Here is a 144,179-nt window from a genome sequence, read left to right as displayed (position 1 = left end):
ACAACTTTTTTGAAGTCTTGCCATTACTGAATTTTCAGGTTTGTTTTCTACTCAGTATAGTTTGCAAATAACCAAACCTTCTGGGAACAGGCAGATGTTAATCAGTGAACCAGGAAGGGAGAAAAGAAGCCACGCTCTAAAGACACCTTTCTCAGAGCAGGTTTAGCCTGGATTTTTCCAAGGGCTGTAGTAGACACGCTGGCATCAGAGTTGCTCACGGGAAGGGGAAGAGCTTTCCAGAGATCAGGGAGTTCCTTCCTTTCTTCCTTAATTTGGGCATAGTCACATCTGTCAGGGCACAGGTGAGTATGGTTTTCATTACAGTGAGACAACCATTAATTCAAGGGCATCTGGAGTGTCAGCATGGCGTGTGGTTCAGGTGCAGCTGGGTTGGACTCTCACCCCTCATTGATTGGCAATATGTGAGAATTTGATGGTCGGCAGCTGGGAATACGTGGTCACCAGGACCAGCCTGTAGCCTCTGCAAGCAAGCGGTCCAGCTGACAGGACATCAGGTTATTGGCAATTTGGAGTTCAGCGGTGCCAAGGAAGCGGCTAGAGCTGCAGCCCAGACGCAGGAGTGATAGGAGTAAGACGTAATGATGGGTAGCTAGTTTGCTGGTAAAAATGGTGTCAGAGGGCTGGAGGGCTGGAGGGCTGGCTTAGTGGTTAAGTGCTTGCCTGTGAAGCCTAAGGACCCTGGTTCGAGGCTTGGTTCCCCAGGTCCCACGTTAGCCAGATGCACAAGGGGGCGCACACGTCTGGAGTTCGTTTGCAGAGGCTGGAAGCCCTGGCGCGCCCATTCTCTCTCTCTCCCTCTATCTTTCTCTCTGTGTCTATCGCTCTCAAATAAATAAATAAAATTTTTTTAAAAATGGTGTCAGAACTAGACAGATATAGGCAATGTGGAGAGGAAAAACAAGGGGCAGTTGGGTTCCTCTTTCCCCACTCCTAAGGGATCAGCTGTCCTGGATCAGTTTTCCAGTCTATGGGACTTAAGAGATTTGTAATCACTGTACGAGAAAACTATGCCGTGAGCAAGGGCCAAACTTGGATAGCAGACTGTGACAAATGCCACGTTGGGCTGCAAGTGCCGAGGTCGGCAGCCTCTAGACACCCAGAAACAGCTGCTCCACGGGAGTCAGGGCGTGTGCTAACAGGCAGTGGAGTGGACCCCCACCCCACTCCATAATGACTTGATGATCAGCAGCTGGGAGTATGTGGTAATCAGTATCTAGTCTTTAGGTTTTTTTTAAGATCTCCTTTTATTTATTTATTTGTTAGAGAGGGAGAGAGAGAGAATGGGCACACCAGGGCCTCTAACCACTGCAAACGAACTCCAGACACATGCACCACCACATGCATCTGGCTTACATGGGACCTGGAGAATTGAACCTGGGTCCTTAGGCTTCACAGGCACGTGTTTTAACCGCTAAGCCATCTCTCCAGCCCTTGTTTTATTTTTGAAAAAGGGTCTCAATCCATATCTCAGGCTGCCCTGAATTCACTGTGTAGACCAGGCCAGCCTTGAACTCATGCCTCAGCCTCCCAAGTGCTAGGATTATAGGTGTGAGCCACCACATCTGGCTTCAAGAGCAACTTTCATTTCTGAATTTCATTTTGATGATAAGATCAATACTTTTTCTTCAATCATTTCTAACTATAAATATTCTTATTTTCAGTAAAAAAAAAAATCACAAAAGCATTCACACAGTATTCATACATTATGACTTTCTCTCACTTTCTCTCCCTTAACAGGCTCTTGGATTTCTCAGGCTAACCTCTAACTCATTTTATAGCCGAGGATGGCCTTGAACTTCTGATTCTCCTATACCAAGTCTCAGAAGTGTTGGGATACAGGTGCTAGCACACCTGTGGTTTTCTTTTCAATATTTTTTTGTATTTGCAAGTACAGTGAGAAAGAGAGAGAGAGAGAAAAAAAATGGGTACACCAGGGCCTCCAGCTGCTGCAAACAAACTCCAGACACATGTGACACCTAGTGCATCTGTCTTATGTGGGTCCTGGGGAATTGAACCTGGGTAGTTAGGCTTTGCAGGCAAACACCTTAACCACTGAGCCATCTCTCCAGCCCCATACCTGGTTTTATGCAATGGTAGGCATCAAACCCAGCTGTTAGTGCATGCTAGGCAAGCACTCTACCAAGTGAGCTGTCTCTAGCCCCAGAATATGACTTACTCATGCAAATTTTTCTCAAACTGAAGATGAAAGAAACTTGAAAGTTCACAAATATCTCAGGGATTGTTGAAAGCTTTTGTTTCTGTTTAAAACTGTGGTGTTGAGCTGGAGAAATGACTTAGCAGTTAAGCACTTGCCTATGAAGCCTAAGGACCCCAGTTCAAGGCTCGATTCCCCAAGACCCACGTTAGCCAGATGCACAAGGAGGTACACACGTCTGGAGTTCGTTTGCAGTGGCTGGACGCCCTGGCACGCCCATTCTTTCTCTCTCTATCTGCCTCTTTCTCTCTCTCTCTGTCTGTTGCTCTCAAATAAATAAATAAAAATAAACAAAAAAAGAAATTAAACTGTGATGTTATTCAAGTTTGAGAACCAGTGGATTAGATGCTCCTGAAGGGAGGCCCTAGACCTGGCATCTATCTTTAAGCAAGCGTTCAGAAACAGGTTAGATCCATTCAACAGAGCTTCATTTACTCCTTAGCTTTATTGAATACCTATTATCATTCAGGTTTAAAGATACAAAAAAAGTTAGACACTAATCTTGGTTTTGTGGAGCAATGGCCAAGTGATAAGATATGAGGGGAAAAAAGGATTCAGAGAAAATTGTTACAGTACTCTGCACATTATAATAGAATGTTTACAAGGTGTTACTACTGATGCATGGGAGGTTGAAGAACTGGTTATGCCTCACAGAGTCATTGCTGGGGTAGAAGGCATGGTTATGGCTCATGGAGCAATCAAGACAGGCCTGGTGGCCCAGGCCTGTTAATACCAGCTACTCAGAAGGCTGAGGCAGAAGGATCAAAAGTTCAAGGACTACCAGGGCTACACAGTAAGTTCAGTCTGGATAACTTAGCAGGACCCTGTCTGTAAACTTAAAAAAAAAAAAAAAATTTAAGCTGGGGAGGGAAGTATAGCTCAGAGAATACTACATGCTAAACATGCACATGGCTCTAGGTTCAATCTCTAGAAACACACACACACAGCTAAAGGATTTCTTCTGTCAGGGCCATGACTCATAGGGGGCATGTGAGGCATTGTTTCAGATTCCCACCCATTACAATAACAAATATCTGAGATGATCAACTGATAAAGAGGAAAGGTTTGTTTCAGCTCTGGATGCCCCAGTCCATGATCCGATGGCCCTGCTGTTTTTGTGCCAGTGGCAAGAAAGCACGTCATGGTGGAAACTACTGCTAGATCAAAACTGCTCACCTTACCACCAGGGAGCAAGAGCAGGAAAGAGAAAGGAATCCAGGTCTCACAGTCCCCTGTAAGGGCACCTGAAGGCCTGCTGGGCCTGACCTGTTAACCTGTCCATCATCTCCCGGTAACACCGCACCAGGAACCAAGCCTTTTACACAGGGACCAATGAAAGACACTAAGATCTGGATGTGCTATCATCTAGATGTCATCCAGAGCGCCTAGGACACAACATTTAAGAAGGTGCTCATTCTTACGCGTCAAGTGGATGCTTGCATGACCCAGAGTGGGCGCCTGAATCACCTCACTATAGACCCCAGTGACTCACCTCACCACAGACCTGCCCAGAGCCTTTGATCCCTCAGATCCCTTTATCTGGGGAAGGCAGCCATCCCTGCCTATATGGAGCTGTTTGATAGCAGCTCAGCTTTTTTTTTTTTTTTGTATTTTCAAGGTAGGGTATCCCTGTAGCTTTTTCTGCAGACAATTGCTTTCAGCCAAATGGGAGCTGTCTCACTTGGGATCTCCTCCCATTCTCTCTCCAAAGGCAGTTGACAGCCAAGGCTCACTGGCTTGGGAATGAATGCAAAGGGATGATAGGTCCTGAGAGAAGGATTTCTGTCAGGACCGTATGAGGAGTTCTGTGGACTTACTTCCTATAAGACAATCAGAAATTATTATTGTTGTTAATTTTTATTATTATCATTATTATTGTTATTTTTATAGTTTTTGAGGTAGGGTTTCACTCTAGCCAAGGCTGACCTGGAATTCACTATGCAGTCCCATGCTGGCCTTGAACTCATGGCAATCCTCCTACTCTGCCTCCTGTGTGCTGGGATTAAAGGTATGCACCACTGTGCCTAGTAAAAATTATTGTTTTAAATATTTTATTTATTTATATTTGAGAGGGATCGTCCCAGGGCCGTTCGCCACTGTAAACAAACTCTAGACATATGTACCACTTTGTGCATCTGGCTTTATGTGAGTACTAGGGAATCAAGCCCAGGCCATCAGGCTTTGCAAGCAAGTGCCTTTAATTGCTGAGCCATCTTTACAGCCCAACAATTTTTTTTAACCTCTAAGATGGCTCAGCAGTTAGAGGCACTTGCTTACAAAGCCTGCTGACCCAAGTTCAGTTCCCTAGTACCTGTATAAAGCCAGATGCACTAAGTGGCACATGCATCTGGAGTTCATTTGCAGTGGCAAGAGGCCCTGGCTCATCCATTCTCTCTCTCTCTCTTCTCCCAAATAAATAAATTTAACAAATAAATAAAACCTCTGCAAATGACCCTAAACATAAACAGCAAGTACAGATACATTTATAGAGGCTGATCTATTAAAATTCAGTGCGAAGAACAAAAGCCTGTCTTTTTATTGCATTCATGTCATGTGTGCATGCACGTGTGTGTGTGTGTGTGTGTGTGTGTGTGTGTGTGTGTGTGTGTGTGTGTGGCACATACAGGTTGACATTGGGTGTCTTCCTCTATAGCTTCTCTACCACATTTTTATGAGACAAGGTTTCTCACTAAGTCCAGAACTCATTGCTTCTGCTCGGCAAGCTAGCCAGCAAGCCCTGGGGATCTGCCTGTTTTTGTCTCCCCAGTGCTGGGATTACAGGCCTGTGCTACCCTGCCCAGCAAAGCCTCGTCATGTTTGCGCATGGCCATGCTCCTTGCTCCCTCTACCTTCCCAACTCAGCAAGATGGAAGCGCCACTTGAGACTGGTTTATCCAAGGAGACAGAGCACTCTCCTCAACTCTTAGTTGTAGTATCATCTTTCCAAGGACACAGGACATCAGAATTTCTCGTCTGGCTCCTGGCTGCCTGTCCCAGAGAAAGATGACTAATGGAAGTGCCTGTCTTCTACCTAGTGTCTACCTGGAGTGGCAGTTCTACCATGGGTGTGGCACCACTGAAAATACTGGTGCCCTGATTTCCCTTGCCGCAGGTTATAAGGCAGTGACTTCATGCCAGATTGGCAAGCCGAGGATACCTGAGGCCACTACCCCTCCTCCACATACTGAACTCCTTAGCTAGAGTGGCCTTATCTCCCATACCACTAGACCTATGACTCTGAGACTTTTTCCTAGAAGGAAAACCAGATCATGAAAAGATATAGCTTCTGACTCAAGGAACTGACTTCCTTGGCATTAGCGTGGGAGAACCTAGCTCAAGGAGCTTGCCTGAGATCCTAATGAATCTCTAAGAATGCAAGAACTAGCCCCTCAAAGCAGATGGCAAAGCAGATGGATTTTATTGGTTCAGTCAGTGGACAGGTCATGCTCCCCTGTATCAGCTGACAGTTAGCGGAGCTTACCTAATAGCAGGGTCAGAAAGTCTGGGCCAAGCTCTTATCCTCGGGTGACTGGGCATGCCTGGGCATGTGCCTCCCAAGGAGCATGTTTGCAAACTTATGGCATACAGCTAAATCGTACTTAGGAGAAAATTCTGGAAATGCCTATATTAGGAGAGAAGGATAGGGATGGAGAGATGGCTTCATGGTTAAGGCACTTGCCTGGGAAGCCTAAGGACCCGGGTTCAATTCCCCAGAACCCATGTAAGCCAGATGCACAAGGTGGCACATGCTTGTTTGCAGTAGCTGGAGGCCCTGGTGTGCCCATTCTCTCCCCCGCCATAAATAAATAAATAAATAAAAATGAGATATTTTTTAAAAAGGAAAGAAGGATGGTCTCAGGCTGTGTTAGGCAGCTTTTCATTGCTGTGACAAAACGCCTACAAACATCCACTTAAAGATGGAAATAGTTCTTCTGACTCATGGTTTCAAGCTATAGTCACTTGGTTCCATTGTTCCTGGGCCTGTGGTAAGGCAGAACATCATGGGAATAGGGAGTGGAGTAAAGTTGTTCACCCTATGACTGCTAAGAAGCAGAGAGACTACACTTAGTGCAGTGGTATACACCTGTGATCACATGCAGGAGGCAGAGGAAGGAAGATCATGAGTTCAAAGGCAGTGTGGATCACATTGTGAGACCTTGTTTTAAAAGAGGGAGAACAAGTACACAGCAGGGACAAAATACCCTTCAAGGGGATGTCCCCAATGACTTCCTCCAACTTGGTCATACTCCCTGAAAGTTTCTACCACATGTTAATAGTCCATTAATTTATGACTCTATAAATAGGTTAATCAATTCATGAGCCAGATCTCCTATGATGCAACAACCTCCCAAAGGCCCTATCTCTGAACACTGCTGCATTGAGGACCAAGCCTTCAATATATGAACTTTCGGGAGGGACATTTAAGATCCAAACCATAAAACAGTCCATTTTAAGATCATGGGGAAAAGATCAAACTAAAAGGAAAGGAAGAAGGAAGAGATTATGGAAAAACTGAGCAGAAACTCCTAGCACTTGGGAGGCAGAGGTAGGAAGATTGTCATGAGTTTGAGGCCACCCTGAGAGTATATAGTGAATTCCAGGTCAGCCTGAGCTAGAGTGAGACCCTTCCTCAAAAAAAAAAAAGAAAGAAAAGAAAAGAAAAGAAGGGAAAGGAAAGGAAAGGAAAGGAAAGGAAAGGAAAGGAAAGGAAAGGAAAGGAAAGGAAAGGAAAAGAAAGAAAGCAGAATTTAGTGAGACAATAGAAAAATAATGTAGAGGGGCTGGAGAGATGGCTTAGCAGTTAAGGCATTTGCTTACAAAGCCAAAGGATCCCAATTCGATTCTCCAGGACCCACATAAGCCAGATGCACAAGCCAGATACAGGAAGCCTTTGGAGCCTCAGCCAGACAACACCTGGAAAGAACCTCTCCTCGCCATATTATAATCAAACTTCCAAACACACAAACCAAAGAAAAAATATTGAAAGCAGTTAGAGAGAAAAATCAAGTTACCTACAAAGGCAAGCCCATCAGGATCACAGCAGATTATTCAACACAAACTTTATTTATTTATTTTTTTAAAGACAGAATACCTTTTACTTAAATTCACAAGGTTGACAGATTCCCATAGCAGCTTCATTGCCTGGTCCCCATAGCCAACCTGTGGCTGCCATGTGGCTAGGACTGACCAATTAGCACACATGACCATCCACCAATGATGACCAAAAACATTTGTCCTGGAGTCTGTTTGTCAGACTTAAAGTCTTCAGGTCCCAGTAGAAGTATTCAACAGGCCAATGCCTCTTCTGGACTGAACCTAGAAATGCTGGGACTTCTCTCATCTAGTAGTGTTCAAAATTACTTGGTTGATTTAAGTTTTATTTGTTTGTTTGTTTGGTTGGTTGGTTTTGGTTTGTTGAGGTAGGGTCTCACTCTAGTCCAGGATGACCTGGAATTCACTATGTAGTCTCTGTGTCAACACAAACTTTAAAAGCCAGAAGGGCTTGGAATGATATATATTCTAGGTTCTGAAAGATAACAACTGTCAACCAAGGTTACTTTATCCTGCAAAGCTATCCATTCAAATAGACAGAGAAAGAAGGACATTCCATGACAAAAGCAGGTTAAAGGAGTATTTGAAGACAAAACCAGCTCTACAGAAAATACTTGATAGAATCCTCCATGCTGAACAAAAGGAAAAGTGCACATATAAGGAACCTGGACAAAACAAGCAATACTCAAATACTAGTTAACACAAGAGAGCACAGGTAGAACCAGAACCACACACAAAAAAATGGCAAACATAAATATACACCTTTCAATAATATCTCTTAATATCAACGGCCTCAATGCCCCAACCAAAAGACATAGGTTGGCAGACTGGGTTAAAAAGCAGGATCCTATGGACCTGGAAAGGATTATACTAAGTGAGGTAGCCCAGACCCAGAAAGCCAAGTGCCACATGTTCTCTCTCATATGTGGATCCCAGCTACAGATGACTGGGCTTCTGTGTGAGAATGAAAATACTTAGTAGCAAAGGCCAGTAAGTTAAAAAGGAGACATAAAGGGAAGAGAAAGGGAGGGAGGAGGGTACTTAATAGGTTGATATTATATATATGTAAGTACAATGATTGTGATGTGGAGATAATATGATGGAGAATGGAATTTCAAAGGAGAAAGTGGGGAGGAGGAATTAACATGGGATAATTTTTTATAATCATGGAAAATGCTAATAAAAATTTAAAAAAAAAGCATGATCCTACAATTTGTTGTCTCCAAGAAACTCACCTTCCTACAAAGGATAGACATTATCTTAGGGTGAAAGGTGGGAAAATGGTGTTTCAAGCAAATGGGCCTAGAAAACAAGCAGGTGTTGCTATCCTAATATCTGACAAGGTAGACTTCAGACCAACGTTAGTCAAGAAAGATAAGGAAGGTCACTTTATATTGATTAAAGGCACTCCAACAGAAGGACATTACAATCCTAAACATATACAAACCTAACATGGGGGCTCCCAAATTCATCAAACAAACACTATTAGAACTAAGGTCACAGATAACACCAAACACAGTGGTGGTGGGTGACTTTAACACCCCACTCTCATTAATTGACAGGTCATCCCAGGAAAAAATAAACAGAGAGGCATCTGGACTAAATGAGGTCATAGAAGGAATGGACCTAACAGATATATACAGGATATTTCATCCAAATGCTGCAGAATATACATTCTTTTCAGCAGCACATGGAACATTCTCTAAAATAAACCATATATTAGGACACAAAGCAAATCTTAACAAATTCAGGAAAATTGAAATAATTCCTTGCATTCTATCTGACCACAATGGAATTAAACTACAAATCAGTAGCAAGAAAGGCTATAGGGCATACAAAAATCATGGAAACTAAACAATACACTACTAAATGATGAATGGATCAATGAAGAAATCAAGAAGGAAATCATAAAATTTATAGAGTCAATGATAATGAGAACACCACATACAAAAATCTCTGGGACACATTGAAGGCAATTCTAAGAGGTAAATTTATAGCCTTAAGTGCCTATATTAAGAAATTAGAAAGGTCGCAAGTAAACGACCTAATGTTTCACCTTAAAGCCTGGGAAAAAGAAGAACAAGGCAAACCAAAAATCAGTAGGCAGGAAGAAATAATAAAGATTAGGGCAGAAATTAATGAACTAGAAACAAACAAAAAAAAAAATCCAAAAAATTAATGCAACAAAGAGTTGGTTCTTTGAAAGGATAAACAAGATTGATAAACCCTTAGCAAATCTGACCAGAAGAAAGAGAGAAGAGACACAAATTAATAAAATCAGAGATGAAAAAGAGAACATCACAACAGATTCCAGAGGAATTCAAAAAATCATAGGGACATACTATAAAAGCATATACTCCACAAAGTATGAAAATCTGAAAGAAATGGATGATTTCCTTGATCTATATGACCTACCTAAATTAAATCAAGATGAGATTAATCACTTAAATAGACCTATAGCAAGCATGGAGATCCAAACAGTTATCAATAATCTCCCAACTAAAAAAAGCCCAGGCCCAGATGGATTCACTGCTGAATTTTATCAGACCTTCAAGGAAGAGCTAACACCATTGCTTCTTAAGCTTTTCCAGGAAACAGAAAAAGAAGGCATTCTACCAAATTCCTTCTATGAAGCCAGCATCACCCTGATACCGAAACCAGGCAAAGATAGAACAAAAAAGGAAAATTTCAGACCAATCTCCCTCATGAACATAGATGTAAAAATTTTCAACAAAATATTGGCAAACAGAATACAAGAATATATCAAAAAGATCATTCACCCTGACCAAGTAGGCTTTATCCCAGAGATACAGGGATGGTTCAATATATGCAAATCTATAAATGTAAAACATTATATAAGTGGGTTGAAGGACAAAAATCACATGATTATCTCATTAGACGCAGAGAAAGCATTCAAGAAAATACAACATCTCTTCATGATAAAAGTCCTACAGAGACTGGGAATAGAAGGAACATATCTCAATATAATAAAAGCTATGACAAGCCTACAGCCAACATGTTACTAAATGGGGAAAAACTGGAAGCTTTTCACTAAAATCAGGAACAAGACAAGGGTGTCCACTGTCCCCACTTTTATTTAATATGGTTTTGGAAGTCTTAGCCATAGCAATAAGGCAATTGACACACATAACAGGGATACAAATTGGAAAGAAAGAGATCAAGCTATCATTATTTGAAGATGACATGATTCTATACATAAAGGACCTTAAAGACTCTACTAGCAAACAGTTAGAGCTGATCAAAACCTACAGTGATGTAGCAGGATATAAAATAAATACACAGAAATCAGTAGCCTTCATATATGCTAACAACAAACACACAGAGGATGAAATCAGAAAATCTCTTCCATTCACAATTGCATCCAAAAAAATAAAGTGCCTCGGAATAAACCTAACCAAGGAAGTAAAGAATCTCTACAATGAGAACTTTAAAACACTCAAGCGAGAAATTGAAGAATACACTAGAAAGTGGAGAAAAATTGCTTGTTCCTGGATTGGAAGAATCAATATTGTGAAAATGGCAATCTTATCAAAAGCAATCTACACATTTAATGCAATCTCTATCAAAACTCCTAAGGCATTCTTCATGGAAATAGAAAAAGCAATCCAAAAATTCATTTGGAATCACAAAAAACCTCGAATATCTAAAATAATACTGAGCAACAAAAATAAGGCTGGTGGTATCACCATACCTGATTTTAACCTATACTACAGAGCCATAGTAACAAAAACAGCATGGTACTGGCACAAAAACAGATATGTACATTAGTGGAACAGAATAGAGGACCCACATGCAAGTCCAGGTAGCTATAGCCACCTGATATTCAATAAAAATGCCAAAAATACTCATTGGAGAAAAGACAGCCTCTTCAGCAAATGGTGTTGGGAAAACTGGATATATATCTGCAGAAGAATGAAAATAGATTCTTCTCTCTCTCCATGCACAAGAATTTAGTCCAAATGGATTAAAGACCTTACCATCAGACCTGAAACTCTGAAACTGCTAGAGGAAAAAGTATTGGAAACCCTTCAACATATTGGTCTTGGCAAAGACTTTCTGAATACCACCCCAATTGCTTAGTCAATAGAACCACAGATTAATCACTGGAACCTCATGAAATTGCAAAGGACACAGTGAAAAAAGCAAAGAGGCAACAGAATGGGAAAAAATCTTCGCCAGCTATATATCTGATAGAGGATTAATATCTAGGATATACAAAGAACTCAAAAAGTTAAATAATAAGGTAGCAAACAATCCAATCAAAAATGGGCTATGGAGCTAAATAGAGCATTCTCAAAGGAAGAAGTATGAATGGCATATAAGCATCTAAAACAATATTCTACGTCACTAGTCATCAGGGAAATGCAGATTAAAACTACATTGAGATTCCATCTCACTCCTGTCAGATTGGCCACCATCATGAAAACAACTAATCATAAATTTTGGCGGGGACGTGGAAAAAGAGGAACCCTCTACACTGCTGGGGAGAATGCAATCTGGTCCAGCCATTGTGGAAATCAGTGTGGAGGTTCCTAAAACAGCTAATGATTGATCTACCATATGACCCAGCTATAGCACTCCTAGGCATATATCCGAAGGACTCATCTCATTTCAAGTACATGCTCAACCATGTTTATTGCTGCCCAATTTATCATAGCTGGGAAATGGAACCAGCCTAGATGTCCCTCAACTGATGAGTGGATAATGAAGATGTGGCACATTTATATAATGGAGTTCTACTCAGCGGTAAAGAAAAATGAAGTTATGAAATTTGCAGAAAAATGGATGGGTCTGGAAAGGATTATACTAAGTGAGGTAACCCAGGCCCAGAAAGCCAAGCGCCACATGTTCTCCTTCATATGTGCATCCTAGCTACAGATGCTTGGGCTTCTGCTTGAGAAGGAAAATACTTAGTAGCAGAGGCCAGTAAGTTAAAAAGGAGATATAAAGGGAAGAGAAAAGAAGGGAGGAGGGTTTTTAATAGGTTGGTAGTGTATATATGTAACTACCATGATTGAGATGGTGAGGTAATATGATGGAGAATGGAATTTCAAAGGGGAAAGTGCAGGGGGGGAGGGTATTACCATAGGATACTTTTTATAATCATGGAAAATGTTAATAAAAATTGTGAAAAGAAAAAAAAAGGAGAATGAACAACCTTTCAATAAATAGTGCTAGAGCAACTATGCAGCCACATGCAAGAGTCAAGTTGGACTCTAACTTCATATATAAAAAATTATCTTCTTGAGCTGGGCATGGTGGTGGATGCCTTTAATCCCAGCACTCGGGAGGCAGAGGTAGGAGGATCGCTGTGAGTTCAAGGCCATGCTGAGTCTGCATCGTGAGTTTCAGGTCAGCCTGGACTAGAGTGAGACCCTACTTCGAAAAATCAAAAAATAAAATAAAATAAACTATCTTCTTTGTAAGCATGGCAGCTCTGTAGGCAGGGAGCGGGAACCAGAGTACTAAAATGGGTGCAGTGTGCAGTCCCTGGGCCGCGGTGGACACCCTGGGTCAGAAGTCACCTAAGGTTCTTCTGTAGAATCTTTGCTGCTGATTCCTGGGCCTGAACAAAGCTGCTGTAGCCCAGCAGTTGCAGCTTGCTCTGCGGGTCATCGGCAGCCATCTTGCCCCAACTGTTGGAAGAAATGAATTTCTAGTAGATTAAAAAAGATTGCTGAGCGTGAAGGCACACGCCTTTAATCCCAGCACTTGGGAAACTGAGGTAGGAGGATTGCCATGAATTCAAGGCCACCCTGAGACACATAGTGAATTCCAGGTCAGCCTGGGCTAGAGTGAGACCCTACCTCAAAAAAAAAAAAAAAAAAAAAAAAAAAAAAGATTAAGAACTAAAAGCTGGGTGTGGTGGCACACACCTTTAATTCCAGATCACCCTGGGCTAGTGCAAGACTCTACCTCAAAAACCCCAAAATAAATAAATAAAAATAACAAAGAACTTACTTATTCAACAAAGGAGTGAGGCAGAGGCTGCATTATCATGGAAAGCTTCCTTCCCAAGTTTTATTGTTGTTATTGTTTGTTTGTTTTTCAAGATTTTTTTTCACTATGTAATCTCTGGCTGGCCTCAAACTCATGACAATCCTCCTACATCTGCCTCCTGAGAGCTGGGATTAAAGGCATGCGCCACCACACCCAGCTAACCCAAGGAGTTTTGAAAAAGGTCGCTGAACCTCAATAGGGACCCTCACAAGCAAGCCAGCAAAGTGTCTAGCTTTGGCACAAGCACTACCAAGAGAAGCCCACTCAAGGCCCTGCTGCCAGGCCATGCCTCAGGACCCTTCCCCTGAACTATCGGGAGCAGAGCATACAGAGGCAGAGGTAGGAGGATCGCCATGAGTTCAAGGCCACCCTGAGACTACAGAGTAAATTCCGGGTCAGCCTGGACCAGAGTGAGACCCTACCTTGAAAAAAAAAAAAAGAAGTACCAGGAGAATTGCTACTAGGCATCTCAATCTGCTGATGCTGACGCGTTGGTACTATGAGTGACCAGGAATGCACCGCGAAGATGTCTTTGTAACACTGGGGATGTAGATCAGTGTAGAATGCTGGCCCAACATGCCCTCAAATCTGGGGGTGTTTTGAAGCAATGAAGCATTCATGGTTAAGAATAAAGTGGGTGCCAGTGTAAAAAAAAAAAAAAACTATCTTCATGGGGCTGGGGCTACAACTCAGTGGTGAGTGAACATCTAGCATATGTAAGGCCCTGGGTTCAGTCCCCTGCACCTTTCCCCAGTTAACTCAAAATGGAGCTAAGATGATAAAACTCTTAGGAGAAAACATAGGGGTAAATTTTCTGACCTTTGATTTGGCAATAGATTCTTAGATATGACACCAAAAGTGTGAGCAATAACATCTTTTAAAAAAATGGATTTCTTGGGCTGGAGAGATGGCTTGGCGGTTAAGCGCTTGCCTATGAAGCCTAAGGACCCCGATTCGAGGCTCGGTTCCCCAGGTCCCACGTTAGCCAGATGCACAAGGGGGCGCATGCGTCTGGAGTTCGTTTGCAGAGGCTGGAAGCCCTGACGCGCCCGTTCTCTCTCTCTCCCTCTATCTGTCTTTCTCTCTGTGTCTGTTGCTCTCAAATAAATAAATAAAAATTAAAAAAAATGGATTTCTTAGTCAGGCATGGTGGTGCACGCCTTTAATCCCAGCACTTGGTAGGCAGAAGTAAGAGGATTGCTGTGAGTTTGAGGCTACCCTGAGACTACATAGTGAATTGTAGGTCAGCCTAGGCTAGAGTGAGACACTACCTCGAAATACCAAAAAAAAAAAAAAAAAAAAAAAAAAAAAGGATTTCCAAATGGGGAGATGGCCAGTGGATAAAGTACTTGTTGAGAAGCATTGGTACCTGAGTTCGGATCCGCAGAGCACAGATCAAAGCTGTCATGGGCATCTATAATCTCAGTGCATTAATGGTGAGAGGTAAGAGAAAACAGGAGAATTCCCAGGAAGCTCCTGGGATGGGCCAGCTAGTGTGGTGAACAATGAAGGAACCTGCCTCAAACAAGTGGAAGGCAAGGACACACCTGAGGCTGTCCTCTGACTTCTGTCACCTCCTCTGTTGGCCTGGTGCATGTGCGCACATACATACACACACACACACGTACAGAAATGGACTTCATTACAGCCAAAAGAAAACACTTTTATGCCCAAAAGAACACCATTGCAAAAATTAAAATAAAACCAACAGAACAAAAAAAAAAATTAAACCATCTATGTGTTAAATGATTTCTATTAAAATACATGAAGAAAATCCAGGTGTGGTGGCTCATGCCTTTAATCCCAGCACTCAGGAGACAGAGGTAGGAGGATCACTGTGAGTTCGAGGCCACCCTGAGACTACACAGTGAATTCCAGGTCAGCCTGGGCTGAAGTGAGACCCTACCTCAAAAAAAAAAAAAAAAGTATATACATTTATATTGAGAGAGAACTCTTATAGCTCAATAATCAAAGGGCAATGGTTAATAAATAAGACATTTCTCCAAAGAAGATATACAAATGGTCAATGAGCACTTGAAAGATTCTAAATATCATTAGCCCCAAGACAATGCAAATGAAAATCTCAATAAGATGCCACCTCATATCCATTAGGATGGCTACAGTGACAGCCTATGTCTAGACCACAGCTTATATGCAAATGCTCATAGCCACAGTATTATAGTGTAATAGCCAAGATGGAAATAACCCACATTTCTTCCAACTGATAAACAAAATGTGGTACAACCATAGAGAGCAAAATGGTTAGGCAATAAAGAGGAATGAAGGACAAGGTACAGCACGCATGGGTCTTGGAGATATTTCACACAAACATTTCACTTCGCATACTACGTGAAAAATCCAATTGCAAAAGACTGGATATTGTGTAATTCAATTCATGGAAAATGCTTATGGTAAGGAAAGGTACTGAGAAGGAAAGCGGCTCTGCTGCCCAGAGTAGCAGAGCGCATGGAGGTGACAACAGAGGTCACAGGGCTTAGACCCGATGAGAATCTTCCAGGACTGATGATAGTGGCACTGTCTGCACCTTTGGGGGAGCACTCTAAAGTCACTGAGGAACACCCTTTACATGGGTGAATTGTATGGGATGTTGAATGTATCTAAATAAAGCTACTGATTAATTAAAAACAAACACACAACAACAAACAAAACCCCTGCTTCTTGCCTCAAAGTAGGACCAGTGTTGTGGTACAATTTCATCCTTTTGATGAGGCTGCTACACAGGCTAAATCCACGGGAGAGAGAGCACAGGTATATCAAGTATCTATTTCTGGGAAACAAACCACACCAGAACTTAATCACTTAAAACAACACTTATAAAAAACAACAATTTCTTGGGCTGGAGAGATGGCTTAGCAGTTAAGCGCTTGCCTGTGAAGCCTAAGGACCCCGGTTCGAGGTTCGGTTCCCCAGGTCCCACGTTAGCCAGATGCAAAAGGGGGCGCACGCGTCTGGAGTTCGTTTGCAGAGGCTGGAAGCCCTGGCGCGCCCATTCTCTCTCTTCCTCTATCTGTCTTTCTCTCTGTGTCTGTCGCTCTCAAATAAATAAATAAAATTTTTTTTAAAAAAACAATTTCTTAATTCTGATGTGAATTCCGTTCCTCAAAATGCATCCAACTCATCTGGAACACAATGAGCTATGAATATTGTTATGGTCCTAGAGTTATAGCACAGCAAATGAACATATAAAATTAGTTAGAATTCATATCTTTAGTTCTGGTAACAAGGGTTTATTGCTAGACTCATAACAACTTTGAAGAACATGTCAGGATTTTTTTATTTCTTTTAATATTTATTTCTTTAGAAACAGAGAGAGTATGAGTGTGCCAGAGCCTCTTGCTGCTGCGAACGGTCTCCAGATACATACACCATATTGTGCATCTGCCTTTACATAGTTACTGAGCAATTGAACCCAGCCCAGCAGGCTTTCTGAGCAAGTGCCATCAGCCACTGAGCCATCTCCCGAACCCCCACTTTATGCATTTTAAAATGGAAAATACAAAATATAAAAGAAAGAAAAAGTGTGCATAGGACTGGAGAGATGGATTAGCAGTCAAGGTCCTTGCCTGCAAAGCCAAAGGACCCAGTTCAATTCCCCAGGACCCATGTAAGCCAAGTGCACAGGGTAGCACATGCATCTGGAGTTCATTTTTAGCAGCTGGAAGCTCTGGAGTACCTATTTGCTTAATCTCTCTCTCTCTCTGCATCTCTCAAATAAATAAATAAAAATAAAAAGTACATATAATACATGCACATAAGCAATTTAACAATTCAAAGTTGCAAGCAAATTTAGCTCTTTCCCTATCCCCTGAACTTCCAGTCTTCATTGCAGAGATAACACACGTTATTACTATTTTTGGATATTCTTATGCAAATGGTCCATTCATAAGCAAATCTGCTTATAATATCCTCCCTTTTTTTTGTTGTTGTTCAAATAGGATCTCATGTAGTCCAGGCTGGCCTTGCACTGGCTATGTAATTAAGGATGACCTTGAACTTCAGACCCCCTGTCTCCACCTCCCAAGTGCTGGGATTATAGGTTTGCACTACCACACCTGGTTTAGGCAATGCTGGACACAGACCTCGGGCCTTCGTGCTTGCTAGCCAAGCACTTTACTGATTAAGCTACATCCCTAGCGCTATAATACCCATTGTTTCGAATACAAGTGGGAGTAGAGGATGCCGTTTTACACTGGCCTTCTCCTTTAATAATACGTCCTGCCAGTCATCTCCACTTTCTTCCTTTCTGAATCTCTGCCCTGTAGAATTCCAGTAGTTGTATCATCCTTTACTACCCAGTCTTTTAGTTTTGTAGTGGATTTTTATTATATCTTATATTTTATTTTTATCTATTGATTTATTTGACAGAGAAAGAGGGAGAGAGAGAGAGAACAAAAATGGGTGCACCAGGGCCTCCAGCCACTGCAAACGAACTCTAGACGCATGCACCCCCTTGTGCATCTGGCTAATGTGGGTCCTGGGGAATTGAACCTGCCTTAACCGCTAAGCCATCCCTCCAGCCCTGTTTTATTTTATTTTTGAGAGAGAGAGAGAGAGAAAGAAAGAGGCAGAGAGAGAATGGGCGCTCCAGGGCCTTCACCTGCTGTGAACGAACTCCAGATGCATGTGGCCGCTTGTATCATCATGCATCTGGCTACATGGGACCCAGAGATTCAAACATGATTTCTTAGGCTTCGCAGGCAAGATTCTTAGCTGCTAAGCCATCTCTCCAGCCTGGTAGTGGACTTCTTGACATAAGTCACTAGGCATGTGTCCAGAACCCTAGTATATGTGAAGGACAATCTCAGACTTGGAAGCAGTCAAGGTGGGTGCTTATCTAACTGTCATAGGTGCTGTCAAATTGTTCTTCCCCAAGCTCCAAGCCTCACATTTCTCAAGGTTTTAATAAAAGTCTCTTCAAAAGGAGGCTACAAGGCTTTAGCTCAATAACTTGTGTCATAGAAGGCAAGAGAGGCCACATACAAAGATGCCAGAAGGAGACTGTAAAGCAGTCTTTAGTGGGACTAATGGTTGGGACAATCTTAGCTGGACGAGATCAGCCTGGGAGTTGACCACAGAAACTGGGAGACTTGGTTGGTGTGGAGCTGGCCATCGGGTCACCCACAGGGGCACTGAAAACTCCAGGGATGATAGCAGAACTGCCAAGCAAGAAGTAAGTTCATTGCTGATGGCATGAATGGTAATAAAAAGAAGGAAGCTTCTCCGCTACACTGTGGTGCCTTTTGGGTCACTCCAGAGGTCACCACCATCTGAAAAGAGAAGCTTCTCTAACCAAAAGTGAGAGTAGTGTTAATATATGGGCATAAACAGTAAAAAAAAAAAAAAAAAAAAAAAAAAGAGTGCTCACAGGGCAGTTTGGTGGACATAATATATGCATTGAGTCAGACAACAGCAAGGGTTACCCCACTAGGACTCACTACCTCCCCAGCCACAAGCTTTTGGCTAGGTTTTCAGCATTGAGCCATCTCTACCACACCTTCAAGGCTCAGGGTCCACTGCAGAAGAGGTGGTGGAAAGAACGTAAGAGCCAAAGGAAGGGTAGGACTGCTTACAATGCACTCTTCCAGATACAAAATGATTTTGATATTCATGACCTTGCAGTGCCTGACACTGCCTATACAAGATCTTCTTAATATGAGGAAAAGATTATGACATCAAAATAAAAGAGAGACTAGGGCTGGAGAGATGGCTTAGTGGTTGAGATACTTGCCTGCAAAGCCGAGGGACTGGGGTTCAATTTCCCAGTACCCATGTAAACCAGGTGCATGAGGTGGCGTATTCATCTGCAGTAAGTTTGCAGTGGCTAGAGACTCTGGCACGCCCATTCTCTCTCTATCAAATAAATAAATAAATCAAATATTGTTTTAAAAAATGAAGTCAAGGGCTGGAGAGATGGTTTAGTGGTTAAGGCACTTGCCTGTGAAGCCTAAGGATCCATGTTAACTCTCCAGGTCCCCTGTAAAGCCAAAATGCGCAAAGTGGCTCATGTACCTGGAGCTCATTAGTAGGGGCAGGAGGCCCTGTTGGGCCCATACCCACACTCTCTTTCTACATCTGCCTCTTTCTCCCCCACCTGCTTAAATAAATAAAAAAGTAAATAAAGAAATGAAAATAGTTTAAGAAAAAAAGAAAACATTGCTGAGCAGAGTTTTGCATGTCCCAACTACTGGGGAGGCTGAGGCAGGAAGAAAATGGCTGGTGCCCTGGAGTTTGAAGCCAGCATAGACCACATAGGAACACTCTGTCTGAAAAATAAATGAAGGAAAGAAAAAAGGAGAAATGAACCTATTTACATAAAAAGTTACCAAAGTGGGAAAAAAGCAATAAAATAAAAAGATTGGAGACAAGGTTCAAACACATGGAAAGACCAGAGTGTGGTGGCACACACCTTTAGTCCCAGCACTGAGGAGGCTGAAGTAGGAGGATCACTGTGAGGAGGAGGCCAGCCTGGGACTAGAGTGAGTTCCAGGTCAGCCTGGGCTACAGTGAGACTCTGCTTCAGAAAAACAACACACCCGGGGCATGGTGGCGCACTCCTTTAATCCCAGGACTCAGGAGGCAGAGGTAGGAGGATTTCCATGCGTTTGACGCCATCCCGAGAATACAGAGTGAATTCCAGGTCAGCCCAGGCTAGAGTGAGACCCTACCTGGAAAAACCAAAACACACACATACACCCACATGAAAAGAATTCAGGGGCTGGAGAGATTGTTCAGTTAAAGGCACTTGCTTGCAATGCCTGATAACCTGAATTCAATTCCCCACTACCCATGTAAAGCCAGATGCACAAAGTGGCACATTTGTCAGGAGTTAATTTTCAGTAATGGGAGGCCCTGATATACCCATTTTCTCTCTCTCTCTCCCTCTTTCTCTGTCTCTCTCAGTCTCTTTCTGTCTCTGTCAAATAAATAAACAAACAAAATTTTTAGATAATTTAAGATAGGCATGGTGGCACATGCCTTCAATCCCAGCACTCAGGAGGCAGAGGTAAGAGGATCACCATAAGTTCAAGGCCACCTTGAGACTACAGTGAATTCCATCCAGGACAGCCTTGGGTAGAGTGGGACCCTACCTCAAAAAAACAAAAACAAAAATAATAAACAATTTAAAACAGAAAAACTAGAGGTTTAACAATCTATAAGCTATATTAGTGACACAATTTATGTATAAAATTATATTTTTTTAAAAATTGGGGGTTTGTCAAAACATTGCAGGCCATTGCAGAGGCTCTTGATTTCCCACCAGGAAGAGATGGTAAGACCCTGTTACTGAAGATTCCACATGCTTGGGCAGCAAGGTCACTGAGAAATCCTGCTGGGGCTGAGCTGAAAACCTCCTCTGTGTAGACTAGCTGACAGAAAGCTGGAAAAAGCTATACTTCATGCAGTTCCATGAGAGAGAGAGAAATCACCAGTGGAGATAAACAACACTGCAAGTCTTAAATTTGGCCAGCCAGGCCAAATGAGCCAACGGGTACAATAGTGGCATGTCTGTTATGGGGAATCCAAGCACTCTCTAATTAGACTGGAGGCCAGCCCCACAAGAGGTAATTAATACATGCCTGATACTGAAAATCTATGATGAGGAAGTCATGAGCTCTAGGGGTGTAATGTCTGCTGGTGTCTGGCTAAATGTATATACTATGCTCACCAAAGTGCCTGGTAAGCACATTTCTTAATGTTCATACCCATATATTAATGCTACTCTCACTTTTGGTTAGAGAAGCTTCTCTTTTCAGATGGTGGTGGCCTGAAGATGACTCAAAAGGCACCATAATGCTGAGAAGTGACAGAGGAGTGTTTAGCACTGAAACATCTCTATCACACCTTTCAAGGCTCAGGGTCCATGGCAGAAGAGGTGGTAGAAAGAATGTAAGAGCCAAAGGAAGGGCAGGACTCCGACTCCTTACAATGCACTCTTCCAGACAAAAAATGACCTGTATATCCATGACCTCACAGTGCCTGACACTACCTACAAAAGACCGCCATAATAGAAGGAAAAGATGTTGGCATCAAAATACAAGAGAGACTGATTGAGAAGGGGAAGGGTATGATGGAGAGTGGAGTTGCAAAGGGAAAATTGTGTGTGGGGGGGGATTACCATGGTTTATTGTCTATAATTATATAAGTTGCCAATAAAAATAATAATAATTTTGGGACTGGAGAGGTGGCTCAGCAGTTAAGGTGTTTGCCTGAAAAGCCTAAGAACCTGGGTTTGATTCCCCAGTACCCATATAAAGCCAGATTTACAAAGTGGCTCATGCATCTGAAGTTTGTTTTCAGTGACTAGTAACCTTCAAGTGTTCATACATACCACACATCCCCTCTCTCTCTCTCACACTTTCTTCTCTGCTTCCAAATGAATAATAAATACATATTCTTAATCAATAAATAACGTTTTAAAATATCAACATAACCTTTAAGAATGAATAAATAAATACCAAAAGCAATATAGCATTCTCAAAAAATAAGAGATTAAAAGGCTAAGAGTAGAAGTTATAAAATAAAATACAAATAAATAAGATTAAAAATATTTAAGTAAAGAGTAAGTAAAATTAGATTGAAACAACTAAAACCAGAAGATCAAAAATACTGAAGATTAAATCATGTCTTGTAAGTTGTAGCAGGTGAGAAAACAAGATTAAAAATCAAGCAAAATGTTAGAAAAATATTTTTCAAATTCCATACAAAAATAAAAGTTCAAAAGGAAGTGAGAAAAAAGAAGCATAAAAAACAAAATTAGAAAATTGAAATATTTGAAAGGTAAACAAACAAGATAATGCAGTTGAAATAACTCAAAAAAGAAATATATACAAAAATATTTCAGACCAAATCCTTAAAAAGGAACACACATGTGAAAAAACAAACAGGGGTGAGTATTTAAGAAGGGATTTAGAACTGAAACAGCCCCACAAGGAGGTGAGAGGAGGCCCGGGGGGGGGGCAGCCGGTCCCTGGGGTCCCCTTCCTCCCACCCCCCTGTGGGAGCCCCTGGAGAAGGCTGACCCCTGGAGAAGCCACAGCTCACTCCTCAGCAGCTGGTAGCCCAAATCTGTCAAGCCAACTGGGCCTGCCAGAGGCTTCCTTGTCCCTCTCATGTACCCAGTCACAGCCACAGCTGTCCATGTGTGTGGAGAGACAGGTGACTTTTTACACGGTCACTCACAGCGTGGTGTGGGCACATTCATGCACTGGCTTTGAAGACAGACTGCCTTCCCAGTTATGCCCTTAGGAAGTTTCCCAACTTTCCTATGCCTCGAGTTTCTCATCAGAAAAGCAGGAACAATAATATTTGCTTTATAGGGATAGTTTGAAGATCTTATAAGAGAAAAAGTTTCAAGTTGGAGAATAAGCAAGTAACAATGATAGCCTTTCCTATAATAGTAATTATTAGATTTTTTAAACATATTTTTTGTTTGTTTTTCAAAGTAGGGTCTCACTCTAGCCCAGGCTGACCTGGAATTCACTATGTAGTCTCAGGGTGGCCTTGAACTCACAGCGATCCTCCTACCTCTGCCTCCCAAGTGCTTGAATTAAAGGTATATGCCACCACACCTGGCTCTATTATTAGTTTTTTTGAGAAAGGAGTGTCACTCTGTAGCACAGGCTGGCTTCAAACTCCTGGCAATACTCCTACCTGAATCTCCAGAGTGCTGGGATTTCAGGTGCAAGCCACTATGCTGAGCTTTAAAACTTCTTTGTGTCTGAATATATGTGATGTTCATGAGTGTGTGTGGATTCATATGTGAGTGGGCGCATAGGCGTTGATTGGGGGTGCATGCGCTTGTATGCCTGTCCTTGTGGAAGCCAGAGGTCGACCTTGCATGTCTTCCTCAATGACTCTTCACCTTACTATCTTTTGATGTGTGTGTGTGTGTGTGTGCGTGTGTGTGCTCATGTGTGTGCCACAGCACACCTGTGAAAGTTGGAGGACAACTCTTGGATGTTGGTTCTCACCTTGCACTTTGCGGCAGTCTTCATTATTGAAGACTGCTTTGACTTGTCTTACTGACTAGTAAAGTGTAGAATTTTAAGATAAATCATCTGCTGGGAGCTTGGATCATATTTTAAAATGCCTCACAGGAAGACTCAGATAAATGCATGCTCAAAAAGATGGCTTGTTTTTATTTTTTTCTTTGGGTTTATGGGAAGAGGGAATTAATTAGTTGCTTATTAATTTCTAATTAGTAAGCCACTTTAAGGAGATAATTCCAGGGGGTAAAGGAAATACTTATTGTAATGTGGCAAAAATACCTTGTTGGAAACAGAAATAGAAATCTATATTGTTAGTATGACTGCTAAGCCCTAAGTCAGGATTGAAAATGAGATTCAATTCCAGTAGGGATTGCAAAATCATATGAGACCAGGATTCCATGAAGTTAATGAACAATTCTAACATGAATAAAACAGCTAAGGTATCTATTCTCAAACTTAATGTTCATCAGTTCATATAAATCGGACTTATTAAGTTGAGCTGTTTTCACACATAGTTCACGTGAAGGTTACTTCGTGTCCACCAGCTCCAGATTCATCCTTCTTTCTCGGTGCCCCAGGAGACTGACCTCCTATGGGAAAGGGGATTGGAGGGACGGTGGAGAAAGAGGCTGGGGACTTGATTTCTCACGCTGGCTCTCTCCCTGCTGGGCCTTGGTTTAACTGCATTCTTGTACCAGAGGTCACAGCGCCTGCTGTGCGGGGCTCTTCTGCAAACACAGCTGTTCCTTCTAGGCTCCAGTAACCATCCCTCTTCCTCTTGCCCCTTCACTCACGGTTGGTAATGGGTCCTTGTCATTGTCCTCTCGGACACTTTGACTCTGCGGATCCCCTCAGCAGCCCTCACTCTGTAAACAGCCCCTCCTTTCTACTCCATTCAATTGCCTCCCTCGAGTATACTGATAGTTCTGTGATCTGCACCAATGCAAGGATGTTCCTCAGTATAAAGAATGAACTGCTGGGTGTGGTGGGGCACACCTTTACCCCCAGCACGTGGGAGGAAGATGACCGTGAGTTCGAGGCCACCCTGAGACTACATAGTGAATTCCAGATTCCAGGTCATCCTGGGCTAGAGTGAGATCCTACCTCAAAAAAAAAAAAAAAAAAAAAAAAGCAAGAACAAGGAAGGGAGGGAGAGATTTCACTACCATCTGTCTAATATCCCAGTTGGTGAATCACAAATTATCCTAAGAGGAAATAATCTCTTAAACTCACAAATCAAGTAACGGCAAGCACTGTGGCATTCTGCCCTGTCTCCTCACATACTTTTCCAGATCACATTGTGTCTTGATAACTTTCTTTGTCACATGTGTTGGCAGAAACCACCTATATGGCTATTTCCCAGCCTGGATACATGAGATTCTATCTGAAAAATAAATAAATACTTTGTAAGGTAAAGCTTGGGCTGAAAAGATGGCTCAGTGGCTAAAGGCACTTGCTTGCAAAACCTGACAGCCTGCATACAACTCCCTAGTACCCACATAAAGCCAGATGTACAAAGTGGTGCATGCACCTGGAATTCATTAGCAATGGCAAGAGGCCCTGGCATGCCCATTCCATTCTCTCTCTCTTTCCTTGCAAATAATTTTTTTAAAAAATTAAAAACAAAAAAAGGTGAATTTTTTGCATGAAGAAGAAAGCCAGTGTTAGGAAGACCTGAGAGGTGAGAGTTCCAGATTGGACTATAAGTGTCAAGGCAGCTGATGAGAGGCTGTTAGAGACTCTGGGAAGAGCCTAGAGCCTGTATGGATGGAATGAAAAGCAGGGAGAGGAGAACCGAGACGTGTCAGAACCAGTGCAAAAGGTCAAGCACATCGGGGTTGCTGTGGTTCTGATTCTACACACGGGGGGGGGGTGGGGAGTCACTGGAGGCAGCTAAACAGGGGAGTGAGGCAAGTTAGGACAATCACTGTGTAAATCAGTACCTACTGCTTTCTAACAATGGCTAGCCCTCTGTATCTTTCAGTATTGTATCCATAGAGTCAATCAACTGTCTATTGAAAATATTTGAAACATTGTACCTGGGGCTGGAGAGATGGCTTAGTGGTTAAGCGCTTGCCTGTGAAGCCTAAGGACCCCGGTTCGAGGCTCGATTTCCCAGGACCCATGATAGCCAGATGCACAAAGGGGTGCATGCATCTGGAGTTTGTTTGCAGTGGCTGTAAGCCCTGGCGTGCCCATTCTCTCTCTCTTTCTCTCTGCCTCTTTCTCTTTCAAACAAATAAATAAAAAATAAACAAAAAATAAAAATTGTACCTGTAATGAACATATACTTTTTTTCTCATAATTATTCATAAAATATTACAGTATAACAACTATTTATATAACATTTATATTGCATTAGATATTGTAAGTAATCCAGAGGTGATTTAACATATATTAGAGGATATACATGTATGTATGTATGTATGGTGTGTGTGTGTGTGTGTGTGTGTGGTCATATGCTCATATTATGCTATTATTAATAAAGGTCTTGCAAATGTGTGGATTTTGGTATTTGTTTGGGCCCTAGAGCCAACCCCTCTGGATACCAAGGGACTGTATATCCAGGATATACTGTCACATATCCAACCCTGCAATGAAGTCTACAGGGCCCTGATGGAGTTGAGGTTTGAAACCAAAATGAGGTTGGATGACTAAAAAAGTTATCTCCCTTGTACATGTCAGTTCTGTGGTGTTAGTATAAAGAGGCAATGTCACATATAATAGAGTACAATTCCTATGCCACACTGTCCAGGTTTGAGCCCTAGAGTCCCAGCAACCCTGATGATTAGTGACGTGTCCTTGGGTGAATAATCAGTCAAAATAAACTACACTATTCTGGGCTAACAAATGACTTCCAAACCACAGTGACTCACAGCCACTATGATTATTTTCCCCTACGATTTATACTTATTGAGCAGTAGGTTGAGTTTCTGTTTCTTGTTATTATACAGAATATTGTCAGTCATTGTGGCAGAAGGAAAGGAAAAGTGGAGAATTAATTATGTGCCATTTCGCTAAACTTTTACCACAAAGCAATCAATGATCAACATATTGTGGCCCTCCAAAGTTCAACAGTGAAAGTTTAAAATCTTCTCATAGGCTGAGTTTCTGTGGCGTGTGGGGGAGGGGGGTGTATCTTAGAAGAGGAAAGAGAAGGTTTGGGATGTGGCCTGTAGAATGCTGACCTAGCACTCACAATATCCTGATTCACCCTCAGCACCATGTACGCTGGGTTCACACACACACACACACACACACACACACCTACCTGCAACCTCAGCTCTTGGGAGCTGGAGGCAGGAGGATCAGGAAGTCAAGGTCATCTTTGGCTATATAGCAACTTTAAACCCGGCCCTGGGATACATGAGACTCTGTCTCAAAAGAAACAGAAAATAAAGAAAGAAAATTCAGCCAGATATGGTGGCACACACCTTTAATCTCAGCACTCAGTAGGATTGCTGGGGTTTGAAGCCAGCCTGAAACAACAGTGAGATCCAGGTCAGCCTGGGCTAGGGGGAAACTGTACCTAAAAAAAAAAAAAAAAAAAAAAAAAAGGCAAGTTCAGGGAAAAATAAATGTTGCTATTATTTCAAAATAGCATCCAGAAAGCTGGGCACAGTGGTGCATGCTTATAGTTCTAGCTCTTTGGGAGGCTGAGGCAAGAGAGGATTACTGAGGCCAGGAGTATCGGGCTAACATCAAGATGCAATCTTTTTTTTGTTGTTTTGTTTTGTTCTGTTTTTGTTTTTATTTTTTGAGGTAAGGTCTCACTCTAGCTCAGGCTGACCTGGAATTCACTATGTAGTGTCAGGGTGGCCTTGAACTCTCAGCTATCCTTCTACTCCTGCCCCCAAGTGCTGGGATTAAAGGTGTGTGCCACCACACCCAGCTCAAGATGCAATCTTTAAAAAAAAAAAAAAAAAAAGAGGGCTGGAGAGATGGCTTAGCGGTTAAGGCATTTGCCTGCAAAGCCAAAAGACTTTGGTTCTATTCCTCAGGACCCATGGAAGCTAGATGTGCAAGGGGGCACATGCGTCTGGAGTTTGTTTGCAGTGGCTGGAGGCCCCGGTGTGCCTATCCGATCTCTCTCTCTCTCTCTCAAATAAATAAGGCATAAACACAGCCATTTAGGAAATGCCACTCACAAAGAGCATCTGTAAGGAAGGTCACTGGGTGGGTTTCATTATGACCCTTCATCTCCCACACCATACATCCAATCCACCCAGGAAGCCTTCGCAAAATCCCCATAGGGAGCTGGAGAGATGGCTTAGCAGGTTAAGGCACTTGCCTGTGAAGCCTAAGGATCCATGTTAGATTCTCCAGTGCCCACATAAAGCACAAGGTGGCGTATGAGTCTGAAGTTTGTTTGTAGTGGCTAGAGGCCCTGGTGCACCCATTTTCTCTCTCTCTCCCTCTCTCTATCTCATTTTTCTCTCTAAAATAAATGAATAAATAGATACAATATTTTTAAAAAAACATACCCATAAGGCTGGTAATAGTGGCACGTAATTTCCATCTCCAAAGCATCACTTGAGTTCAAGACTTGCCTGGGTAGGTAGTATAGCAAGTTTCTATCTGAAAGCAAACAAGAAAGAAAAGAAATGAAAAAAGAAAGGGAAAGGAAAGGAAAGAGGGAGGGAGGAAGGAATGAAGGAAGAAAGGAAGAGTGGGAAGAAGGGAGGGGAGGAAGAGAAAGGAAAAGAAAGGAAGAAAGAGAAATAAAGAGAAGAGTCAATATTCTATGTCTCACCACTTCCCCTTCCATTACCATTTCCCATTTGTACTGACATCCTTTTAACTAGACTCCCCCAAGTCCCAACTTCTGCTCTTGCCCCAAGGAAGATCTTGGTCAAACTAATAGCATACTGTGTATTTGTCTGAAAACCTTTAAATGATCTCTCATCTAACTCAAATTAAAAGTCCAAGTGTTTTCATTGCTTATAGAGATCAACAATGGCCTTTGGCTACCCACTTGCCTTCATTTCTCATTGTTCACTCTGTTGCAGCCATCTTGGCTTTGGTGAGACATGTAGGGTACACACCTTGTCTTAGAATAATGCCAATTCTCTGCTGGGAATGCTCTTTCCCCAGTTATCCGCGTAGTTTGGAGTGCGTGTGTGTGTGTGTGTGTGTGTGTGTGTGTGTGTGTGTGTGTGTGTATTAAAATAACAAAATATCTGAGGCTCCTAAACAGGTTTATTTGGCTCACAATTCCAGTGGCACCAGTGTGCTGGTAAAGGCCTACTAGCGATGTTATAATGCATTAGAGAAGCAGAAAGGCAAATGACCAAGTACAGAATGGGGCAAGGTAGCCAGGCGTGGTGGCGCTCGCCTTTAATCCCAGCACTCAGGAGGCTGAGGTAGGAGGATTGCCATGAGTTCAAGGCCACCCTGAGACTACACAGTGAATTCCAGGTCAGCCTGGGCTAGAGTGAGACCCACCTCAAAAAAAAAAAAAAGAACCCAAATCTGCAAAAATCACTTTGATCCCTGCTGAGGGTGTTGTTCCCATGATCTACTTACTTCCCACTAAACTCTAAATCTTTTTTTTTTAATTTTTAAAATTTATTAAAAATTTGTATACATGTCTATAATATGTATTTGGAGGGGGGTTCAAGGTAGGGTCTCTAGCTCTGGCTGACCTGGAATTAACTTTGTATTCTCAAGGTGGCCTCAAACTCACGGCAATCCTCCTACCTCTGCCTCCCAAGTGCTGGGATTAAAGGCATGCGCCACCACGCCTGGCTTTATAATATGTATTTTGAAGGTAGGGTCTCACTTTAGTTCAGACTGACCTGGAACTCACTCTTTAGTCCCAGGCTGGCCTCAAACTCACAGGGATCCTCCCACTTTTGCCTTTTTCTTGCTGGGATTAAAGGCATGTGCCACCATGTCCAGCTCTATAACGTATTCTGATCACATTTACCTCCTATCACCTTCTCTACCCCCTCACCTCCTGTGTAACCTCCTCTACTTCTGAGTGTTAGTCTCCATTCTGCTTTGATGTCTTTTCCTTTCTTTCTTTCTTCCTTTTTTTTTTGATCCTCTGAGTTTGTTTAGGGTTGCTTACATGAGCATGGGTGGGGTTTATTGACAGAAGCATGGGAAACTCACCAGTAGCTATACTACCGAAGAAAATTAGACCCCATCTATGAATGGTTTGCTACCTAGCAATGTGGAACCAAGCTTCCAGTGCGTGAGCATTTGAGAGACGCCCTCAAACCATATCCAGACCTTAGTAACTTGTTCTCTCACATCTTTCAGGTCCCTGCCCAGTGTTACTTGCTTATGTGCCTGTTGCTCACTTTATTCTTTTTGTTGTTGTTGTTTTGTTTTTCGAGGTAGGGTCTCACTCTAGCTCTGGCTGACCTGGAACTCACTATGTAGTCTCAGGGTGGCCTCGAACTGAAGGCGATGCTCCTACCTCTGCTTCCCGAGTGCTGGGATTAAAGGCGTATGCCACCATGCCCAGCTTACTTTATTCTTTTTTTTAAAATTAATTAATTTATTTGAGAGCGACAGACACAGAGAGAAAGACAGATAGAAGGAGAGAGAGAGAATGGGCGCACCAGGGCTTCCTGGCCTCTGCAAACGAACTCCAGATGCATGCGCCCCCTTGTGCATCTGCCTAACGTGGGACCTGGGAAACCGAGCCTCGAACCGGGGTCCTTAGGCTTCACAGGCAAGCGCTTAACCACTAAGCCATCTCTCCAGCCCATCACTTTATTCTTTTTCAGAACACTTCAGTGGCACTTTTTGACATTCTGTAAAATATGCTACTCTATTTTTTCCATTCTCCTACTAACATGAAAGCTCCAGGAAGGCAAGACGTTTTATTTATTACTGTATTCCCAGGGACTGTCTCATCGGAAGTGCTCGACAGATGTCTATGAAATGCGAAATCACCCTTTCACTGAGAAGTATAAACTTAAGATGTCCTTGGACCAACTTCATACTAAACATACATATCCACACTAAACCAGTTTTCTTATCAACCCCTATACTGTGGACAATGTCACCATCCACCCAATAGTTCAGTGAGCCTCCCAGGATTCCTCTTCTATTTTAGAGCTCCTCCCCAACCATCATTGAGGCTTGATCTACATTGTTTCCAAAACCATCCACTTCTTTCCCTTCTGCTGCCACCCACCTGGAGTAAGCTGCCATCACTTCTCCTCTCACCCAAGGACACCTGCCTCTGCTACCGCCACCTCCTCCATTTCTAGTCATGACATGCTGATCACAGAGTTTTCAAATGCACATCAGCTTAAAGGTGCTCAAAACTCTTTCACTAGTTACCTTCACCTTTAGCAGAAGTCCACATTCTCAGAGAACTTCCTTGAAGATGTGCAACTACAAAGGGACAAGTAAAATACTGGTAATGAAAAATACAAAAGGGGGGGGAGAAAAACATAAGAGGTGCTGGAGAGATGGCTCGTTGGTAAAGGCACTTGCCTGTAAAGTCTAATTACTCAGGTTCAATTCCCCAGTACCTACATAAAGTCAGATGCACAAAGTGGCACATGTATCTGGAGTTCATTTGCAATGGCTAAAGGCCATGGTGTATCCATTCTTTCTGCCTCTCTTCTCTTTAGTCTCCTTGAAAATAAAGAAATCAAAATATTAAAAAGTATGAGAAGCCAGGTATGGTGGTGCATGCCTTTAATCCCAGCACTCAGGAGGCAGAGGTAGGAGGATCACCATGAGTTCAAGGGCACCCTGAGACTACATAGTGAATTCCAGGTCAGCCTGAGCTAGAGTGAGACCCTACCTTGAAAAAAAAAAGAGAGAGAGAGAGAGAGAACGAGAGAGATGAAGATTTCTTTTAAAGGTGGATTAGGTCAACCGTGGTGGCACACACTTTTTTTTTTTTTTTTTTTTTTTTTTTTTTTTTTTTTGGTTTTTTGAGGTATGGTCTCACTCTAGCTCAGGCTGACCTGGATTTCACAGTCTTAGGTTGGCCTTGAACTCATGGCAATACTCCTACCTCTGCGTCCCAAATTCTGGGATTAAAGGCATGCACCGCCATGCCTGGCTGTGGCACACACTTTTAATCCGAAAACTCAGGAGGCAGAGATAAGAGGATTATTGTGAGTTCGAGGCCCGCCTACAACTACGGAGTGAGTTCCAGCTCATCCCAACCTAGAGTGAGACCAAACCTCAGAAAAGAAAAAAAAAAAAAAGATGGCTTACACACAGAAATTGACAAACTGGAATGCCACTCATTAGAAGTTATCTTCACTGACACACAGAAGAAGAGGGAAGCAGAGGCAGATGCTTGAAGAGAAAGGGGAGAGGAGAGATAGCAGTCAACATTTGAGGTACATAGAACAATACTGAAGAGTTTTATACATGCAAATATATAGCCCCACAGGAGAAGTAGAATGGAACAGAGAACATTTAAAGAATACTAGCTGACAATATTTCTAAAATTTAACTAAAGACATGAACCCATAGATCTAAAAGCTCAGTAAAGCTACAAAGTTAAATACAAAGAACACCACATCTAGACACATCAGAGCCAAATGACTAAAAGTTCATGATAAAAAAGAACATCTTGGGCTGGAGGGATGGCTTAGTGGTTAAGGTGTTTGCCTGCAAAGCCAAAGGACCCAGGTTCAATTCCCCAGGACCCTTGTTAGCCAGATGTGCAAGGGGGTGTATGCATCTGGAGTTCGTTTGCAGTGGATTGAGGCCCTGTTATGCCCATTCTCTCTCTCTCCCTCCCTCTTTCTCTGTCAAATAAATAAATAAAAATAAAATATTCTGGGCTGGAGAGATGGCTTAGCAGTTAAGGTACTTGTTTGTGAAGCCTAAAGACCCAGGTTCAATTCCCCAGGACCCATGTAAGCCAGATGCACAAGATGGCATATGTATCTAGAATTTTTTTGCAGTGTCTGGAGGCCCTGGTGCACCAATTCTCTCTCTTTTTCTTTCTGGCTCAAATATATATATATAATATAATGTATAATATATATCATATAAAATATAACTAATATATTAATATATATTATATACATATAATATATATGTTAAGTGTGGCTCTTGGCTAGAAAGATGGCTTGGCAGTTAAGGCACTTGCCTGCAAAGCCAAAAGACCCAGGTTTGATTCCCCAGGACCCACATAAACCAGATGAACAAGGTGCTGCATGCATTTGGAGTTCATTTGCAGTGGCTAGAGGCCCTGGCACACCCATTTTCTCCATCCCTCTCTCTCCCCCACCCCTCTCTAGCTGCCTCTCTCTCTCAAATAAATAAATATAAATAAAGGATTTTTTTATTTAAAAAAAAAAGTGTGGCTCTTTTACATGAATTCAGGGAACTGAACTCAGCTCTTCATGTTTACAAGGCAAGCACTTTACTGACTAAGAAATCTCTCCACTGAAAAGAAGACTTTGTAAACATACCAAAGCTAAAAGAATTTATCTCCAGGGGATCTTGACTAAAAGTTCTACTAAAAGAAACTCACTATTACAAAGGACCTGAACTTTACCTGAAAGCTGCAAAAGTTACTGGCTTAGGTATATTTTTTGTGTCAGATGCATGCTTGTGGGGTACACATGCACATGCATGCACATGTGGAGGCTATCTTCCTACTTTCCTTTGCTCTTTACTGAGGTGAGGTCTCTCACTTAAGCCCAGGGCTCACCATTCATCTAATCTAGCCAACTTTCCCTGGAGATCCTGTCTTCGCACCTCCCCCCCGCCCTTGTGCTGGCATTATGGGTGAGTGAGTCATCATGCCTACCTGGCATTTCATGGGTGGTGGATTCCAAAGGCAGGTCCTCACACTCATGTGCCAAGTGCTTTCCTGACTGGGCCATCTACCCAGCCCTCTAGATATACTTATGATGCACAGATTCCAAGTTTTTTAAAGTTTTTGTAATTTTTTTTTAATTTTAGGGAGAGTACAAAAGACAGAAACAGAAAGAGAATTGATGTGCCAGGGCCTCAGCCACTGAAATCAAACTCCAGATGCTTGTGCCACCTAGTAAGCATGTGCAATCTTGCACTTGCCTTACCTTTGTGTGTCTGGCTTATGCGGAGAGTGCAACGTGGAGCTTTAGGCTTCACAGGCAAGTGCCTTAAGTGCTAAGTCATCTCTAGCCCAGTCTAACCTGGAATTCACTCTGTAGTCCCAGGCTGGCCTTGAACTCACAGTGATCGTCCTGCCTCTCTTGCCAAATGCTGGAATTAAAGGCATGCTCCACCACACCCAGCTCCAACTTTTAAAAAAATGTATTTCAGAAAGGCTTCTAGTTAAGATGGCTGTGTAGGAACCACGCCAAAGCAGCCCAGGGGAGAAAAAGACAAAAACAAAACAAAAACAGAAAAATACACTCTTCTACTAAAAAGTGAGGTGTATAAGAAATTACCAGAGGCAGCAGAGAAGTAGGAGAGATCCAGAGCATCCAGGGCCCACACAGGCAGGCAGAAGTGGCTCCAGCAGAAATGGCACCAGGTCCGCGGGGCCACACCTGCAAGGCTAGGCTTGAGCCCCAGGAAAAGCCAGGTGAGAGGATTTTCCACTCACACTGGAGCTCCTTGTAAACTCAAGAACGTGAAGGGAGAATCTCAGCGACCAACGGAAAAGCAGATCATGAGGTAGAGGATCACATGGCCCACCAGGAGAACTAGAACCACCATCCACAGCCTCCCCTACCCCACGGCCTGCGCAAGTGCCAGCAAGCACCAGAGACCTGGAGAAAGGAGCTCACAGCACCCAGCACCAGCAACCAGAGCAGTGATCTGGCATCCCAGCCAGCCTACTTGAATCCACAGTGCACCAAACAGGGATCCAAGCAGGAGTGCAGCATAACTGAGACCAAAATCATCCCAAAAGGTAACTGGGATTACATCTAGGTCAGTACCCACCAAATTAGCATGGTATATAGGCCTGAATTGGAAGTACTAATTGCACCTCTCTATCAGGATAAATTATATGTTCAATCTGATGGATAGTCAGATTTGCCATTCTTAAATAAGCTATATTTTGGACTTGTTATTTGTTGCTTCCTGATTTAAAGTAGCATTGTTTCCTCTTCTGTTGTTCATTAGGGAGGGGTCTAACTTGGTCACAAGCTGACCTGAAACCCTCAACAGACCAGAAATCTTAGCCTCCTAGGTGACAGGATTAAGGGTGTGGGGCAACACATATCCTAAGAGACTGTGAATTTGTTACAGGATCTCTGTGCTGTTTTTCATTGAATATGTACATTGTTTAGTTAAATTTAAGAATCTGCCTATATTTTGTTCTAACCAGCCTACTTGAATATTCCCATAGCAGGCAAACCCAACACATAGGGTCACCTTTATAGATACTCTGAGAGTCTTGAGAGCCACACCTATTACCTTAAGCTCCTACCCTGAAGACATATAACATCAGATTGACTGATACATCTAATAATGCTACAGCTAAATAGAAAATCAAAGCATTAAATTAATCCAAGATGCAAAAATATGTACAGTATAGCACAAGAAACACAAAAAATCAAGACAATATAAATCCACCAAAAAGTATTAATGAATGCATGAGAAATGACATCCAGTGAGATTGATTTAGAGGAAATGCCTGAGAAATATTTCAAAAGCATGATTATAAATATGTTTGAGGAAATCAAAGGAATCAAAGAAGACACAGGACACCAATTTAATGAAATAAAGAGGTCCATACAAGACATAAATAAGGAAATAGAAACACTAAAGAAAAACCAGTCAGAATTACGAGCAATGAAGAACACAATGAAAAAAAAAAAAAAGAAAAAAAGAAAAACAACTCTGTAGAATATCTCACCAGTAGAATGGATGAAGGAGAGGATAGAATATCTAAACTATAAGACCAGGTGGTAGATCTAACAGTCCAACAAAGAGAAAGACAAATTAATAGGAAAGTATGAATGGGAATTTCAAGATATTCGGAACACTAAGAAAAGATCAAACATAAGAATTCAGGGTATAGTAAAAGGAGAAGAACTTCACTCCAAAGGTATAGTAGGATTTTTCAACAAAATCATAGAAGAAAAGTTTCCCCAAATTGGGCAAAAGGTGCCAATTCAGATACAGGAATCCTTTAGAACACCAAACAGACAAAACCTCACCATATTATATAATTAAACTACCAAACATACAAACCAAAGAAAAAATGTTGAAAGCGGTTAGAGAGAAAAAACAAGTTACCTCAAAGGCAAGCCCATCAGGATCACAGCAGATTACTCAATACAAACTTTAAAAGCCAGAAGGGCGTGGAGTGATGTATTCCAAGTTCTTAAAAATAACAACTGCCAACCAAGATTACTTTATCCTGCAAAGCTATCCATTCAAATAGATGGAGAAATAAGGACGTTCCACAACAAAAGCAGGCTAAAGGACTATTTGAAGAGAAAAGCAGCTCTACAGAAAATACTTGAAAGAATTCTCCATGCTGAGGAGAAAGAAAAGCACTCATGTAAGGAAACTGGAAAAAGCAAGCCATACTCAAATACTACTAGCTAATACAAAAAAGCAAAGGTAAAACAGGAAGAACTACAAAAAATGGCAAAAATAAATACACACCTTTCAATAATGTCTCTTAATGTCAATGGCCTCAATGCCCCAACTAAAAGACATAAGTTTGCAAACTGGGTGAAAAAGCAGGCTTCTTCAATTTGTTGCCTCCAAGAAACCCACCTTTCTACAAAGGATGGACACTATCTTAGGGTGAAAGGTTGAAAAATGGTGTTTCAAGTAAATAGACCTAGAAAACAAGCAGGGGTAGCTATCCTAATATCTGACAAGATAGACTTCAATCCAACATTAGCTAAGCAACATAAGGAAGGTCACTTTGTATTGATTAAAGGCACACTCCAACAGAGGGATATTACAATCCTAAACATATATGCACCTAACACGGGGGGGGGGGGCAAATTCATCAAATAAACACTATTAGAACTAAGGTCACAGATAACACCAAACACAGTGGTAGTGGGTGACTTCAACACCCCACTCTCATCAATTGACAGGTCATCCCAGGAAAAAATAAACAGAGAGGCATCTGGATTAAATGAGGTCATAGAAGAAATGGACCTAACACATATATACAGGACATTTCATCCAAAGGCTGCAGAATATACATTCTTTTCAGCAGCACATGGAACATTCTCTAAAATAGACCATATATTAGGACACAAAGCAAATCTTAACAAGTACAGGAAAATTGAAATAATTCCTTGCATTCTATCTGACCACAATGGAATCAAACTACAAATCAATAGCATGAAAATCTATAGAGCATACACAAAATCATGGAAATTAAATGATGAATGGATCAATGAAAAAGTCAAGAAGGAAATTAAAAAATTCATTGAGTCAAATGATAATGAGAACACAGCATACCAAAACCTGTGGGACACAATGAAGGCAGTCCTAAGAGGGAAATTTATAGTTTTAAGTACCTATATTAATAAATTTGAAAGGTCTCAAGTAAATGACCTAATGTTTCACCTTAAAGCCTTGGAATAAGAACAAGGCAAACTGAAAATCAGTAGACAGAAAGAAACAACAAAGATTTGGGCAGAAATTAATGAAATAGAAACCAAAAAAAAAAAAAAAAAATCCAAAGAATCAATGACACAAAGAGTTGGTTCTTTGAAAGGATAAACAAGATTGATAAACATTAGCAAATCTGGCCAAAAGAAAGAGAGAAGAGATACAAATTAATAAAATTAGAAATGAAAAAGGCAACATCACAACAGATAGCAGAGAAATTCAAAAGATCAAAGGGACATACTATAAAAACATATACTGCACTAAATATGAAAATTTGAAAGAAATGGATGATTTCCTTGATTTATATGACCTACCTAAATTAAATCAAGATGAGATTAATCACTTAAATAGACCTATAGCAAGTATGGAGATCCAAGCAGTTATCAAAAATCTCCCAACTAGGGCTGGAGAGATGGCTTAGCGGTTAAGCGCTTGCCTGTGAAGCCTAAGGACCCCGGTTCGAGGCTTGGTTCCCCAGGTCCCACGTTAGCCAGATGCACAAGGGGGCGCACGCGTCTGGAGTTCATTTGCAGAGGCTGGAAGCCCTGGCGCGCCCATTCTCTCTCTCCCCCTCTATCTGTCTTTCTCTCTGTGTCTGTCGCTCTCAAATAAATAAAAATTTAAAAAAAAAAAATCTCCCAACTAAAAAAGTCCAGGCCCCAACAGATTCACTGCTGATTTTACCAGATCTTTAGGGAAGAGCTAACACAATTGCTTCTTAAACTTTTCCATAAAATAGAAAAAGAAGAAATCCTACCAAATTCCTTCTACAAAGCCAGCATCACTCTGAAACAGAAAACATGCAAAGATAGACAAACCAATCTCCCTCATGAACATAGATGCAAAAATTCTCAACAAAATATTGGCAAACAGAATACAAGAATATATAAGAAAGGTCATTGACCCTGGACCAAGTAGGCTTTATCCCAGAAATGCAGGGATCACTCAGCATACACAAATCAATAAGTGTAATACACTATATAAATGGACTGAAGGACAAAAATCACATGATCATCTCCTTAGATGCAGAAAAAGCATTTGACAAAATCCAACAACCCTTCATGATAAAAGTACTACTGAGACTAGGAATAGAAGGAACATATCTCAACATAATAAAGCTATTTATAGCCGGGCGTGTTGGCACATGCCTTTAATCCCAGCACTCGGGAGGCAGAGGTAGGCAGATTACCATGAGTTCAAGGCCACCCTGAGACTCCATAGTGAATTCCAGGTCAGCCTGGGCTAGAGTGAGACCCTACCTCGAAAAGCAAAAAAACAACAACAACAAAAAACCACAACAACAACAAATAAAGCCATTTATGACAAGCCTACAGCCAACATATTTCAAATGGGGAAAAATTGGAAGCTTTTCCACTAAAATCAGGAACAAGACAAGGGTGTCCACTGTCTCCACTTTTATTTAATATAGTACTGGAAGTCTTAGCCATAGCAATAAGGGAAGAGACACACATAAAAGGGATACAAATTGGAAAGGAAAAGATCAAGCTATCATTATTTGCAGATGACATGATACTATATATAATGGACCCTAAAGACTACCAGCAAACTGTTAGAGCTGATAAACACCTACAGCCATGTAGCAGGATACAAAATAAACACAAAGAAATCAGTAGCCTTCTTGTATGCTATCCACAAACACACAGAGGATGAAATCAGAGAATCACACCCATTCATAATTGCATCAAAAAAAATAAGGTACCTTGGAATAAACCTAACCAAGGAAGTGAAGGATCTCTACAATAAAACCTTTAAAACACTCAAGCGAGAAATTGCAGAAGGCACTAGGAAATGGAAAGACATCTCTTGTTCTTGGATGAGAGGAATCAATATTGTGAAAATGGCAATCTTACCAAAATCAATCTACACATTTAATGCAATACCCATCAAAATGCCAATGGCATTATTCACACAAACAGAAAAAAATAATCAAAAAATTTATTCACAATCACAAAAATATTGAATATCTAAAATAATACTGAGCAACAAAAATAAGGCTGGTGGTATCACCATACCTGATTTTAACCTCTACTACAGAGCCATAGTAACAAAAATAGCATTGTGCTGGCACAAAAGCAAATATATAGATCAATAGAAGAGAATACAGTACCCTGATGTAAGTCTGGGTAGCGATAGCCACCTGATATTTGACAAAAATGCCAAAAATACTCACTGGAGAAAAGACAGCTTCTTCAACAAATGGTGCTGGGAAAACTGGATATATATCTGCAGAAGGATGAAAATAGATTCTCCTCTCTCTCCATGCACAAGAATTAAGTCCAAATGGATTAAAGACCTTTACGTCAGACCTGAAACTCTGAAACTGCTAGAATTAAAAGTAGGGGAAACCCTTCAACATATTCATCTTGGGAAAGATTTTCTGAATATAACCCCAATTGCAGAGGCAATAAAATTGCACAGATTAACCACTGGAACCTCATGAAATTACAAAGATTTTGTATGGCTACATCCTAGCTACAGATGATTAGACTTCTGTGTGAGTAGGAAAAAACTCAGTATAAAAGGCCAGTAATCTAGAAAAGAAATATAAAGGGAATAAAAAGGAAGGGAGGGGATACTTAATAGGATGGTATTGTATCTATGTAAGTAGAAAAATAGATTAATTGAGGTGAAAAGGCCTAAGTGAGGTCAGGAGAAGAGAATGAGTAAAGGAGAGGTGGAGGGAGTGCTTATCAAAATCTGAGAGGACATAAATAAATCATATGGAAACCTATTTTTTTTTGGACAATGGAACACTCAGGAGCCACAGATTGTTACTAGAAAATTTTCATTGCCAGGGATTGGATACCTTCCAGTGAGTTGCTGGCCAGGGATTTCCCTGAAACCCCCAAAACATTACAGGCCATTGCTGAGGCCCTTTCTTTCCCACAAGGAATAGATGGTAAGACCCTATTGCTGAAGACTCCACGTACTTAGGCTACAAGGCCACTGAGAAATCCTGCTGGAACTGAGCTGATAACCTCTTCCATGTAGACCAGCTGACAGAAAGATGGAAGAAACCATTTTGCATGCAGTTCAATGGGAGAAAGAGAAATAACCAGTGAAGATACTCAACAATGGACACTGCAAGCCTTATATTTGGCCAGCCAGGCCAAATGAGCCAATGGGTACAATAGTAGCACATCTGTCACAGTGGAAACCAACTGCCCTCTAGTTGGACTGGAGGCCCGCTCCATGGGAGGGAATACATCCCTGATAGTGAAAACTAAACAAGGGTAGTCATGAGCCCTAGGGCTGTGATGTCTGCTGCTATCTGGCTAAATGTATATACTATGCTTATCAAACTGCCCAGTAAGCACTTCTCTTAATGTTCATACCCATATATTAATGCTACTCTCACTTTATGTAGAAAACTTTCTCTTTTCAGGATGACTCAGAAGGCATCGTGGTGCTAGAAAGAAGTGACAGGAGTGCTCAGTACCACAATATCTCTATCACACCTTCCAAGGCTCAGAGTCCATTCATTGCAGAAGAGGTGGCCTAAAGAATGTTAGAGCCAAAGGAAGGGTAGGACTCCTTGCAACGTGCTCCTCCAGACACAAAATGGCCTGGATATCCATGACCTCACAGTGCCCGACACCACCTACACAAGACCATCATAATTGGAGGGAAATATGATGACATCAAAATAAAAGAGAGACTGATTGAGAGGGGGAGGGGATATGATGGAGAATAGAGTTTCAAAGAGGAAGGTGGGGGGGGGGAGGGCATTGCCATGGAATATTGTTTACAATCGTGGGAATTGTTAATAACAATGTATTTCATTTTATTTAAATATCTATTTATTTGAGAGAGAGAGTGTGTGCAAAAACGGCAGACACAGAGAAAGTGAGTATGGGCATGCCAGGGACCCTAACTGCTAGAAACTCCAGACACATATGCCACTGGCTTTACATGGGTACTGGAGAATTGAACTTGGGTCCTTAGACCCTGCAGACAAGCACCTTCATGACTGAGCCATCATCTCTCCAGCCCCCAACTTTTTCCATAAGAAAAATTATGAATAGTTAAAGCAAAGATGAAATCTGACCTTACAATTAACCTGCTCATAGTTTCTTCCAAAGTAAGGTTAGAGTTTTTTGTTTGTTTTTTTTTCCTTCCTCACAGTGAATCCTATCACAATATTGTGTACTATGTGGTAAGAACCAAAAGAAAGCTATATTGAAGAGCTTTACCTTCCGCATTAGACCCTGAGCCTTGGAAGGTGTGATAGAGGTATTGCAGTACTGAGCACTCCTGTAACTTCTTTCTAGCATCATGATACCTTCGGAGTCATCCCAAGGTCACTGCCATCTGAAAAGAGAAGATTCTCTACCAAAAGTGAGAGTAGCATTAATATAAGGGTATGAACATTAAGTGAAGTGCTTACTGGGCATTTTGATAAGCATAGTATATACATTTAGCCAGGCAGCAGCAGACATTATACCCCTAGGTCTCATAAGTACCCCTGTTTTATGTTTTCACTATCAGGGATGAATTCCCTCCCATGGAGCGGGCCTCCAGTCCAATTAGAGGGCAGTTGGTTTCCACCATATCAGACATGCCACTATTATACCCATTGGCTCATTTGGCCTGGCTGGCCAAATATAAGGCTTGCAGTGTCCACTGTTGAGTATCTTCACTGGTTATTTCTCTTTCTCCCATTGAACTGCATACAGAATGGTTTCTTCCAGCTTTCTGTCAGCTGGTTTACGTGGAGGAGCTTTCTAGCTCAGTTCCAGCAGGATTTCTAGTGGCCTTGCAGTCCAAGTATGTGGAGTCTTCAGCAATAGGGTCTTACCATCTATTCCTGGTGGGAAACCAAGTGCCTTGGCAATGGCCTATAATGTTTTGGGGGCATCAGAGACCTCCCTGGCCAACAACTCACTGGAAGGTATCCCATCCCTGGCACTGAAAATTTTCTAGCAACAATCTGTGGCTCCTGAGTAGAACCAACTCTGTTTCATTGATTCTTTGAATTTTTTTGTTTCTATTTCATTAATTTCTGCCCTAATCTTTATTATTTTTTCCCATCTACTGATTTTCAGTTTGCATTGTTCTTTTTCCAAAGCCTTAGGGTGAAGCATTAAGTTGTTTACTTGTGACATTTTTAATTTCTTTATATAGGCACTTAAAGCTATAAATTTCCCTTTTAGGACTGCCTTCATTGTGGCCCAAAGGTTTTGGTATGTTGTGTTCTCATTATTTGATTCTATGAATTTTTTGATTTGCTTCTTGACTTCTTCATTGATCCATTCATCATTTAGTTGTGTAATGTTTAGTTTCCATGATTTTGTGTATGCTCTGTAGCTTTTCTTGCTATTGACTTGTAGTTTAATACCATTGTGATCAAATAGAGTGCAAGGAATTATTTCAATTTTCCTGTATTTTTTTAAATTATTTATTTATTTATTTGAGAGCGACAGACACAGAGAGAAAGACAGATAGAGGGAGAGAGAGAGAATGGGCGCACCAGGGCTTCCAGCCTCTGCAAACGAACTCTGGCTAACGTGGGACCTGGGGAACCGAGCCTTGAACCGGGGTCCTTAGGCTTCACAGGCAAGCGCTTAACCGCTAAGCCATCTCTCCAGCCCAATTTTCCTGTATTTTTTAAGATTTGCTTTGTGTCCTAATATATGGTCTATTTTAGAGAATGTTTCATGTGCTGCTGAAAAGAATGTCTATTCTGCAGCATTTGGATGAAATATTATGTAGACATGTTAGATCCATTTGTTCTACTACCTCATTTAATTCAGATGCATCTCTGTTTGTTTATTTGTTTATTTTTGTTTTTTAAGCTAGGGTCTCACACTGGCCCAGGCTGACCTGGAATTCACTAGGTAGTCTTAGGGTGGCCTTGAACTCATAGTGATTCTCCTACCTCTGCCTCCGTAGTGCTGGGATTAAAGGTATGTGCCACTATGCCTGGCTCATCTCTGTTTATTTTATTTTATTTTTTTTGCCCAGATGACCTGACAATTGATGAGAGTGGGGTGTTGAAGTCACCCATCACAACTGTGTTTCATGTTATCTGTGACCTTAGTTCTAATAGTGTTTGTTTGATGAAATTGGGAGTCCCCATGTTAGGTGCATATATGTTTAGGATTGTAATGTCCTTTGGAGTGTTTCTTTAATCAATATAAAGTGACCTTCCTTGCCAGGCATGGTGGCACACACCTTTAATCCCAGCACTTGGGAGGCAGAGGTAGGAGGATCACCAAGAGTTCGAGGCCACCTTGAGACTACATAGTGAATTGCAGGTCAGTCTGAGCTAGAGTGAGACCCTACCTCGGAAAACCAAAATAAAAAAATAAATAAAGTGACCTTCCTTATCTTTCCTAAATAATGGTGGTGCTAAGTCATTCCTGTCAGATATTAGGATAGTAACCCCTGCTTGTTTTCTAGGCCCATTTGTTTGAAACACCATTTTCCAACCTTTCACCCTAAGATAGTGTCCATCTTTTGTGGAAGGGTGAGTTTCTTAAAGGCATCAAATTGAAGGATCCTGCTTTTTAACCTAGTCTGGAAACCTATGTCTTTTGGTTGAGGCATTGAGGCCGTTGATATTAAGAGCTATTATTGAAAGTTGTGTATTTATTTTTGCTATTTTTCTTGTTTTGTAGATCTTCTGGTTTTACCTTTGCTCTCTTGTATTAACTAGTATTGAATATGGTTTGTTTTTTTTCCAGGTTCCTTATATGTGTGCTTTTCTTTCTCTTCAGCATGGAGGATCCTTTCAAGTATTTTCTGTAGAGCTGGTTTTGACTTCAAATACTCCTTTAGCCTACTTTTGTGGTAGAATGTCCTTACTTCTCCATCTATTTTGATGGATAGCTTTGCAGTTTAAAGTAATCTTGGTTGATGGTTACTATCTTTCAGCACTTGGCATACATCATTCCAAGCCCTTCTGGCTTTTAAAGTTTATGCTGAGTAATCTGCTGTTTTCCTAATGGGCTTGCCTTTGTATGTGATCTGATTTTTCTAACTGCTTTAAACATGGTTTCTTTGGTTTATGTGTTTTGTAGTTTTATTATACTATGACAGTGAGAGGTTCTATCCTGATGTTGTCTGTTTGGAGTTCTATAGGCTTCCTGAGCCCGTGTTGGCATCACTTTCCCTACTTGGGGAAAGTTTTCTTCTATGATTTATTGAAAATACCTGTTATGCCTTTGGAATGAATTTCTTCTCCTTCTACTATGCCCTGAATTCTTAGGTTGCTGTCTTTATAGTGTCCTGAATGTCTTGAAATTCCCATTCATGCCTTCCTATTAATTTGTCTTTCTCTTTGCTGGCCTGTATTAGATCTGCCACCTGGTCTTCTAGTTTAGATATTCTGTCCTCTCTGGTGAGACTTTCTACAGAGTTTTCTTTTTTTATTATTATTATTTATTTATTTATTTGAGAGCAACAGACACAGAGAGAAAGACAGATAGAGGGGGAGAGAGAGAATGGGCGCCCCAGGGCTTCCAGCCTCTGCAAACGAACTCCAGACGCGTGCACCCCCTTGTGCATCTGGCTAACGTGGGACCTGGGGAACTGAGCCTCGAACCGGGGTCCTTAGGCTTCACAGGCAAGCGCTTAACCGCTAAGCCATCTCTCCAGCCCTCTACAGAGTTTTCTTTTTGACTTGCTGTTTTTTACTTCTAGTATTTCTTGTTTTATACATACACACACACACACACACGTGCAGATATATATGTATGTATGTATGTATGTGTATATATATACAACTTCTATGCTTACAGATAACAAACCATGGTATTTCCCTCCCCTCCCCCACTTTCCCCTTCATAACTCCATCATAGCCCCTCCCTCTCTCCATTAGTCTCTCTTTTAATTTGGTGTCATCATCTTTTTCTCTCATTATGAGGGTCTTGTTTAGGTATTTCTAGGCACTGTGAGGTCTTGGATATCAAGGTCAATTCTGTCCACATGGTTGTATGTAAGGAGTGGTACCCTTCCTTTGGCTCTTACATACTTTCCACCACCTCTTCCACAATTGACCCTGAGCCTTGGAAGGTGTGAGATGTTTTAGTGCTGGACACTCCTCCATCCCTTCTTTTCAGCACTATGTTGCCTTTTGGGTCATCTCAGTGGTCATCACCATTTGAAAAGAGAAGCTTCTCTAACTAGAAGTGAGAGTAGCATTAGATATGAGTATGAATATTAAATATAGTGCTTTCAGGGTAATTTGGTGAGAGTAATATATGCATTTATCCAGACAAGAGCAGGCTTTATACTCGTAAGGCTCATAACCTCCTCTGCCATAGGCTTTTAATTATGTTCTCAGTACCAGGCATGTATTCGCTCCTATAGAGCAGGCCTTCAGTCCAATAAGAGAGTAGTTGGTTTTCCCCAGAGCAGACATGTCACTATTGTACTTACTCAGCCATTTGGCCTGTCTGGCCAAACTTGAGGCTTCCAGTGTCTACTGTTTTCACCACTGATGACTTCTGTCTCCCACAAGGCTGCATACAGTGCAGCTTTTTCCAGCTTTCAGTTGGCTGGGCTACAGGGATAAGGTTTTCTGCTCAGCACCAGATTAATTTCTCAGTGACTCTGCCGCTCTGGCATGTGAAGTCTTCAGCAGTAGGGTCTTAACATCTTTCTCGTGGGAAACCAAGGGCCTTGGCAATAGCCAATAATGTTTTGGAGGCAACAGAGACCTCCCTGGCCAACAACTCACTGGAAGGTATCCCATCCCTGCCACTGAAAATTTTCTAGTAACAATATATGGCTTTTGGATGTGCCATTATTCAAGAAAGTAGATTTTCATGTCTTATTCAGAATATCTTGAATTTTGATTGATATCCTCCCACCACCACCTTTCTTTTATACAATCTCTTCCCCTGACCTCACTTTGGCCTCATTTCTAGTATTTCTGATTGGTATTTTTTTCATTATTTCTATTTCCTTACTCATGTTTTATATTGACTACTTATTTCCTTAGGTTGGTTTCCTGTGTTCTCTTGGGATTCCTTCAAGACTTAGTTGTCCTCTTTGATTCCTTTTGTTTCTTTGAACATAATTCTCATTTTTTAAGTCTTTGTCAGGCATTGCATCTAAAGCAGTGTCACTGGAGGTCATTTCTGATGGATTAATAATTTTTGCTGGGATTATATTGTCTTGATTTTTTCATGTCTTTTTTGTAGTATAGTCTAGAGATTTTTGCATCTTGAGTTAATTTGATGCTTGGGTTTTCTAATTATTTGCACTGTTTTTAGCCATGTGAATCCGACTTTATATATCTTCAGTATAGGAATTTAAGGTGCCAGGTGTAGCTCTTGTACTCCAAGAGAAACAGAAGTGACCCTAGGTGTTGAGCATGCCTGCTATTCAAGTATTTAGTAGACTGGGTGAAGCAAATTACTAGCAAATTCTAAAATTCAACTGAGCAATATAGACATTCAATCAAAACCAGCACAGAACACTTATACAAGCGTGGGGATTAAACTAAACAGGTAATCTAGTAAAACCAAAGTCCCCAAGAGAGTGTGTTGCCCCATACCCTTTATCTTGTCCACTAGGAGGTTGAGATTTCTAGTCTGAAACAGGTTCCAAGTCAGCCTGGGCCAGTCGGTCCTTGCCCCCAATAATGACAGAAAAAAAATGAAAATGCCCTAAAAATAAGGAAACATCAAAGTCAACAATAGTCAATACCAAATACAGAATACAGCTTATCTGAGAAGGGTAAATCCAACCAAGAATATATCATTCAAATGTAACATATAACCTTTCCTGACATGTGCAGGCCTGTGTATCTGGCTTTGTATAAGTAGGTCCTGTTACCTTTTGGGATGTCTTCCAGTTGTACCAACACTGCATGCCCACCTTGATCTCTCTCAGTGCCAGGCAGCTGGGGGTGAATGAGTTCTCCAGACATTCACGGTCCTGATGGTTAGGGGATGAGAGACTTTGCAGGGTGCCTGGAGTTGTACCAGAGCTGCCCGGCTGGTCCCATTTGTATTCTCCTTCAGCAGCTGCTCACTGGTCTCTGCTGTCTTCCCTTCAGGTTTCCTGACTTTGTGAGGAGGCTGCTGTATGTATAAAATCCCCTCACCTTGTTTCTGCTCCTGCCACTCCGACGCTGGCAGGTGGGCTAGCAGATTGGGGCCACTGGCACTCCAGCAGGATTCTGGTGGGTTTCCTCCTTTCTGGAAGATCTTGGTCTCTCCTGCTTCTCTGCTGTGGTTGATAATAACGTATACCCCTTCACTTTTCAGTAGAAGAGTGTATTTTGCTGTGTTTCTGTTTATTTCCCTCCCTAGGCTGCTTTGGTGTGACTACTATGCCACCATCTTACCAGGAAGTTGGCTATTTTTATTTTATTTTATTTTTGGTTTTTCAAGGTAGGGTCTCACTCTAGCCCAGGCTGACTTGGAATTCACTATGGAGTCTCAGGGTGGCCTCAAACGCCTCACGATCCTCCTAACTCAGCCTCACAAGTGCTGGGATTACAGGTGTGCACCACCATGCCCTTCTTTTTTTGTTTTTAAGATGGGGTGTCACTATGTTGTCCAGACTGGTCTCGAGTAAAAGGTTAGGGCTATAAAAGCAGAGGAGGCAAACACTAAGATAATGGACAAACTGAAGCACATTTATCATAGCCAATGAAACACAATTTTTTATAGAGAACCACAAGGATGGCTCTCAAAAACACTAACACAGATTATTATTGCATTTCAACTAAACTCAGAGGGGGTGATGTCATTCAGTAGCAGAGCAAGTGCGTAGTATAATCAAGGCCTGATTTCAACCCCTAGTTTTGGAAAATCAAAGCAAAACAACAGAAAACCAATAAATTCAAGAACAGGGCTGGAGAAATGGCTTAGCAGTTAAGGCACTTGCCTACAAAGCCAAAGGACCCAGGTCTGATTCCCCAGGACCCATATAAGCCAGATGCACAAGGTGGCACATGTGTTTGGAGTTTGTTTGCAGTGGCTGGAGTCCCTGGCATGCCTATTCTCTCTCTATCTGCCATTCTCTCTCTCTCTGCTTCTTTCTCTCTCTCACATAAATCTAGACTGATTTTTCACAAACTGCAGAAAATGTCGGTAGTGGACCATATTTGGCTGTGGCTATAGTTTCTTGACCACTGTTCTATTTCTTGATAAGGGGATGAGCTATTTAGGGTGTATGCATCTGGTAAAACTGTCCACTTAAGATCTATGCATATCTCTAGGTATGAACTACTTCTCAACCAAAAAAAAAGTCTTAAAAAACAAACCCCAGAGGCAAACAGCTTAGTGCCTGTTCTCTGTGCCAGCTGCCTTGTCACAGGTGCATTATATTAACATAAATAGCCTTAGACATTTACATTTTCACACAAAACCCCACTTATTCCTGTCCTATTTAAGGGATGCAGATTTAGGTTAAAAAAGAAAGAAAAGGAAGAAGAAAGGAAGGAAGAAAGAAAGAGGAGGAAAAGGGGACTTGTGAGCTGATCATGGTGGCGCACACCTTTAATCCCATCACTTGAGAGGCAGAGATAGGAGGATTGCCATGAGGCCACCGTGAATTCCAGGTCAGGCTCGGATAGAGAGAGATCCTACCTAAAAAAAAAAAAAAAAAATCAAGATCTGGAGCTGGAGAGATGACTTAGTAGTTAAGGCACTTGCTTACAAAGCCTAAGGACCCAGGTTTGATTCCTCAGTATCCACTTAAACCACATGTGCAAGGTGGTGCATGTGTCTGAAATTTGATTGCAGTGTCTAGAGGCCCTGGCAACCCATTCTCGCTCTCTCTCAAATAAATAAATAAAATATTTTTTAAAAAAAAGAGTAGCTGGGTGTGGTGGCTCATGCCTTTAATTCCAGCACTCGGGAGCCAGAGGTAGGAAGATCACTGTGAGTTCAAGGCCACCCTGAGACTACATAGCAAATTCCAGTACAGCCTGGGCTAGAGTGAGACCCTACTTTGAAAAACACACACACACACACACACACAAAAAAAAAAAAAAAAAATAGAGAGAGAGAGAATCAAGATCCAACCAGATTCCAAGTTTCCAGTTCCAGGACGGAGAGATGGCTTAATGGTTAAGGCACTTGCTTGCAAAGCCAAAGGACCCAGGTTTAATTCCCAGTACCCACATCAGACAGAGTGCCACATGCATCTGGAGTTTGTTTGCAGTGGCAGGAGGCCCTGGCATGGCCATTCTCTTTGTATCTGCCTCTTCCCCTCCCTTCTCTCTCAAGTAAATAAATAAAATATTTAAAAAAATAATTTCCAGTTTCTAGGTTTCTTCAAGGCTTTTGGAAACTGCTAATGTCTAGTGAAGTTAAGAGTCAACTCAACTGACTAGTGCATGCTTTTGACATAAATGTAGGTGATAGAGCTTGGATGGTAATTTTTTAAATTTTTTTATTAACCGGTAGAAGTGATTCTGACAACTCCATGCTCAGTTGACCTTCTCTTTTGAAACTTCTCATCCCACTTGGGCGGTCAGTCACCATGTTGCACTATTCTTCCTCACTCTTACTTCCATATTCCATCCAAGCCGTCTCCTTATGCAAACCTCACTTGCTTTACCCCTCCTCGTGGCTTTAGGACTGAAATGTCCTAAAGGGGGGTGGGAAGGAACATGAAAATATTTTACTAAATTTAAAAATAGGAACATTTGGGGCTGGAGAGATGGTTTAGCAGTTAAGGTGTTTGGCTTCAAAACCAAAGGACCCAGGTTCAATTCCCCAGGACCCATGTAAGCCAGCTGCACAAGGTGGTACAAGCATCTGGAGATGGTTTGCAGTGGCTAGATGCCCTGGCACACCCATCCTCTGCCTCTCTCTCTGCCTCTTTCTCTCCTTACAAATAAATAATTAAAAAAAAAATAAGGTACATTTGGAGCTGGGGAGATAGCTCATCAGGTAAAGGCACTTGCTTGCAAAGCCCACCCACAATTTCCATCCTCCTCAGCACCCACGTAAAGCGAGACACAGAGTGGCTCATGAGTCTGTGATCCCAATGCACCTATGATGATGGGAAGGAGGCAGAGCCAGGAGAATCTGAAGCTCACAGCTAGCCTGGTGGTCATGTGCCATGGCAAGAGACTGTTTCAACAAAGGTGGAAGAAGAGTACAGACACGATGTTCTCTCTCAATCTGTCTCTCTGTCTCTCTGTCTCTCTCTCTCTCTCTCTCTCTCTCACACACACACACACACACACACACACACACACACACACACACACAGTGGCATGTATGCCTCTCTCCACTCATGCAGGCATTCATGCAAATGAAATAATAAATAACAAATAAATTTGACTCATGTGGAACTTTTTGTGAATGTTGATATGGGATTTTGGCATTGCAACATTGTTCTAATGGTGTGACTACTATGCCACCATCTTACCAGGAAGTTGACTATTTTTATTTTATTTTATTTTTGGTTTTTCAAGGTAGGGTCTCACTCTAGCCCAGGCTAACTTGGAATTCACTATGGAGTCTCCAAGACTCCGAGACTCCAAGATGAATAGACTCCAGACGCCACAACACTCCAAGGCATGTACTAAATAATTTATTATTTGCACTTCACTAGAAATACATAGATTATGTTAACTGTAAACTAATTTTTAATATGTATAGGTTTTATTGTATTTTCTTCAGTTTTTTTTCAAATATACATTTATCTTGATTTCCTCTAATTCCTTTTTATTTATTTTATGAGAGAGAGAGCAAGAGATAGAATTGGCATGCCAGAGCCTCTAGCCACTGCAATCAAACTTCAGACCCATGTGTCACCTTGTGTGCATGTGTGGCCTTGTGTACCTAGCTTCTGGGGTTTTGGAGAGTCAAACCTGGGTCCTTAGGTTTCGCAGACAAGGGTCTTAATCACTAAGCCATCTCTCCAGCCCTTCCCTAATTCTTTAACTTGAGAAATGCAGCTCATCAAGTCAATGTGCAGTTGTTTTTTTCTTAAAATTTTTTTAAATTTAGTTGCATGCACACACACACACTCACACATGTATATGGGCAGGCTTAGGTCTCTTGCCACTGCAAATGAATGCCTGCCCAGCTTTACAGAGGTGGTCAGGGAATTGAACTCAGGCCCACAAACTTTGCAAGCAAGTGCCTCCAACCAGTGAGTAATCTCTCCAGCCCTTCATTATTATTTTTTTTTTTTACATTGACTAGAAACTTTGTATGGATAGATCATGTGTTAGTACCATCATTTCCTTCCTCCTTGCCCCTATTCCACTGAGGGTCCTCCTTAGTGGGACAGCTGGCATGAGTCATGAGAGCAAGTCAGTCATTGTGGTGGTGGTGGGGGACAATGCCTCTGGATGTTCCCTCCCCAAATGTTCATCTTACATTCTTTCCACCCCCTCTTCTGCAAAGTTCCATAAAGCTGGGTGGCTGTATTTTATGTCTATTTTGGTGTTGAACTCTTAGTGGCTTCTGGATTTCTGCTTTAGTGCATGTTGAGATTCCTCAATGTTTATCTCCTTCACCCTGGCTCAGGTAGTCAGGCTCACCATAGAATCAGCACTCTTGCTCATCTTAACAATTCCTCTGTTTTCACCTGGGCCCTGGCTATGGTGCTAGGGGTGGTTCATCTGCTGACAAGGAGTCAGCAATCTATTCTTGAGTGATTTTGGTTGTCTCTGGTCTTTGCTACTTTCTGAAAAAGAAAAATAGATTCTCCAACAACAAGTGAAATCAGCATAGGTTAAAGGGGATAAACATTGTTAATTTAGAGGGGTTTTTACAGGTGTAGCCTCACTTTTGGCCAAAGACCACTGGAAGCATGTAACTGGATTCCATAATCTTGGTCTCTATAGGATTTTGACTTGGTTCCCACTTCTAACCATGGATTCCTTTCCACTGAGCAGATCTCTTGGCCAATCAGAGAGCCATTGGTTACCTACCTAGGCTGTGTGTCTCTATTGCACAGGTGTGAACATCTTATCAGAATGGTTGTTTTCATATAGCAGTGTCCCCTGCTTGCTTACAACATTGTTGGCTGTTTTCCCTCAGCAGCTTATGTGGTGCTTTTCATCACTATACTGGGTAACCATTGGGGAGCTGGCTTCCTTCCAGATTCAGCCATTCTAGTGTTCTGGTGTCTTCAGCAATAGGGTCTTACCTTTTACCTCAGGTGGGTAATCAAGCCCTTTGACAGAAACCTGTCTTGTTTTGTGGGCCTTCTAGGTCTCTTTGATCAACAATTCAACAAGGCTTGTAACCAATTTCTAGTGTTGAGAGTTATAAGCCAGGGCCAAATATTTTAGGGTTAGCCTTCATCCTCTCTCTTCAGGGCCCTTCTTACCAAACTATCCCTCCATGCTACTATTGGGGGTTATATTTTTTAGTCTGCTATCTAGGAGGAAGGTTTCCATTATACCAATTCATTTTGGATTTGGTTTTGTGTATATTTCCTCCCACTCTCCCATTCCCCTCCCACAAACCCTTCTGTCCCTCTTATCTGTCCCTCAAGTCAATTGTCAGATATGCCTGCAACTCAAGCTGTTCCAGTTTAGGACCCACAGATGAGGGAGAGCATGCAGAGCTGGCCTAGTATGATCTGTTCCAAGTCCATCCATTTTCCTACAAATTTTATTATTTCACTTTTCCTTACTGGTGAGTAGACTTTCATTGTGTGTATGTTAGCACATCTTCATTATCCATTCATCAAACGATGGGCATCTGGGTTTTCAGTTCTTCAGTGTCATCTAGTTCTGTGTGTTTTTCCAGGATAAGATATATTCTTCGATTTTTAGGATCCTTATAGAAGTTTTAAGCTCATGAATGTTCAATTTGTTTTGATATTTCTGGTTTTCTAGGAAGTTGCAAAATATTTTTCAAGTCATAATACATATTCAATGTGAGTTGTCTTTTTACCATACACTAAAAATAAACATATTTTATCTTAATGAAGTCTAGTACATATTTTCATGGTCATAATGATGCAGTAGTGCATATTATCTTTATAGACCCCATGTTTTATTAACATAAAAATCCCTTCTTTTTTCAGGTATTTATTTTCAATTACAGTCACACACCATATAACAGCATTTCAGTAAATAGTAAGCCATGTAAATAAAGGTGGTCCCATAAATCTTATCATCTAGTGACTCTGTAGTCTTGTTAGTTATTTTAAGTACACTATTATGTTAACACAAAGATGAAATCACCAAATGACATTTCTCAAAACATATCCATTACCCTTTGATTAAAATTTTAGTTTGTTTTCAAGCTTCTATTGTACTTGTTGTATTCAAATTTATTTTTTATACTATCAAGTATGTTTTTAGGTTTACAAATAAAATTAACCCATTCATATTTATTGTATGCATAAATATTTGGACTTAAATCTCATTTTACTTTAATTATGCTTTCTTCTAGTTTCTTTTGTTTTCATTTTTGTTTTATTTTGAATTACATGCATTTCTTTGTTCCATTTCCCACCTTCTTAATGATCTGCATATCATAAAGACAATTTAATTCTTTAGTATTATTGCAAACTTTAAGATCATCTATTTTGAACATATATATTCAAAAGGAACACAATGGCACTAATTTGCATCATATATTTACAAATTTCTGTTCTTGTTCTTATTTCCTAGTTCACATTCATAAAACTGAGAACAGGAATTCTTCACTCATCTTAAGGATTGCATTCGATGCCATGTCAACCACCAGCCTTTACTTAAAAAAAAGTCTTCAATCTCTTCATTCCATTTCTTCTTTATTCAACCAAGAATGGTCTATTCCAAAGCACACAATCATCTTTTCTCTTCTGTCCTTCAAAGTCACCTTCTCATCCAGATTACTTGCATCATCATGTACTTCACTGCACTCTTCCGATTTCTTTGTAAACTTCAGGACATCTTCTTATTCTTCCTTTACATAAAAAAAAAAAATCAGACTCTACACTGCGCTACATACATTCTTTTGTCTAGATTTAACGGACGTCATTGCCCAGCGACTCCAAACCTTTCTTCATTCACCCTCCAAAATGGCGGCCCTAGACATTCACGATGAGCACCACGTGCGCCTGCGCCTCCCGCGGCCATTTCGCCCAGCAGCCCGAGCTCCAGCGTCGCTCTGCGAGGCGCCTGCGCACGAGCCTCCAGAGCATCGTCGCTCCTCCCTCTGGCTGAGTACGCCTGAAACCGCACGTCCCCGGCCTTCCCTCCCCCGCCGGCTCTGCACCGCCCTCCGCCCCTTTCCTGTGAGATTCTTCCGCCAACTGGCAGGCCCATCTTCTGTGGACAGCTCACGCATTTGAAGTGCAGTGCAATGCGCGCTCGAGGCCCCGCATCTTCCTATGCAGTCTTATCACTGCGCTCGTGGAATTTTTACCCCTCTGGCCTCAAAGTTGATCACCGATTTCGCGGGACTCCTTTGCGTACGGTGTGGCAACAAATGGAAGAATGGGCGGAGGGATCTCTCGCTTACGTTTGGAGTTCTTTACCCTAATGGGGGTCGACCGGGAGTCGGAGGTGGGGGGGAGGAAGGGAGGAGGCAGCCAAAGAATTGTTTTTTTTGTCACTCGCCCCGCCCCCGCCAGGGAGACCAATAGGGATAGCTCATTTGTCCACGAGCCCCGCCCATCTCCCGTGACCCAGCCAATGAGCGGTGGCAGCGGCTCCGAAGGGGCGGGCCCGAGGGCCCGTGCGTGTCTTGTGAGAGCTCTTGAACCAAGTGAGAGCTCGAGTGTGCTGGGCGGTTGGGAACGGAGGCTGCTGCTGCTGCGGGTGACTCAGGGAGGCGGGGTAAGAGCGCCGCGGCCTCGGCTGCGGGGACACGGGCAAGAAAGGTGACGGTCCCCGAGCCCGCGCGGGCCCCGTCGCCCTCTCGCCGTTACCCAGGCCGGGGCGGGGGGCGTCGGGCAGGGTTGGGGGGCGGCCCGGAAACGGGGGGGGGCGCGGCAAGTGAGGGATGGGGGTCTCCGTCCGGCGTCGTCGCGGGCCGCCTCGGTGGGGACCCGGCCTCCTGGGACGGGGGTCCTCTGGGTGTGCGCGCGCGCGCGCGTGTGTGTGTGTGTGCGCGCGCGCGCGCGGGGGTGTTTTTCTGTCCCGGCTGATCAGCGGGGACTCGCAGATAACACTCTAGCTGCCAAGGATTGTCCCCTGGCTCCCGGGCGTCGGGCTTTGGAAAAGCGAAAGTTGCCGGCGCGAGGGTCACGCGGCGCTCGGCCGCTGTTGGCAGTGGGGGAGGCGCGGGGTCCGCCCGGGGGCGCGTCCTCCGCTCCCCGAGAGGACCACTCCATCCGTCGGGGCGGGACCGCCTCCCCTGCCCCGCAGCCGCCGCCTCCTCTCGGCCGCCCTCAGCGCATTTTTGTTTTTGTGCATTTTTTTTTCTTTGCAGGGAGGAGCCCTTCCTGCCGGCGTGGAAACCATGGTGCTCACGCTCGGAGAAAGTTGGCCAGTATTGGTGGGCAAGCGATTCCTCAGTGTGTCCGCGTCCGACGGCGGCCACGACAGCTGGGACGTGGAGCGCGTCGCTGAGTGGCCCTGGCTCTCGGGGACCATACGAGCTGTTTCTCACCCCGACGTTACCAAGAAGGATCTGAAGGTAAAAAACAAAACAAAACCGTCTTTTGGGCCTCGGCAGCCGGACGTTTCACAGTTACCTTGGTAACGCGACCATAGGCCCCCTCTTTCTCCCTCTTCTGAAATGGGCGACTAGAAAGTTGGCATCTGATCTGAAGGTGCAGAAAACTAGACCTTGAAAGTCTTTGAAATGGTTGTGTAGAGCCGAGATGTGTTTGGCCTAGAGCTCTTGGCTGCCTGAGTTTAATAATGGGTTTAGGATTGTTCAGACATGCTTCATTAATGCAGGCGCTGTGTCCCACTAGGACTGTCTGATTATGTCCCCGAAGGGAGGAGCATTGTTGTTAGTAATAGGTTGGGCAAGTGGATGACGATTGGCATCCTTAATATTCGAGCGCCAGTGGTTTGTAAGTGCTATTTGAAAAACTGATTGTGTGTTCCTCTTAATTTCTTGGCTCAACTTTCTTTTTTTGTCTTAAACTTTAGGACATGTTAATGAAATATGTATGTGTAGGGAGGAGCTTAGTTCTGTTTGGAGTGTTAGGGTGGGTATTTGTCCATATATGGTGCGTGAGGGCAGGAGCAATTCCTGGTTGTCACTGATCAGGCTGGGTGGGTGTGGGATATGACCCTATATGGAAGCCCTGGGTGGAGCCGCCCCATGGAAGGTGTATTGGAGGACTGGCTTCTGAAACACTACACAGCGTGCTGCGAAGGGGGGGGGGGGGTTAGAAATGGGAACAAGTGTGACCAGGGTTGTTTTAAATCAGAATGACACTCTGGAATCTTTTCAGTTAGATCTTTTGAAAGAGGGTTGAATTCCACGCTCTAATAGAAGTATTGGTGTGAAAAGATTGTGTGGAAACAACCAGCAAGGAAGCCATTGTGCCCACAAAGACTCCTTTGTGCAAAAACATCTGAGAAAAGATTGCTAACAAAGGCTCCAAAGTGGTGATAACTTGAAGGAAGCTGTCAGAACAGAAGGTATTTCCACCCTTAGTAATGCATGTTTCAGAATCTTCACTTGGTCATGGCTTTGCTTTTTCTGGAGAATTGCTCAAGAAAACCAAATTTTGGCCATTGGCAGTCTGAAACCCTGCTGTTTGAACACAGTCAAGGTGACAGTGCCTGCCTGTGCCAGCAAGAGTCTGCAGAGAGCCATGGCAAAGGGAATTTGTTACGTATTTTCAGTTTCCACTTTGTGCTTTGTGTCAAAGGAAGAGTGACTACTGAGCACAAGCACCTTGCTATGTTCTTCATCCTGACAGCAGTGCTTTGGAGTACTCATATTGCCCCCATTTTACAGATGAACATACTTGTGACTAGGGAAGACTGAGTATCTTGCCCAGGATCACATACCTAGGAATTGGCCTAGCCTGTATTCTACTCCAGGAAGTTTTCCTTCAGGGGCTGCCCTCTTAGCCATCAATGCCACATGGTCAAGAGTTGTGCCACAAAGGAGCTCCTGCCATACACTGTTTAGTTTTTCTCCTTTGTTCACCACATTCTGTCAGATTTTCATGTATATATATTGAGATAGTGAATTGTGTGGGAATAACCAAGCTATTTGCTTTAGACTAATCGCTATACATAAAATGGGCTTTGTGTATAAGATTTAAGTCATGGTTGTTGTGGTTTATTTTCACCTGCCAAGTACAAAGAAACTTTATAGTAGAGTTATTCTCTCTGATCTAAATGGAAGCAATATTTAAATTGTATTATTCTTAGTTCTTGGGTACTTGACAAGAGACTAGGTGTTCCTTTCTTCTAGTGATTAAGGAAGGACCTGTTGGATTACATATGCAATCTAATAGATCCTTAACATATTTTATCTCTATATTCCCACCTCCAGTCTTTGAAGAGGAGGGCGGATCTTTTCAGAATGAGGAAGAGCTCTGGTCCAGCACTTTAGCTTCTAAATGATAAAGGGAGGGTTTGGATCTAGGTTTCACAGTGTGATTTCTGCGATTTCAGTTCAGTTTTGCTGATACTGGATTTTACTTTACTGGTAGTTTCCAATTCAGTCCTCCTGTAAGGTGCTTTCCAATCATATTTCTTATTACATTCCATGATTAGTAGCAGAAGTATTTGGCTTATGTTTAGAGGTCATGTTGTATTTAACATGTATGTTAAAATATTAGACTAAATTGTGTTTTGACGTATAAGCCAAGAACCAAGTAAAAGTCAGGCTATGTAGATCTGTCCATTTAGTGTTGGTACAGATACAAGTTTGGCTACACTTGCTTGCTCAGTTTATGGTGACTGGTAACAACAATGCCCAGGCTGGCTAACATTATTTCACCTAGAGAAAGACTGTAACAAAGTTACTTGAGAGGACAAAAGCAATGTATCTAGTAATTGATTACAAAGAAGTTAAGATGAAAATATCCTTACAGTGAGTAATGGTTATGGTACTTTTTTTGTTTAGGAAATTGAGATTTCAAGTTAAGTTGGTTTTCCCAAGTCCTGACTGCAGGCCTCACACAGTAAGCTTTGATAATTAGATATAGCCTTGTATGGTGCCCCATACCTTTAATCTCAGCACTTGGTGGCTGAAGTCGGAAGGTCACCAGGAGTTCAAGGCCAGCCTGGGGCTACAGAGGGAGTTCTGGGTCAGCCTAGGTTAGAATGAGACCCTACTTTGGGAAGGGGTCAATTTGTTTTTTTTTTGTTTTTGTTTTTTTTTTTTATGGTTTTTCGAGGTAGGGTTTCACTCTAGCCCAGGCTGACCTGGAATTCACTATGGAGTCTCAGGGTGGCCTCGAACTCACAGCGATCCTCCTACTTCTGCCTCCCAAGTGCTGGGATTAAAGGCGTGCGCCACCTCGCCTGGCAGGGAAGGGGTCAGTTTGATAGAGTGAGGTTAGTCACATTATTTTGCTAACTTCTAGGTTCCTAATTAGCTGGAATCCTGCTTGGCATGTAATGCTCAAAATTTGGATAAGTGGTGAAAGAATTATCATTTCCTCTATTGTGGGAAAACAGTTTAAAAATACTGATGGGGCAGTGACATTTTCTCCACTTAGAATAAGACTAGGTCTGTACAGATATGAAAGATATGTTTAATCTTATTTTTTATCCTACTCTTTCTAAAGTGTGAAGGACATAGCTTCCTAACTGACTTTGTTTACACAGTTCTGTGTTTATATGAACCTTTCCTGCTATCAGCAATTGGGTGTCTTCGCCCATGTCTAGCCTTTCATCCTCTGTGCAACTGGAACTGGAATATTGATCAGTTCTGCTGCCAGCAAAGCTATGTAAAGTTAGGAAGTCCTAGCACAGTGGATTAAAGAAACTGTCTATCCTTTAAAATTGACCCCGTTAGCATATTTTTAGGTATAAAAGTTATGTATGGATGCAATGAATTAATTTCTTAGCAGTGTATAGTAGAACTAATGGTATTCTGCATTGTAGAGCTAGGCATGGAGTCAATATGTAATTAAAAATTTCTTTGTGTTCCTACTTTTAAATTTGGAATTGTTTTCCTTGGCTGTTCCACTGGTTTCATAATCAAATGCTCAGGTGAGGTGGATTTAAGTTATGACTCAGAGATTTTGAGAATATCTTGATTAGATACAGCATTAACTCATTTTAGAGACTTATGTTGGGGAAATTTTAGTGCCCACATTGAGATATGAATAGCTTTTAGGATATCCTTAGCTTTAGATAGTGAGCATTTAAGAATTGTGATGTTGGGGGATGAAAAGATGGCTTAGTGGTTAAGGCATTTGCTTGCGAAGCCAAAGGACCCAGGCTTGACTCCCCAGGACATACATAAGCCAGAGGTACAAGGTGGAGTTTGTTTGTAGTGGCCAGAGGCCCTGGCATGCCCATTCTCTCTCTCTTTCTCAAATAAATAAAACAAAATAATATTTTTTAAAAAAAAATTTGAGAGAGGGAAAGAGGCAGACACACACAAAGGGAGGGAGAGAGAGAGCAAGTGAGCAAGAATTGTGATGTTAAGTTTTGGGAAGCCACTTAATGTCTTAGAAATCCTTTCATTTTTTTTTTTTTTCCATGGTGAATAGATACACATAATTATGTTGAAGACCTTCTCTACTCCTAACTTAAATGATACAGCAATAAGATTTAAATTACCATGGGGCTAGGGTGGGTCTTAAAAGTAGCTTGTTGTCTTGCCTGAGATACTTCATATACATTGTTTTTAGAAATCTACCTGACAATTCAATGAGAGATAGATTTTGTTATTTTCACTTTGAAACTAGTAAAATGAGATTCAGTGGAATTAGACTTAGGATTTAGACATTTTTAAATTGGTATATATTATATCAAACAGTGGGTTTCATCATGACATTTCATATATGTAAGCAAGGGTTCTTAACCTGGGACTCAAGTTAATTGGTTTTCTTCTTTTCTTACATTCATTATATGCATGTAAAATAATTCTAATTCTGGGAGTCAAGCCCAGATCTCATGAATTCTATAATTTGTGTGTGCTTGTCACTTATTCCACATTATGATAGATGAAAACTGGGTTGAGTTTGAGACTGAAAGACTGAGGACAGTGTTCGAGTACTTAGATTCTGTGGCTAGGAAACAGAACATGGGACATGTGGTTGATTACAGTGATTGGAATGTATATGACCTGGGGGAGTGAGTGTGGCATCTTGGCTACAAAGGTGTTCACCTATTTGCATAAATTTTGATTTGGAAAGTATTCAGTAATAACTGAAGTTAAAAATTTGCCATACCAAGAATAGAAACTGCTTTCTAAGTCAAGTTGCTTGGGAAGTTAGGGATGCACTTGCTGGGTTAGTAAGGTAGAGTGTTATGTCACTGATTTTTTTTTTAATTAATTTATTTTTATTTATTTATTTGACAGAGAAAGAGGGAGAGAGAGAGAATGGGCATGCCAGGGCCTCGAGCCACTGTAAATGAACTCCGGACGTGTGTGCCCCCTTGTGCATCTGGCTAACGTGGGTCTTGGGGAATCAAACCTGGGTCCTTTGGCTTTGCAGGTAAACGCCTTAACTGCTAAGCCATCCCTCCAGCCTTATGACATTGATTTTAAAAGAGATGTTCTGTATACAGGAAAAGCTTTGGGATTGGAGTTAGCAGTATGAGTTTAAAACTCACTGCTTGGGGCTGGAAGGATGATTTAGCAGTTAAGGCACTTGCTGCAAAGCTTAAGGACCCAGATTTGATTCCCCAATATATAGGTAAGCCAGATGCACAAGGTGGTGCATGTGTCTGGAGTTTGTTTGTAGTGGCTAGAGGCCCTGATGCCCCCATTCAATATTAAAAATAGCTGGGCATGGTGACACACCTTTAATCCCAGCACTTGAGAGGCAGAAGCAAGAGGATTGCTATGAGTTCAAGACCAGCCTGCGACTACATAGTGAATTCCAGGTCAGTCTGGGTTAGAGTGAGACCCTACCTGCCTGCTGGGGTGAGGGGGGTGGTGGAGGGGGACGGTAATACTATTTCTGAGTAAATGAGAGAAACAGAATGTAAGAGCCCAATTCAGTTCATTTAATAACTCTGACAAGTATTTAAGTAATGATAGTGACTGAACTGGTGACATACAATGGCAAGGAAAAGGTGTTGATCTGTTGGGATTTGAATATCAGTCTACTGTAATGCCAACTGTGCATAAATGTTAGGGAATAAAATACAAAGCTTTGTGTACAGTTTGCAGAGGGATTTCTCTTGAAAGACAGATTGGTATGGGAAGGTTTCTTTGAGGAAATGCTGCTTGAATTAGGTTCTATAACAAGTGAGTAATTGAACCTGTTAAAAAGGAATAGAAATGATATCTAGGGGATAGAGCAAATTTGATACATGTAGATAATATTAACTAGTTCTTGAAACCTAAAATGAGAGGCTTCTGTGGTAGAAGGAAGAATTTTAAATCAAATAAAAACAGGTGATTTTTCACATTGAATATTGTGATTTAATTGAAATTTGTTAAAATAACAAAATCATTCAAGAAGATTGTTGCAGTCCGGTTTGCATTGCTGGTAGAAATCACCCAACCAAGAGTAGCTTCTGGGAAAGAGATTTATTTTGGCTTACAGGCTCGAGGGGAAGCTTCACGATGGCAGGGGGAAACGATGGCATGAGCAGAAGGTGGACATCACCCCCTGGCCAACATAAGATGGACCACAGCAACAGTAGGGTGTGCCAAACACTGGCATGGGGAAACTGGCTATAAAGTCCATTAGCCCGCCCCCAACAATACACTCCCTCCAGGAGGCATTAATTCCCAAATATCCATCAGCTAGAAACCTAGCATTCAGAACACCTAAGTTTATGGGGGACACCTGAATCAAACCACCACAAAGATCATTCTAGAATAAATTATAGAGCTAATAGATTCATATTGGTTTAGAGGTATGGGATGTTTTGGTTACATTTATCTGACCATTAAGATTTTGTAAGTAACTCTAGCATCAGGGTCATTTTCAGAGACATACTTCTAGACTGTTGGTTGACTTTTTATTATTTTTTTTGTTTTGTTTTATCTCTGGAGCAGGCTGACCTGGAACTCACACTGTAGCTCCAGGCTGGTGTCCTCCCTCAGCCTCCCCAGTACTGGGATTAAAGGCTTGCGCCAACACACCTGGCAGGAGTGATTTTTTTTTTTTGGTCTTAACATATTTATACAAATTGTAGTTGCTATTTCTATCCTTAAGGGTCGGAGGTATTTGCATGTCCGAAGCAGAAAGCGTCACAATTACTTGGAAAACTTTCAAAGACAGTTCAACTTTAATATTTAGACACTATAGGAGTTGGGGATATAACTCAGTGGTAGAGCACTTAACTACCTTGCGGGAAGCTTTGGGTTCTTCCTTGGTGGGAGGAGGGACAAAGAAAAGACGTCTAAACTACTAGAGTGGTTCTGGAACACACTGGGGTCATTTATTAATTAGTGTATATTATATAAAACAGTAGGTTTTGTCATGACATTTCATATATGTAAGCAAGGATTCTTAACCTGAGACTCAAGTTAATTAGTTTTCTTCTTTTCTTATATTCATTATATGCATGTAAAATAATTCTAATCAAGCTTCATCATAGCTGGGATTCATTTATTAGTTCTGTATTCCGTGAACTAAGTAGTCAGCCTCCTAACTCAGAAGTAAATACCTCAACTTAGTTGGAAGGGATATTGAAGATGTACTCTATATAAGCTCTGTACTATGTGTATCTGTTGCTACTAGGGGAATTAGAAGCAGGAGGTGGAGTGTAGGGGTAGGGAAGTCACCTTAAACCCACAGATAATTACAGTGTAGTGTGGTAAGTACTTTTGAGTTCAAATTCATGTCTTCTAGTTCCCAAAGCTTAAATGTCTGACTTAAAAGTCTTCTGAGGAGGGTCTTTGGGTTCTGGGCTTCCCAGAGTGTCACTTTGACGACACTGGATCCAAAAGCTTATGTATTCCAAAGTAGTATGGGAGCCAAAGCTTGGCTCATGTGTGGCCATTTATTGTAGGCTGTAAATGAATGTAAAGGAACAGGAAAAAGGGCAGGAGAATAGCATACTCCGTGTTGGTTTTATGTATCAAATAGAGTAATAAGGGTATAATTCAACTTGTATTTGTAATGTTCACTTCTGTAAGTGAATTTACTTTTCGATTTCATTTGTCCAGGTGTGTGTGGAGTTTGATGGTGAATCTTGGAGGAAGAGAAAATGGATAGATGTCTACAGTCTTCTAAGGAGAGCTTTCTTAGTAGAGCATAACTTGGTTTTAGCTGAACGAAAGTCACCTGAAATTTCGGAACAGATTATTCAGTGGCCTGCAATAGTAAGTAAAGCCTGAGCCTTATTGAACCGATACCTATTTTGGGCAAAAGGAGAATATATATGTAATGGCCTGTCCTTGGCCCTAAGGGAATAGACCATGTTAATTTTGTATTTTTTTTTTACATCTATTTATTTATTATTTTTAATCAATTAATTTATTTTTTGGTTTTTCGAGCTAGGGTCTCACTCTAGCTCAGGCTGACCTGGAATTCACTATGGAGTCTCAGGGTGGCCTCAAACCCACAGCGATCCTTCTACCTCTGCCTCCTGAGTGCTGGGATTAAAGGCATGTGCCACCATGCCTGGACTTCATTTATTTTTTTGTTGATAACTTCCATAGTTGTAGACAATAAACTATGGTAATTCTCTCCCTTCCCCACTTTTCCCTTTGAAACTCCACTCTCCCTCATAACCCCTCCCCCCTCAGTCTCTCTTTTATTTTGATGTCGTCATCTTTTCCTCCTATTATGATGGTCTTGTATAGGTAGTGTCAGGTACTGAGGTCATGGATATCCAGGCCATTTTGTGTCTGGAGGAGCATGTTGTAAGAAGTCCTACCCTCCCTTTGGCTCTTACATTCTTTCTGCCACCTCTTCCACAAGGACTCTGAGCCTTAGAAGGTGTGATAGAGATATTTCAGTGCTGAGCACTCCTCTGTCACTTCTCAGTACCATGGTGCCTTCTGAGTCATCTCAAGGTCACTGCCCTCTGAAAAGAGAAGCATCTTTAACCATAAGTGAGAGTAGCTTTAATACATGGGTATAAACATCAAAAGAAGTGCTTACTGGGCAATTTGGAGAGCATAGTATGTACATTTAGCCAGACACCAGCAGACATTACATCCCTAGGGCTCATGACCACCCCTGTTGTAGGTTTTCAGTATCAGGGATGTATTTTCTCCCATGGAGTAGGCCTCAAGTCCAATTAGAAAACAGTTGGTTTCCCCTATAACAGACATGCCAGTATTGCACTTGTCAGCTCATTTGGCCTGGCTGGCCAAATTTAGGGCTTGCAGTATCCACTGTTGAGTATCTTCACTGGTGATTCCCCTCTTTCCCATTGAACTGCATGCAGCATAGCTTTTTCAAGCTTTCTTTCTACATGGAGGATGTTTTCAGCTCAGCTCCAGCAGGATTTTTCATTGACCTTCCAGCCCAAGTATGTGGATAGACCATGTTTATTTTTAAAAATAAGTATTTTTGAGAGCTGGAGAGATGGCTTAGTGGTTAAGGCACTTGCTTATGAAGCTTAAGGACCCAGGTTTGATTCCCCAGTACCCACATCAGCCAGATGCACAGGTGGCGCATGCATCTGGCGTTTGTTTGCAGTGGCCAGAGGTCCTGGCAGGCCCATTCTCTCTATTTGCCTCTTCTTCCCACCCCCCATCTCAAATAGATAGATAAATATTTTTAAAAATAAAAGAATATATGTATTTGAGGGAAGAGGAAGAGGAGGAGGGAAAGCGAATGGGCCTCTAGCTGCTGCTAGGAGGAAGTCAGGTAGAGATAGTTTGAAAAGCTGGCTGCTGATTGTGTATGACCTTGCACATCATGCTAGCAAAGTTTTTATCCATAAATGAGAAAAGCTTCTGGAAATTTTTGAGATAAAGGCCTGTGATTATATTTCCCTCTGCCCCTAGCTCTTTAGGAAATTAGTCCCATCTCCTCAGAAAAGCGTGTATACACATTTTATTTTACCTTTTTTTTAAATATAAAAGTCTTTGGAGAACCAAGTATCTGTAGACTTACGTTAATGACTATCACATACATATGTGGTTTAAATTACTAGCTTGAGTCAAAATTGTGTGGGGTGCTGAGGAGACCTCTCAGTGGTTGAAAGCACTTGCTTGCCAAGTCTGCCTGCCTGCTGGGTTTAATGTCCCAGTACCCATGTAAAGCACGAAGTGGTGCATACATCTGGAGTTTGTTTGTAAAGGCAAGAAGGCGGCCCAGTCTCCCCCAACTCTCACTCTGCTCACAAATAAATAAAAATGTTTTTAAAATTTTAGTCATCTGGTAGCTCCTTGCTGTTAAAAAAAAATTAAGCCAGGGCTGGAGAGATGGCTTAGTGGTTAAGGCATTTGCTTGCAAAGCCAAAGGACCTAGGTTTGATTCCCCAGGACCCATGTTAGCCAGATGTACAATGGAGCACACATGTCCGGAGTTCGTTTGCAGTGGTTGGAGGCCCTGGTGTACTCATTTTCTCTGTCAAATAAATAATTAAATAAAAATAAAGGCTTTAGCCAGGTGTGGTGGCACATGCCTTTCATCCCAGCATTTGGGAGGCAGAGGTGGGATTGCCATGAGTTTCAAGGCCACCCTGAGACTACATAGTGAATTCCAGGTCAGCCTGGCTAGAATGAAACCCTACTTGGAAAAAACAAAAAAATTAAGGCTTTATCACTTACTGTGTATATGGAAAATTATTAGTTACTGTTTTCAGAATGATGCTGATAGCAGTTTTGATGACCTGTTTTTTTTGAAGGCCAGGGTCTTTGTAACTTAGCTGTGTAGTCCCAGGCTGGCCTCAAGGCAATCCTCCTACCTCAAGCCTCCTGAGTGCTGAGATTTAAGAAAAATGTTCCACCACGTCTGGCTGACAAAACATTTTCTTTTGTTTTATTTTTAGATGTACAAACCTCTGTTGGATAAAGCTGGCTTGGGATCCATAACTTCTGTTCGCTTCCTAGGAGATCAACAGAGCATATTTGTTTCCAAAGATCTTCTGAAGCCTATCCAGGTAACACTTTGTATGAGACTGTCAAAGTAAGAAGAGCCAGTCTCTATTTAACATGAGTAAAATACTAGTGTTGGTTGTCCTCATGCGGATGTCTAAGAGAGAAAACCCATCCCATCAAGAGTGAGTGAGTGAGAACCAGGCGTGGTGGCACACGCCTTTAATCCCTTTAATCCCAGCACTCGGGAGGCAGTGGTAGAGGGATCACTATGAGTTTGAGGTCACCCTGAGACTACAGAGTGAATTCCCAGTCAGCCCAAGCTACAGTGAGACCCTACCTTGAAAAACCAAAAAAAAAAGTGAGTGAGTTGTTGAATGACATCTCTTACTGTTAGCCTTTGGATTTGTTCTGTCCATTTGGAGTTGAATGGACAGTGGTACACAATTGAAGGTCTTAAGTGTCTGGAAACAGGTAGGTGATAATTTGAAACATTTTCAAAGATCACAGAAAACTTTTTTTTTTTTTTTTTTGCGGTAGAGTCTCATTCTAGCTCAGGCTGACCTGGAAATGACTCTGTAGTCTCAGGGTGGCCTCGAACTCATGGCAATCCTCCTAACTCTGCCTTCCTAGTGCTGGGATTAAATGCATGTGCCACCATGCCTGGCACAGAAAACGTTTTTTTGTTTTTTTTTTTTTAATTTTTATTTATTTGAGAACAACAGAGACAGAGAGAAAGAGGCAGAGAGAGAGAGAGAGAGAGAGAGAGAGAGAGAGAAAGAATGGGCATGCCAGGGCTTCCAGCCACTGCAAACGAACTCCAGATGCATGTGCCCCCTTGTGCATCTGGCTAACGTGGGACCTGGGGAAGCGAGCCTTGAACCGGGGTCCTTAGGCTTCACAGGCAAGCACTTAACCGCTAAGCCATCTCTCCAGCCCCACAGAAAACTAATCTTTAAAGTTACTGTTCATATAGGCATATGTATCTATAATCCTCATTATGAATTTGCCTATTGCCGAAATATATTTATAACCCCTAAATTGATATTTGTACATGGTCATTTGTAGTCATAGCCAGAGCAACAGTTAGAACTGCCTGGTGATAGTTTGAGCTAAAGTCACAGAAGACAGATACTCTTACTCCTTTTTGGCTTCAGGACTTTTTCTGTGAACAAGTGGCATTTTGCAGCTATTTAGTTACACACTTTTGTGTTGCACAATCATCCCCCTCTGTTTGGCAGTTTTACTGTTTAAAATGTCCCCAAAAGTGCACTGATGTACTATCTGGTATTCATAAACACTAGGTAGCTGTGGTAGATATTTAGAAGGAAATGAACATGTTTGATAAGCTTTGTTTAGCCTTGAGTTCAAGTTTAATGAATCAGCAATGTGTATTAAATAAGGCATATGTCAACAGAAGCACACATAACATGACATGGTTGTTATGTAAAATGAAAGTGTGACCAGTGGCTCCTGTGGTCTCTGTATCTCCTACAAGCAGTTGTTGCTGTTTTTGGCAACCTGTGAAAATATAATTCCTGTGGATGATGAGAATAGATTGTGTACATAATATGCTCTTAATCAGTTTGCATCACCTTTAATGCCAGCACTTGGGAAGCAGAGGTAGGTGGATCACTGTGAGTTTGCGGCCACCCTAAGACCACATAGTGAATTCCAGGTCAGCCTGGGCTAGAGTGAGACACTACCCCCAAAAACCAAAATAAATAAATAAACAAATGATCAGTTTGGAAAACTTCAGATCTTTTTCTTTAAAGTAATTAAGGGCTGCAGGGATGGCTTAGTGGTTAAGGTGTTTGCCTGCAATCCCAAAGGACCCAGGTTCAATTCTCCAGGACCCACATTAGCCAGATACAAGGGCTGCACGCATCTGGAGTTCGTTTTCAGTGGCTGGAGGCCCTGGCTTGCCCATTCTCTCCCTCTCTCTCTACCTGCCTATTTCTGTATCTCTCTTTCTCGCTAATAAATAAATAGAAATAATTTTAGAAGTAGTTAAGGTTTTGCCAAGTGTGGTGATGTATACCTTTAATCCCAGCACTCAGGAGGCAGGGATAGGAGGATCACTGTGAGTTCAAGGCCAGCCTGTGAGAATACATACTGAATTCCAGGTTAGCCTGGGCTAGAATGAGACCCTCAAAAAAAGAAAAGGTGTTTTTTGTTTTGTTTAGTTTTGTTTAGTTTTTGAGGTAGGGTCTCACTCTAGCCCAGGCTGACCTGGAATTCACTATGGAGTCTCAGGGTGGCCTTGAATTTACAGCAATCCTCCCACCTCTCCCTCCCAAGTGGTGGGATTAAAGGCGTGCGCCACCACGCCCAGCTAACAAAAAAGTTTTTGAATCTTGTTCATATGTTGGGTTTTTTTTGTTTGTTTGTTTTTGGTTTTTCAAGGTAGGGTCTCACTCTAGTCCAGGCTGATCTGGAATTCACTATGTAGTTGTAGGGTGGCCTTGAACTGACAACAGTCCTCCTACCTTTGCCTCCTGAGTGCTGGGATTAAAGGCGTGCACCACCACGCCCAGCTTCATATGTGATTATTTGTTACAAATTTGTTGGCAGTAGGGGATCACTGTCTTCATAATAATGTTGCTTTTAAGTAACATTTACCATTAACTTTATGGTGTTTATTAATCCCCTTTATTCCTGGTGGTTCCTCATTACCTCTGTCACTTTGGATGTGCCCTGGCAGGTAGAACTAGTAACCCTCTCTGTTAACAGGGTAGTTTGGGGTCAGTAGTCAGCTGGATTTCTAGTACTATATTGAAAGCTTAGAGCATGGGCTTTCTTTCTCTTGACTTGCATCTCATTTTTACTTTCATATTCTGGAAGTGGATGCAAACAAGCCCTGTGCTGTGTATTGTATAGTGTTTAAATGGAATCGAGGGGCAAGGGTGTTTCACATTTAGTTTCAGATACAAGTTAACTTTGTGTGTTAGAGAGGCATCTTGAGGTTTTTTTCATTTCCTGCCTTAAATGGAGGAATGACTTGCCCATAAGGATCAAGGATCATACAGTGATGATCTGGATATTTTGCTCCCTCCCCAGTAGCTCAGGCTGACCTGGATCTCACTGTGTAGTTCCAGGCTGGCCTCTTAACTCACAGAAATCTTCCTACTTCTGCCTCCCAGGAGCTGGACTAAAGGTGTTCGCCACCACACCTGGCAGGATATTTTGCTTTTTGAGTAAGAGAGTAGCTTTTCCTTAGCATGGTTTCCTGAATTTACATCTTTCATGTGTCCAAGCTTTTCAGTTAAGATAGAACTCTTGGGCTGGAGTGATTACTTAGCAGACTTGCCTACAAAGCCTAAGGACTGAGGTTCTGTTCCCCAGTACACACATAAACCAAATGTACAAAGGTGGCACATGTGTCTGGATTTAATTTGCACTGGCTGGAGGCCCTGGTATGGCCATATTCTTTCATTCATAATCTCAAGTAAATAAATTTTAAAAAAATTTTTAAAGGAACTCTTGGCTGGGTGCAGTGGTACATGTCTTTAATCCCTGCATTTAGGCGCCATTGGTAGGATTGCTGTGAGTTTGAGGCCAGCCTGACATTGTAGAGTGAGTTCAGATCAGCCTGAGCTAGTGAGACCCTACTTAGAAACAACAACAGCGGCTAGAGAGATGGCTTAGCTGTTAAGTCATTTAAGGACCCAGGTTTGATTCTCCAGGATCCACATAAGCCATATGCACAAGGGAGCGCATGCATCTTGAGTTCATTTGCAGTGGCTAGAGGCCCTGGCACGCCTATTCTCTCTCTCTGCCTCTTTCTCTCTCTCAAATAAATAAATAAAATACAATATCCCATGGTAATTGCCTCCCTCCCCCCACTTTCCCCTTTGAAACTCCACTCTCCATCATATCCCCTCCCTCCCTCAACCAGTCTCTCTTAATAAAATATATTTTTTAAAAAGAACAACAAAAGATAAAACTCTTAGCTCCATTTCTTGAGGTTGAAAAATTAAAATGTACATTAGTAAAAAATTTGTCTTTGGAAAAAATACTCTATGGACTATCAATGTGAATGCTGTTATTAATAGAATATTAACATCTAGCCAGGCGTGGTGGCACACACCTTTAATCCTAGCACTCGGGAGGCAGAGGTAGGGAGAATCGCTGTGAGTTCGAGGCCACCATGAGACTACATAGTGAATTCCAGGTCAGCCTGGGCTAGAGTGAGAATCTACCTCGAAAAACCCCCCCAAAAAAAAAAAAACCCTAAAAATAGATTACTAACTTCTAATTAATTGAGGGAAAGTATAATATGTGTTCTTTGAAGAATGACCAAGCTTTAGTTTTGGGAGATTCTTCTTATAGATATGGGCAATCACATTAGGCTTCTTCGGTCTGAAATTCCATATCAAATGGTGTGATTTACCTTTTAGTGTGCTTGCTTTAAGTAACACATGTGGCGCCTAAGGTAGCACTTGGTACATGCAGAAGTTGAAGTTGACATGTAAAGTCTGCTTTTAGATTGAATACAGCTGGGCTATCTGTGGGCTTGAAAAAAGGATCTGAATCAACTGTTATATGTTTGATGGACTCTAAAGCCCTCCTAGGCAGACTAGAATTAGTCCGCTTAATTGGATAGCCAGCCCTATGTGGCTCTCTTTATAAGGTGGTGGTTCATCTTTCTTAATTGTAGTAGCAGCAAATGCATGAGGTAACACCACCCATGTATGACCTACTTTTGGTAATTAACTTTGAATATTCATAGAGACTCTAGGTTTTATCTGATGTTACTTTACTTGGCTAAAAAAATACCTTTTCCTAGCATACCTCCTTTTCTAAGACACTAGTTGTTTACAGAGAAAACCATTCTTAGCCACTACATGTATTTCACAGTGGCAGAAAAGCATGGAGTCTTGCTCTTAGAGGGCTTCTGTGTTCAGCACATGTTTTTTCTTTGTCCTGATAGAACTTGGGTTTGGCAGGTTGTTCCTATTGATGGTTTCTGTGTACATTTATCATAACTGGGTGTGCACACAAACCCAAGAGACTGGAAGAATGCCAAGAGTGGAGCTACTGCCAAGAACTGAGAATTTGAAAACTGGCTTCTAGAAGCCCTAGACTATTCGTTCAGATTTTGTTTATCCTTCTGTTTTTTTTCTTTCTTGTAACAATACTAGTTATAGAATACTAGTTATGTTAAATGAATTTGTGCAAATAAGTTTTATTTTCCCCTTAGGCAGGGTCTGTCTCTGGCCCAGACTGACCTGGGCTTCACTATGTAGTCTCAGGGTGGCCTCAAACTCATGGCAGTTCTCCTACCTCTGCCTCCTGAGTGCTGGGATTAAAGGCGTGCGCCACCACGCCCGGCTATCAAAATAAGTTTTCAAAACAAATGTTTCAGTGAATTGACAGTGTGCACTTGTCTATGGTAGATTTGTCTGTTGCCCCTTGGATTTGTTGATTTCCCCATCCATAGTGTTTGGTGTATGTTGTTGTTATTATTTCCATATGTTTAAAGTTATGGCTTGGAGCAGCTATGTAGTTCTCATGCCCCTAGCTTGGGTGATCTACTTCAGTGTGCCTAATGCTTGTGATTGATGTTTTTTTCAACTATTCATTGGAGTTGCAATGGTTTGGTGCCATCAAATGGTCAGCAGATGCTATTTTAATAACTCTTCTTACCTTTATAATGGTCTACTTTACAGGATGTAAACAGTCTTCGGCTTTCCCTTACTGATAATCAGATGGTCAGTAAAGAATTTCAAGCTTTGATTATAAAACATCTAGATGAAAGCCATCTCTTACAAGGTATGTGGATGGTCTGTTGTTGGCAATTGAGTTATTTAGTGATTATAAGAAAAGCTCAGAGGTTATATGGAACTATTAAAGTAGATACTTTAGTTTTATAAAATTGACAAGGCATTTATTTGGTGTCCTCCCCTTGTTTACTGTGACTACTTTCTTGGTCAGCTTCATAGTCACAGGAGTTTTTAATTTTCAATCTTTATTTGAGCGTGGGGATGGATTTTGCAAAAGAACTCTGGACACATGCATCACCTTGTGCATCTGACTTTACATGGATACTGGGTAATTGGACCTGGTTCATTAGGCTTTGCAAACAAGTTCCTTGAAGTGCTGAGCCATCTCTCCAGTCCCTGCGGGTTTTGTTCTGTTTTTATTTATGTTTTTCTTGAAGAAGTAGGGTCTCATTTTATCCCAGGCTGACAGTTCATAGGGATCCTCCCACTTTGGCCTTCAAGCACTGAGATTAAAGGTATAGGCTACCCTATCTGTCCTTTAAAAAAAGTTATTTAATTAATTAATTTGCAAAAGGGAAGAGTGAAAATGAATGAATGACTGAATATGGGCCTTTTGCTGTTACAATCGATATCCAAATCTATATGCCACTTTGTGCAAGCTGGCTTTACTTGGGGATTTGAACCCAGGCCATCAGTCTTTGCAGGGAAGTGCTTTTAACCATTGAGCCATCTCTCCAATCCCCCACCCCTTTTTTCTGTTTTTAATGAGAGAAGAAAATTGGCACACCAGGACCTCCAGATGTGGGCACTACCTTGTGCACATATGCAACATTGCACAGGCATTACTTTGTGCTCTGGTTTATATAGGATTTAGAGAGTGGAACATGAGTCCTCATGCTTTGCAAGAAAGCTCCTTAACTGCAAAGCCATCTCTCCAACACCTTGCTTTTTTTTGTTGTTGTTTGTTTGTTTGTTTGTTTGTTTTTATAAATTTGGCCAGGCCTAGTGGCACACGCCTTTATTATTATTTTTATTTATTTGAGAATGACAGAGAGAGAGAGAAAGAGGCAGAGAGCAAGAGAGAGAATGGGCGCACCAGGGCTTCCATCCACTGCAAACGAACTCCAGATGTGTGCGCCCCCTTGTGCATCTGGCTAACGTGGGTCCTGGGGAATCGAGCCTCGAACTGAGGTCCTTAGTCTTCACAGGCAAGCGCTTAACCGCTAAGCCAACTCTCCAGCCCCAAACCCCTGTTTTTTGGTTTTGGTTTTGGTGTTTTGAGATAGGGTCTCACTCTAGCTCAGGCTGACCTGGAATTCACTGTGTAGTCTCAGGGTGGCCTCAAACTCAATGGTGATCCATCTGCCTCTGCCTTCTAAGTGTGCACCACCACACCTGGCTCTTTAACTCTACCTATAGTCTCCTTGTTTAACTTCCATAGTGGTTATTGCAAGTATGTGTTCTTGGCCTCTCCTCTAATCACAGTAATTGAGAGACTTGCTGTCAGTCCTATAGCTAGTTAGTGATGGAACTGGATTCACACTCAGATTGACACCTAAGCCCAGTTTCTTTCTACCACACACAATCAATCTGGGTTTTGTTTGTTTGTTTCAAGGTGGGGCCTCACTCTTGTCTGGGCTGGCAGTTCTTGGAGTTCCCACATTTGATTCCTATAAAACTATAGAGGACACTTAGCTCTTTTTGATAAATTGTTTGATAACAACTCTTTGGTTTGATACATCATATTAAGATCAGTATTGCCAATATAAGGAAAATCTGTGTGAAAATAGTTTTTTAATAAAAACATTTTAGCAGGGTTTAAATCAACTTGTTTAATGTTTGCTTTTGTGTGCTGCATTTTTTTCAAAGGCTTGACAAAAGGTAGTGTCCCCAGTAATGGTGAATGCCATATTGTTGTTGTTGGTTGTTTTTAAGGTGACAAGAACCTAGTTGGTTCAGAAGTAAAAATTTATAGCTTGGACCCATCTACTCAGTGGTTTTCAGCAACTGTTGTAAATGGAAACCCAGCATCAAAAACTCTTCAAGTCAACTGTGAGGAGGTAAAGACCATGGTAATCACACATAAGATAACTTACAGGGCAGGATAATTGCAGATGATCTGTGATCTAGATGGAAACCCTTTTTTCTTACTTTGTAAAATGTTAAAAGCAGAAATATATTATGGTTGTTTGAAAAGGAAGTGATTTGTAAACGTCCCATTGCTTTGTCAATAAAAGCTAATTTTCAGTATGTTCCCAAGCATTTTTCTAGTATCATTAATTTTCCAGTATCTTTGTTTTATTTTTAAGATTCCAGCACTGAAAATTGTAGATCCAGCACTGATTCATGTTGAAGTTGTACATGATAACTTTGTGACATGTGGTAAGAAACTCTGATGTACATTTTTCTTCTTCCTCCCTAACCCTTTTTCCTCACGTTAAAAGAAACAGAGAAGCCAACTGACATCCTTATGTGTTGTAGGTAGTTCCACAAGAGTTGGAGCTGTAAAACGCAAATCTTCTGAGAATAATGGAAGCATGGTGTCCAAACAAGCAAAATCTTGTGCTGAGGTAACTTTGGTTTCTTCTTGCCACTTGTGCAGATCTTTAACTCTCACATTGCATGGCAGTCTTCCACAGTGCCATGGCGTTGGTTCTGCTGTTCGGTGTGGTCTCGTCTGCTGTTGTTGCAACTTTCAGATCTTGGCCATTATTTCTTTCTTTTGTTTTTGGTTTTTTGAGGTAGGGTCTCGCTCTAGCCCAGGCTGACCTGGAATTCACTATGTAGTCTCAGGGTGGCCTCGAACTCATGGTGATCCTTCTACCTCTGCCTCCCAAGTGCTGGGATTAAAGGCGTGCACCACCACGCCTGGCTTGGCCGTAATTTCTGTGCTGAAGCAGATGGAGATAATACAGACTTCTGGTTCTCCTTTTGTGTGTGTTAAAAGTTGTATTTTTTGGTATTTGTTGGAAATTCACAATAGTGTGATGATTTCACCATGTAGAGATCTTTTTGAAAAGAAATTGAGTTGTATTTGTAAAATTTAATGAAAACCTGTTATGAGAAGGGGGAAAGAGCCTTAGAATTCTGAGAAGGTTAGCTGGGGACCTTCACCCTCATAAGAAGGAGATTTATGATTAGATGTACAAATATACTAGCTTTTTCAAAGTTGGTTTACTATTATTAATTTGGGCCCAGAAAAATATTTAATTCTCCTGCAATAGCTACTGCTTGGACCAATTAAGACCATTTCTCTTTTTGTTAGGACCTGTTACACTTCAGAGATGTTACATAGGAATTCAAATGTACTTATTTGTATTGAATGAACAACTTCCTACATTATTATAATTATCAAATACACTTTCATTATGCTCCAGACTAATGTTCATAATTTTAAAATTAACCATAATGATACTGGTAAGACTGTTGACAACATTTGAGAGGGACCTTTGAGGACTGGGAGAGCAGGACAAGGAAAAGCAGCATAGCAAGTGAACTGATGCATGAATCTAGAGTTCTGGGCAAGGGCAGGTGAGACAGTGTTGACTGGCCAGAGCAAACTATGCTCCAGAAACGTTGGAGTCTGCAGCTAGGATGTTTGATAAACTTCACTTGGCTTTTTGCCAATGCTCAGACAATAGGAACTTTTGATAATTTACCAGAAGGTTTATGAACCAAGGTGACTAAAGCTTTTTCCTTCCAGGGATACAGTCTTGACCTCTTGGGTGGGGCTTAGGTTGTTTAGGAAAAACTGAAAAGGTCATTACAGAAATTAATGTATTTTCATCTTTTGCCTTAAAGGTAAAAGATACTTTCAAATATACCATTCAAGAATCCAGAAATGTGGAACATTTGTCTTGTGTTAGATATTTGATCCTAGAGACTGCGATATATTTGGAATTCTTGTCTCAAAAAGCCCATTGCCTAGTGAAAGTTTTCAGAGACTTCCAAGCTCTTAAGAGTGTGCTAGGAAGAAGCTGTATAGGTGCCTTGGAAGCAGCCTGGGCAGAAGTTCTAGAGAACATGTACCATTCGCTGAGTATTTGTTGGGTCTAAGAGGTAGGAGACAGGGACAGAAGCTCTACAGAGGTGGAAAGGAACTTTGCATTTGATCTTGCAGGTGGGTATGTAAGGTGGTTTGAGTTTTCAGTTCAAGGCACTGAGCTTTACACGTGATGGATGGGGAAGGAAGTGACAGTAGTAACAAGACATTGGTTAGATGGGTGGGATTGGCCACTGTAAGTGGCCTAAAGTGAGCCAGTGGTCTAAGAAGATGGACAGGTATTCAGGAGACAGCATTAACTTGACTTGGTGGACAACTAGGTCACAAGACTGAGCCTGTAGGAGAATATACCTAATAAACTGGCTTAACCAATTCTACTTAGTGCACAGCACTTGTAGCTTAGATAATGCTCATGATATGATCAGAGGTGTAGTCTCTCTATGAAAAGAGATTAACAGGGATCCTTGTTCTAGAAGGAAGTAGGCTTTGAATGAAGCAATGTAAGAACTACAGAGAGAAAGTGACTACAGTGCATCTTAGGGTTAAGCTTAGAGAGGCTATTGGCTAGTAACCCACAGTGTTGTTACAGAATAGGAGGGTAGAATTCAATGTCAGATTTTTGACATTGAAGGGATTGTTAGCAATCTAGGACAAAGGCCAGTTGGTTGGGTGTGCATTGCCATGGAGAATGCATCAGTGTAAATAGTCACAGAGAAAAGTTGGAAAAGAGAGAATTGTGGGAAGCTCTGTTGGGGATGGAGTCTAGAAATACAAATGGCATACCTTATTTGGATAGAGGAGGAATTAAGTGGGGATGCTGGCAGAGCTCGGGTCAGTGGGAACCTTCTGGAGAAAAGTGTCAGTTTTTCAAATTCTGAGAAAGAGGAGTGGGCAAGTAAATTTATAATGCATCAGGGGGTGCTTATAAAATGTGGTATTATATACATATATAATGAAGTCCCTTGCCTGACTCAATTTTGTAGGGCAGCGAACATGGCTTTAAAAAACAAAGAGGGATATATATATTATTTTTTTTTCAGTGTGTTGTCTTTATTAGCCATGCTCAGTAAATTTGTGTACCAGTGAATTCATTGTTGGGCATGGTATATTACTATTAAAAAATAAGTCTGAGCTTTGGTTTAGAGATAGTTCTTAAACCTAGAATGGGGAACTACATTCCGTATCTTAAAGATGTCAACTGAGTATAGTAGTGCGCTCCCAGCTCCTCAGGAGACTTGAGACAGGAGGACCACTCGCACCCAGAAGCTCTAGGCTGTAGTGTGCTGCGCCATTCATGTGTCCACATTAAGTTTGGCATCAGTATGGTGACTTCCCAAGACCAGTGGATCATCATGTTGCAAACCAGCCCAAGTCAGAAAAATACCAGTTTCAGTTTATGCTAGTCAACATACTAAAGGAAGCAGGAAGGGGTAGATTTTTACTGAGAATTATAAACTTTACAAGTCTGACTTTGATTATTATTTTTAAATTTTTTATTAATCTTAAAAAAAGTATAGAGTAAAGAAAGAAATATCACTTGTAATTTTAGAGATTCTCTTCATTTTGGAATACTCCCCACCCTTCTTTTCTTCCTCCCTCCTTCTTTCCCTACTTTATGATGGAGGTCTGGTTTTTTTTATTACCTCCTTATTGAAACTAAAGCCCACTCTCCTTGTACCCTCCATGATTCCCTTGTGTATACTCTTCCATACCAGTATTCTGTTCCTCCTGGACAATTCTTACAATTAGGCCTAGCCTAGATTTTAAGGGACTGACAGGGTGAAGGAAGCAGAAGGAAGACAGGCAGTTACTGTAAATGTGAGTGAAAGGTGAGTACAGTATCACACTTGACAGGATTCTCCCCGTGTCTACACTTCCAAAATATGTTGAGCTGGCAGAGGATTTAATTTTAGGGTGGTCTTTGGTAGACAGGAGTTTGGGATTAGGTAGGCAAGATACTTGACTGCCTTGTGGTTAAGATAAACATGTTTGCCAGTGACAATCTGGTTCCTTGAAGGTCTTCTCTGCCTAGCAGACTATTCCTCAGAGTTATGACATTGTTTGGTTAATTGGGAAAGAGTCTGCTGAGGAGTGTGAGCCAGCAGTGACCTTTTAAGAATATTGTCATACACTCAATTATATTATCTCCGTCTGCTGGCAGGGAGGAACTATTGCCATGACTGGTATAGAAGACCTTCAGGGAAAACTCTTCAGGTAAGAAGTAACTTTGACCTTTGTCAAGTGAGAGGCCAGTGCAGAGTGCACGTGAAGATGGGTTTGGGAATCAGGAGTCCTATTCCTGTTGAGCTAAACCTTAGGCAAGTGAGGGATATACTACAGTTTCTTGAAGAAAAAGTACTCTATAAAGTTATGCTAAGTCTGTCACATGGTGACATAATTGAAAACATTATTACAGTATTTTATTGCTTTAAAGTAGCTGATCTCTAAAAATTGATTGTACTGTATGCTGAGCACTATGGCAAAGACTAGCCCTATACAGTGCTTTACTCTCACTTTATAAATGAGAACAGTCGGCTGAGAAGTGTCATAGACTGAGTTCACACCAAGGTCTGACACCAGAATTGAATCACTGTTACTGCTGTTATTCTTCCCCAAGTCCTTACTTACCTTACTGCAGTGAATCAGTATTGTGAAAACAGCAGGTTCCTCCTTTTTCCTTATCTTTATCCTGCCTTCCAATGAATAGTTACCAGTATTTAGTATATGGGAGATAGTGATCTACAGTGGTGAGCATTACTACTGCCTGTCTCCTCAGGTAACTTGTAACACTTACTTAGAGCTCCTTGAAAATACAAAGTGCTATCTCTGTTCATTCATTCATTCATTCATTTCCACCAGTCTGTCTTTCTGAATGAACATCTGCCATATGTCTGATGTGGTCAGTTCAGACAGTGGACAAGGAAGCAGGGCCTCTGCCCATATGAAATGTATGTTCCCTTGTGAGAAGACTGACAACTAAGTCAAAGGTGCTTTCACAGTGTGATGAGTACTGTGAAAGATGGAAACAGGCAGGCATGTGATGGAATAAGGTGGTGGCTGGTGGCACACTTGGAATGAGTAATCAGAGAGACTGAGAAGGTGAATACAGCAAACTTAAGGGTGAATGGATGGAACCAGCCAGCCACTGAAAATTGCAGGCAGAAGGAATAGCATGTATAAGGCCCAGAGTAGAAAGGGCTTAGGATGAATATTTGAAGATTGAAGACCAGAGAGGTCGTCAGTGTAGATGGAGTACTGGGGGGGAGTTAATTATAGAAAGGTTCCTCTGTGCTAGAATAAATCTGGATAGGAGGCAGAGGGATTAGCAAGGAAGTCAGACTAACTAGGATATGTATAGACTAGGAGAAAGATGGTGGAAATGGTATCATGAAAAGAAGTGGGTAGAGTCAGTGAATACTCTGAAAATAGAGGCAGTATTTATTAATTTGTTGATTAGCTATGGGGCATGAGAGGGGAGTTTTTTGACTTGAGCAGCTTGATAGATACTGTAGAGTAAAAATATATATCCACAGGTTGGCAGTCACAAGTTTGTAAGTGCATTGCATTCAGGAGGGTGATTCAAGGAAAGGTGTTAGTGCATCAACTGAAAACATTCAAGAAAGAAAGGCCATGGGTGAAAAAGTCTGGTAAAAGGAAACTTTTTTTTTTTTTTTTTTTTTTTAGGTGAACCTTGAAATAAGCATTTTGTAATGATTTAACAGTTAAACTTTGAGAGGCTGACAGTTTATCATAGTATTATATATATTAGTATAGTCAGAAAGTACATTTTAGAAATAAACTTAACTAATTTTTTTATTTAAAGGATTAGGAGCCGGGCGTAGTGGCGCACGTCTTTTATCCCAGCACTGGGGAGGCAGAGGTAGGAGGATCACCGTGAGTTCAAGGCCATCCTGAGACTATATAGTGAATTCCAGGTCAGCCTGGACTAGAGTGAGACCCTGCCTTGAAGGAAAAGAAAAACGTATTAGGAAGCAAGCCCAGGAAGATAAAATTTAAGTATAGTCAAGACCCCTTGGAAAAAAAGAACAAAAAGCACACACCTAGAGAATGCCCCACTGTCATTTAACAAAGCTGAGACAACAATAGTATAACCTATAATCAGGTCATATAATGCTGGAAAATCATTTAAGGCAATGCCATAACTTAGTGATTCAATTTTTCTTATTTTTAGTTGTTTTTATTATCCCCATAGGGTAATAATACTTAGAAAAGACAAAATACATAGCCATTTTTTAAGGCTACCACAATAAGTGAGAAAAAAACAAAACAAAACTATGAGCTGGGCATGGTGGTACATGCCTTTAATACCAGGATTCTGGAGGCTAAGGTAGGAGGATAGCTGTGAATTCGAGTTCCAGGTCTGGGCTAGAATGAGACCCAAAACAAAAGATTCATGAGTATACAAATACCTATTAGCAATTGTCAGGTTTAAAAACTGACAAGCAAAAAATACCAGTAAATCAATAAATACTGACAAGCATTTTACATCAAATTCTAGAGACCAATTATTAGAAGACAAACATTTTTCAAGTTTAGATTTGTGGCAAGGCAAATACAGGTGACATTGTAGTGTGACGCAGATGACTGAGAAAGGCAGAGGACAGGTGAGGGCCTAGATTAATTTTGCATATAGAAGTAGAAAATGCTGAGCTCTGGAGCTTTTTCATGGTAGGAGGTTATATTTTTGTAGACAATGTAGATGTAAGGCATGGACCCAGTATTTACATTTCTCAAAGATAAAATTACGTGAAATGGGAAGGGAGAGGATGGCCCAACTTTGTCCTATAGGCCTGTCATGACTTAATTTTTTTTTTGCAGCTGGGGATGATCTTTATGACTTGAGCCATATAAGAATATGAACATGTCCTCAGTTTTTATTGCATTTCAAAGGCTCATCATGGTACCCAGTAGGTTCCATTGCCTATAAGAGTCCTATGTGGTCTGGTCTCCTGCCAATCTGTGTAGTGGTGGGCACTCAAGATGTCATGTCAAGGTGATTGCACATGAAGTTGTCACCATTGAAACTGTTACTTAAAAGTTCACTTCTGTGCATTACATTAATAAGTAATTGCTACACATCTGTGTGTTTTCCAAACATAGTAACAGTTCTGAAAAAGACCAGCTTCTGGTCTTTTATAGGAACATTTAACTTTTATGAAAAACTTGGAATGATTTATTTATATCCATCAGATATGAGTTCTTAATTTTGGGATTTAGCAGTTGTTTATTCTGCTGGTGTTTTACTTGGCAATGGTATGCTTGTTTAGTATTAAAGGAAATTATCTGGACTTTTGTCAACACTTCATAATCCCCAACTAAGGGCTTTCTTTGTAATGTTTATTGGTTTGATATCTTTTAGGCCTCTCCCAGTGCATGTCCTGTGCAGTCTGTACCCACAACAGTTTTTAAGGAGATCCTGCTTGGCTGTACTGCAGCAACTCCATCTAGTAAGGACCCAAGACAGCAGAGTACTCCCCAGGCGGCCAACTCTCCACCTAACCTTGGAGCAAAAACTCCTCAAGGGTGAGTAGTATGTTGTTAAAAGTGTTGATTCATAGCAATAAAAAAATCGCTGTATTTGAAGCCAGGTGTGGTGGCACATGCCTTTAATCCTAGCACTTGGGAGGCAGAGGATTGCTGAGAGTTTGAGGCCACCCTGAGACTCCATAGTGAATTCCAGGTCAGCCTGGGCTAGAGTGAGAACCTTCCTCGAAAAACAAAAAAAATTGCTTTTCTTGGGCTAGGGAAATGGCTTAGCAGTTAAGGTGCTTGTCTGCGAAGTCTAAGGACCCCAGTTCGATTCCCCAGGACCAGTGTAAGCCAGATGCATAAGGGGGGGCTAGAGTGAGAACCTACCTCAAAAAAAAGTAATAATAATAAATAAGTAGTGAGAAAAGTGAAGAATTCCATGCACAAGCAAAGACGCAGTCCTCTTTCCTGTCTGCTTTGGGTCCTCCCACTCCTGTTTGCGTGTTATTCACAGCAGGATAGGGTTTTGTGCTGCCAGTGCATTGTAGTTAGCCTTAAATTGACATTTTGTGTCATTTGAAGGGATTTCTAATATTATCGACATTAAAGATTTTTACCTTGACATATTTCCCTACTATGAGATTTTGAGTTTTGGCAGGCAGTACTAGCTTAGTGTTTCAAATTTAAAAAACTAAATTTTGTTATATAAGAAAGGAGAGTTCAGCAGTGGTTTCTCTGAACTAGAACAAGAGGTCGAAAAGAAGCTTTCATAATTGACCTTGCATGGTTGTTGTGGTGGTTTGATTCAGGTGTCCCTCATCAACTTAGGTGTTCTGACTGCTAGGTTCCCAGCTGATGGAGATTTGGGAACTAACACCTTTTGGAGGCAGTGTATTGTTGAGGATGGGCTTATGGGTATTATAGCCAGTGTCCCCTTGCCAATGTTTGTTTGGCACACTCCTCTTACTATTATCCACCTTGTTGCCCAGGGGATGATGTCCACCCTCTGCTCATGCCATCATTTCCCCCACAAGCCAAAATAAACCCTTTTCCCCCCACAAGTTGCTCTTGGTCAATGTTTTCTGGCAGCAATGCGAACCTGACTGCAACAGTAATATTCATTCCGAGGAGTGGTATCATTTGCTGCTAGACTCCTGTGTGGCTTTGGCCTTTGGAGCTCATTTTCAAGAGGAATGTGGATGAATTTGCAACTTTGGCCTAAGAGACACCTTACACTTCTGTAAGTACAGCTTGATGGTTATTCTGGTCAGAGTTGCAAGACCTGAATCCAGTAAGATCTATTGACTGTGAGGTTTGGCTTGTAAGGGTGAAAAGGATCTTTGACTGGGCTAGAAGGGGTTTGTGTGAGAGGCTTGTTGTTATGGCCATGTCCTGAGAACTTGTGCAGGGTTGCAGTGCGGAGAAACGGACTGGTGTGTGCAGAGGGATATGGCACAGAAAGAAATCTCTGAGCCAAAAGTGCTGCCTGCTCAGCTGCAACTATATGAAAGATTACAACCATTGAGAGAGATTTGGCCAGCTGAACTGCATTGAGACAACAGAAAGAATGCAATCTTTTGAAGGGGCCTAATGCTGAAGGAATGTCCTATTCTTCAAAGTCTGCTTTATTCCCCCCTGGATTAACAAACTGGCATCCTGCCTGGTATTGTGGAGTATAAGAAATGCAGGAGGCTGGGCGTGGTGGCACACGCCTTTAATCCCAGCACTCGGGAGACAGAGGTAGGATTTCTGTGAGTTCGAGGCCACCCTGAGACTACAGAGTGAATTCCAGGTCAGCCTGGGATACAGTGAGACCCTACCTCAGAAAACCAACAAAAAAAAAAAAAAAGAAAGAAAGGCAGGAAAGAGAAGGTCATTGACTTTGCAATGAGGTCTTGTGCTTGGAAACAGCTGTGGGCAGTGTGAAACAGGTTTGCTAGATGCCTGCATGGAGACCCAGTGGAAATGCCGGGAGCACGAGATGGAGAGTTGCCAGCCCCGATGAAGTTTACCAGGACTGTGAGAAGCCTAGCTGGAGGAGTGGAATTGGAACTCCAGAGACTTGTTGCTGATTAGAATTATCGGACTTGAAGATGTGACATTGGCTAGAGTTGTTAGACTTGGAGCTATAGAGTTTGATGTTTGTCCTGTTTAAATCTTGTATTGGCTAAATATTTCTTTGCTATGCCCAATGCTATCTCTTGCAGTGTGAATGTCTATTCTGTGTGCCATTATTGGTTTTGTATTATGGCTCAGTTAAAAGACCTTTGATTGTGGGATGTTTGAACATCATAAAGATTGATTAAAAAATATGGGGACTTTCAGAGTTGGACTGAATCATTGTATTTTACATCCTGGATGGTTATCAGTTTATGGGGGCCAGGGACAGAATGTGGTGGTTTGATTCAAGTGTCCCCCATAAACTTAGGTGTTTCCAGCTGATGGAGATTTGGGAACTAATGCTTCCTGGGGGCAGTGTATTGTTGGGGACAGGCTTATGGGTATTATATAGCCAGTGTCCTCTTGCCAGTGTTTGGCACACTCTCCTGTTGCTGTCGGCCAGGGGTGATTTCCACCCTCTGCTCATGCCATTATTTCCCCCTGCCATCATGGAGCTTCCCCTCGAGCCTGTAAGCCAAAATAAACCCTTTTTTGGTCAAGTTTTTTTTTTTTTTTTTTTTTTTTTTTTTTTTTTTTTTGTTGTTGTTTTGGGCAGCAGTGCGAATCTGACTACAACAGTTGATGGTTTTTAAATTAGTTTGTTGTATATAAATGAGGATGAGGGCCTTTTTTCTAACATTTCTTTTTTTTAAAATTATTTATTTATTTATCTGAGAGCAACAGACACAGAGAGAAAGACAAATAGAGGGAGAAAGAGAATGGGCACGCCGGGGCTTCCAGCCTCTGCAAACGAACTCCAGACACGTACGCCCCCTTGTGCATCTGGCTAATGTGGGACCTGGGGAACCGAGCCTCGAACCGGGGTTCTTAGGCTTCACAGGCAAGCGCTTAACCGTTAAGCCATCTCTCCAGCCCAGGATGAGGGTCTTTTAAGGTGGCAGTCCTCTAATTTGTTTGAGGCAGGATCCCTTGTGGTGTTCACTCTGCATACACCAGGCTTCTGGCCTGAGAGCTTCTGGGATTCTCCTGTCTCTGCCTCCTATCTTGCTGCAGGAAGTCTCAGATTATAGAGATTTAACTATTGTGTCTGGATTCTAAAGATCCAAAGTTGTGTCTTCATACTGGTGAGGCAAGCGTTTTATGTGTTTGAGCTATGTTCCCCACACCCTACACAGGCTTTTTTTTAACAGCTAAGTATACCTTTTTGTTGTTGTTTTGTTTTTCGAGTTAGGGTCTCACTCTAGCCTAGGCTGATCTGGAATTTACTCTGTAGTCTCAGGGTGGCCTTGAACTCACAGAGATCCTCGCACATCTGTTTCCTGAGTACTGGGATTAAAGGCGTACACTACCACTTCCTGTACAAAGAAAGAGAATATGTGTACCTGAGCCTCTAGCTGCTGCAAATGAACTCCAGATGCATGTGCCACTTTGTGCACCTGGCTTTAAGTGGGCTCTTGGGAGTGGAACCCTGGTTGTTAGGCTTTTCAGGCAAGCACCTTAACCTCTGAGCCATCTCTTCAGACCTGGCATATGCTTTTTGATTCTGTATGGGATTGTTTTGAGGGAAATCTAAGGAACATTATAGTCTGTGATGTAGAACTAACTTGAAGCAATGAAGCCTTCATGAGAACACAGAGAGAGGGACGGATTGTATTATTCTGCGTGTGGAAGATACTTTTTCCCAACCACTGACAGTTTGCTCTCAGTTCTAGCTCACAGAAGCCTATGCTAAATTCTTTTTTTCTTTTTGTGTTGGTTGCCATAGCAAACCAAATTATTTTGGGAGAGTAAGAGATAAAAGAGACATGAATGCTGCTTCTCCACATTGTGTTTTTCAGATGTCATAAGCAGAGTTTGCCAGAAGAACTTTCTTCCTGTCTAAACACAAAGACAGAAATACTGAGAACAAAAGCAGATGTCTGCAAAGCAGGGCTGCTCTCTTCAAAATCTTCTCAGCTTGGCACTGGAGACTTGAAAGTTCTGAATGAGCCCCAGGGTAGCTGCAGCCAGCCTAAGGCAAACCCTGATGAGGAGAATAGATTGGAGTCTGGTCTACAGCCAGTGACGGGCCTTCCTAAGGAGTGCTTTCCTGCAGCGGCTTCATCTAAGACAGAACTGGAAGTTGCTAGGTCGCCTGAACTGCAAAAGCACCTAGAACACAGACCTTCCACATCTGATGTCCTTTCAAATAAGCCAGAAGTGAAAGCAGGTGCCAGCAGCCCTTTTAATTGTGCAGAAAGAAAGGTAGAACCTTGTAGTTTTGGTTGCCAGTCACAGAATTTAAAGGAGACTTCAATAAAAGTAAATAATGAAAGCTGTTGTACAAGAAGCAGCAATAAAATCCTGAACCGTAAGTTCTTCTGAATGTATTGGTTGGGTAAAATGAATAGAACGTGTGATAGTTAATATGTATTTGTTTCTTGCCCTATGATAAAAATATGAAAATAACTGGGCATGGTGGTGCAAGCATTTAATCAGGAGGCAAAGAGAGGTAGGAGGATCACTGTGAGTTCGACGCCAGCCTGGGACTACAAAATGAGTTTCAGGTCAGCCTGGGCTACAGCGAGACTCTTTCTCAAAAAACAATAACAACAAAAAACTTTGTAAAATTAAGTTCAAAGAAAACATATTATATGTATAAATGAATTAATGCCAACAAGTTTATCCTGTGAACTAGTGTGAAGGTCTGTTAACATTTTAAAGCTAATCCCATTGATTGTGACTTAACTGGTTCTTGTTATACAGATAATTTCGTGGCTACTAATTTTTGAGTGTGAGAACATAATTTTTGAAACAGAATCTAAAGTGATCCAGTGATTACTTTATCTCTAGGGTTAGGCTGTTGCTGTCTCTTTGTATAATGCCAGGTTGCAGTAGAAGTGGTGGTTCTCTGTGCTCTCACAGGTAGCTTATCTCAAGGTTTTGTTTTTTCTTTTTCATTGAAAGTTACATCATTACTCTGGAAAAAAGATTTTTGCTTAAAGATGTTAATGATAGGGCTGAAATACCAAGCAGAGGTCTTAGAGGTTTTGCTATACCATCATTTCAAACTGAGCATTGTAGGAAAGATGATATATCCCTAATTGAAAAATTCAAAATCCTAAATGTCTTAGAGTCTGAAACTCTTTGGTCACTAATGTGACACAAGTAGAAAGTTCTGCACCTTTATGTCGTGTGGTGGGGTTGTACTCAGTGTGGGCATATGCTGTTAAGGTACATGAAATGAATTTTGTGTTACACTTGAGTCTCACCCCCAAGATACCTCCTTAAGTACATGCCAAGTACTCCAGATCCAGAAAGGGCAGCAATCTGTAACATGTGGGTAAGGGTTACTCAGTCTGCTTTGTAAGTTTGAGGGTACACTCTGATAAAGGTGTCCTCACCAGAAGCACTATTAGTAGAGTTCAAAGAGGATGGGTCAGCATGTCAAGGTTCAGAAGTGTTACAATGTAAAGATACTTTTTGATACCTGTCAGCTATTTGGGAAAAGTCAAGAGTGGATTTTGCAGGTTTTTTTGGAGACCTTAGGGTCTGTAGCCCATGCTGACTTCAGACTTACTTTGTATCTGAGGGTGACCTTAAATTGATGATTCTCCTGCCTCCACCTCCCGTGCTTAGATTATGGTGTGCATCACTGCACACATTTATGTGGTGCTGGGGCCCAAACCCAGAGCCTTGTGCATGCTTGGCAAACACTCTACCTCAGCTGTAAAGATTTTTAAAACTATACATACCCCTTTCCCCAACCAAGCAAAGAAAAACCATGAAGCCCTATTCATTTGGATCAGTAAAAAATGAACATGCAGCCAGGCATGGTGGGGCATGCCTTTAATCCCAGCACTTGGGAGACAGAGGTAGGATCACTGTGAGTTTGAGGCCACCTTGAGACTACATAGTTAATTACAGGTCAGCCTAGACTAGAGAGAGACCCTACTTCAAAAAAACCAAAAAAGGAAAAAAAACAACAACCCAGAACATTCATCTAGATGTGGTAGCTCTTGCTTTAATCCCAACACTCTGGGAAGCTGAGGCAGGAGGATCACACTAAGTTTGAGGCCAGCCTGGGCTAGAGTTAAGATCCTGCCTCACAATCAAAGAGAATATTCCCACACTAAAGTCCAGTGCTAGTTTTTGGGTTTTTTGTTGTTTTGTTTGTTTTTCGAGGTAGGGTCTCACTTTAGCCCAGGCTGACATGGAATTCACTATGGAGTCTCAGGGTGGCCTTGAACTCACTCCTTGAACTCCTCCTATCTCTGCCTCCCTCCTATCTCTGCCTCCCAAGTGCCCGAGTGCTGGGATTAAAGGTGTGCACCACCACACCCAGCTCCCGAACTGTCCACACCCAGCTCCCGAACTGTTTTTTTTTGTTTTTGTTTTTTGTTTTTTGTTTTTAAATAGCTGACCTCTGAAACTACAGGGCAGTCTTTTGACTTGTGGACCTGTGTAGGTACGGGGTTGGAGGAGCAGAAGAAACTTGTTCTGCCTGGGAGTTCTGCTAACCCAGCTTCATCATTCACAGTACAGCTATTAGTTTGCATGAAACTAATTTCCTAAGATTATACTGTTCTTGGGAACTATGTAACTCCCAAAACAAAGGGAATATTCCTAAGCATATATCTGTTCCATTCATTTGAGGAGTTATCCTCACAGCTAGTACTTGAAGCAAATCATTGCAGTTTATGTAAAGAATAAAAATCAGCTGGGCGTGGTGGCGCACGCCTTTAATCTCAGCACTTGGGAGGCAGAGGTAGGAGGATCGCTGTGAGTTCAAGGCCACCCTGAGACTCCATAGTGAATTCCAGGTCAGCTTGGGCTAGAGTGAGACCTTACCTCAAAAAACCAAAAAAAAAAGAATAAAGAATAAAAATCATAGTTGGGAAGCCGAGTGTGGTGGTGCACGCCTTTAATCCCAGACAGGTAGGAGGATTTCCATGAGTTCAAAGCCACCCTGAGACTACATAGTGAATTCCAGGTCAGCCTGGGCTAGAGTGAGACCCTACCTCGAAAAACAGAACAAACAAACAAAAAAAGATAGTTGGGTACCTGAATGAGTTCTGGAGTACAGCTTTGTTTCAATTACTATGTTGTGCAACTGTTCCTGTGTAATAGAATTTTAAAGGAACATTCATGTACACATCATGGACTAGTATCCTGCAGTCTCCAGTGACTTGACTGCAGACTGTAAAGGAGGATCAGAGCCCCCTAGGGTTGCTCATCTGCACTCAGTAACTGTTAATTGTGGGTACAGAAATAACTGATGGGAGTGGGTTCTGCTCTCTTGCTGTGCTTCATGGCTATAGAGAAAAGGCCACGTGAAATTGAATAGCATGTATGTCTCCTCAGAAGTAGACCTTCCCTTTTGTTCTTGGGTCTGTTCTTTGAAAGTCACCATGGAATCAACTAGTGTCCTCACTAGAGAGCTAGGTTCAGACGATTAACGTGCTTATCTAGACATACTTCCTCTTTTAAACCAGCTTGATAAGATAACCTTTAGGCTTTGGTTTGTAATCTCTAGAAGCCCTCTCCAGCTCTCAAAGAATGTCAGGTCTTTCTGTTCCTGATGAATTAAAATTCCCCAACTGTGTTTCTAATCTCTATTTTCTCGCCATTTTTACTTTATCCTTCATTGCACTCTTAACTGAATGAAAATGTTCAAGGAAATAATGTGCTCTAGGCCTGTTTAAGTGAAGTTAGATTAGGTACTCTCCAAGGTAATAATCGAAGCATTTATTTCAGTTAAGACTTTCTTTAGGTCTGAAGAGATAGTTTAGCAGTTAAGGCACTTGCCTGCAAAGTCTAAGGACCCAGGTTCAATTCCCCAGTACCCATGTAAGCCAGATGCACAAGGAGGCACATGCATCTGGAATTTGTTTGCAGTGGCTAGAGGCCTATTCTGCCCATTCTCTAGCTGCCTCTTGCCTCCCTTTATCTCAAGTAAATAAATTAATTAAATATAACACGGCTGTTTTTTGGTTTGTTTGTTTTAACTTTCTTTGGTTTGGGATCTTCCAGTTTTCTCCAAGGCTAGCCTCTCTCACTTGGCTCCCTGAAGAAAAAAGCAGTAATTACTATTACCTAAGAAGTTTCTTCTCCCCCTTCTCAGCTCCTTTCTCTGAGGTGGTGAATGGTCTTCCCTCTGTTTTCTGGGAAGTATTCCTTAAGGTTTTTAGCTTATGGATGAAGTCTTTTCTGCATTATTTGGGTGAATACAGTGCCTGATTACTTCTTCCTGTGACATTTTTATCTTTTTCTTTTCTTTAGAAACCATGTTAACACTTACTTTCCAGTTCTCATACCAATTGTAACTCTTACCCTTAGCCAGTGCTCTTAGTCCTGAAAGGAGCATCAGGTATGTAGGAAGTGGAAGACATGTCAAGAATGTGACCTTGATGCAGGACTTGGCAGTGAAGTTTGGGTCCTGGCCTACCTTTAACAAAGAATTGATAAAGCCAGGTTCAAGAAGAATAAATTGTGGATTATTAAAGTTATTTAGGGAAAAACCACAAATTGGGTTATTTTAAGGGAGATTGGGGTCTAGGAAGGTAGGCTGGAGCAGAGTCATAAACACATGGGAAATAGGAAATACGCTGTCATGTGGAAGACACTGCCATAGTTCATAAGGTTCATTTATGAGAAATTGAGGCTTTTAAAGAAAGCCTGGAGTAGAGCCACAAGCACGTGGAGGATAGTACTTAGGAGCTCTTGTGGGGAGATTTAGAAGGAACATTCATGATGTCTGCCATGTGTCTTCCCCATGGAAAAAAGTTCAAAGGTCAAATGGTGATGACTTAAGGAAAAATAGGCGAGAGAAAATATCAAAGCAGAGACCACGATATTCAAAGGAGAATTGTATTCATGGTTACCCCAAGTTTAAAGAAATTATACAGGTAGCAGGCCTGGAGTTAGTGAGCATGCCCACATGGTAGATCTAGAGTATAAGGGAGGTTCACACATGGTAGATTCAGAGACCACGGGAAAATCATGCATGTAATCAAAGTGAGAAGTTACTCCAAACTATAAAGCAGAGGCAAGCAGAAAAGTTCCCCCAGACCAAGAAACAGTAGAAGTATGAAGTAATTTGGAGTTGTGAATCTGGTTGTTGAATTTGGGGTTTTAGGTTGCGAGGTGGATTCTCACCATTGGCAATTTGTTTTTAGAGAACAAAACTTTTATAGTTGTTTTAATAGTTGTTCTGGGCTAGTGTTTTGAAATTCCAACTGAACTTAAAATGGAGAAAAGTGTTCTCTCTTTGGGAACATTGACTTTTTTGAGTAAAATTCAGTCCCATAGTGATGTTATATGCAGAAATTTAAGGTCCCATTTCCATAATCTTTTGTTTTCTTAGCCCCAGCCCGGAAGTCAGTTTTGACAGACCCAGATAAACTCAAGAAGCTGCAACAGAGTGGCGAGGCCTTCGTTCAGGATGACTCCTGCGTGAACATTGTAGCCCAGCTGCCCAAGTGCCGGGAGTGTCGCCTGGATAGCCTGCGCAAGGATAAGGAGCTGCAGAAGGACTCCCCCGTGTTCTGCCGCTTCTTTCACTTCAGAAGGTGAGGCCCTGGGGGAAGAACCAGCTTCTGACAACAGGAAGTCAAAGTTTGGAAACATAGAACATTTTTTGTTTTGTTTTGTTTTGAGGTAGGGTCTTTCTGCCCTGGCTCAACCTGACCTGGAACTCACTATGTAGTTTCTGGCTGGTCTCGAACTCACCACCATCCTCCTACCTCTGCCTTCCGAGTGCTGGGATTGAAAACGTGTACCACCACGCCTGGCTACATTTTTAAATTATTATTTATTTTGTGCACATGTCAGAATCTCTTGATTGCTGCAAAGGAACACTAGATGTGTGACACATTTTTTGAGGTCGACTCTCATAGCCCAGGCTGACCTGGAACTCTTAACTCCAGGCTAACCTTGAACTCAGTGATCCTCTTACCTCTGCCTCATAAGTGCTGGGATTTGTGTCCAGCTGTAATTGGTTGCCTGGGGAATTGAACCCCGGCTGGCACTCTTTGAAAGTAAGTGTCTTTAACTATATTGAGTCATCTCTATCCCCTTTGTTTAAAAAATATTTGTTTTCATTTATGAGCTGGTCGTGGCGGCACACACCTTAATCCCAGTGTTTCGAGGCCAGTCTGAGACTACATAGTGATTGCCAGGTCAACCTGGCCTAGAGTGAGACCCTACCTAGACCCTACCTTGAAAAACAGAAACAAACAAAAAGTTGTTAAGGTAGGGTCTCACTCTGTAGCCCCAGGCTGGACTCACACTCACAATGATCCTTCTACCTCTACCTCCCAGGCACTGGGATTAATTGTGTACTCCATCATGCCCAACTTTAAATTTTTATTTTAGGGCTGGAAAGATGGCTCAGCAGTTAAGGCATTTGTCTGCAAAGCCTAAGGACCTGGGTTCAATTTCCCAGTACCTCCACAAAGCCAGGTACAAAGTGGGTAGTATCTGGAGTTGGTTTGCAGTGGCTAGAGTTCTTGACACACCCATCTCATACTCATTCTCCCTCCCTGCTTGTAAATAAATAAATAAGTAAATAAGTGTGTGTATGTATGTATATATATATATATATATATATATATATATATATATATATAATATATATATTAAATTTAAAATACTATGTAGGGCTGGAGAGATGGCTTAGCAGTTAAGCGCTTGCCTATGAAGCCTAAGGACCCCAATTCGAGGCTCGATTCTCCAGGACCCATGTTAGTCTGGAGTTCCTTTGCAGTGGCTGGAAGCCCTGGTGCACCCATTCTCAATCTCTCTCACTCTATCTGCCTCTTTCTCTCTCTGTCACTCTCAAATAAATAAATAAAAATGAACAAAAAATAAAATAAAATATTATGTAAACTTTTTTATAAAGCAAAAAAGCTTAAAAACACAAACTTGTAAAAGTTAGAAAAATTCTGAAAAATTATGATAGCTACTAAATTTTCAGTTCATTTTTAGTATTTGTTGGCTCATAAGTCTTGAAGCATATCTTGTATTATATGTAATCTTTTGAATTTTATTTTCCCAGTGTATATGATAGAAAACTTCATCATGTTACTTTGTTTCTCCAAATACTTTTATATTTCTTCGTTAGATATATTAGGACCCATTAAGTTTGAGAGTTCATTTTACGAACTCTTTTATTGATATTAGGATCTTTTTTGTTGTTTTATATTTGGTTTTACTGTAGCTCAGGTTGACCTGGAACTTACTGTATAGCGCCAGGCAGGCCTCAGACTCACAGTGATCCTTATACTTCAGCCTCCTGAATTACGGGATTAAAGGCATGTGCCACCATGTTCAGTAGCTCGATTTGTATTTTTTGCCAGTAGAAATAATGTAGAAATGATCATCTCATTGTGGACATCTGTGACTACTTACTTTGGAAGGGTTTCTGGAAGCAGTGTTTCTGCATTGGGTGGGTGTGTATAGGCGTGATACATGTGCTGCTAAATTTCCCTCAGGAAGGAGCACTTGTGTGCTGTATGCCCACTGGCAAGGTCTAGTAGGCCTGTGTCTGTTCCTTTGCCAACAAAAACAGGCATGTGTGTATGCATGATTATCTTTGTATATGGTGTATTGTTAAGTTCATTTATCACATACTACTCCATTGAGGTAAAAATGGACATGTTAGTCATCAACATAAGTCATTTAACAAACTAAACCCTGAAGCAACAAAAAAAAAAAAACCTGAATCATTATTCAAAAACTGCTGTTTTAAAAAGTCAGAATGAGGGCTGGAGAGATAGCTTACCAGTTAATGCATTTGCCTGTGAAGCCTAAGGATCCAGGTTCTACCTAAGCCAGATGTACAAAATGGCACATGCATCTGGAGTTCGTTTGCAGTGGCTAGAGGCCATGGCGCACCTGCTTTCTCTGAAATAAATGAAAATAATAAATCTTTTTTTAAAAAACGTCAGGCCGGGCATGGTGGCACATGCCTTTAATCCCAGCACTCAGGAGGCAGAGGTAGGAGGATAGCCATGAGTTTGAGGCCTCCCTGAGACTACATAGTCAATTCCAGGTCAGCCTGAGCTATGATACTCTACCTTGGAAAAACCAAAGAAAAGTCAGAAGGAGGGACTGTGGAGATAGTTCAGCAATTCAGTGTGCTTCCTTGCAAAGCTTGATAACCTGGGTTTGATTCCCCAGTGCCCAGGTAAAACCAGGTGCACAAAAGTGGTGCTTGTGTCTGGACTTCTTCTCTCTGTCTTATTTTTTTAAGTCAAGAGGTCAGATGGCAGTTTGTCTATTCCTTTATTATGTTTCTTCCCTGAATCCTTAATAATGAAAAAAGACAACAGAATCATCCCACATGAAAGGCATTTTATAGAAGTGTCAGAAACATTAATTGTCCTAGGGTGTCAGGAAAGTTTGTATCTGACTGTTTGTTTTGTAGTTTAGTTTTCATAGGTAAGGTTTCTCTCTAGCCCAGGCTGACCTGGAATTAACTATGTAGTCTCAGGGTGGTCTCAGACTCATAGTGGTTCTCCTACCTCTGCCTCCCAAGTGGTGGGATTAAAGGCGTGCACCACCACGCCTGGCATTAGTTTTCATATCTTAACTGTGTATAAACTTGTCTCCTACTCTATCAGTGGTGTTTTTCTCTGTACAAAACCATGGATTTAATGACATTTTCATGTGTATGTAATATACTTTGATCATACTTACTCCAACTAAGTCACCTTCTCTTGTCCTCTCCTGCACTGCTATTCTTTTTTATTCCCAGTAATGCCCCTTCTACTTTCACTTCTTATTTTAAAAGTCATATATAATCTGTCCCTGAATAAAGAAAATGGCAACCTGATCTTCTGTTTTGTTGAGACACAAATGAACAATGTTATTCTGGGTACAGATGAACTTTACATTTAAAAAAAAATTTTATTTATTTATTTATTTGAGAGCGACAGAGAGAAGAAGGCAGAGGGAGAGAGAGAGAATGGGCACACCAGAGCTTCCAGCCTCTGTAAACGAACTCCAGATGCGTGCGCCCCCTTGTGCATCTGGCTAACGTGGGACCTGGGGAACCGAGCCTCGAACCAGGGTCCTTAGGCTTCACAGGCAAGCGCTTAACCACTAAGCCATCTCTCCAGCCCAAACTTTAGATGTAATATACTTTCACAGAAGTCAAGATGTTTTTAGGTTGAATTAGTTCTAATTATAAATAGGTATTGACTTTTCTATCCTCCTGTTTCTTAATTTTGTTCTAAGTTAAGGTCTTATTTAAAATCAAAGTTAAGTCTGAGGAGATAGTTCAGTGGCTAAAGGTACTTGTTTGTAAAGCCTGTTGGCCTGGGTTTGAGTCCCCAAGGCCCATGTAAAGCTGCAGAAAGTGGCACATGCATCTGGAAGTATGGAGTTTGTTTGCAGTGGCAAGAGGCCCTGGCATTCTTTCTCCCTTTCTCTCTCTGTTCACAAATAAGTAAATTAAATCAAAGTTAAAAGGCTGTTAATGAGTGGATTAAATGTATAGGTAGTTTTGATACCTTAGAGGCTCCTGGTGTGCATTGAGAAAGTTAAGATTCAAAAGCTTTACACCAACTTGGGCTGGAGGGATGGCTTTAACTGTTAAGGTGTTTGCCTGCAAAGCCAAAGGACCCTGGTTCAATTCCCCAGGGCCCACGTTAGCCAGATGCACAAGGGGGCACACATGTCTGAAGTTCATTCGCAGTGGTTGGAGACCCTGGCGCGCCCATTCTCTCTCTCTCCCTCTTTCTCTGTCATAAATAAATAAATAAATAAAAATAAATGTAAAAAAGCTTTACACCAACTAGATTTGTCTCTGCTGGTCACTTTCCCATTCAGATCATTTAGTGAAGTAGAAGTGTTTCAAATGCAACTTTGCCCCCTTCCTTCCTAAGGATTGTGGAAGCACATGGTAAGATATGTCCAGAGTCTTTAGAGCTGCGGTACTGCTAACATATCCATGTACACAATACTCAAACAAGTGTTTTAAGATGTATAAACATTTAGATGTATGTATTTTGGAGAAACCACACATTTCTTACTATTTTATTTTTTTTGCAGTACTAGAGATTGAAACTCGAGCTTCATGCATGCTAGGCAGGTATTTTGCCATTGAGCAACATCCTCATCAACGCCTAGTACTTCTTAAAATTTTTATTTTATTTTATTTTTCCATTTTGAGAGAGAAAAGGGGGCAGATAGAGACAATGGGCATGCCAGGGAATCCAGGTATTGCAAATGAACTTCAGACAAATGCACCCTCTTCTGCATCTGGGTTACGTGGGTACTGTAGGTACCTAGGTCCTTAGGCTTTGCCGAAAAACACCTTAACTGCTAAGACATCTCACCAGCCAACTCTTAATACTTCTTAAAAATATATTTTTATTTAATACTGTGACTGTCTTTAATTTGGGCTTTTAGTTATAAGCTTGTATCTCCTTTGTAGGAAATGAACTTTGCATTTGTTATACTACTAGTAGTGGCTTGGTTTTCCAGTTTATTGTATACTCTTCTGAACAGAACAGCATTTTATAATTTTTTAAATTTGTACAAAAGAATGCATTTCATTATGACATTTTCATACATGTGTATCATTGTACCTTGATTATAAGTTCTTGACAAATGGTTTTCCTTAATTAGTGTCTTGTCACCCATATCCCCTGTTCTAATACATTGCCTGAATGTTCCTTCACTTCCTGAATGCTTCCCTTTTCTTACAAAGCAATCTCAGTTACCATCTCTATCCTACAGTCTTCTGTATATTAACCCCACAAAATCCAAAGTCAGCACTTTGTTTTCTGCTTTTATTTAACTTCACTGTTTTATGTCAATTTCTTATGCCTCCATAGAAACATAATTATGGTAATGTTTGAAAGAATTCAGAACTAGTACACATCATCTTTAAAAACCATCCATATGTTGGAGATGACTGAAAGTGAATACTGAGGACGTGTTCTGCCCTTCACTTCTTAGGTTCTGAGGGCATCTTAGGGTTTCCTTTCATTTCAGGAACTTGCACCGTAATATGCGGTGGGCGTTCATGGGGGCACTAACCCCCTCCCCGGTCAGTGTGGCCATAGCTTTGGTGACTGCCTAGAGTTCCCTTCCTTCTCTTGCCAAGCATTATTCTTGAAGCAGTAGTTTGTGTCAGTTCTGATCAGACTTGCCACCTTTGGTTAAAGGTTGTCAGCTTGCTTCTGTGTGAATTTGTCTTTCCTGTTCCATTTTGAGTTTAGTAGGTAAAAGTTGTTTCTGCAGGCAGGATGATTATCTTTTGGTTGGACTGTATGTCTCTAACCCTTTGTAGCTTGTCTTTCAGGAGAAAAACAAGTTTTTTTAAAAAAAAAATTTCTTTAGAGACATCATTAAGTAATGTGCTATTGTTAGCCATGGAGAATAAGAAGACTGGGAAGGGCTGTATTGGTTGAAATATGATGTAAGTCAATTTTGTTCATTTTTTCTACTCTCCTAGGTTAAAATTCAATAAACATGGTGTATTACGTGTAGAAGGCTTCTTAACACCAAACAAGTATGACAGTGAAGCAATTGGCTTGTGGCTACCTTTGACCAAAAATGTTACAGGAACTGATTTGGACACAGCAAAATATATCTTGGCCAACATTGGAGACCACTTCTGTCAAATGGTGATTTCTGAAAAGGAAGCTATGTCAACTATTGAGCCACACAGTAAGAGCATCTCTTAGGGGGTAGGAGTTTTGAATCCAACTTGAACTTTGTTTCATTTCAAATTGTGTGAGTTTCATTTTTCACCAGCATTGTAGATGTCTAGTAAAATGAGGTTGCAAGTTTCCTTTTTTAACAGGTTTCATCAGTCTGTTGTCTGTAGGGTTTATATTTAGACTATCAAAGTAGTGGATGGAACTCCTTTGTTAAGGAAGGTCAAGGTAAGTGGTGATGGCGTTTATTTAGCCTCACCAGCAGTGCAAGCTTACCAGGAGATTTGACCCCAGGCTGGTTTATTTTAAGTCGTCTGTCCCCGTCCCCGTCCTCCCCGCCCCCCTTTTTCAGCAGAGAGAGGAAAAGGAGAGAAAGAATGGCCATACCAGGGCCTCTTGCCACTGCAAATGAACTCCAAATCATGTGCCACTTTGCATCTGGCTTTATGTGGATACTGAGGAATTGAACCTGAGCCAGCAGGCTTTGTAGCAAGGGCCTTTTAACCACTGAACCATCTCTAGCTCCAAAGAGTATTTATTTGAGAGTGGAAGAGAAACAGGTGCTCTAGGGCCTCTAGCTGCTGCAATTTTAAACTCTAGATACATGCATCACTTTATGCTTCTACTTTATGTGGTTACTATGGAATTGAACCCAGGCCGTCAGGCTTTGCAAGCAAGCACCTTTATTTGCTGAACCATCTCCTCAGCCTCAGACAGAGTCTTGATCCACAATACATTTCAAAGAAAATAAGCCTGGACAGGTTGTACTTTTTGCCTCCTAAGTTGAAGTCTGTTGGACAGGATTCCAGGCATAGGAATAAGTATTGGCTCAGATGGAGGTCATTCTTTTCACATCCAAGTCTTGAAAGGACAATTTGGAGGTTCTAGATAGGTGTGTGCATGTATCTTCCACTCTTTGGGAGCATTCTTTACTAATCTGGCAGCTCCGTAAGCAACAGAGACCAGTGTTGGTGACATATGAGAGGCAGACCTCCATGGCATCTAGGAGGACAGCATACCTCTCCCTGTCCAGGTGCTCTGTAAAAATAAACACCACGAGGTGCTTGTTTTACAATTGTTTTTTTTCACCATTCAATATTCCCCAAATGAATTAGTGTTAACAGTGAAGTTTTTCCATTCTTCAGGTATAAATCTTTGGGCTTGCATAACCATATAGTTTAAATGCAAGAATCCTGGGCTGAAGAGGTGGCTTTAGCAGTTAAGGCACTTGCCTGCAAAGCCAACAGACTCAGGTTCAATTCCCCAGAACCCACGTAATCCAGATGTGCAAGGTAGAACATGCATCTGGAGTCATTTGCAGTGGCTGAAGGCCCTGGTGTGCCCATTCTCATTCTCTCTCTCAAATAAATAAAGTATATATTTTAAAAATAAGTAAATATAAAAATCCATACCATTCTTAAGAAGCTTAGTTATAAAGGCTGGAGAGATGGCACAGCACTTAAGGCACTTGCCTGCAAAGCCTAACAACTTGGGCTTGATTCCCCAGTAACCACATAAAGCACAAAATAGCACATGAATCTGGAGTTTGTTTGCATGGGATAGAGGCCCTGGCACATGCACTCACTCATTTACTCTCTTACCTTGCAAATGAATAAAATGCTTAACAAAACCAAAAAACTTGGTTGTAACTGCCAGGAACTAACTGATGCTAGCTTCAGGCTTTGGATCCTCTTACTTCTCAGAATTTAAGTAACAGGAGCTAGCAGCTGGAGTCTGGAGCTGAGTATAGGCCATTGGAATCAAGTGCTCCTGAGGCCCCAGGAATCATACTAAAGAGAGCATAGAATGATGCCATGCTGTGGGAATGTTCTGAAACCAAGGATTGATTCAACCTTTTATTTCCCTGTAGTCTCCATGGGACAAGATGCAGGTTTTCCATTTTTAGTAATGATGTCTGGTTTCCTTACTAAGTATGTTTGGGTATAAGTAGTCAATTTAAAGAAATTTCTTAGGTGACCACTCTAGTGGTAGTGTATAGATAAGTGCAGTGTAGAGACGTTTGTTTGAAATGTTGCTTCCTTCCTGAATCATGAGGGCTATTTTAAATGATTTTTTTTCTCTGTCCTCAATTAGCATGCAGAAAAAAAGCAGTCAGTTGTCTTTTAAGACCATACTTAGCACTGAGCTAGGAGGATTGCCTTGAGTTCCAGGTCAGCCTAGGGTAGAGTGAGACATGCCTTGGGGCAGGAGAGACCATGCTTAATGAACTCTTCCTGGAGACTTACATGGGATGAACCTTTCCTCCTTGCACTAGTTATTATCCTATTCCTTTCTTATGTAACACACTAGCCAGATTAGAGAAATTAAATGCCATGAGTGACAATAAAAGATGCCACCCTACAGCTGGGCATGGTGGCGCACACCTTTAATCCCAGCGTTCTGGAGGCAGAGGTAGGAGGATCGCCATAAGTCAAGGACACCCTGAGACTACATAGTGAACTTCCAGTCAGCCTGGGCTAGAGTGACACCCTACCTCAAAAAAACAGAAACAAACAAACAAGAAAAAAAAGCCACCCTAACAACAGGCCTTCCCTTCTGATCTGATACTAAGAAGTGGATGTCTGCCTACCTTTAGACTTTTAGTTTCCTCAGTTGTAAGTAGTCCTTCAAAGAGGAGTGAGGAGATAGAATACTACTTTCTCTACTAAAACAGTCTAATCCAAATGATAAGGATGAAGATCATAAAATCTTATAAAATGCCAGAAGCTCTTAGATATTAATGCTGGGCTACTACATTACCTTATAATAGCAGATGTTTTCTTAGCTGTTGGAATATTTCAGTTTGGTCATTTGAGTTGTGTTCCGAATGAATTCACTACAGAATGGATTTGGAAAAGATGGTTTCAGTAGAGCAAGTATGCAACAGTGTTGACCCAGTGGTAGACAGACTGAGACCCTGACGGGCATCATTGGGCTTTTTTGTGATTAGAAACCACCAATCCCCCACCCCCACTTCTCCTTGAAGTGTTTGGATATTTGATGTGGCTACTTGATTGTGTACGCCTCTGCTTGAGGCAGGGACAGTGGGGTGCCCCAGTCCTAGAGGATCCCTCCTGTCAGTTACCTATCTGTAGGGTTGGTCAGTAGAGTGAATAAAGCTACTGTAGAGAGTCCTGGTTGTATCCTAGTATATTAGATATTTGGTTCGTGTGAGTTAGTCCTGTTGGCTGGTAGGCATCACTCTTAGCATTGACACAGTCAGATTTCTGACTGGGTGGTGAGGGAACTGATCTTGGATTACTGTACCCCAAAGTAAGTTAATATGCTGCCTCTTCCAGGAACCTGAGCACTGTGGGGTTTTCCATGGGTTATCATAGCGGATCAGGGTATCATGCATGCTCTGCACCAATTGTTTGGTTCATGTATCTGAATATAGTTTTTCTCTTAGAGAAAGCCTGACCATTGTTGCCTTGATGGTCTCTTCAGGACTCATGATAGGCTGGTAGATGGCTCAGCAGTTAAGGATGAACTGCTGCTATAGGATACCTCTGGCTCTATCACACAGCTGGGATGAGGCTGCCACTTGAGCATAGTGTGGACTCCTTGGAAAGACAGAGCCATAGTATGGTATATTCAGTGGGAGCAGGCCAGAGTAAGTGGCACCAGTGTGTGTTGATAGGAGTGCTGGGGGAACCCAGGGGAGTTGAATACTTAGTGAGGACTCTGGTCCCAAAGAGGACTACTATTCTCACCTGTGTTTAATTTCAAAAGCCCTCTCCTCCCCATTACTGAAAGGTTTATTGATTCTTGCAGGGCAAGTTGCTTGGAAGCGGGCTGTCAAAGGTGTTCGAGAAATGTGTGATGTGTGTGACACCACGATCTTCAACCTGCACTGGGTGTGCCCTCGGTGTGGGTTTGGAGTGTGTGTGGATTGCTACCGAATGAAGAAGAAGAACTGCCAACAGGGTGAGAAGTGAATATTTATTCTCCAGTCCCTGACACACTGAACTTTGTTTCATTGATTTTGAGGTTGGGTTTCTGAGGCACTGGGCCTGCAGGGCCCATGGAGAACAGCTAACCACAAGTCAGTCATTTGCAGGTGCCGCCTACAAGACTTTTGCTTGGCTAAGGTGTGTGAAGAGTCAGATACATGAACCTGAGAACCTAATGCCCACGCAGATCATTCCTGGCAAAGGTACTTCGTGTGGGCAGGGGTCCATGACCTTCCCAATATGGGCTGGCACTTTGAATTTACTTTCTGTAGTGTGATTCCTCACTTTAATTTAGTACTATTCCATGATTTGTCTAGAAACATTAATATTCCCATGCTTTTTAAAGTCGTGTGGGTAGCTTTGTAGGAGGAAAGAAAGGGGAGGAGGGTGAAAAAGAGGGATGAAGTATAGTGCTGAACCAAGTCCTATGAGGAAAGTTAGTTTCTTCTTGGGTAGGTTGAGGTCGAAAGTACATGATGCTCTTATTCAGATGTTTCCTTCTGCCCTTTCTTTTAGCACTGTATGATGTTGGAGACATTGTGCATTCTGTAAGAGTAAAATGGGGAATAAAGGCAAATTGTCCCTGCTCAAACAGGCAATTCAAACTCTTTTCAAAACCAGTCTCAAAGGAAGACCTGAAACAGGTATTGCTGCATGTGCTGTGTTCACCACCTTGTGATTGTTGTCTGTTGCTCAAATAATGCAAGGATTTCTGTCAGTGGGTTTGAAAGGAACATGAAGACAACCGTCAGAAGGGGGAGAAGAAGAGATTTTATTGCCTTTTTGCATTGCTTTTGTGTACTGCACCTGTGACCTCTTTTCATTTTCCTTGAGAAAATCAAAAGCCTCTTCCATAGGCTGCCTAGCAAGATACTGTTTAACTGTCATGTGGCATTTTTGTTTGTTTGTTTGTTTGTTTTATAAACATTTATTCATTTATGTGAGAGGGAGGGAAGGGGACAATGAGAGGCAGAGAGTATGGATGCACTGGAACCTCTTGCTACTGCAAAAGAAGTCCAAATACATGTCCACTGTCTACTTTGCTCTATGAGGGTACTGGGAAATTAAACCCAGGTCATCAGGCTTTATAAGCAAGTACCTTTAACCACTGAGATACCCTCTTCAGTCTGCTTTTTTTTTTTTTTTTTTTTTTTTTTTTTTTTTTTTTTTTTTTTTTTACAAATACTGCATCATGAGATGAATAAATACATAGTACACAGGCATGGGAGCTGGGGTTGGGATCCCCAGCACCTACCTAAATGCCAAATGTGCATGGCAGCCTATCTATAATCCTAGTACTCAGGAGGCAGAGTCCAGGGATCCCTGGGACAAGCTGGCTAACTAGATTAGCTGAATGGGTGAACTTTGGATTCAGTGAGAGACCTTACCTTCTACTGGAGACCAGCGAGAATAACATGTCAGTCTCTGGCTTCCACACATATACATATACTGTACATGCAAACATAATATATGCACACATACCACATAAAAAATCTTCTCATGTACTTTGGAGAATTGAAGTTACTCAGTTAAGATTTGAACTTTGTAAATTACTAGATTTTTACCAATAAAATATATGCATTGTTGGTGGAAATAACAAGTCCTTTTGTGCCCATCACGATCCCCATATGCCTCTTACTAGTGGCATCCATAGGCTCACACAGGTCCCTAGGGTCTGCTTTCCACCCTCACCCCAGGAATCATTACCCACATTGTCTTTAGCATCCAGTTTTTATAAAGCTGTGGCATTGAAGGCAGCATAAAGTAAAAGAGGAGCTGTGTGCCTTGGAGTCAAAAAGGAGCTTGAGGGCTGGAGACATGGCTTAGCAGCTAAGGCACTTGTCTGCAAAGCCTAAGGATGCAGGTTCAATTCCCCAGTACCTGCATAAGCCAGATGCACAAGGCGGCACATGTGTCTGGACTTTGTTTGTAGTGGCTAGAGGCCCCTAGCATGCTCATTCTCTCTCTCTCTTGCTGTCTTATCTATCTCCTCTCAAATAAATAAGATATTATAAAAATTATTTTTAAAAGAAGGAGCTTGAGTTCTTTCTGGTTGGATTGCTTTGCTCACACGCCTGGTTTGCATGTGTTTTGCCTGATCCATCAGCAGTAAAGGAAGGAAACCCGGGCTGGTGACGGCAACAGCGAAGTGCGCCACGCAAAGGGGTGGGGGCAGCCAGACTGCCACGGGAATTTGAATAATGCTTCTCTATCTTCTCATTTGCGTAAGCTTATCAGTAAGTCACAGAAGCAGCATGCTCTTTAATTTATACTGGAGTTCTTTTAAGAGCTCATCTTAATTTAAAGCTTAATCAGACGGCATTGCCCCTTGATGTCCAGTTTCCTTCTGAAGCCCAACTTTTCCTTTCCTACTCACCTCATTTATTTACCTAGTAACCATGTTCCTCTGCGTACCTGTTCTCAGTCATTTTAAAGTCGCATGGTGCGTGGTGACATGAATACTGGGTGGTAAGCAGGTGCATTTAACTCACCATGTCCTGCACCTTCACTGTGAGACTTAGAAGCTAAAGATGAGAGATGTGTCTTATGTCACGCCCAAAGAGTTACTGATTTATGGTGTGGTGGAATGCAGGCTTTTCAGTGGGTAGATTTGTTTCACTTATTTTCCTCTTACTAGTAGGCTCTTGGGAGACAAGGTAAGAAAAGGATATGTTATGAAGCTTATGCTTATTTCCCTTTTACACTTTATATAGACATCCTTAGCTGGAGAAAAACCGACTCTTGGGCCCATGCTGCAGCAGAGTCCGACAGTGCTGGAGCCCACGGCTGTGGGTGGAGAAGCAGCATCCAAGCCAGCCAGCAGTGTGAAGCTGGCATGTCCAGCTAGCACGTCACCCTTAAACTGGCTGGCTGACCTGACCAGCGGGAATGTCAATAAAGAAAACAAAGGTGATTGCTTTTCACCCTCCTGTTTATTCCCAGGTACCCCCATTCACAGACTTGGCACCCTTAGTTGCCATGAAAGGAGGTAAGAAAGCGTTGCCTGCAATCATCTTGGAGCCTTCCACCAATGAACATGGATTTGAATGCAGCATCAAAGGGAAGTTTTGCTGCTCATAGAACTCTAGGTGCAGAATGGTGGGGCAGTTATGATTTTTACAAGTGGTTTTTCACTTTCTGTTTTACCTTAGATATCACTCCTGTTTGTTTCAGTTGGAATGCACTGACACTCTCAGGATGCTTCACAATGATAACAAAAAACTAGATTTTGAAATCAAGCAGCGTTAGATTTAGAGTTTAGATAACTTTGCTTTCTTACAGGATAAAAAAAATCACAGGTTCCTTTTCATGCAAATAATTCTAAACTAAATTTAATAACTCAGGTTTGATACTGTGAATAAAGGGTCTATGTATAACCAAGCAAGAGTTTTTCCAGAAATGTAGTCAAACATCTAAAAGCATAAGAGAGGGGCTGGAGAGATGGCTCAGCAGTTAAGGCACTTACCTGCAAAGCCTGACGACCAGGGTTCTGTTCCCCAGTACTCATGTAAGGCCAAATGCACAAAGTGGCACGTGTATCTAGACTTTGTTTACAGTGGCTGGAGGGACTGGTGCACCCATATTCTTTCATTCATCCATTCTCTCTCCCTCATCCTTGAAAATAAGTAAGCAAAATAAAATTTTAAAAAGCTTAAGCCAGGCGTGGTAGCACACACCTTTAATCCCAGCACTTATAGGCTGAGGTAGGATCACTGTGAGTTTGATGAGGTCAGCCTGGAGCTAGAGTGAGACCATACCTTGAAAACAAAACAAAGATTAAAAGTTTAAGAGAAAAGTCATCTAATAAAATGTAGAAACACAATGTGTAAAGTTTAATATCTGTCATCATTAAAATTTTGAAATTAGAAGGAAATGTCTTTAAAAGTTTCTCCAAAGGTGACAGCAGACATGATAAGCAATATATTTTGTTGTTTTGAAACAAGGCCAAACTTTGATCTGGTCTGATCCCCAGCTTCTGATCTCAATTTTAATTTACTCATTTGTGTGTATGTATGTGCTCATGCATATGCACAGCAGGCTTTTCAGGCAAGTGCCTTTAGCTGCTGAGCCATCTTCCCACCCCCTAAAACTGTCTTTAAGAGTTTCCCTCTGTGCTAAGTAATGAAGTAGAAGATCCTGGCCATCACTGCTTTTAAGCCTTGTGAGAGTCCGGGCCAGTGCAATAAGGCCAAAAGAGGGAAAAAAGGTTAAGGAAGACAAAGAATAGAGTTAGTATTTACAGATCATACATGTGAAAAATTTAAAAGAATCTGCATTTATAAGCTTAATCTTTCAAAGTTGCTAAATACAAGGTTAATTTATAAAAGTGAGTTTGTTTACAAGGACAAACATAGAAGACACAAATTTTAAAAATAGCCTTTATTGGGCTGGGGAAATGGCTTAGCAGTTAAGGCATTTGCCTGTGAAACCTAAGGCCCCTGGTTTGATTCCCCAGGACCCATTTAAGCTAGATTCACAAGGGGGCACATGCATCTGGAGTACCTTTGCAGTGGATGGAGGCCCTGGCGTGCCCATTCTCTTTTTCTCTGCTTCTTTCTCTTTCTCTCAAATAAATAAATATTTTTAAAAATAGCTTTTATCATAGTTTCACTTGGATATTGTATATTACTTTACCATCAGTTGAACCCTTATCAACTAAATAGTAGCCATTAGTGTTTATTCCCTTGGGGGTTTGGGGTCCTATAAGAAGAAAGCAAAATTCTAAAAGTCACTCATTAATCAGAGACTAGCAAGGGAGTTGCCTTGAGAATGCTCTTCAATCTGAGTGTTTGTGGTTTTGTTTTAGAAAAACAGCCAACAATGCCAATTTTAAAGAATGAAATAAAATGCCTTCCACCTCTTCCCCCTCTGAGCAAATCCACCACAGTCCTCCACACCTTCAACAGCACAATTTTGACACCTGTTAGCAACAATTCTGGTTTCCTCCGAAATCTTCTGAACTCTTCTACAGGAAAGGTATGTGCGTGTTTTATTGTTTGCACTCACATTATGAAGTGGAGCCGAGGCAGAACAGAAAGGGTCCAGGTGTCGAGTGGACAGTAGGAAGGAGGAGATGAGGCACAGACTTGCGTACCTTAGCAGGGAAGGAGCTTCTTGGCAGGTGATTTCACAGGTGTATAGGAATGTGCTAGGCTGCCTTCTTCTGTTCCTACTTTTCCTGTAGCCAAGTGTGAGTAGGAGCTTTGCTTCATTGTCTGGGGTTCTGGCATGAGCTCTTCTCTGGATATGTAGTGTGTACTCACCATTATAAGAGTAGGTAGGTTTAAGACTTGTGTATTTTCTCAAATACAGACAGAAAATGGGCTCAAAAACACACCCAAAATCCTTGATGACATCTTTGCCTCTTTGGTGCAAAACAAGACTTCCTCTGAGTTACCTAAGAAGCCTCAAGGACTGACGATCAAGCCCAGCATTCTGGGCTTTGACACTCCGCATTACTGGCTGTGTGATAATCGCTTGCTGTGCTTGCAAGATCCTAACAACAAGAGCAACTGGAATGTGTTTAGGGAATGCTGGAAACAAGGCCAGGTAAATATGGACCTCAGATCCAATTCGAATCCTGAGTCTCTCTTCCTTTGACCCCATCTTAGATCTGCCCCTCCCTGCCCCAGTGGTATTTTTGATACTTTGTTTTTATGCTTGTTTAAAGTAGATATAATTAGAGCAGGATGTGGCTGTCTTACTCATGTCCAACTTTCCTGAGCTGTCTTTCCCAGTCAGTTTTTGAATGCTTTCAGCCAGCCATTCCCTTATGGGGTGGGAGTTGGGGAATCAAATTTTTATGAGAGAGAATGGACACACCAGAGCCTCTTGCCACTGCAGATGAACTCCAGATGCATGCACCACTTTGTGCATCTGGCTTTATGTGTGTACTGAAGAATCAAACCCAGGTCCATCAGGCTTTGCAAGCAAGCATCATTTAACCACTGAGTTAACTCTCCAGCCCCATTCCTTGGGTTTTTGATGAAAGACAGGCTTTAGTGATACTGTGTAGTTAAAAACTTCACAGGGAAGGTGGGAATGTGATAAGAAGCAGATGAGCTGGGAGAATAAGATAAAATACAGTAACTCTCATGCATCCCTCTTCCATGGAATAAAACCTATGCTGAAGACAGTTCTGCATGGGCCGCAGGGATATAGTATCCTCTTGGAATTGGCATGTTGTCCCACAGGTTCTTGCTTTAAAGGGTGGGATTTTCAGTTGGTGATGCATAGAAGATGCATGGCCTGGGAGGCCCTTAAGAATCTTGCGTAATAACTAAGGAAATTTGCTTATTTTATTTAATCTTACAAGGAGAGGTTGTGCAAGATGGCAGGCTTCAGCAGGTTTTGTTTGAATTATATAATGGCATGTATAAATTTTTTACATCAAAAAAATAAGTTGGGCTGGAGAGATGGCTTAGCAGAAAAGGTGTTTGCCTATGAATTGAAAGGAGCCAGTTTCTATTCCCCTGGACCCACGTAAGCCAGATACAGAAGTTGATGCATACATCTGGAGTTTATTTGCAGCGGCTAAAGGCCCTGGTGCACTCATATTCATTCCCTCTCTCAATTAAAATAAAAATTTAAAAACAACAGCCTAAAGCTCAGGGTTCTTGGTTTGTTTTGTATAACTAAGACTTGGAAACTTCCGTCTGCATGGCTTTCTGGCAAAGGTGGGCTGGAGGCAGTGCTATTTTTTTTTCCTTTTATGTGTGTGTGTGTGTTGGGCATAGATGCGTAATGCATGTTCCTATGTGTCAGGATGACCTTCTGTGCTGATGTGTACATGTTGGGGCCAGAGGTGTTTTCCTCAGTCATTCACTAGCAAGCCCTATGGAGCCTTCCATCTCTACCCACGACCATCCCCAGCACTGGGCTTGTAGGTGCATGTAGCCCCAGCCAGCATCTTACATGTGTACTAGGGATCTGAACTCCAGTCCTCATGCTTACACAAAGAACATCTTACCCACTGAGCCATCTCCCTAGCCCCAGGGCCTTTGTTTTATGAGAGGAAATTCCTGTTAGTCTTTTGTTTCACTTTCATGTCCCCTGCCTGGCCCTACACCTTGAAGGACATTGATATTCTATGCATAGTAGTGGGATCCAGATCAGCAAGTGGCTCTTTCTTCTGGCAGCTAACCAATTTAGTTTGAGAGCAGAGCATGTGCAGATGAAAGGTGAGAATATAACTACTCCAGAGGCTCAGGGAACTAAGTGTCACTTCATCAGCTGAGACTGGGGACCAGACATATAGAAGCCAGCCAGCACCTACTTGAAGAGGGACTGCCTATGGCCTGCGGACAGAGCTGAAGGAGGTCAGACTATAAATCTCCTTTCCTTTTTTAGCCAGTGATGGTGTCAGGAGTACATCATAAATTGAACACTGAACTTTGGAAACCTGAATCCTTCAGGAAAGAGTTTGGTGAGCAGGAAGTGGACCTGGTTAATTGCAGGACCAATGAAATCATCACAGGAGCCACAGTAGGAGACTTCTGGGATGGATTTGAAGATGTTCCTAGTATGTATGAAGACCTTTTAAAGGAGTTAAAGGTGGAGGGAAGGGGACATAGAAACAGAGGAACCTAAGGGTTTGGGAGTATAAAATGATCTCCTAAGCTGGGTGTGGTGGCCCAAGCCTTTGATCCCAACAGAGTTAATAGGATTGCTGTGAGTTCGAGCTGGAGTGATACCCTTTCTTTCTCCAGGGCATTAACTTAAACTCATACTAGTTCTGATACCAGAAAGTAGTTCTAAGTAAGCCTGATTTGTATCATCCAGAAGCTCAGGGAGGAAAAAAATGGGTCCTGCTGGTCCTTGGTATTCTTGGACAGACTATGAGGTAGTTTCTGTATCTTTTCGAGAGAAACATGTCACTTTTTTGGTTCTTTTTTTTTTTCTCCCAAAACTGGTTGTAAGCCCCTATGGTTGGTGAAGCCTGATGCTCTGAGTAGTCAGGGGGCTACTAGGTATTCTCAGAACACCGTGCAAAAGCAACAGAAGGTCTGAGGTGAGAGCACCCAAGCACCAGCTATGTTAGGGCCCAAGGACTGCTTGCATTGCAAGGGACAGTCTAATAAGTGTTTACAGAGACAGAAACCTAGTACACTAAATTATAATATTTGTGCCAGGCATGGTGGCGCATGCCTTTAATCCCAGCACTCGGGAGGCAGAGGTAAGAGGATCGCGGTGAGTTCGAGGCCACCCTGAGACTACATAGTGAATTCCAGGTCAGCCTGAGCCAGAGTGAAACCTACCTGGAAAAAACAAATAATAATAATAGTAATAATAATAATAGTATCTGTATGTTAAATGGGTGGTTATGAACATTTTTCCAATAATACATTTTGCTTGTATTTATTTATTTATTTTCCCAAGGTAGGTTTTCACTCTACCCCAGGCTTACCTGGAATTCACTATGCAGTCTCAGAGTGGCCTTGAACTCACGGCAATCCTCCTACCTCTGCCTCCCAAGTGCTGGGATTAAAGGCATTAAAGCAAAAACTGCTAACTTTTTCATGTATTTCTGAGTTATAAAATACCTCATTTAGCTGGGCTTGGTTGGTCAATGCCTTTAGTCCTAGCATGTGGAAGGCAGAGGTAGGAGGATCCAGTTCAAGGCCAGCCTGAGACTACGTAGTAAATTCCAGGTCAACCTGAGCTAGAGTGAGACCCTACCTTGAAAACAAACAAAAACTCATATTCTGATTTACTTTCCAGATCGTTTAAAAAATGAAAAAGAACCAATGGTATTGAAACTTAAGGACTGGCCACCAGGAGAAGATTTTAGAGATATGATGCCCTCTAGGTAAGATTACAAGGGTAGAAAGAGATGTGTCTGCCAGGGACTTACTGAGATAACTTTTTTTAAAAGGTAATGGGAAGATTTAGGAAAATATGACAGTGTCATGGTTTTCCAGATACTGATTTTTTTTTTTTTTCTCGTATTCTGTGACCTTTAGACAAATATCTTTAAAGAAGATGAATATGCCGATGACCTTAGATCTTGGCTGACTAATGAAAAGTCACACATACTCTGAAAGTGCTCTGCCAGAGAAAAGGCCACCTTAAACTTGGCTGGTTTGCTGGCAGTTGAAAACAGATGTATTGGGGCTCAGTATTAGCCAGTGAGACATCTGAATTAATATGTCCATTTCTCCGAGTTGAGTTTGTAACCTCAAAAGGAGCCTTGTATCTAACAAGTAATGTAGCACTCTTGGGTGTGAGATCTTACCAGGAAGTTACTTCTCAGGTCTTTGGTCTGATATTTTCCAGATCATTTGAACACGTGTATGTGGCATAGGAAAGAAGGCCTATTTGGTCATAAACTACTGTAATTCTGATCTTAAATATTAAGAATAGCTCCCTCCATCTTCATAATCACAGATATATTAATTCTTCTGATGTGAAAACAACAAAGTTATACAATAATAAATGGAAAGGCAAGCTTATTTTTGCAAATTCTTGGCTCTCATCCTAGATTTGATGATCTCATGGCCAACATTCCATTGCCCGAGTACACGAGGCGAGATGGCAAACTGAACTTGGCCTCTAGACTGCCAAACTACTTTGTTCGGCCAGATCTGGGTCCCAAGATGTACAATGCTTACGGTAAGAAGCAAGTGGCTGAGTAACCAGTTATGATGGAAATAAAACATCAGGGTGTTTTGGAAACTGGCTGGAGGAGAGGGAGAGACGGGAAACAGCTAACCCTTCCACATCAACAGCTTCGTGCATGAACATTTCCTCTTAAGCCTTGGTTATGCGCTCGTATGTTGTACATTTCCTTTTTGTAGCTGTATCTATAGAGCATAGGCAGTTCTGTGTTTTTCTGTTTTGTCTGATTTTTATTGCAGAATCTTTATGTTGCCTTAATCTCTTCAATGTTGGTCTGTCCTTTTCACTTTAACCCAAGTTGACCTGGGAGTCATTCTAGTCCCCAGCTACCTTGACCTGATATTCTACCTCAGCCTCTTGAATGCTGGGATTAAAGGTGTGTACCACAGGGCCCAACTTCATTTCAGTAGACTAGTGACTGCCTCAAGAGGGGCAGAGGTGGAGCCACAAATAAGAGAAAACAACCCAGGCGTAGTCGTGCACACCTGTAATCCCAGGAGGCAGAGGTAGGAGGATCGCTGTGAGTTTGAGGCCATCCTGAGACTGCATAGTGAATTCTAGGTCAGCCTGGGCTAAAAGCAAGAGGATACATTGAAAAACCAAAGATTGGCTAGCAGTGTTCTATTAGTAAATAGAAATTTGTTTTTTCATTTCTTTTTAATTGACAACTTCCATGATCTTTCATTTTTCTTGTTTGAACGTGACTTGATAAACTGTCCAACAAGGATGCTTGCTTGGGATAAAGAACAGGTTTCTGCAGGGCGTGGTGTCTCACGCCTTTAATCCCAGCACTCTGGAAGCAGAGAGAGATAGGAGGATTACTGTGAGTTCGAGGCTACCCTGAGAATGCAGTGAATTCTATCTAGGTCAGCCTGAGCTGGAGTGAGACCCTACCTTGAACCCTACCCCCCAAAAAAATAATAGGTTTCTGTGTTCCTACCAGTTTTGATATAGAGTCATAAGGAGTAGATTAAAGTTGATTATTTTGAAGCTGAGCATGGTGGCTCATGCCTTTGATCTCAGCACTTGGGAGGCTGAGGTATGAGGATCTACCTGAGTTTGATGGTCAGCCTGGACTACAGAGTGACTTCCAGATCATACTGGGATAGAGTAAGACCTTGCCTCAAAAATACCTTTAAGGGCCGGGCATGGTGGCTCACGCCTTTAACCCCAGCACTCAGGAGGCAGAGGTAGGAGGTTCTCCGTGAGTTCAAGGCCACCCTGAGACTACATAGTTAATTCCAGGTCAGCCTGGGCCAGAGTGAGACCCTACCTCAAAAAAACAAAAACAAAAACAAAAAAACAGCTGGCTGTGGTGGCGCATGCCTTTAATCCCAGCATTTGGGAGGCAGAAATAAAAGGATCACCAAGAGTTGGAAACCACCCTGAAACTACAAAGTGAATTCTAGGTTGGCCTAGGCTAGAATGAGACTCTACCTTGGAGGGGGAGGGAAGAACTTTAATAAAGAAGTACTAATATATGCTACAAAAAGGAGAGTTGAAGATACTATGCTGAATGCAAGAAGTTAGTAGCCTAAAGCCAAGAACAGAGGGGAAATGGTATGGGGGAGAGGGTGTAAATCTGCTTGCCTGGTACCTTCTTGGGTCTCAGTGTATACAGTGTGGTGAGTCTGTAGAATGTTCCTTGACTGGGATTCTTGCCCCCTCCCCCTATATCCTGCAAAGCATCTGGATGGTGAGGATCTTGGGTATACTTTTTCTGATTGGGGCTTTCACTGATACTATGTATGTGGAAGCATTTTCCCACTAATGTTACATAATGAGTGTGCTATATACAAATGAAGCTGTAAAAGGTAGAAAGTGGATATCTGAAAATTTTTCGTGATAGATTGTCCTCTTGGTTTAAATATTTTGGCAATAGATCATTGTGCATTCCTAGACAGATAGGTGGCAGTATTTCCCTGTGAAAGACTTCTCTGGCCACTTTGTGGCTTTTTTTTTTTTTTTTTGTAAATTAAATATATGTGTTTAAATTAAATATATAATCTTGGTTCTATCTGCCCATCTGAGATCAGGTTCCCTTAGTTTAGAGTCTGGTTGCGTCCGTGTACAATAAACCCATGATTGACAGAGAGGGTGGACATGAAGTTGGGACTGTGTAGGAGCTAACTCATCTTTACTTTGTGCAACTCTTCATTTAATTTAATGTTGCACTGGACACAGACCTCTGCCATGGCAAGCTCTGTCTTCTAAATTCCTCCCCATCTTAACCATTGTCCTGAAGTTTGTATTCATCATCCCCTTGTATTTACAATTTTATTGTATGAATAGAATGAGGCTTTTTTATATTCTTTCATGTGATTATATGTAACTGTTTTGTTCATCTTACTTCTGGAATGTTACCTGTTTTGTGTTTTTTTTTTTTCCTTAAAATTTTTTTTTTCTTTTTTGGGGGGGCTTTTGAGGTAGGGTCTCACTCTGGCTTAAGCTGACCTGGAATTCACTGTGTTGTCACAGGGTGGCCGTGAACTCAGCAATCCTCCTATCTCTGCCTCCCAAGTGCTAGGATTAAAAGTATGTACCACCACACCCATTTTTTTTCTTAAACTTTTTATGGAAATATATTTATTTGAGAGAGAAAGAGGCAGAGAGAGAATGGGCATACCAGGGCCTCCAGCCATTGCAAACAATGCCAGATGCATGTGCCACCTTGTGCATCTGGCTTAAGTGGGTTCTGGAGAATCAAGCCAAGGTCCTTTGGCTTTGCAGGCAAACGCCTTAACCACTAAGCTATCTCTCCAGCCCATCCTTTACTATTTTTAAAACACATCTCTAATATCCCATGATTTTATGCAAATGCTTAATACTTTACCTACATATTCCTAGTCCAGCAAGATGGAAACATGATTCATGGGCTCTGGACTCAGGTTTCAAGCCACCACTGCCTCAACTGTAGCCTCTCTTACATGGCAGCCCCAGACAAGCCAGAGCTCGAGCCCTCCTCCAAACAGTACAGATCCTTTTCAGAGGCTGCCAGGTCAGAGCACGGCCTCTGCTTGCTTCTTGGTTACATTTCCCATGCTTCCGACTGCTGCCCAGTAGGAGATACAGAGTCCTGGTGTCAGAAATGAACCACTAAAGTGACTGAGCCAGGTAAAACTTCTCCCGTAGAACACTGTAGGAGACTTCATAGTGTACGTGTAGTGCCATTGAACAGCATTCCTTCTTCTGTGAATACAGCCATTTGAGGTCCCCAGCTGATGTGTATATAAGAGGAATATTCTCATAATCTCTTCTTCTTGAGTGGACCTTGGCTGATGTATTGTTCCTGAGCCTTCCTTGGTCATGAAGCCAAACCTAGCTAAGTAAATGGCCTTTCAGCAAGCCCTAGCTTCAGCAGTCAGCTTCACCAATGTTGTTTTCTACTTTCTGGTTCCTGGTCCATGTATCCTTTTCTTTTCATCTAGCCAACATTTTGATTCGTTCATATACATGCCTGCATGCATACATACATACATACACACAATTCCATGCAGAATTTTTTATTGTTGTCAGCAAGAGAATCTGTCAGGGACCTGCTTTTTATTGCAGAAACAGAACTCTCAGAATTAATTTTTCTTCCATTTGTGAAATTAAATGTTTGATAAGAGGTTATTCTTTCAGAGTTATAATAGATAAAAGAAATAGTGTGGGTTTTTTTTTTTTTTAACTTTTGCACTATTAGAGAACAATTTTGAGACCAAGTGTCTCTCAGGAAGTACTAAAGACAAAGGGCAGCCTTTATTGTGTTTGGTACATTTAAGGAGTTTTATTATTTTTGTAGGCTTAATCACTCCAGAAGATCGGAAATATGGAACAACAAATCTTCACTTAGATGTATCTGATGCAGCCAATGTCATGGTTTATGTGGGAATTCCCAAAGGGCAGTGCGAGCAAGAAGAAGGTAAGGTCTTGGGCATAAAAGTGAGACCTACCATGTGAGCTCAGGCCTGTGATTGATAATTTGCTTTTCTCTTGTTTAGAAGTCCTCAGAACCATCCAAGATGGAGATTCTGATGAGCTTACAATAAAACGATTTATTGAAGGAAAGGAGAAACCTGGAGCCCTCTGGCACATATATGCTGCTAAGGACACAGAAAAGATAAGAGAATTCCTTAAAAAGGTGTGCTCTTACCCCATGGCATGTGTGAAGCCCAAGAAGGAGTGGTGCTATAAATGACTACATGTCACAGACTTACTGTCATGTCAGATTGGTAGGCTAGCATGGTTGCTAAGAAACAAGCATTCTAAAAAGAGGCCTTGTCTTTGTGTATTTTAAGTTATAGTGCTCGTGCAGGTTTCTGTCCTTTGCTTTCAGCTTAGTTCATTGAATCATCTTTATCTTTTAGTTTTGATTGCCTTGAAAATATAAGCACTTTAGGGGTTCATGGATCAGCCCTTGCCCCCAGGTGCCTGTGTTCTGAGTGAATTACTTTAGGGTCCCTATTGCTTTAGTTATTACCACTTAGTGGAGCCTCTATTTGTGGTCATTAGTAAGGAACACTAGGAGTTTGGAAGACTCTAGATTTTCCCTGTAGTTGATAAGACTGTCTATCGGGGATACTGTTCAGTAGAAGTCCTGAGCAACTGGTAAGATGGAGGCTGCTCCGTTTTAAACTTGCATTCCAGGAGTCTTTGACTAATAATACTCGGAACATTCCTGGAATGTCCTTTTGGTTTTTCAAGGTAGGGTCTCACTCTAGCCCAGGCTGACTTGGAATTCACTATGTAGTCTCAGGGTGGCCTCGAACTCAAAACAAATCTCCTACCCCTGCCTCCTGAGGGCTGGGATTGAAGGCATCCACCACTATACCAGGCTCTTAACTCTTTTTTTTTTTTTTGAGGGAAAAACAAATCAATGTTTACTGAGCGAAAAATAAAATCAATAGGGAACAAAATTATTTCAACAGCTTTTTACAGTTACCAGCAATGTCGTGGTAATAGAAATAATTTAGGTGTGTCGTTTTAACTCCTTAGAAGATCCTAAGGCCATATTATATAGAAAGTTCTCCCAGAGGGCTGGGGAGACGGCTGTCAGTATAAAGTGCTTGCCTGGGTTCAGTCCCCAGTACCCATGTAAATGCTGGGCCTGTAATCCCAGGGTGGAGAGGCAGCTACCTGGCTAGCCAGACTAGCTGAATCAGTGAGCTCTATGTTCAGATCAGAGACCTTACCTCAGGAAAATAAGGAGGAAAGTGATTAAGAGAGGCACAAAGTATCAGGACTCCATATGCATACACACACCACACATACATACACATGCAGATGAAAAGAGAGAGAGGGGCTGGAGAGCTGGCTTAACAGTTAAGGTGCTTTTCTGTGAAGCCCAAGGACCCATGTTCGACTCTCCAGATCCCACGTAAGTGTGACACACAAAGGTGAGGCAAGCACAAGGTCGCACATGCTCACTGGGTGGTGTAAGCATCTGACATTTGATTGCAGTGGCTGAGACCCTGGCATGCCAATTCTCTCTTTCTTTCTCTCTTTGACTCTCTCTAAAAAAATAAAAATAAAAAGAGAGAGAGAACTGAGGAGGAATAAATATCTGTTGTTTTCAGCCACCAAATACACACTAACTTTCTTAACCCATTTTTATTGCCCAGCACCAAGTAAGGCTTTAACATGCATTTGTTAGAAATCAAGGTAGTTCTTGCTAAAGATGATTTGACTTTCACCTGCCAATCACCATATTGTTCCCTTGATAATACCATGGTAAATGTACTTTGCCAGTCACTGGGTACAAAATAAACAAGTTTAATCTGCAGTATCTTTGGGACTGTTTCATAACTCAGATTGCTTAGTACTGGTCTTTGATATCTGCAAAGAAGTTTGTGCCTAAGGTATATGAGTGCACTTGTATTTAAAAGTTTGGGATGGGGCCAGAGAGGTGGCTTAGCAGATAAGTGCTTTGCCTGCTTGCTTGTGAGCCTAAGGATCCTGGTTCAAGGCTCCATTCCCCAGGACCCACGTTAGCCAGATGCACAAGGGGGTGCACACGTCTGGAATTAGTTTGCAGTGGCTGGAGGCCCTGGCATACCTATTCTCCCTCTCTCTCTGTCTCTTTCTCTGTCATAAACAAACAACAACAACAAAAGTTTGGGACGGGTATAGTGGTGCACACCTTTAAAATCCCAGCACTTGGGAGGCAGAGGTAGAAGTATCACCATGTGTTTGAGGCCACCCTGACACTACATAGTGATCCAGGACAGCCTGGGCTACTCTACCTGAGATCCTACCTTGAAAAAAAAAGTTTGGGACAAAATACTGTCCAGATGTATTTACAGAAATATGCAGAGACTAAGAGATGACAGTAAGTGCAAGCTAGCCGTATTGGTCTTGTTATTCTCCTGTTGATTCATCAGTTAGTGTCTTTGAGTTACTATTCTTTTTCTGCCAATGAGGACACATGTTGAAGATGGCTTGACATTTACTAACTGCTGACACTTTGGAGGGGAAAAGAAACTCACTGAGTTACATGCTGTTTTGAATGTATCGTAGGTATCAGAGGAGCAGGGCCAAGAAAACCCTGCAGACCATGACCCTATTCATGACCAGAGCTGGTATTTGGACCGGTCACTAAGAAAGCGCCTTCATCAAGAATATGGAGTTCAAGGCTGGGCTATTGTACAGTTTCTTGGGGATGTGGTGTTTATCCCAGCAGGAGCTCCACATCAGGTAAGAACTATTACTTTTTTTCTGCTTTCTTTTTGGTTTTCCAAAGTTTTGTTGTGAGCTTTGAGGTTACAGGTGTGAATTGGTGTTTTTCAGGTTCATAATTTATATAGCTGTATCAAAGTGGCTGAAGACTTTGTGTCTCCAGAGCATGTTAAACACTGCTTCTGGCTTACTCAGGAATTTCGTTATCTGTCACAGACTCATACCAACCATGAAGATAAATTGCAGGTAAAATTGCCTTTATATTTGGCTCTATTATCCACTTAGGTGAGGAAGGATCAAACCTAGAGGAACCTCTCCTTGGTGATAGTATTTAGGCACTGAAAGGTTTAATACTGAGAATGAATAGGTAGATCTCACTTCTGAGCCCTGGCTTAGCCACCATACGACCAGCCAGGAGTCTTGAGCACAGTGCTTCGTGTAGTGTTCACATCACCTGAGGTGGAGCAGAACTGAGTGAACTGAATGTTTGGGATAAAAAGAGGGTGTGTTTGTTTCTCTCTCTCTCTCTCTCCATGCATATGCACATGCATTTGAGACACATATGGCGGCCAAATGTCAACATCAGATGTTTTCTCAGTGGCTCTCCACCTTGCATTTTGAGACAGTCTCTTGCTGAATCTGAAGCTCACTGTCCAGCTACACTAGTTATCAAGCCTCAGCCTCCTTTGTGCTAGAATTACAAACATCCGCTGCTACACCCAGCTTTTACGTCCGTGCTGGGGAGCCAAACTGAGCCAAGGACTGACTCCAGCCCAAGACATTGATACACACACACACACACACACACACACACACACACACACACACACACACATATTGGCATTGATATTTTAAAAGGCTTTCAGGAGTGAGATATACATGCTGGGTGTGGTTGCCCATGTCTTTGATCCTAGCTCCTATGTCTGTAAGTAAGAGACTGAAGCAGGATTGTGGGTTTGAAGCCAGCCTGAGCTTCATAGCAAGATCACAGAATAAAATCACTCAAACTAAATCAGTAGTCAAAATTAATACAGACATGTTTGGAAAATTTCATAAGTATGTATTCTGAAAATACTATCTGTATTCACCAGGGCCGCATCATGTCAAAACTAACAAAAAGTTGAGAATGAGCTTTTAAGTTCTCTAATTAATGGAAGCATGGCCTTTAAATGCATATGAAATACTGGTCTTCAGGAGCCTGCGACCCTATCCCATATTAGTATTACTTATTGAGTATTGCCTTTTAAGTTTTGAGAGAAAATAATAAAAATTGGTTTTAGATTGATTTTAAATTTCATGGTAAAACATCTTTCCGTTCTTTTAGGTGAAGAATGTTATCTACCATGCAGTGAAAGATGCAGTTGCTATGCTGAAAGCCAGTGAATCTAATTTGGGCAAATTTTAATCCCTCCCTGCACATTGGAAATGAATCATTGGCAGCTGTTCAAACTCTTCAGGCAGGATTCCTGTGGACTTTGAGATTTCATGTTACCTCATCTTCTTTTTTAAACTCTACCCGACTTGTGAGGGTACTCTGCTAATGTATATTTTTAGTGTTTACAGACACTAAGTGTGTATATGTCGGAACTATTTACAGACCATGCATCCTTATACTGTGACTTCTCACTTAGTGCAGATCTTTATCAAGCTGTCAAAACAAAAACCTCTTAGCAGCTCTGGAACAATACCTTCAGTTATTCCCCAGCTGTTTGTTTAGACAGCCTTAGTCAAATGGGTTTATAACTTAATAGGAATATGACATGGTTTAATTGGATTTTATTTTGTCTTATGTCTGTCCTAGCACCCTCCCTTCCTATTAGGGCAGAAGAGCAGTGGAGGAAGTGGCAGCCGATGATGCAGTTCTTCATGTAATACAGAGGACTGCCATCACAGAGCAGAAGCCAACTACTGTACAATTCTTTGGGGTTAACCATCTGTAGTTAAATGAAATTTTAATTTAACTTTAATGAGCTTTGCTAATTTTAAGTGTTAAGCATTTTGCATTAAAATATTCATATAATATTTTGTTTCTTTTCATTGACATTCTCCAGATTCATCGTCTTTTGCCAAAATATCAAACTTAAAGTTTAAAAGCTTGGTATAAGAACATTACTTACAAACATACTAAGGCCAGGCATGGTGGTACATGCCATTAATCTCAGCATTCTGGAAGCAGAGATAGGATCGCCATGAGTTTAAGGCCATCTTGAGACTCTATAGTGAATTCTAGGTCAGCCTGGACTAGAGTGAGACCCTACCTGGGGGGGACGACTAGATACCATAATGATTCCCTCATTTTCCCCCTTTGTGTGTGTGGTGTGAAATACACATTTGTATCTGCCTTTATGGCACACCATGTGCTTGCCTGCAGTGGCCATCGAAGACCATTGATTGTCCCACTCTACCGCTCTCTCACTCATCCTTATGTGAGTTGGAGTCTCTTTACTGATTCAGAAGCTTGCTGTTTTTAGCAAGTCCAACTGATTGCCTTTGTGAGACTAGAGTTACAGGCATATATGGCCACATCCAGCTGTTTATGAGGGTTCTGGAGGCCCCTCCAGATATTTTTTTTTAATATTAACAACTTCCATGATTGTAAACAATATCCCATGGTAATGCCCTCCCTCCCCCCTTTCAGATCTTCGTACTTGCATAGAAAGCGCATTTAACCACTGACCCATCTCTCCAGTTCTTAACTTAATTTTTATTTATTTATTTATTTGAGGACTGAAGAGATGGCTCATCTGTTGAGGCACTTGCCTGCAAAGCCTAATGTCCTGGGGTATCCCCATACTCACATAAAGCCAGATACAGAAAGTGGTATATGCATCTAGAGTTTGGTTGCAGTGGCTAGGGGCCCTGATGTGCCCATTTTCTCTCTCTCTCACCTCTCTCTACTTGCAAATAAAATTTTTAAAAACTTTAAAGAGAGAGAACAAGAGCTAGGGAGATGACTCCGCAGTTAAAGGCGTTTACTACCAAATCCTGCCATCCTGGGTTCAGTTTCCTAGTGCCCATGTGAAGCCAGATGCACGAAGTGGCACGTGTGTCTGCAGTTTGTTTGCAGTACAAAAGGCCCTAAAATGGCCATGTTCATCTGTCTTTTCTCTCTCCTTGCAAATAAATGGTTTTTTTAAAGATAATAAAACAAGATCATGTGGAGGTTTATCCCAGGAATGTAAGACTGGGCTTTTATTTTAATTTTAAAAACAATTTTTTAATTTGCAAGCAGATGAATGCTCCACTCTGCATCTGGCTTTACATGGGTACTAGGGACTTGAACCCAGGCTGTCAGGTCTTGCAAGCAAGTACCTTTAACCACTTAGCCAGCTCTCTAGCCCTAGGTCTTGCATTTTAAATCAAATCCAAATATTATACCATATTAACAGAATCTAGGAGAAAAACTTTTTTCATTAGATTCAGATTCAGAAAGTACTTTTGGTAAAATTGAGTATACTAGATAAAGTATGGTTTTGAAAAACAACTATGCAAAAATGGAATTCTAAGAGACAATTTAAAAATACTAAATAGCAGCCGACAACTATCAAATTCCTAGGAACACATTTAATGAAAAATGTAAGTCATACATTAAAAACTACAAGATGTGTGTGAGTGAGCTTAAATACAACTTACGTGAGTGGAGAAGCCCAGCACACGTGTTTCCAGGTGGCAGCCCTCTGTATGGAGGACTCTCCTTCCTTCCTGTTCTCGGTGAGGCACTTGCGCTTCCTCCTGAAGTATCTTCTCAGTGAGGCCTGGGATGTATGCCAGCGCTAGAGAACGTGCCTCACGTGGGAGGGTTGAACTTCAGTCTCCACACTGGGAGAGGTCGGGGCTTAGGATTTCCTAAGCACAAGATCCTGTGTGTGGAATGGAGTCTTTGAATACTAGCACAAGCTTGCAGGCACAGCCATTGAAATGGATAAGGAACACATTTTCTCTAATCCTTAGACTGTCTGAACCCTCAAAAACCGTGGCAGGTGGGCTTGAGAGATGGCTCAACTATAACACTGGCTGTGCAAACATGAAAAACCTAAGCCCAATTCCCAGCATCTTCCTCCACGCCAAGAAGAAAAGGCCACGCATGGTTCCACATGCCTGTAACCACCATGCTGAGGGGAGCAGATAAAGGTGCATTGTTTTGCCACACATATGCACAAATTGGCAGGCTAATTTGTTACCTAAATAGGGTGTGATGCCCATAAAACACAGCTGAAGCATTAAAAGAACACACACAGGCCCAAAAGCCACTTATTAGAGATGGCCTAGCCATTAAAGGCACTTGTTTACAAAACTTGATGACCCATTTGATTGCCCACCATCCATGTAAAATCAAATGCACAGAGTGGTGCACACATCTGGAGTTGGTTTGCAGTGGCTAGAGTCCTTGGTGTGTCCATTCTCATCTCTCATTTTCTCTCTATATCTCTTCTCTCCTTGCTAGTAAATAATAAATTTTTTTTTTAATATCAGGATTTGATCTGGGCGTGGTGGCGCATACCTTTAATCCCAGCACTTGGGGGGCAGAGGTAGGAGGATTGCCATGTGTTCAAGGCCACCCTGAGACTACATCCTGAATTCCAGGTCAGCCTGTACTAGATTGAGACCCTACCTGGAAAAGCCAAAAAAAGTGTGGGGGGGAATGGCTTAATGGTTAAGGTGCTTGACTGTAAAGCCTGAGGACATGGTGGCACATGCATCTGGAGTTTTTAAACCAGCTGGGCATGGTGGGGCACACTTCTAATCCCAGCACTTAGGTGGCCAGATACTACATAGTAAATTCCAGGTCAGCTTGGGCTAGAGTAAAACCCTATCTTGAGAAACAAAACAACAACAACAACAAAAAAGGGATTGGCGAAATGATTCAGTAGTTCAAAGGACTACTTACTTGCAAACACTGCTGGCCTGAGTCCAGTTCCTCAGTATCCACATGTAGTGGTTTAAATTAAGTGTCCCCCATAAACTCATATGTTCTGAATGATCCTTTTGCAGTCAGGTTTGCATTGCTGGCAGAAATCCCCAGACCAAGAGCAGCTTGTGAGGTGTAAAAAAAAAAAAAAAAAAGTTTATTTTGTATTACAGACTTGAAGCATGGGAAAACGATGGCATGCGCAGAGGATGGACATCACCTCCAGGCCAATATCAGGTGGGCAACAGGAGAGTGTGCCAAACACTGGCAAGAGGAAACTAGCTATAACTCCCACCCATAACCCTATTCCCAACAATATATTGCCTCCAAGAGGTGTTAATTCCCAAATCTCCATCAGCTGGGAAACCAGCACTCAGAACACCTGAATTTATAGGAGACACCTGAATCAAACCACCACATTCTGCCCCTGACTTCCATACCCATGATGTAAAATGTAATGCATCCAGTCCAACTTTAAAAAGTCCCCATAGTTTTTATCAATCCTAATAATGTTCAAACATCCCCATCATCCAAGGTATTTTAATACCAAAAAAGAAAAAAAAAAACAACAATGGCACAGAATAAAGACTGCAAAAGATGCCACTGGGTATAGCAAAAAAATATTCAACCAATACAGACTTAAAACAGGACAAACATCAAACTCGAGCTCCAGGTTTAACATCTTTAGTCAGTGACAAGTCTCCAAGTCCAATTAATTCTAACCAGCAACAAGTTTCTGGAATTGTAATTCCACACCTCCAGCTAGGCTACTCACAGTTCTAGAAAACTTCATCCAGGGCCAGCAGCTCTCCTTAGCAGCCTGGTATAACGGGGTGCTAAGGGTCCAAGAAAGTCCATGCACCCCAAGCCCTAGGTTTGTTTCTAATTTTAGTCAAAGAATTGAATAAAAAAGAAAACTGAGAAGGATTTATTAAATGATAGTTATTGAGGCAAGTAAAGCCAAGGAAAGGCATGCATGTGGCTAGAGATCCCACATGGAGGGCCTGAGGAAAAAGCATGGAAAGAAGAGAGAAAAGGAAATTCAAGGAGTTCTTGCCATGTGGGGAGTAGGAGGGGATAAGGAACCCATGTGGAGTGTAAGGGCTAGGGGCCTCCTGGCTGGGCCTGGGTGGAGCCAGCCAGGCCAAGCTGAGGGGAAACTCACAGCTGGAAGTTCCCAAGTGATCAGAGATAGAGAGACACTGCCCTTGGCTTGCAAAGGTATTATAACCTTAGGGTGGTGGGCTGTCTTTTGTCCCAAGTGAACCAAGGGCCAGCTGGTTGGTTAGGACTAGGGGCTGTCTCAGGAAGAGAACTTGACCAGTCACAATGTTTAAGTCCTATGAAAGGCCTCCCTCCCAGGAGAGGACCTGACTGTGTCTCTAGGGAACTAGGCAGAAGATAAGTCAGCCTGTGCTTTTTACCTTCAGGGGTCCATCACCCTAACTACCCTCCCCCTCACTGGCATCTCCACTGTAACCCACTACATCCTCACGGCTCCATCAGGTATATATGCAGGCAACCCTGCAAACCTGCTTCACACTGCCCATGGCTGTTTCCAAACTCAAGACTGTTGCAAATTCAATGACCTTCTCTTTCCCGCATTTTTTTTTTTAAATTTTTTATTTATTTATTTGAGAGCGACAGACACAGAGAGAAAGACAGGTAGAGGGAGGGAGAGAGAATGGGCGCGCCAGGGCTTCCAGCCTCTGCAAACGAACTCCAGACGCGTGCGCCCCCTTGTGCATCTGGCTAACGTGGGACCTGGGGAACCGAGCCTCGAACCGGGGTCCTTAGGCTTCACAGGCAAGCGCTTAACCGCTAAGCCATCTCTCCAGCCCTCTTTCCCGCATTTTTATGCTCCATAATACCAGGTTGGTCGGGTGCCAATTTGTTAATCTGGGGGGGGGGGGAATAAAGCAGCCTTTGGAGAACTGGACATTGCTTGAACACTCGGGCCCCTTTAAAAAGAGTCTGCATTCTTCCTGTTGTCTCAGTGCAGTTCAGCTGCCCCAATCTCAATAGCTGTAATCTATCAAACAATTGCAGCTGAACAGGCATCAGTTTGGGCCCAAAGATTTCATTTGTTTTTTTTTCTGTGCCATATACCTCTGCTCACATCAGTCCATTTCTATGCAATGCAACCCTGCACAAGTTCTCAGGACATGGCCATAACAGCAAGCCTCTCATACAAACTGCTTCTATCCCAGTCCAAGCAAAGTTCTTTCTCACACTCACAAGCCAAACCTCACAGTCCATAGTTCTTAACTGCATTCAAGTCTTTCAACTCTGACCAGAAGAGTTTATCAAGATATACTTATAGCAGTGCGAGGCATGTCTTAAGCCAGGGTTTCAAATCCTCCCACATTCCTCTTGAAAAATCAGCTCCAAAAAGCCAGAAGCCACAGAGTCAGGTATCTAGCAGCAACACCACTCTTGGTACCAACTTTACTGTTAAATTCAGGTTCACATTGCTGGCAGAAATCACCTGACCAAGAACAGCTTGTGGCTTGCAGGCTTGAGGGGAAGCTTCATGATGGCAGGTGAAAACGTGGCATGATCAGCTTTGCTAGAGATGTGTCACTGGGTGGTGAGGTTTATTAACCCTTAGTTTGCCAGTGTTAATCAGCTCACTCTCCTGCTGCTATTGTCCACCTGCTGTGGCAAGGAGGTGATGTTCAGCCTGTGCTGTACCATCTTTCCCTGCCATCATGGAGCTTCCCCTCAAGACTGTAAGCCAAAATAAACAACTGTCCTCCCATCAGCTGCTTCTGGTCAGGTGTTAGCCTCAGCAACAAGAAAGTAATTGCAACTAAACATTGGGGCCAGGAGTGGTATCATTGCTGCTAGAAACCTGAGTGTGTAGTTTTGGCCTTTTGTAACAGGTTTATGGGAGGTATGTAGAAGGTTTTGAAATCATGTATTAAGAGATGCCTTTCAGTGCTGTTAAGTATAACTTGGTGGATTCTGGTTAGAGTTGAGAGAGCTGAATGCAGTAAAACTGGACTATGAGATTTGGCTTATGAGGGGAAGAAAGAGAACCTTTTCTGGACAGGGCTCTAAGCAGCTTGTGTGAGAGGTTTATTGCATCCTTCTTGTGTCCTGAGAGCTTGTGCAGAGTTATGTTACATAGAAATGGACTGGTGTAAGAAGGATATGGAACAAAAAGAAATGAAAGTTTCAGGCTGGAGAAAGCATCCATTCAGCTGCAATTGTTGGCGAGATTATAACCATTTAGACTGGGCCAGCTATTCTGCACTAGAATAGCAGGAAGAATCTGACTCTTGAAAGTAGAGGGCTTGAATGCTGGAGGAGTTTCCTGCTTTTCAAATCCCCCTCTCCCCCAGGATTAACAAGTTGGTAGTGCCCCTTCCCCATACCTTGGGAGTCAAGCGAATGTAGGAAAGAGAAGGTCATTGAATTTGCAGCATGGATTTTTTTTTTTTTTTTTAATGGCCACTAGGTGATGTGAAGCAGGCCTGTAAGATCCCCTCCATGGAAGCCCAATAGAGCCATGGTATAGATGAACTGTGGCTTGCAGTGTAGATCCAAGTATGTTTTGGAGATAACAGGACTAAAGGACAGCTGCTAAGAAGAGCTGCCAGTTCAGGATGAAGTTTTCCCTGGGCTGTGAGCAGCAGCCCAGCTGGAAGGGTAGAATTGTAACTCCAGAGACATTGTCACTGGTTAGGGATGTCTGACATGGAGCTACAGGATTTGGTGTTGGCCCTGTTTGTTTTAGATCTTGCATTGGTTCAATCTTTCCTTGCAATGCCATCATTTGCAGCTTGAATGTTTATTCTTTGCCATTTTGTCTTTTGGTTTAACAGCTCACAGATAAGAGACTTTGGACTATGGGGATGTTTAAACAGTATTGAGATTGATTAAAAACTATGGGACTTTTATAAAGTTGAACTAAATGCATTGTATTTTACATCATGGATGGTAGTGAGTTTATGAGACCAGGTGCACAATATAGCGGCTTGAATTAGATGTCTCCCATAAACTCATGTGCATTGTGAACCCTGGACCTTGAAGTTTATTACCCACCCCCCAATTTGCCAGTGTGAGTCAGCTCACTCTCCTGCTGCTGCTGTCCACCTGCTGTGGCAAGGAGATGATGTGCAGCCTGTGCTCCACCATCTTTCCCTGCCGCCATGGAGCTTCCCCTCAAGACTGTAAGCCAAAATAAACAACTGTCCTCCCCTCAGCTGCTTCTGGTCAGGTGTTTGTACCAGCAGTGAGAAAGTAACTATACCATGCAAAGCCAGATGCACAGAGTGGCACATGTATGTGGGGTTTGTTTGCAGTGACAGGAGGCCCTGACCCACTGTCTCACTCTCTGTCAAGTAAATAAATAAAAATATTTTTTAGAAAATCATGACAATGGGGGGAAAGAACTAAAGTAATCCTGCAGTACACAGAAAAGTTACTAGAGGAGCTGGAGAGATGGCCTAGTGGTTAAAGCACTTGCCTGTAAAACCTAAGGATCCAGATTCTGTTCCTGGTACCCATATAAAGCCAGATGCACAAAGTGGTCCATGTATCTGCAGTTTGTTTGCAGCAGCTGGAGGTCCTAGCATGCCATTCTCTCTGTCTCTCTCCCATCTCTGCTTACAAATAAAAATTTAAAAGTTACTAAAAAGCAAAAATAGAAATATTGACAAAATCAAAAGCTGGATGGATCTGTCCCATCATTCTATGGCATAACAAGGTAATACCCAAGTGGATACTTTATTTTTATGATTTTAGAATGAGATTTTTATTTTTTGAGGTAGGTTCTCACTCTAGCCCAGACTGTCCTGGAATTCACTATGTAGTCTCAGGGTAGCCTCAAACTCATGGCAATCCTTCTACCTCTGCCTCCCGAGTGCTGGGATTAAAGGCGTGCACCATCATGCCTGGCTTATTTTTATTAATTTAGTCTACTAGGATGCACACACAGTGGTCAGAGGACAACTTTCAGATTAGGCCGTGCCTTCTCCCTTGTTTGGAGGCAGTGTTTCTTGTTGTTTGCTGCTCCTCTCCATTGGTAAGCTTCCAGAAAATTCCCCTGTGTCTCCCATTTGCTTTAGGCACATGCAGATTACAGAGCCTGCCACAGCTGGCATTTAGTCTGGGATCCAAACTCAGGTATTCAAGAGTTGCACAGCAAGCCCAAGGTAGGTACTTTTTATAAAGAGGCTTTTAAAATACTTTAAAAATATTTATTTTATTTATTTATTTACTTATCTACAAGCAGAGGGAGACAGAAAGGAGACAGAAACAGAAGAGAGAGAGAGAGTGGGTGCACCAGGGCCTCCAGCCACTGCAAACGAGCTCCAGATGCATGTGCTACCTTGTGCACCTGGCTTATGTGGGTTCTAGGGAATCAAACCTGGGGGTCCTTAGGCTTTACAGGCAAGTGCCTTAACTGCTAAGCCATATCTCTAGCCCAAATGGACTATAAAAATAATTTACAAATTATCTTGGACAATCTGCATAAATGCTGTTAAAGGAATTGTTAACCAAAGATGTATACAATCCACAAATCCCACATTCCAGTTTGGGTTTTGTTTTGTTTTGTGTAATGTGGTGTGTGCAGTGTATGCACATGTATGTGTTCTTGTAGGGCTCTATGTGCTTGCCTGTGGCAGGATGTGCTTGCCTGCAGTGGCAGGAGGGACCATCAGGTGGCCCTCTCCAATGCTCTTCCTTGTTATCTGAGCCAGAATCTCTTACTGATTCAGAATACAGGACTGGGGTTACCCACGCCTGTGGCCAAATCCAACTGATTATGTGGTACCTCTTCAGGCCTCCTCAGGCTCTCACACTTGCACAGGAAATGCTTGTTTTAGTTAATGAAAATTATTCCATTTTCTCTTTTTTTTGGTGGGGACAGGCAGTGTTAAGGATAAAACCTAGGACCCTCACACATGGCCGATGAGCTATACCTCCAGCCCACAAGCAGACTTACAGGTTACTTTATACAACACTTGGAAAACACATAACAAAAGAAGTAAGTAAATGCATTTTATAATGCTAGTATATGTGACACCAAAGTCTGACAAGATGATGCTAAAAGGGCAATTTCAAAGTCAACACTATTTATAAACATACTTACAAAAATCCTCAGTGAGGGATGGAGAGGTGGCTTAGCAGTTAAAACACTTAGCTGCAAAGCCCAGCATTCAGTTCCCCTGTACCCAAGTAAACCAGATGCACATGGTGGCACATGCATCTAAAGTACATTTGCAGTGGCTGGCATGCCCATTCCCTCTCTATCTGCCTCTTTCTCTTTCTCAAATGAATAAATAAAAATAAAATATAAGGGCTGGAGAGATGGCTTAGTGGTTAAGGCATTTGCCGGTGAAGCCAAAGGACCCAGGTTGGATACCCCAGAACACACGTAGGCCAGATGCACAAGGGGCACATGCATCTGGAGTTCATTTACAATGGCTGGAAGCCCTGGCATGCCCATTCTCTATCTGTCTCTGTTTTCTCTCTCTCTGCTTGCAAATAAATAAATAAATTTTAAAAAATAAAATATTAAAAAATCCTATATGAAGCTGGTCATGGTGGCACACACCTTTAATCACAGCACTCAGGAGGCAGAGGTAGGAAGATTGCTGTGAGTTCAAGACCACCCTAAAATTACATAGTGAATTCCAGGTCAGTCTGGGCTAGAGCTAGACCCTACCTTGGAAAAAATCCTAAGCCAGGCATGGTGGCACACACTTCTAATGCTAGCACCTGGGAGGCAGAGATAGGAGGATCACCATGAGTTTGAGGCCACCCTGAGACTACATAGTGAATTCCAGGTCAGCCTGAGCTAGAGTGAGACCCTACCTCAAAAAATGAAAAAAAAAAAAATCCTAGATGAAATACTGACAAATTCAAATGCAACAAAAATTTTTTTTTAATTATTTATTTATTTGAGAGCGACAGACACAGAGAGAAAGACAGAGGGAGAGAAAAAGAATGGGCGCGCCAGGGCTTCCAGCCTCTGCAAACGAACTCCAGACGTGTGCGCCCCCTTGTGCATCTGGCTAACGTGGGACCTGGGGAACCGAGCCTCGAACCGGGGTCCTTAGGCTTCACAGGCAAGCGCTTAACCGCTAAGCCATCTCTCCAGCCCAACAAAATGTTTTTTAAAATGCACTGACAAAAAACTTGATTTCAAGAGAGAGAGAGAGAGAGAGAGAGAGAGAGAGAGACATGGGTGCACCTGGGCCTGTAGCCACTGTAAACAAACTCCAGATGCATCTGGCTTTACACAGGGAAATCAAACCTGGATCCTTAGGCTTTGCAGGCAAGGGCCTTAACTACTAAGCCATGTCTCCAACCTGCTTTTCCCATCTTTTAGCAGTCTTTTGTATGGTCCATCTGTAATTTTTCATTTCAGGCAGGTGTACAATTGTTGGCTGCCTTACAATGTTTTCAGGCAGTGCCTGCTGCTTTTCTGCCACACTGCGATGAGCATCTCAGATTAGTTCTCCAGACAGGTTAGGAGAGACAGTAATTTGTGAATGAGGTCTCATACCAAGAATGGGCTGCTGTCTTCAAGCTAAGAAGGGGTGAGGAAAGCACAAGTAAAAATGTCTCATTTTTCTTACCATTTGTTTTCTCGGTTCAGCATGGTGGCTCATACCTATAATCCCAGCACGCAGGAAGCTGAGGCAGGATTATTGATGACTCTGAGGCCAACATGAGCTACTTATCAAGCTCAAAGCTAGCCTAGGCTATATAGTGTGAGACTACCTCAACCCCCACTCCACCAAAAAAATTGTAGTAAGTTTCATTTCTTTTTAGGGTCTTCACTATGTTGCCCAGGGTAGCCACTCCCATACGCTTGGACTCAGGTGATCCTCTTACCTCAGCCTCTCTAGTGCTGGATTACTGGTGTTTATTCTTGTTTAATTAGCAGTTGCTTGCCAAAAGCCTTTGTTTTCCAGAGTTCTGACAAACTGGGTTCTAAGTTTCTGTTGTTTTTGTTTTGTGTTTTTTGTTTTTCCCAGTTTCTTTGGATGGATGGCTATTTCTACTGCCTGCTCCATTTTACTGATATCTCTCTGTAAATATAACAAAATTATAATGAATACAAGATAATTTTCTTAGCCTAAAAGATGAATATTTCCTTACTATGGTTTAGATTTGCATTTCTGAAATGGTTCAGCAACTTCAGAAGAGGGAGTAATTCCAACATCTACCAAATGTCTTGGTCAAATAATTTGGAAGGAGCATATGAAAGACTGAAAAACTGGGTGTGGTGGCGCATGCCTTTAATCCCAGCACTTCCAGGGCAGAGGTAGGAGGATCACCAGGAGTTAGAAGCCAGCCTGGAACTACATAGTGAGTTCCAGATCAGCTTGGGCTAGAGTGAGACCCTACCTTTGCAAACAAACAAAAAGACTTGAAAAGGTGAAAAGAAATCAGTTTTGTGTTTAATCAGCAAGTCCCAAATTTATTTCACTGTAAGATCTTTTCTTACTGGCAATACAGATCACCTGCCCCTAGGTTAAAATGAGAAAAATGGGACTGTTCTTCAAAGCTGTGTATTTTCATAGTGGTGACTGTTATGGGACGGGTTTAGGGGTTGGAGAGAGGCACGGAGAAAGTGTGACTAATGTGATGTGGAAATGGATAGAAGTCCCCTTATCTCCAGGAATCTGAAAACATCTGGAAATAGACAAGGTGCCCAAGGCCATAGGACTGGAGGACTGGCGAGTGCTCAGGAGATGAGATGGACAGACTGAGGCAGGTTGCAACCTGTAGGACAAACAGCAGTGGTCACCTCAAGAGAAGGCAGTGTATATATACTATTCTGAGAAACAAATGGTCCCACGGTGTGGAAAGTATTTAAGTACCCTCACAGTTGAATGATTTTATTGGGAATCAGACAGATCCTGGGTGGTGGGGAGGTGTAGAGGAGTCAGTGCTACTGATCTGGACCTACCTGAGCTGAGCAGAGGGTAGAGGGACACATACCACAGACTCACTGTGTCTCCGGTGATGCATGTGAGGGAGAAAGGCATGCATAGCAGATAATGAGCCCAAAATAGTCTCTTTCTTAGCCTGAAAGCAGGAATGGGGCAATGAGAAAGGATAACCTGTTCAAAAATTAAGCCAACTCTGTTCAAATCATTTTATTTAAATGGTGAGAAGAGAGGTCATAATCTACCTGGATACAGCATAATGATCCACATAAGAGCAAAAAGTTCTGAGATGATGGCATCTGGAACTGCACTATCATTCTGTGAGAAAACTAACTGGATTCTGTCATTGTCAATACATCAGTTCTTCCCAACTTGACCTATGGACTCAGTGCAATCTCAGTACAAACTCCAGCAAATTATTTTTTGGATTTCATCAAATTGATTCAAACTTTTTTCAAGTATATTTTAGAAATATTGTTATTTATTTGCAAGCACAGAGATATAGAGAAGAGAGACAGAATGGGTGCACCAGGGCCTCCAGCCACTGCAAATGAACTCCAGATGCATAGGCCACTATGAACATCTGGCTTTATGTTGGTATGGGGGAATCAAACCTGGGTCATTAAGGCTTTGCAGGTAAGTGCCTTAACCGCTGAGCCATCTCTCCAGCCCAAGCCAAATGTTTGCATGAAGAAGCACAGAAACCCAGAAGAGCGAGAAGAAAACTGAAAGAGAAGAAAAGTCAAAGGGCTGACTTACAAGTACCCCCATAAAGTGCTACAGTCATTAAGACATGAGTTCTTAGCCGGGCGTGGTGGTGCACACCTTTAATCCCAGCACTCGGGAGGCAGAGGTAGGAGGATCACTGTGAGTTCGAGGCCACCCTGAGAATACAGAGTGAATTCCAGGTCAACCTGGGCTAGAGTGAGACCCTACCTCGAAAAACCAAAAAAAAAAAAAAAAGACATGAGTTCTTGTTTGTTTCATTTTCGTTTGAGGTGCTGGGGGTTGAATCCATGCCAGGAAACTGCTCTACCACTGAGCAGTGTGCCCAGAGCTTGGATTATTTTGGACAGAGTCAGTAATGTAATCCAGGAAAATCCTTGCCTCCTGAGTGCTGGGATTACAGGTGTGCTCTCCCACACCTGGTTTGAACTTGTTAAGAGTAGACAATCAATGAAACAGACCAGGAAGCCCAGAAACAGGCCCACACTATTTGTCAATTCATCTTCAGCAAAAGAACAAATGCAGTCGATGTTAATTACACCACTGCTGTGACCCAATACCAGCAAAACCAGCGCCAAGGAGCCTTGTGTTCGTTCAGTGTGGGAGGTTTACACTCAGTACTGCTGGACTTGCCTTTTCTCTCTCCATTCATCTATGTCCATCCCCCCACCCCCGTCCAGCCAGGCTACAGGAAGCACGTCTTTCCTCCTTACGTACTTCTCCCTGGGAATACCCTCAGAAACACACCCAGGGCAGTGTTGTACTAATCTCTAAAGTGTCCCAGTTCAATGAAGTTAACAAATTAAACATTGCACAGTAAAAGACAGTCTTTTCAACAAATGGTCCCCAACAACTGTGCATACACATGCAAAAAACGAATCTATACAGGAACTTTAACATCCTTCATAAGAGTAGGCTTAAAATAGACTACAGACTTAAATATAAAATAAAAACTGAAAGAGGTAGGAGGAGCACTGTGAGTTCAAGGCTAGCCTGGGACTACAGAGCAAGTTTCAGGTTAGCCTGGGCTACAGTGAGACCCTACCTTGAAATAACCAAAAATAAAATAAAATGAAGGGAAACACACATGCATACACACCTAACTACTAGAAAATAACAAGAGAAAATCTAAGCAACTTTGAGTTTGCTGACGTTTTGGGGGGAGTTGGTTCTGGGGATTGAACCTACAGCATCACACATGCTAAGCAAGCACAATACTAATATCTTTCGCTTCCTCTGTGACATTTTTGTTTTGTTTTCGAAGTAGGCTCTCACTCTGGCCCAGGCTGACCAGGAATTCACTATGTAGTCTTAAGGTGTCCTAAAACTCACAGTGATCCTCCCAAATACTAGGATTAAAGGCGTGCACCACCACGTCTGGCCCTCAGTGATATTATTTAAAAAATATTTATTAGGACTGGAGAGATGGTTTAGCGGTTAAGCGCTTGCCTGTGAAGCCTAAGGACCCCAGTTCGAGGCTCGATTCCCCAGGACCCACGTTAGCCAGATGCACAAGGGGACACATGCATCTGGAGTTTGTTTGCAGTGGCTGGAGGCCCTGGCACACCCATTCTCTCTCTCTCTTTCTCTGCCTTTCTCTCTGTCTGTTGCTGTCAAATAAATAAAAATAAACAAAAAAATTAAAAAATATTTATTTAAGAGAATCAGGGCTGGAGGGATGGCTTAGTGGTTAAAGCATTTGCCTGCTAAGCCAAAGGACCCACGTTTGATTGCCAACGACCCACATTAGCCAGATGCACAAGGGGGGGCATGTGTCTGGAATTTGTTTGCAGTGGCTGGAGGCTCTGGGCGCACCCATTCTCTCCCCCCCACCATCATGTCAAATAAAAAAGAGAAAGAATCAGCGCTCCAGGGATTCCTGCCACTGCAAATGAACTCCAGATACATAGGCCACTATATGCATCTGTGGGTACTGGGGAACTGAACCTCAGTCCTCTGGCTTTGCTGCAAGCACCTTTAACTGCTAAGCCATCTCTCCAGCCATCCCCCTTTTTTCTACTCCAACCCCTTTTTAAAAACATGCTTTTATTCAAGGGAGCAAGAGTAAGTCTGGGTGTGCCAGGGCCTCCTGCCACTGCAGGGGAACTCCAGACATATGTGCCACTTGTGCATCTGGTTTTATGTGGGTACTGGGGAATTAAGCCTGGGATGTCAGGCATTTATAAGCAAGTGTCTTTAACCACACTGAGCCAACTCCAAAGATAATGATGTACAATAATAAGTATTTGATAAGCAGGGTTTTTGTTGTTTTTGAGGCAGGGGCTCACTCTAGCTCAGGCTGGCCTCAACTCCTGACAATCCTACCTCATACCCCTGAGTCCTGGGATTAAGGGAGTGAGCAGGATTCTATTTAAAGTGTGTGTGTGTGGGGGGGGGGGAAGATCCTCTGTTCTATACAACTGTCAAGACTAAGAGAAAAACTAGACATTGGGATGAAATCTTATCAATGACCTGTATCCAAAAGACATTGAGGTCATTTTAAATTCAATTATAAGAAAACTATCTAGCTGGGCGTGGTGGCACACGCCTTTAATCCCAGCACTCGGGAGGCAGAGGTAGGAGGATCACCATGAGTTCGAGGCCACCCTGAAAATACAGAGTGAATTCCAGGTCAGCCTGGGCTAGAGTGAGACCCTACCTCGAAAAACCAAAAAAAAAAAAAAAAGAAAGAAAGAAAGAAAGAAAGAAAACTATCTAGTTTAAAACTCAAAAAAAGAAAAAAAAATCTGGACTTCTGGTTAAGATGGTGGCATACGAACCACACCAAAGCAGTCTATGGAAGAAAAAGCAAAACAAACAAACAAACAAAAAGCCCAGCAAAATAGACTCTCCTACTAAAAAGTGAGGTGTATAAGAAATCATCAACTGCAACAGGGGAGCAGGAGAGATCCAGAGCGTCTGGAGCCCACACAGGCAGGCAGAAGCAGCTCCAGCAGTGGTAGAACCAGGTCCTCATGGCCACTGCCACCAGGCTCGGCCTGAGCTGCAGGAAAAGCCAGGTGAAGGAATTCTCCACTCACACAAGAGCTCCTTGCAAACTCAAGACACATGAAGGGAGGAGTGCAGCGAAGAACAGAGGAGCAGGTTGTGAGATAAAGGATCACGAAGACCAGTGAGAGAACTTCAGCCACCATCCAAAGCATCCCCTCCCCCACCACCAGTGCAAGCGCCAGCAAGCACCAGAGACCTGGGGAAGGGGGCTCATCTACGCAACACCTGGCACAGGCCATCAGAGCAACGATCCAGCAACCTAGCCAGCCTACCTGAGCCCACAGCACAGCAGAGAGGGACCCAAGCAGAAGCGTACCATAATTGAGACCAAAACCATCCTAAAAGGTAACGGGGATTACACCAGGTCAGTACCCATCAAAGAAGCCTGGTATATAGGCTTGAATCAATAGTGCTAATTGCACCTTCCATAAATTATATGTTAAATCTGATGGATGGTCCAATTTGCCATTCTAAAACAAGCTGCATTTTGGGCTTATCATTTGTTGCTTCCAGATTTATACTGCGTTTGTTTACTCTTCTTGTCTATCAATAGGGAAGGGTCTCACTTGGTCACAAGCTGACTTGGAACCCTCAACAGACCAGAAATCTTAGCCTCCTAGTTGACAGGATTAAGGGTGTGGGGAACACACATCCTAAGGGACAGTGACTTTGTTAGACGATCTGATTGTCATAATACCTACTCTTGAATCAATACTCTGTGCTGTTTTTCATTGAATGTGTACATTGTTTAGTTAAATTTTAGAATCTGCCTGTATTTTGTTCCAACCAGCCTACTTGAATTCTCTTATAGCAGGCAAACCCAACATCTAGGGTCATGTTTGTAGTTACACTGAGTCTTAAGAACAATATCTAGCACTGTAAGCTCCTACCCTGAAGATATATAACATCATATTGATTGATACATCTAACAATACTGCAGCTCATTAGAAAATCCAAGCATTAAATTAATCCAAGATGCAAAAATATATACATTATAACACAAGAAACACCAAAAATCAAGACAATATAAATCCACCAAAATGTATTAGTGCATCAGAAATGACCTCCAGTGAGACTGATTTAGAGGAAATGCCTGAGAAAGATTTCAAAAGCATGATTGTAAATATGTTTGAGGACATCAAAGGAATCAAAGAGGAAATCAAAGGAATCAAAGAGGAAATCAAAGGAATCAAAGAAGACACAGGAAACCAATTTAATGAAATAAAGAGATCAATACAAGACATAAATAAGGAAATAGAAATACTAAATAAAAACCAGTCAGGATTATTAGAAATGAAGAACACAGTCAATGACCAAAAAAAAAAAAAAAAAACCCTCTGTAGAATATCTCACCAGTAGAATTGATGAAGGAGAGGACAAAATATCTAAACCACAAGACCAGGTGGCAGATCTAATATAGTCCAACAAAGAGAAAGACAAACTAATAGGAAAGTATGAATGGGAATTTCAAGATATCTGGGACAGTATGAAAAGATCAAACATAAGAATTCAGGGTATAGTAGAAGGAGAAGAATTTTACTTCAAAGGCATATTAATCATTTTCAACAAAATCACAGAAGAAAACTTCCCCCAATTTGGGAAAAAGGTACCAATTCAGATACAGGAATCCTTTAGAACACCAAACAGACAAAACCTGTAAAGAACCTCTACTCACCATATTATAATTAAACTACTGTGGTGGTTTGATTCAGGTGTCCCTCATAAACTTAGGTTCTGAATGCTAGGTTCCCAGCTGATGGAGATATGAGAATTAATGCCTCCTGGAGGCAGTGTATTATTGGGGGGTGGGCTTATGGGTTATTATAGCCAGTTTCAACTTGCCAGTGTTTGGCACACTCTCCTGTTGCTGTTGTCCACTTTATGTTGGTCGGGGGATGATGTCCACCTCTGCTCATGCCATCATTTTCCCTGCCATCATGGAGCTTCCTCCTTGAGCCTGTAAGCCAAAATAAACTTCTTTTTACCCACAAGCTGCTCTTGTTTGGATGATTTCTACCAGCAATGTGAATCTGACTGCAACAACTATCAAACATACAAACCAAAGAAAAAATATTGAAAGCAGCTAAGAGGGAAAAATCAAGATCCTATAAAGGCAAGCCCATCAGGATCACACCAGATTACTCAACACAAACTTTAAAATCCAGAAGGGCTTGGAGTGATGTATTCCAAGTTCTGAAAGATAACTGCCAACCAACTTTATCCTGCAAAGCTATCCATTCAAGTAGATGGAGAAATAAGGACATTCCACAACAAAGACAGGCTGAAGGAATATCTGAAGACAAAACCAGCTCTGTATAAAATACACGAAAGAATCCTCCATGCTGAAGATAAAGAAAAGCACACATATAAGGAACCTGGAAAAAACAAACAATACTCAAATACTAGTTAACACAAGAGAGCAAAGTACTACAAAAAAATGGCAAAAATAAATACATACCTTTCAATAATATCTCTTTTTAAAAATTTTTTTTGTTCTTATTTTTATTTATTTATTTGAGAGCAACAGACAGAGAGAAAGAGGCAGATAGAGAGAGGGAAAATGGGAATGCTAGGGCCTCCAGCCACTGCAAATGAACTCCAGACGTGTGTGCCCCCTTGTGCATCTGGCTAACGTGGGTCCTGGGGAATCGAGCCTTGAACTGGGGTTAAGCTTCACAGGCAAGTGCTTAACCACTAAGCCATCTCTCCAGCCCCAATAATATAACAATGGCTTCAATGCCCCAACCAAAAGACATAGGTTTGCAAACTGGGTTAAACAGCAGGATCCTTCAATTTGTTGCCTCCAAGAAACCCACCTTTCTACAAAGGGTGGACACTATCTTAGGGTGAAAGGTTTAAAAATAGTGTTTGAAGCAAATGGGCCTAGAAAACAAGCAGGGGTTGCTATCCTAATACCTGACAAGGTAGACTTCAGTCCAACATTAGTTAAGAAACATAAGGAAGGTCACTTTATATTGATTAAAGGCACACTCCAACAGGAGGACATTACAATCCTAAACTTATATGCATGTTAACATGGAGGCTCCCAACTTCATCAGACAAATGGTATTATAACTAAGGTCACAGATAACACCAAACACGGTGGTAGTGAGTGATTTCAACACCCACTCTCATCAATTGACAGGTCATCCTGGCAAAAAATAAACAGAGAGGCATCTGGATTAAATGAGGTCATAGAAGAAATGGACCTAACAGATATATACAGGACATTTCATCCAAATGCTGCAGAAGAATACATTCTTTTCAACAGCACATGGAACATTCTCTAAAACAAACCATATATTAGGACACTAAGCAAATCTTAACAAATACAGGAAAACTGAAATTATTCCATGTATTCTATCTGACCACAATGTAATCAAACTACAAATCAATAGCAAGGAAATCTATAGAGCATACAAAAATCATGGAAATTAAACCAATACACTACTAAATGATGAATGGGTCAATGAAGAAATCAAGAAGGAAATAAAACAATTCATAGAGTCAAATGACAATGAGAACACAACATACCAAAACCTTTGGGACACAATGAAGGCAGTCCTAAGAGGGAAATTTATAGGTTTAAGTACCTATATTAAGAAATTAGAAAGGTCTTATATAAACAACCTAATGTTTCACCTTAATGCCTTGGAAAAAGAAGAACAAGGCAAACTGAAAATCAGGAGATGGGAAGAAATAATAAAGATTAGGGCAGAAAATAATGAAATAGAAACCCAAAAAACAATCCAAAGAATCAATGAAACAAAGAGTTGGTTCTTTGAAAGGATAGACAACATTGATAAGCCCTTAGCAAATCTGACCAAAAGAAAGACAGAAGAGACAGAAATTAATAAAATTAGAGATGAAAAGACAACATCACAACAGATACCAGAGAAATTCAAAAAAATCATAGGGACATACTATAAAAACATATACTCCACTAAAGTATAAAAATCTGAAAGAAATGCATGATTTCCTTGATTTATATGACCTACCTCAATTAAATCAAGATGAGATTAATCACTTAAATAGACCTCTAACAAGTATGGAGATCCAAGCAGTTATCAAAAATCTCCCAACTAAGGCAGAGGTAGGAGGGTCTCTGTGAGTTTGAGGCCAGCCTGAGACTATATAGTAAAGTCCAGGTCAGCCTGGACTAAAGTGAGACTCTAGCCTCAAAAAATAAAACATAAAAAAATAAGCTGGGTGAGGTGGCTCACACCTTTAATCCCAGCACTTGGGAGGCCAAGGTAGGAGGATCACCATGAGTTCAAGGCCATTCTGAGACTACATAGTGAATTCCAGGTCAGCCTGGGCTAGAGTGAGACCCTACCTTGGGGCGGGGGAAGCAATGCAACACTAGGTGAGGAAGATGCTGAGGTATTACATCATTGTGTGCTCATGTGAAAATGTTCCAAAGAGGCTATAGGAGGCTACAAATGGGAATTATTGGAGGTATTACTGAGTGGTTTAAACGTGAAGGGGGAGAAATGACTTCGTGTATGTGAGAAAAACTTGTTAATGCTAACTTTAAATTAGTGATTTGTATATGTGAGGAAATGGCTCATGTTATGGTATGACTATATTTGTGTATATGTGGAAAGACTTATTAGTGAGAAAAATATTGGTGATATTGGTCAAATGAGACAAGCTATAAGACATGATTGTGTATGTGAAACTTTTAGTAGGAGAGTGGTGAAGCTATAGATCAGTGGAAGAGAAAATGAGTGAGTGACACTGAGAGGTTGTGTGATTATGTAAGCCGAATGTGGTAGTATATGCCTGTAACCCCAACATTCACGAGGCAGAGGCAGGAGGATCAGAGTTTAAGACCATCCTTGTCTGCACAGGGAGGCCAACCTGAACTACATGAAACCCTGTCTTGTAAACAAGTACATATGTGAGCCTTTTTTATAACTGACTATAGTAGAAATATATGTATATAGGTGAAAAAAGTAAACTATGAGAGAGTGCGAACAAATAAAGCAATGTGTGAGAGGTCACGAAAAAAAAAAAATCTCCCAACTAAAATAAGTCCAGGCCCAGATGGTTCAGTGGTGATTTTTACCAGACTTTCAGAGAAGAACTTACAGCATTGCTTCTTAAACTTTTCCATAAAATAGAAAGAGAAGGAATCTTACCAAATGCCTATGAAGCCAGCACACCCTGATACCAAAACCAGGCAAAGATAGAACAAAAAAAGAAAATTACAGACCAATCTCCCTCATGAACACAGATGCAAAAATTCTCAACAAAATATTGGCAAGCAGAATACAAGAATATATATATATAAGAAAGGTCATTGACCCTGGACCAAGTAGGCTTTATCCCAGAAATGCAGGGATCACTCAGCATACACAAATCAATAAATGTAATACACTATATAAATGGACTGAAGGACAAAAATCACATGATCATCTCCTTAGATGCAGAAAAAGCATTTGACAAAATCCAACATCCCTTCATGATAAAAGTCCTACAGAGACTGGGAATAAAAGGAACATATCTCAACATAATAAAGGCTATTTGTGATAAGCCTACAGCCAACAGAATACTATTTGGAGAAAAACTAGAAGATTTTCCACTAAAATCAGGAACAAGACAAGGGTGTCCACTGTCTCCACTTTTATTTAATATAGTACTGGAAGTCTTAGCCATAGCAATAAGGCAAGAGACACACATAAAAGGGATACAAATTGGAAAGGAAGAGATCAAGTTATCATTATTTGCAGATGACATGATTCTATACATAAAGGGTCCTATTAAGTCCTCCCTCCTTTTCTATTCCCTTTATATCTCTTTTTAGCTTACTGGCCTCTGGTACTGAGTTTTCTTCCTACTCATACAGAAGTACAATCATTTTTTTCCCACCAGGAATAGATGGTAAGACCCTATTGATGAAGACTCCACATACTTGGGCTGCAAGGTCACTGAGAACTCCTGCTGGACCTGAGCTGAAAACCTCCTCCATATAGACTAGCTGACAGAAAGTGGGAAAAAGCCACAACTGCATGCAGTTCAATGGGAGAGATAAATCACCAGTGAAGATACTCACCAGTAGACACTGCAAGCCTTACATTTGTCCAGCCAGGCAAAATGAGCCAACAGAGTGCAATAGTGGCATGTCTGCTATGGGGGAAACCAACTGCCCTGTAATTGGATTGGAGGCCTGCTCCATGGGATGGAATACAGCCCTGATACTGAAAACCTACAACAGGGGTAGTCATGAGCCCTAAGGGTGTAAAGTCTGCTGCTGTCTGGCTAAATGTACTGTGCTCACCAAACTGCCCAATAAACACTTCTCTTAATGTTCAAATCCATATATTAATGTTACTCTCACTTTTGGTTAGAGAAGCTTCTCTTCTCAGATGGCAGTGACCTTGGGATGACTCAGAAGGCACCATGGTGCTGAGAAGTGAGAGAGGAGTGCTCAGTACTGAAATATCTCTATCACACTTTCCAAAGCTCAGGGTTCATTGGGGAAGAGCTGACAGAAAGAATGTAAGAGCCAAAGGAAGAGTAGGACTCCTTACCACGTGCTCCCCCAGACACAAAAATGGTCTGGATATCCATGACCTCACTGTGAGTAACACTACCTACACAAGACCATCATAATAGGAGGAAAAGATGTTGACATCAAAATAAAAGAGACCAGCTGGGCGTGGTGGCACACGCCTTTAATCCCAGCACTCGGGAGGCAGAGGTAGGAAGATTGCCATGAGTTCGAGGCCACCCTGAGACTCCATAGTGAATTCTAGGTCAGCCTGGGCTAGAGTGAGACCCTACCTAGAAAAACCAAAAAAAAAAAATAAATAAATAAATAAATAAAAAGAGACCGAGAGGGGTTAGAGGATATAATGGAGAATGGAGTTGCAAAGGGGAGAGTGGGGGGAGGGAGGAAATTACCATGGGATATTGTTTATAATCATGGAAGTTGTTAATAAAAATAAATAAATAAAATAAAAATTCTGAACAGGTACCTACCGATGAAAAAATAGAGATGATCAGCTGGGCATGGTGATGGAGTAAGATCGTAAGTTGGAGGCCACCTGGGGTTATATAGCAAGACTGTATTTCAAATAACAGCAAAAGATAGTGGGAAAGTAAAGGAATAGATGTCCAACATATTTCATTAAGAAACTGCTAACTGGGCCGGGTGTGGTGGCGCACATCTTTAATTCCAGCACTCAGGAGGCAGAGGATCACTGTGAGTTCAAGGCCACCCTAAGATTACATAGTGGATTCCAGGTCAGCCTAGGCTAGAGTGAGACCCTACCTCAAAAAAAAAGAAAAAGAAAATTATTAACTGGGCTGGGGAGATGGCTCAGCAGTTAAAGGCGCTGGCTTGCACAGCCTGTTGATCTGTGTTCAATTCTCCAGTACCTGTGTCAAGCTATATGCACAGAGGCAAATGTGCCAGTCATGGTGGTGCATGCCTTTAATCCCAGCACTTAGGAGGCAGAGGAAGGAGGAGCGCCATTGAGTTTGAAGCCACCCTGAGACTACATAGTGAGTTCCAGGTCAGCCTGGGCCAGAGTGAGACTTTACCTGGAAAAACTGAAAAACATAAACAAAAAAAAAAAAAAAAAAAACAAAGGACAAAGAGGCACATGTGTCTGGAGTTCATTTGCAGCATGGTGTGGCCCTCCCCTCCCCCCCCAATGGATAAATAATTTTTTAATTGCAAATTAGCCAGACAAGGTGGTGCACACCTTTAATATCAGCACTTGAGAGGCAGAGGTAGGAGGATTGCTGTGAGTTTGAGGCTACCCTGGGATTAGCAAAGAAAATTACGACAAGCTGTCAACATAATTGCCAACATCAAATGCTGCCTAGGATGTGGAGCAACAGAGCTCCCAGTACCGAGAAAGCAAATAGCAGTTTACTGCAGGACATATGGCTCTCTTATAAAACTGTATCTATGCACACCAGCAGCAATTGAGCTCCTTGGTACTTAGCAAAATGAATTACAAAAAATGCTTACAAAAAACCTGCACACATGTTTCTAGTAGTTTTGTTTATAATTTCTAGCACTTGGAAGCAACCTGCATACATGCCTTTCATCAGGTGAGTAACATCCAGAGAGTGGAGTGCTGCTCAATGCTAAAAGGAACTGAGCCATCAAGTCACAAAGAAACAGAGGAAACCTAGATGCACATTACTGACTGAAAGAAGCCAGTGTGGAAGGCTGACTATTCTAGGATGCCAAGTAGATGAGATTCTAGAAAAGAAAAAACCGTGGAGACAGTAAGAGGACAATGGTTTCCAGAGGATTCGAGGGAGAAAGGGATGAATGCTGGGAGCACAGGGGATCTTCATGGCAGGAGTCTGTACGACATTGTATGACACTGTAATGGTGGATGATGTCACCATGCACACAGAATGCCCAACACCAGGTGTGAACCTTAATGTAACCTATGGACTGGAGGAGATGACAGTCAATGTAGACTCACCAATCATACTATCTACCACTTTGGTGCGGTGACAGAGGCTATGCGTGTGCATGTGGTGACAAAAGACTATGTTGAAAATCTCCATTTTCTCTTCAATTTTGCTATGAACCTAGAATAGCTCTACAATGAGTTTATTAAAAACCAACTAGGAAGCCGTGTGTAGTGGTACACACCTTTAATCCCAGCACTTGGGAGGCAGAGGTAAGAGGATCACCATGAGTTCAAGGCCACCCTGAGACTTCCAGGTCAGCCAGGGCTACAGTGAAGCTCTTCCTAAAAAAACAAACAAAATCAGGGGCTGGAGAGATGGCTCAACAGTTAAAGGCATTTGCTTGCAAAGCCTGTCTTCCCTACTTCAGTTCCCCAGTACCCACGTACTCCAGACACGTGCACCACCTTCTGCATCTGGCTAACGTGGGTCCTGGGGAATTGAGCCTCAAACCAGGGTCCTTAGGCTTCACAAGCAAGCACTTAACCGCTAAGCCATCTCTCCAGCCCTATTATTACTTTTTATTAACAACTTCCATGATTGTAAACAATATCCCATGGTAATGCCTTCCCTCCTCCCACTTTCCCCTTTGAAACTCCATTCTCCATCATATCCCCTCTCCCTCTCAGTCAGTCTCTCTTTTATTTTGATGTCATCATCTTTTCCTGCTATTATGATGGTCTTGTGTAGGTAGTGTCAGGCACTGTGAGGTCATGGATATCCAGGCCATTTTGTGTTTGGGGAGAGCATGTTTTAAGGAGTCCTACCCTTTCTTTGGCTCTTATATTCTTTCTGCCACCTCTTCCACAATGGACCCTGAGCCTTGTAAGGTGTGACAGAGATGTTTCAGTGCTAAGTATTCTTCTTTCCAGCATCATGATGCCTTCTGAGTCATCCTAAGGTCACTGCCATCTGAAAAGAGAAGGTTCTCTACCAAAAGTGAGAGCAGCATTAATATATGGGTATAAAAATTAAGAGAAGTGCTTACTGGGCAGTTTGATGCACATAGTATATACATTTAGCCAGACAGCAGCAGACTTTACACCCCTAGGGTTCATGACTACCAGTTTTAGGTTTTCAGTATCAGGGATGTATTCCCTCCCATGGAGCGGGCCTCCAGTCCAATTAGAGGGCAATTGGTTTCCACCATGACA

The 144,179-nt window shown here is 41.8% G+C and overlaps 1 protein-coding gene across 4 annotated transcripts; it reads left to right on the top strand.

The window, feature by feature from the left end:
* The first annotated feature begins 54,470 nt into the window (after nucleotides 1-54,470).
* Nucleotides 54,471-119,040, top strand: Kdm3a (lysine demethylase 3A). Of its 4 annotated transcripts, none has more exons than XM_045152669.1 (26): nucleotides 54,471-54,577; nucleotides 55,173-55,379; nucleotides 62,970-63,125; nucleotides 65,753-65,863; nucleotides 71,471-71,573; nucleotides 73,460-73,584; nucleotides 73,834-73,906; nucleotides 74,006-74,094; nucleotides 80,908-81,071; nucleotides 84,977-85,347; nucleotides 90,484-90,688; nucleotides 96,586-96,800; nucleotides 100,565-100,717; nucleotides 100,851-100,946; nucleotides 101,260-101,387; nucleotides 103,458-103,653; nucleotides 105,551-105,720; nucleotides 106,057-106,293; nucleotides 108,094-108,265; nucleotides 109,465-109,552; nucleotides 110,225-110,355; nucleotides 114,146-114,265; nucleotides 114,345-114,484; nucleotides 116,860-117,036; nucleotides 117,130-117,264; nucleotides 118,343-119,040. In XM_045152669.1, exons 2-26 carry the CDS (start codon nucleotides 55,203-55,205, stop codon nucleotides 118,421-118,423), a joined length of 3,813 nt encoding a protein of 1,270 aa, XP_045008604.1. In that variant the 5' UTR covers nucleotides 54,471-54,577; nucleotides 55,173-55,202; the 3' UTR covers nucleotides 118,424-119,040. The 4 variants fall into 4 exon arrangements, with proteins under 4 accessions (XP_045008604.1, XP_045008603.1, XP_045008601.1 ...); XM_045152668.1 differs by having other exon boundaries at nucleotides 84,977-85,488; nucleotides 118,820-119,040; XM_045152666.1 differs by having other exon boundaries at nucleotides 84,977-85,488.
* The last annotated feature ends 25,139 nt before the right edge of the window (nucleotides 119,041-144,179 follow it).

This window comes from Jaculus jaculus, chromosome 6 (assembly GCF_020740685.1).
Source record: "Jaculus jaculus isolate mJacJac1 chromosome 6, mJacJac1.mat.Y.cur, whole genome shotgun sequence".
Lineage (NCBI taxonomy): Eukaryota > Metazoa > Chordata > Mammalia > Rodentia > Dipodidae > Jaculus > Jaculus jaculus.
The sequence above is the reverse complement of the archived record's forward strand: the minus strand, read 5'-3'. Positions and strand labels throughout refer to the sequence as shown.

Excerpts from the sequence above, each read along its gene's own strand:
- Kdm3a (XM_045152666.1), top strand. The coding sequence starts at position 55,203 with ATGGTGCTCACGCTCGGAGAAAGTTGGCCAGTATTGGTGGGCAAGCGA. Across the intron at positions 55,380-62,969 it reads TTACCAAGAAGGATCTGAAG|GTGTGTGTGGAGTTTGATGG; the intron begins GTAAAAAACAAA and ends TCATTTGTCCAG. Across the intron at positions 117,037-117,129 it reads CAGCAGGAGCTCCACATCAG|GTTCATAATTTATATAGCTG; the intron begins GTAAGAACTATT and ends GGTGTTTTTCAG.